A 138,598-nucleotide genomic window follows, 5' to 3' on the forward strand; every position below is an offset into this window, starting at 1 on the left:
CGGATGAGTGGGCAAAGTCTCGTTAAATCGCGTGTCCACCGCCGCTGTCGTGATGATTTTTCTTTCCTCGGTGTCCCATTTGGATCCTTCCACCGCTTCTCCTGCTCACTAACCTAACCGCCAACGCAAACTCATATCTGTTCACTTAATACACACACACGCGCGCAAACTTATACACTGCACCAATTACACTTTCGAAGACCAATACTATATATAATATACTCGAACGCATATATATATAGGTATAATATATATATATGAAAATTCGAAAAGTCCCGGAGGTATTGGACGTAACCGTATATCTATGTACGTGGGTTTCAACATAACTGTTTTCCTCTCCTGCAGTGGACTTCAAAGCGATTGGTTAGGGTCGTTCGATTTCTATAGGAATTAACAATTTTTGGAATTGTAGCACTGTGTAACGGAGAGAAGTCTAACTCATCTAATGGTTTTAATTTCATATTTTATTCAGTATTATTATTCTGATTTCCAAGAATTATTTAACTGAACAGTTTTGTTGCCTTTAACTATATCGTGAATTACGATCAGCTACTAATACAATACGCAGACAATAAATCATGAATTAATAATCGTTGCTGTGTTATTTATAAGTATAATAGCACTTAACCGAACATTTTCCTAAAATCAATTAGCCATACCATTTTATTACGTGTATTACGTTTGTTAAAACCGTACAAAATTATTATTATCATGGTGGTTATTTGACAAATGATAAAATATCGTAATATTTCATAGCCTTTATTATAAATTGGATAGTTGCAATTTATCTATAAACATAACTGTAATTCTAATAATTTATTATAGTAAGTCTTTAACTCTTTTATTTTTACCGTTTCCGTTACTTAGTTGAATTACTGTATAGTTTTAATTACTGATCTTCAGAATAATTGAGAAGAAAATGTATCTTTTACGTGTATACTTTATGTTTTAAATCTTGAAATATTACTTTTTATTGTATTATTTATTAATTTGTCATCAGCATAATCTGATATTGAATATTGTATTTAATTTGTAATTATTTAAATTCGCGTTTAGAGTTTAGACTCCTATAATTGATTTTAAAATGTATATATTGTATTATAAGTATAAGGTTGCATAATATATTTTAACATTTAACTGAAACGATATTATAAAAATGACAGATATGGTTTTGTGTCGGTAGACATTATGCATTTAAAATAAAATAAAATAATTACAATTTATGAACTCTGTGAAATTTTAATTATTTTTCACCTTTTAATATTAGGCATCTGTTAACACACCCTCTCACATTTCTCATTCTTCATCCCTCTCTAACTGTTGCTTTTTATTTCCAATTCGAACTCTCGCTAAGTGATTCCACATTATGTTATACTTCGTCATGCTGTCTTGTTTTTGTAATTTGTAATTACAATATGTAATATATAACAACAAAATATACATAATACATCAGTATACTTATTTAAGTAAATTTATGACAAAATAAAAAACAATTTGTATGTGTATATAACTTAATGATTCTTTAAAAAGTAAACGCTTACTATCTTAGAAAATATAAACCTTTTGAAAATAAATTGTAGTTTAATTACCGTTTTTTCTTTTTTTTTAGAAGGTACCTAACAAAAATATATAAGCCATAACGACATTTTAATAATATAACAATTATAGCAACATTTTGATATAGACAAAAATACTGATAATTTGAAATTTGATATTTATCTGGCATTATTAATAGTTTTTGCTTGAAATATTAAATTAAAAGTGTTGTCATTTTTTGTTCAATAAAGCAAAAATTGAAAAAAATAATAATAAATATACAATTACATTTTTTCTCACAAAGATTGTTTTTAAATGTCTTGAATTATGTAAAAAAAAAAAAATTTTAAAAATCATCCATGTTTTTTAAGATAACAAGTGTTTACTGTTATCCCAAGAATCATCCAGTGTAATTTAGACACATTATAATAAATATCAATATTTTGAATAGACAAATTGTTTAAGTATAAACTTATTCCCACGGTTTAAGAATTTATTTAACAATATACATTATTGTACTTCATATGACACACTTTTCTATAAAACGTATTTATAGTAAATTGTAATATTATGTTCAAGTATATTACAATATTCTTTTTTATTCTACTAATAAACGTAATAATATGTATTGTGACCATCTGGAAAGTCATATGAAGTTTAAATCTTTTAAATGGGTTTAAAAAGGGTAGTTAAATCACTACCCTTTTTGAAAACTATTGAAACGATTTAAATCAGGATGACCTAAAATTGAGAAGATAATATACATTTTGTATGTTCAGAGTTATGCAAGCAGTCAAAGGTCAATAAATTGTACTGATATCAGATTTTGACGTTATTAACAACGTTATATAATATGTATAATATATTTCATTTAATTTTGTTTCGTATTTTAAAAATATGTTGAATAAATTAAAATTTACATAAAATATATTTTGTCTAATAGTTATACTATAATAGCGTTTTTAATACTCACAAAAATTAAACATTTGGTAAAAATCTAGGAAACGACATAATATAAAAGAGAATGTAAAATTATGAATGTGAAAATGTATAACTAATATGAATCTAGTTTACTTAAATCTTAACCGGCTTAACTAAATTAACTTGATATCTAAAGTTAAAATAGAAATTTTTGCCGTTGGTAACATAACGAATCTAAATTTTTGCTTTTGGTCTTAAAATCTAACTGTATAAATACAGCCTTTTTTAGTTAAAAGTAAAATATATAATATTATATATATATTATTTATTCAGTTATTAACTAATACAATAATTTGAATCTTGAAAATATTATCATTTAACATTAATTTCTTACTAAGAAACGACAAAGTAAACTTTTATAAAAAATTACACTGGAATTATAACTACACAGTCTGGAAGAATAGAAAAATCTTTATTAATGGTTCAAATTAGTTGGTTATTGGTTATTAAGAAATTAAAAAAAAATTGATTTAAGGTTTTTGTTCGATATTTTTTAGAAAAATTGGGTGCCTTAATTCGATTTTTTTCACTCTGCATACAGCAATCAACGACATTGATATAGATTTGAATCGAAATGCGCATTTGATGTGATGTAACTATAATTATATTATTTATAATTTATGTACCTAGTGGCCAGTATGTTCGATATTAATTCAGCACACAGTAACATAATAATACGATAGTATAGTACCAGTAATTCAAATATATCAAATCATCTACTTAGTGGTTATGATGGACCTACGTATAATACGTATATGCTCATCAGGTCGCGGAATAATATTATAATATCATATTGTCCGGACGCTCAACAATCACGATATCAGGTAGCATATTCGTAAATAGATATTATTATATTACATAATACGTTTCTGAACAATCGACGGCCGGACTGATTTTTGAACTTAGGTGTCTACGAGTACACGAAATACACACACACATATTCACACTACTTGTAGGCGGGCAGGCGGCGATGCAAAAAACAGTACCTATAGCTGATATTGTATTGTAAATTATAGTGCACCCGACGCAGATAATCACATTAAAATTAATAAGGTGCGCGTTACGGGTACTTCGTTAAGTGCTCCGTGTTTTTCAATAGTATAAGAATATTATGTCTGATTGTATTTTTTTTTCAACTCTGCCCATACATCCATTACTTTACGGTATGGCAGTTACCTATAAACATATAAATGTACACGTCATCCGTCTATTATCATTATAATACTAGGCGCCAAAAAACCATACTCATACGCGTGTGTGCGCGCATAATATTGTGTGAGCGTCACACACGTGACTGAGAATTTTAATACGAAAATTCCACACGAGGAAGTATCGGCTGGAGAAAAAAAATTATATATAGGATAATAATAATTGGTCGAGAATATAGGATATCGTCGAGAAATATGCGTATAGGCGTCGGCGGTTTCACGCGGCTAAATACGAAACAATCGGGTATTATATTATTATTGTACGATTGTAGCGAAGATTTTTTTTTCTTTTTTTATAATCTATATAAGCCAGTAAAAAAAAAAAAAAAAACAAAATAAAATAAAAAACTAGTAAAACGAAGAGCGTATACGTATAATACATGTATAATAGAGATAATAATAATCGGTGCACCGCGACGAATGTGCATCGGGCTTCACATTGTTCATACCGGCGGCGACAGTTGGCAGTGGCGGCAATGGCAAACTGCCGGGTTTTTAGCGCCGCGACGTCGGGCCGCCCGGACCGTCGTCGCATGCGTGTGTGTGTAAACAATGTGGAATTAACCTTGGCCAGGCGTCGCGCGCGCGAGCCGAAGACGCGTCTCGCCGGCGAGTGTTAAGGTAATATTATAGGAAAATAGAAAATAGAAAATTAGATGGAAAAAAAAAAAAAAGTGGCGACGGTCGCTGGCTGGCTGGTTGCATAGGTACGACGGGCACAATAATAATAAAATATACGCATTCCATCGGGTGGCGGCGGTCGCAGATACGCACATTAGAATTCCTTATCAGCGCACATCACCTGGGAAACATCCTTGAGTGGCGCGCATTTTTCTCGGGTTTTTGTACTTATTTTTTTCTGTTTCACTCGAATTTCCCCGGGCCGTTTAAAATACGCATTCCGCAGTCGTCGGCGGCGCGCGTCACGTGTTGATAACTATGTGGAATTTCGGTGATTTTTTTCCGATTTTAAGGTCGGAAAAACGGAGATTTTCCTCTCTCGACCACACATTATATAACAATATGATAATAATATAAATAACAATAATATTATGTACACACAACAACGATATTGTTATCATTAACGATACATGTGACCCCTCGAGGATTTTTCCACACAGTCGCCGCCGCGGCTACCGTAACCCGATTGTTGTCTACGATATCATAATGAATAAAAAAAATAATACTCTCGGTCGTAGCTAGATGTAATCACACTTCATTCATATTCGGTCATAATTAAATTTATTGGTCAGTTACTACGGTTTTTATGTTGTATTTAAAATTGCTTAAATACAGTTGATTGTTTAATGCTTATTATAATAATTTATATGTACAATATATATTATATTATTAGGTGCATCGTACTTTTACCTTTAAATTGTATTTAAATATTTTGAATTGGTTTAATTTCTTCGTTTTAGTTTTATAGTAATTTACCATCGGTCGAACAATGTAGTTAGACTACTATTTTATGTTATGTATATATTGTATTATAAGAACGTTACGGTTCACTGATACTATTTTAAGTTAGGTTTTAAGGCGATTACAGTAGGCAACAAGAGAACACCAGATCTAGACTGCGAGTATATTTGTCAAAAGCATTTTAACATCAAAATATTTAATAAAATAACAGGTAATAAATAAATAACGCTATTTTAAATGAATATATTTTATACATATTGTGTTTACTAACAAAATAAAACAATTCATTAAGGTAAAATGTGCTAGCATAAAAAAAAAAAAATAAGTCTAATATTTATATTATTAGATTATGATAAATTCGATTCAATTTGTATTCAAAAATGTTAATGTACACATTTTTATCATTATTATATTATTATATTTTGATTAATTTGAATCAAAAATATCATTGAAGAAACACCATGTAATACTGTCAGATTTTTAGTAATTATAGTACAGCTTATGTAAATGATTAATGGCTAAAACTTTTTAACCAAATTAATTTACATCGAAATTTGAATAATCCAAAATAAATAACTTTTAAAACACTAATTCATCAGGTTTGATTAATAAATACTATATCTATACTAACTTAATAAATAATACTATGTGATGTATTTATTTAAGAATATCTAAGTTGATAACTTTTATATAAGTATTACATCATTATTATACTACGGAATACCAACCAAATTATTTATTATTTTTTTTTTCAGTTGAATTAAACGATCTATACAATTTTTGTACAATAAATTTAAAAGAAAATATAATTTGACTTAAAATTAAGAATTGATATGAGACGACTCTGTTGGGTTAAATTAATTAAAAATCTTAAATTTATAATTTTAATTTTATAATTAATATTATAATTTATAACATTATGTACGTTTTAAATATTTTAAACCAATATGGTTTGTTAAGTTTGAATTAAAATAATTAGAAAACGATTAAAACAGGTTTGAGTTAATTAGTTTAAATAAGTTTTATAAAAAAAAAAAACAAAAAACGTCGTCATTTAGAAATAATGATTTCGAAGATCGAGTTTTAATTAATTTTATTAAATTTAGTGACATTATTCAATATGATTACCACTTTATACCACTTTAATAAGCTATTAGTAAAAGCGGTTATTATATAATTTATAAAATAATTCATAGAAATTAAAATATAGCTAATATAACTGGATTGAGGTGTTGTGTAGAATTAGACACATTTGTAATAACTAGATACTATTTAAAATAAAATATGTAACTGCGCCGTTAGGTCATTTAAAAATATTTATGGCCTACATCCCACCATCCATACCATATCTCTTAATACACTGTAATTAATTACTTTGCCAAATATATTTTTAGCTTTATTAAAATTTGTTTATTTTTCATTACTAGATTCATCCGTATACACTAAACATTATAATCGTAATCTTAATGATTAAATTATGATACAAACATTTTAAGATAAAAAAAAGAAAAAAAAATGAAAATATTTTTGTTTTAATCAGTTACTATGATCACCTATTTTAAATATAATTAGAACGACCGTCGATAATTAAAATGACATCGGGAAAATTTTTGGTATTGGTATACAATGTATTATAAAGCAGAGACTACTTTCGATATTCTGATTGACGGTAATTGATTAATTTAAAACAGATCATTATAAATATATATACAAGTATATAATATTTAAATCGTAGAAAAAAAAAACCAACGTTAATTCGAAAAATACCACTGTATTATAACTGTACACACCTTTCATCAGAACGATTTTTGTATTTTAGAAATTTGTGAAAGGCGATTATAATATTATTATCCATACCTACCGCATTATTTTATACTAAAACGTTTTCATTTGACGATATAATTTATTTAGATAGCGGTTTTTTCGCAAACGTTTATCAATATAACACGCGTAGCTTAAGCATTACACGTACGAACTAAACGACGGCGATGTGCATGTACCTCAGTGTCTATAAATGACTAACAATAGGTATCTACGCATAGTACATCGGAACAGAAATACGTTGATGTCTTGAGCCACGCGGAATTAGCGTGTCACGGCACTTGCAGGAGGCACACCACACAGCAATCCCAGCGGGGATACACTTATATATATATATATATATATATATTACACAATATTATTTACACGGAGTTGTCATACGACCCGGAATTCAATCAAAATGCCATTGTGACCGTGGGTTGAGTCATTTAAATTCAGATAAGCCTTTTTGGACAAGACGTTATTACACTGTCCAAGAAGACCCGGGTCCATTACGGGCCGTGCCCAGGTCTCTAATTATTTATCCACGCTTGGACCGGCCTAGACGATGAGCTGACCACCACCATCGTTACCTAGACCCGCAGGTGTCAGTTTCCAAAGCCTCAGAGTCTTAACCGGGTGTCTAAAGGTGAAGTCCGAATACACAATAATCCTGTTACACGCCGCCGTGGTCTCGTCATCGTGAGATGGGATCATTGATAACGGCTGTACAACATAACTGCGACGGCTGTGGAGGCAGAATCACAGATTTCCATAAAAAATATTAATACTATAATAAATCATCAGCATAGTATTATTCGTATTTCTTATACGCTACATGGATGGGCGTACAAGATGTAGGAGTCATGTGCAGTGCATATTTTTATTTTATTTTTGTTTTTATTTATTTTTATTATTATTATTATTATTATTCTATACGCAACAATGACCAAGTTGTTCAGATTTAGATTAAATAAATCCATTGATTACGTTTATTTTATAAAACAGACTCTATGCGCGCGTATTTACGACCACGGAAACGATGCAAACATCCGGTTCCGTATCATCATAAAACTGACACAACGCCATAAACATATTACATAGATTCGATAATAAAGGTCGCTTCGGTGTATACGCAGCTATGTCTCCAATGAACCCTAATTCCGTATAATAAAAAATATCGCCGACCGCCAAGCACCTAACCAACGAAACTTATTTTTTCCCTACACGATTTCACTCTCTGTATTTACTCATTCGATACCGTAATTTTTCTTAACCCAGCACAATAATGACCTCCGTAGAGTTATTTCAGCTATATGTAAGTACAGTAGCCATTTGTTATTTTTTTTGTTGGTTTTTTTTTTTTTTTTTTTTTTTTTTAATTCAACATTAACAATATAAACAATTTTTTCCGTACTAAACAGTTAAACAATGTATATCTAAAATAGTAAACTAAAGCGTATTAAAGAGAAAAAACGCTTGTTTAGTTTAGACACATTTAAAATCCGAAAAGCCTACAGTATTGAAGTGTAATGTTCATTGGATTGCATGTTATAGTTATTAAAAAATACGTGTGCATAATGCAATATTATATTATATTATTGAGAAAGAAATAATAATACCAAATTTTTAATCGGTTAAAAATAATGACGTCGTTAGTTTTTTTAATCCTAGTGGGTTTTTTTTTTTTTATTAATATTGTTGACAGCCATTAAAGACATTCGATCAATGCTTATTTAAGCTATTAATGCTGTCCCATGTTCAAGGAGCTCTATGGATACGACCTTAGAAATTACACAGTGCTATCGTTTAGTCTATAACTCGGTGCACAATCAATATAAACCGACCGATTGCGCATTCACCGACGAATTCACCCAACACACCGATCGGTTGACCGACCAACCGAACAATCTTCGGGATAAGACAATGCAAATAGTCTCCACGGTTCGACGACCTAATCTTCGGGTCAGGTGTCAATATACATTATGTATAATAGTTGAGCCACCTCGGAATTTGAAGAGTACAGATATAATTATTTTTACAACTGGTAATATTGATATTAATTTATATTTTTTGTTAATACAAATTTCAAAAATATATACATAATATATACCAACAAGCTTTTGAGATGTTTAGTGATGTATTATATAAAATAGTATTGGTTTTACTGTATAACCTATATGATGATTGAGTTTTTTTTTGTATGAAAGGCTGACATAACTTTTAAGAACAGTACAAAAATTCAAATTTTTAACATCGAGAGTGGTTTATATTAAAAAATTGGATTAAGTTGATATAAGTATTTTTAAAATAATTTAAAGATCAAATTTTTAACAAATTCGTCTCGAGATCACAAAAATAAGTACCTAAGTTATTTTGTAATTCACAATTCATAGCATTCTTGATTTTAATACTTATACCTACTTAAAAATGTAACAACAAATTTTTAATAAGTTAATTTAAATAAAAATATCAGCATAACTTTTAAGGAACTATTGAAATTTTGAAATAATAATAATAATTATAATATAAACTTAAAACACTTAAAACATCTCGCTATTATTAATTAAATTATCATTTTTTATACACATTAAAATGATCTAAACTTTAAAAATAAAAGCTTTATTTTTTAAGCGTTAAGATTTCAAAGTTTTGGAATCCGAATACTTGTAAAATTGTAGTATAAAAGCATTCTTATGATAATAAATAATTATAATAATAATATACCTGGTCCGAGTTGTCCGTCGTTTGCATTAGAGACTGGCGATGTGGATCCTTGTAAATGTGGCGTCAATGACATTGATTGATTCTGTATAAAAAAAATTATATTTATTGTTTTTTTTTTTTATTGTTAAAAACCACATATTAAATATTATAAAATGTAAACATACGCGCTTACTACACGTTACAAGCCTACAACAGTGACATACAATGTAGATATTCAATGTATACCATTCGCAAAAAATATATAGTATTATAATAATATATTTTAGAAATTTAATGTGCATAATCCTCAATGTATCCAATTAATTTTTTAGACTTAATCATTATATTATTACCTACCATATATTAATTTTGTTGTTACGTTGTTATTAATATTGTCTTAATCGTGTACAAACTTATAATTTTTAGGTCACGTCCCGTACTGAAATTAACAAATATAATAAATAATATACAACGACGGTGATTAGATCTTCTCATATGCGCCCACTATACGAATATAAACTCGAACGGGAGACGGTTCTTTTCTTTTACGTTTCCCCTCGGTGGGGTAATTTATTGTGTTTTTCATTTACCGCAACCGCGTTAGATGTGTCGTCTCCCCAACGAGTTCAATCAGTCAAAAGGGAACCGATGAACCGTTGTTTCCTTCCTTTACATTGTCACAAGGATTAACGGCTTCCTCGACAGTCATTTTTCTACATTCGGGTTTCGATGCAACGCCGGCAGCGGAGTTTGTCACGGTCTGAGAACAACGCCGATTTAAAACCACTGCAGTCCCGTTTCCGGTGATCGGCACCCGCGGTAATATTCGTAGGTATGCACAAAGTCTCGCACAAGTAATATACATATTATATAACATGTATTATTATTGTATAATTGTATATTATCATACAAGTCATAGAGAAATTAATTTAACGATTTAATCATAATTCTATGACCAATTATAAAATAAACGGATGTGGTCAAATATTATTTAATATCATTCGTATTAATTATATTTTTATGAGTATTTTTGTTATTTACTATGAATTTTTTTTTTATCAAAATCAGAATAATAAATACATAAAAAATTGTATTATGAGTGTAAAAAAAAAAAATCACTAGTAAATTTATTTTCGATATTGATGTTCATTATCAACATTAAAAAAAAACATTGTATACGCTGTTTAAGTCCGTATCAAATATGTTTCGACGTGAAAAAAATAATTAACAAACCGTTAACCGACAATATATCTAATCACTAAAAAAAAATAAAAATTTTATTGAAATCTCATCATATTAAACACCCTGTATACCTATGGTTTTATAGATATATAAGATAGTATTGTATTTTTTGTCCGACGAGCCACTGTTTTTTTTTTTTTCGAACCGCGTAACAATAACAGTAATACGTCATACACTTATAACGACGTATAATGTATATATAGTATACGTACACGACGCACGCACCGTAATGCACATATTGTACAAAGTTAAACTGTTGATAATTTGCAAAAATCGACTGGTATTAAATTTGCATTTGGCCAGCCCAAGTCGTGTAGTATATTAAATATAGAAACAGTGCGCACGAGTGAACCCGCTTAATGAATTCGACCACCATTATGGGACAGCAATAAAAATGAGTTAATAATCCGCGGTCCGCGGCGATAGTTTTCTAAACCGGGGTTAAGTGATGTCAACGACTAGAGGCCGAATCAGTAAGTCTTCTTCTTATTTATTTATTATTATTATTATTATTATTTTTTTTTTTTTTTAGTGAGCTATATAAATGTTGTTAACTCGAAATGCTTCAATCATATGTTGTTTTATTGCCACGTTTTTCTCTGGCATATTCACAAATATACAATATACGTAATATCTATACTCATTATAATGTTGCAGAATGAATTTTTTACTAACGCAAGATGCCTATATCGTCGTTTCTCGAACAATTTATGTATTTATTGTAAATCATTTAGATGGTCAATATTGTAGAATGTAGAATATTTGTCTGCATAAATATAGATTATAAAGCTATAATAATTTGTTGCACGTTTCAAATATGCATTCAAATTGATATAATTCTGTTCTAGAAGAGTGCAATGTATTAAATAAATGTATTTAACCTAAACGTATAAAAAAAAATGACAAGAAAATGAAGTTATAATAAACGTTTAATTTTAATTAGTCCTTTATATATTATGTTTAGTAAAAAACAATGGACATAAAGACGAGTAATGTACGTTTTAAAAATCATTAGTTATACATAATATATGGTATATTAACATATACCTTATTGAAAAAACCATTTTTGAATTATTATCTCAAATAAATGGATTCAATAATGGAGAAATTGATTTTATGACATGTTTGTGGCTCGTATCTAATAATGATTGTGATATTATATTACACGCATTTACGTTGTATTTTCGTCAACATGAAATTTAAAATATTTGAATGCTCTCTATTGTAATAGTTTTGTACAGTGATTGGTTTATACGCCGTCAATAAAATTAGCGTTCTTTTTTGACAAAATACAAAATTCCTAAATAATATTGTAGATACTAAAATATGAAAAAAAATACTACAAATAATAGAAGTTTGTTTTCTTAGGCCTGATAATATACAGATAAACAGAAAATATGATGGTATAGGCTACATAAATACCTATTGAATTTCAATATTTTAATAAAAGGAATTTAAAAATCGATAATCGTTTTATGTTATTATGTTATTATTTCAAAAAATACACCAATGTATTTTTTACTGAGTAAAAAAACCCTTAAATATACATAGGTAAACTTTGTATTACTATGATATCTCAATAAAACTTTAATACGCTCACAATGTCATTAATTATTCTAACAAATCGTTAATTAATATTTTCTATCACTTTATTTGAATACAGTCATTTAATATGCCATTTTATAGCAATGTGCTATAAACCATTTAAGATACTTAGTGATTATCAATCACCAGAAAATTAAAATAAAATTGACAAATAACTATAATATAGTTCCTATATGATAATATTATCCACCTATATAAAACCGTGGGACAGCTGGTTTATGTTTCCTTGCTTGTAACTTTAAGCCCTGCAGTTAAGGTTGATATTCATTGAATTCGTACCAAAATAATTTATGCAGGGTATATTTAATAAGTATGAAGTACATTTTATTATTTTAGTTAGTTTTATATTTTACATTATGCTATTATTCGTTTTAACTTATATTTTTTTTTTAGAATATATTTTATATTGTGCTACACAATGTTCAATAAACAATAAAACTACTGTTTTTAAAACACAATATATTATTATAAATTAAAATATGCATACAAGTTTGTATACTATGCTTAGTGCTTGGATTGACAATGATGGCTGATAATATAAAACGTTTAAAAACGACAAATAATAGTTAGGTATCATGAAGTTATGCAACCATTATTTTCGTGTTTATACTACGCTAACGTTTTACACAACATCGGTTATTGTTATTATACAATTTTGTCAAACCTGAAATTTAATGTAGTTAAAACTTCAAATATGTTTACCTACTATACATATACGGAAGGATTAAACATTGAAATATCTCTTTATGTTCAATAATAGTGTTATATATTAGACTAAACGTGCCATTGTAGACCTTACTCCGTTTATACGTAATATTTAATTATTATAGTTAATCAAAATTACACGTCTGTAAATTATTAGCTTAGTATCATTATCTTCCTCAACTCCGATATTTACGATGTCTTATAATTTTACACGTTATCTATATATATATATATTAATTTGCATATTTAAAAATAATGTCAATAGCGTAACCTGACTTGTAGGTATTCAACGGTATTCAACTAATGGTTTTCCGTTTAACAGAATTAATAATTTATAATAATAGTAATAATTCTATACAAATTAGGAAATTCTATTACAATTATTATTATGATGACACAAATCATAAAATAAATAAAAACCACATGTCCAGCGATGGTTAGTTTACAAGGTACAGATTTCCAATAATCTAATCGTATAAATTAAAAACAAAATATGCGTAATATTTATAATATATATGCATATAGATTTTATTATAAGATTTTAGTTTTATTTAACAGATGTTTTTGAAAACCTATATAAAAGTTAACCTACAGCCAATGTTTTTTTTAAATCTTTAACCATTTTCTAATGGCTAAAAATGTAAAGATTGTTTCTAAATTTGAGTAATTAAATAATTGCTAAAAGTGTAGTAGGTACTTTACCGTTTTAGAATTTTTTTTTTTAGATATATTTTAGATAGGTATATAATAAGATTTATATGACAAATATTTTGTTTTGATGAAAGTGTATTTTGGTGTCATAAATTGTCTTGAAATTATTTATACAACTATATAATTGAAATGAAAATATTAAACATAGATTGTGTAAAGTTAATTTTTTTAATTCTCTTAACAATTTACGAAGAAATCGTTAGACTATCAGCTGATAAATTACCGAACCCTTTAATGATACTATATATTTATGTTTTTTGATATTTCTTATCATAACACGTTCATTAAATTAAAAAAAAAAAAGTTGTTCTTTGAATACATATAATAATATAATTCAATATAAATATAGAAACGTTTAAACATACAATATTCTTGCGAGTATAGTGCATGTTATTATCGCATTTGTCATAAAAAAATCAGTACGGTTCATATGCGATGACAAGTACACGAGTATCTTAAAAATATAATAAAAATAGCGTCAAAAATAATTACCTGTATTATGATTAAATTAAAACCTTAACTAATGCTATATAATTTTATTATTATTACAAATAATAATAAATAATACAACAATATGACTTGAGAATTCTTATATATAATTCCCATGTATTCGTAATATTAGTAAGATGCAAACTCGACATGATATCATGATAATATTATTCAAAAGTAATATACCTACCTATCTTTGACACATATGAATAGATTAACAATGAAACTATTGAACTAAAAATATAGTCAACTATTCAATATCATAACTATCTAATTATTCTAAATAGAAATGATAGAATATCAATACGAAATTTTTCATGCAGTGCAAGCGGCAAAGTCGAATCAAATAAGTACCTAATAATAGGACAGATTTTATTTATTTATTTTTCTAGTTTACGCCCAGCAGCCAATATTTTAAAGCTAATATGAATACACTTTAGTGTAACAGTTTAGTTTTAGATTAATGTTAATATTGTAAATATTCATTATAATATTGTGATAATATATATAATTATTATTTGCAATAAGTACTGTTAGTTCGTTCTTTAAAATTTGCAACGCATGTTTTAATAAAATATTATTCTCATATTAAACGAACGGAAAAAAAACCGTCATGAATGCGAAAATAATAAAACGTAAAAATGATTACCAAACACATTCCGTCGTATAATATTATGTACGCAAACGATCGATTTTATTTTGCTTAACATCGAGACTCGTTTAGACGATATTATTGTTGGGGAAATTTAGTAAATGTACATGATACATTATATGGATATAGAATTCGGGACAATATTCGAATACACACTACTCGTATTATATGTCCAGTGACAGCCGTACACAATTGATACTTCTTTAACGCATGTATGTAACGAGCAATGTGATACACGTAGGTCGATGTATGTACTATATTTTACCCGGTGTTTCTGAGCAATTCATTAAATCACTATTTTGCAAAGGCAGAAAAATACTTTTCTCGGGTCAAAGTATACTTTTCTGGTATTAAATTGAGCATTGCAACCACATTTGTTAAAGTAGCTAGGTATTTGAAGACCTACCGACTTTAAAAAGATATAATATTTCCTGCGTATGACTCGTTTAATTTAAATATAGTATAGAACTATAAAAATTAATATTATCCAATTGTTCATTATTTTTTCTATATTTAAACATTTCAAATAAACATACAAAATATTAAACTCTTGATACTAATCTCGTATATACATTTTCTGATAGTTTACTTTAGCCGTAACATTGTATATTATACTATTATATAATATGGTAGCCACATGTGATTTAGAATTTTAGTCACAGATAATATGACAACAACAATATAGTGTCTAAGAATAAATTAGCAGTGATTAAGCGGAAGTGTGAATGATGTAAATAAATGACGGATATTCGTGTTTGGGTATCGCCCGATTGCGGTCCTAAATGACCTTTTTTCCTTTTTCATATGCTGACTGTGGCCATACATAATAGGTAAGAAATATTGTTTTCAGTGGTTATTAAAACTAAATAAATATCAGGATTGTGTCTAATGTATTTTAATGTAAATATGATATTGCGAATTTGCATGAGCACCACGAGTTAACAATATTTGGCGCAAATGATGCTTTTTAGTTTATAAAGATAAAAAAGTCAATAAACTGCAAGATTTCAAACAAAAATATATGTAAATTTGAGTTTATAAAATAATAAATACTAAAAATCAACCTACATACAACATTATGTATATTTTTTTAATGTATGCTTTTTAATAATTTAACTATCTATGTACAATATGTATACTATATTAAGATGTTTAAATATATCAATATTAGTAAATAAAAGTTTATGTGTGTGTATGTGTACTGTTTTGTATAATAATATGAAAATAAATTAAATTATATTTTAATTACACCTACAGTATTTTATTTATAAGTAAATATATTATTTTGGGAACCAATGCGTGTTTGGACGCAATCGATATACTTATAATTAGGACGCAATAGCACTACCTAAAAAAGAAAAAGATAAATAGGAATTACTATTTACTAGCAGTGATGCTATTGGAGTTAAATTTATTTTATAATGAGTATGATTCAGTGCAAATAAAAAAGCATTAACATGATATTAATCAAGAGTTACTTGAATTTAATGAACATTAAATATATTTTAGTGTCAGTTATTTGATAATTCATAACAGTTAAATATACACGAAACTTTAAAAAATAAATAATTTTTCTAGTAGAAAAACTAAAGGCTTGTAAAATTATGTTACTATTTATTTTATTACATGTAATATAGATATTTAATTGCAATATGAAATTTCTAGCTATTCTTCTTCTTTTTTTTTTTTTTAATTTAAACAACACAAATATTTTATAAAAACATAATATCAGTAAAATAATATTTTTACACAGATACTCCTGCACAAGACGACTGCAGGAAAAGCTATATGTCGATGGTACCACTTGTTAATAATAATAATTTGTGTATTATTATCATTAACTGCTCAATTTCGTTTGGTCAACGACACACAACAGCCACGAGTTGGTGAAATAATAATATTATATAATATTATATTATTATTACATAAACAGCCGTGGAATTAGAAATAGACAAAAGGCGGGGGTGGGCGGTCGAATGTATGTATACGGTATACCTATGTCGTCGCTTATATTACAGCCGCCTGTAAGAGGTGATTGTACCGACGATAATCGGACGAATATTCTGCCGCGTAGCAAAAATCAAAAAAAAAAAAAAAAATACACAAAACAAAAAAAAAAAAATCCGACGTAAATCGTTCGACGATTGGCGTGCAGATTGAAAGAGAATAATAATATAATACAAAAAGAACGCTTCACAACAACAACAACAATAATAATACTTAGAAGTACGCTATATATCCGTAGCCACACCGATGCCAGTAGTGCGAGAGGAATGGGCGCACAGCGGAGGATTTCCACGGTCGTCAACGAGTAGATTTCAACGCGGAAAACTGGTTTCCGATTTTTCCCATGGAATTTCCACGGCCCAATAAGATAACCGGATCGGGCGGCGGCGGTAGACCGCGAGATCCGCCCCGCCGCCTCCGTTTGGCCACGCCCGCGCGCACCCAAAATTAGGTTCACTGTACCCGTTTGCGCGGGTTAACGATAATAATTTGATAATATTATTAAAATGCATAAATTGTGAACATATATGATAATATATACAAACCGTGTTATTTTTATGAATACGGTTGGATTATATTTTTATACACACAAAGTACAACGCACTTATGTGGTTTTTTTTGTATATGAATACAATAAACAATGAAATATATTACAACAAAAAATGTATTAGTAGAAATTTCATTATTATTGAAAACATAGAATGATAAATAATAAATTAAAATATTGTTATTTATACAATAAACGTAAATTTTTGATTTTATTTAAAGTTATCTAGCTAGGTTACACGTCACAATTAGTCGATAATTACATATTTATTTATACACAGTATGTATAATAATAAGGATGCAGCATAATTAAATATAGACGTAGGGATAAGACACATGCATTTTGTCACACGATAAAAAATTATAATAATATACAAAACTAATATTATATTCGCACGTAGATTACATGGTTGAAGACCATATTATTATTTTAATATTACTACTAAGATGTACTATTGTTGTGATAAGTGCAAACAATAACGTTCCTATCTATTTAAATTATTCTATAGGCACGTAACGATATTGCAGCATATTGTTATCTTCTATTATAGTACAAGCCATAGATATCATATTATCTACCTACTCGTGACACCTGTTGAAATCTAAGACTATATCTGGTTTGTTTTTTCATTAGGCAAATAAGTAATAACTAGGGGGAGGGGATCTGATTGATCTAAAAGAATCTAAAAATGCACTTAAGTAATATTATTTATTTTTATTTTTGTTAATATTATAAAATTATTGTTTGATAAAAAAAAAAATTGTTGACTCGTATTTAAATAACAAAATTTACATCAGTCGTAAGTAATTAATCATTTGATGATCTAGTCATCAATATATTATATCCAATGCTCATATTATTTTAAAACCAGTTTACATTTTATAGAACGAAAATAGAAAAAATATGCATTGAATATACAGACATATTAAGACAAATTTTTTTTTCGAACTTTAAAATAAAATGCAAAAATCGCAAAATTTACAAAAAAATAATTTCTAGAATACTATATGTATTTAAAAAATATTTTTAGCTTGAAAAGCATCACAGCAAGCAATTAAAAAACAAAAAAGGAATGAATACATGGAAATTTCAACCCTAATAAGTAATAAGTTACAATACATAACACTATATCGACAATTTGTATTTATTTCAACGTTTTAGCGTTATCCCATTCATCATTTCCTTGGCTGGTCGCTACCGTTATAATATAGACGCAAGTCCATCACAGAGATTCGACACAACCGGTCGCGCGTTGCAGCGGACGATGATAAAATAAAATATTATTATATTTGTATTCTTCTTCTTCTTTTATATTCGTCCACGCGTATAATAATATTATAAAACTATGATAGCGAAACGATAACTGCTATAGCTGCTCTCTCCTCCCCTGTGGTCTCGTTTAATTATTCAATTACAGCAATTCGATATTGTTCTTCTGATGATATTTTTCCAGCGCTCCTAAACCACCTACCAAATCTAGAAAGTGCGATCCACTTATCAAGAAATATTTATGCTTCCTCCTCAATATTACATTATAATATTCTATATAGTCCATACTGCATTACGTTAGTACATGAATTAGATCATAATATTTGCAGTGTCACTCAACTTTATTAGAATTTTTGTTTTGTTATAACTTAATTGTGATAAAAAAAAAAAGAAGAGAACCAGGATCTTTTAAAAACCAAGAATTAAAACCAAAAACGGATGAGTCTTAATATGATCAAGTTCCAGCGGAAATTTATCAAATCAAAATATTTTTTTTTTATTTCAATGATTTTTTATGTTAGATAAAAGTGATGAATTCATATCCTTTAAAATTATCTATATTTTTAAATTTAAAATAAAATGTAAAATATATTAATTTTACTTTTATTTTTAATACTAAAGCTATATTATAATAGCTTTATTTAAAACAATTTAAAAATATAGGTAATAAATTAACATAATATGTACTTTAAATTATATTCAAATCGATATCGTATAAATTACAGTCATTGTTTAATAAAAAATGAACGAAGAAAGAGAAATGTTATTTTTAAATTTATTAAAGTAAAAATCTTTTGATAAAATATTCAGTTCTAAATCGGTATATTGTCCTCACAATGTCACACCACATATCTTATTAAATAAAATTAAATATTTTGTGCATACTCCATATAGTGATGTATGTGCAAATCGAAATTCACTCACATTGAAAACGGCAGGTTTAATTCATTGTTTATAGTTACCAAGCGACAATTTAGCGTTAAATTTGGTTTTTTTCGTTTTGGATTGACGCCAAAATATCCATATCGAATCGCATGGCATCGGTACACCGCGGATGACAACTTACGAGCATCACGTATGACACACCATCATTCGGTTTCACCGAGAGAATCTAATAAACATACTTACGTGTAGGCACACACGTTTTTGCCATAATCAAATTGTCATAGACGTTGCACCTACACCATACGCACACACTTACATTTTGTTATATATATATATATATATATACAATATACATATACGCTGAACAGTGTATCAGATATTTTTTCCAACACATTCCGTTACGCGAACTCCACGAATTTATTATATTATATATAAGTACAGCACTCTTATATATATAAATACAGTATCAGATATTTCGGTATTATTATATATTATTTCTTTATTTCATTTTTTTTTTCACGTTTTCGCAGCTCGCCGATTCGGTGAAATGATGGTATCCATTGTTTATCTGTATCGGACATTGGAGGATAATTTTTTTTTTTCTGCACCTTCCGTCCGTCCAATAGTTCCAAAACGCGAATCCCATGGCTAAATAGGCGTACAATTGAGGACGCTTTTGTGTCGAACAATATTATAAGAATAATATAATAGGTAATGCGTATAATGATGATAATAATAATAATAATAATATAATGTACTAGCTATATCTTCCGCTGTTCTATCGTTTTGCTAGTAGATTGCGATGCTATGTTTTTATTTTTTTCGTTGGAATAGGATTTATATACAAACAACAATCGGCTATGGTTTTTACATCTTCGGTTCTTTCGCATTTATTATTATTATACATAATGTATATATGTATAGGATCGTTTTCGGCCTCTTCCTATTGTATTCGCAACGGTGTAACGGAACGTCACTGTGCAATAGCAACAGGCGAATAATTTATATAGTTAGTATAAGTGTACCTATACATAGTCATATATATATATAAATTCATATAAATGCCAATCGCACATCATAAAATAGAGCACCATCGTCGTTACCACCGAATCCGAAGACGTTTTACGATCAACTACTGTCCGGGTATCTATAATATAATACAATAATATAGTTATGTCTATATATATAATATACGTATAGTGTATATACACATTACACACATATCAATTTATAATACTTTTATTATTTACAAAATGATTCTACTGTACACAATATTATCGTATAGTATGGAGTCTCACGGTATAATTTTTATACAACATTTTTGATATGACCACGTGTACATGACAACTTTAATAATACATCAATACTTTGATACACATCGAATATTATTTTATAAACTATAGATCTTCCATTTGTTATTATTTTATTTCTCGATTCTTGTGCTTTTTCTAATAAGAATATTATCTACATAATATTTTTTTACCTTTTTTATTGACGGTTAAAAATTTAAAAGTTTTCTATGAAGTATATGCCTATTAATTGTTTTAGAAATATTGCTTTCTTTTTTTGTTAACTAATAAAAAACAAATTTATTTTTTGGATTCAACCTGAAATCAAACTTAACAAAAATACTTAATATAAGTAATTTATTATAGTATAGATGTGAATATATGACTACTTATTGTACTATTTATCAGAATAATTTAGGACGTTGTTATACATAATTAGTAAGTCCGAAAGGATTAAGACAATTCAATTATCGTGATAAATTATATTTTTATTTAATGATTAATTAATGGTTAATTGTATATTAATTATTGTAACTTCAATTTTAAACTTAATATATTGTTGCGTATGTTAAATAAAAAAAAAACTGAACCGTTAAATTTACATTCATTATATATATAAATAATAGTACATTCATTAATCTAACACGCTGGTTTAACTGAAATTTATCTTAGATAAATGTTTATCGGATATATTTTAACAAGTACCTATTTAAAATGATAACGAATGGTATTTAATTTTATCAAATGAGCGTATTATTTACTAATACTTAGGTTCGTTTGTAACAGAATATAGTGTTTTATTTCATACAAATACTCATAATTTTAAACATACATACATGATTAATTGATTAAACTTTGACCTATTAAACTAACAAACGTGTTAATCTGAGAATTATAAGCTAAATAAAAATAATAATGTTCTCAATCTTTTCACTATTTATATACAGAGCGATTACTTTATCAAACTTTACTTTATATTTTTAATTTTAAATTCTCAAGCAGAATATTTTTGAACTATTTTGACACATAAAAATTGAAATTTGAACGAGTATATTATAAGTTATAAGTATTAAAGCTTGGGAATAGTGAGAATATCGGGAATACTGGGATACCCCAAAAAAAAGTTGATCTACTACTTTGCTCATCAAAGCTTTAAATACTTGTAACTCAAAAACTACTCTTCCAAATTTTAATTTTTAAGTATCGATTTAAATAAATTGTTTAAATCGATGATTTAAAATATTGAACTAAAAACGTATACTATTATTCAAAAAAATAAAAATATTGAAAAATATTTTTTTTTTTTTTAAATGTAGTTTTAGTTTGACTGTAAGTTATTTGAAAAACATTATTTATTTTTTTTTTTTAAACGATGAAAAATTTTAAAATAGTAAGTTTTGTTTGATAAAATAATCACCAATTTATTTTACTGTATAATATACATAGTAAAATATACATATTTATATATTACATAACATTATACAGAGTATGAAAATCAGTTTCGACAATATATATTTTTTTTAAATAGTAGTTATGGTGTTGTAGTATATTTTATTTAGCTGTTATAGGATTGAGTAACTTGTTTTATAAAACTGCATGTTTAATTTAATATAATCGTATTGAAATATTGAATATTTTTTTACTATTTTTATGAAAAATAATTTTATTTTTTTGATTTAAATAGAAATAATATATTATATGATATAATATTGTATAAATAATAATACAACAAAATAATAAGTGATGAGTAAGGACAAGATTTAATTATTCAATAGTCCTAAGAGCTATTAAAAAATGCTCACCTAGAAACCAACAAATATTGTAAAAAATAATATTTGACCGTAATTTATATAAAATAGCTAATATTGTTTTTTTGTTACATTTTTTTTTTTATGTTTAAAAAAGCCTAATAATTATAATACTATCATCGAAAAAAATAAACGATTCATAAATTATGATTTTGGTGAACTATATCATCAAAGGGCGTACTATTTATTATAAATAAGCAAAAATATAAAACTAAGAATATGTTGAGTTCTACGTTAAACTATTCCTTAGCTTAACTTAGTTTAAATAGCATTTTATTTTTACATTAAATCTAAAAACATTTTTAAAATAATAAATTAAATTAGGTACTTAATTGTATAATAAGAACTCGTAAATGTATAATTATATGCTAAGAATTAATAAAATTATTAACAATTTTTCTTTAACTACACTAAAATCAAAAAACTTTGAAAATTACATAATATAAGTTTTATTTTTAAAATAGCCATTAATTATCTAAATATAATTTAGATATATCTATAATTATGTTCTAGAGCATCCTATCACAACCCAACAAAAACGCACTTTTTTTAAATAATTCTCTACCTACTAGTTTTTTAAGAAAAAACTTGATATATAATTAAATATAACAGATAAGTACCTATATATTATAATAAAACCATCAACCGGTTTAGCTTATAGAATTATAGGTCTTTAATATTCAATAAAAAAAATCATGTTGTAATTAAATATAATTCTGATTTTTAATTAAAATGAGGTCTATAGATAATTTTCCATGAAAATTATTGCTACAGTTATTATATTTAATCAACATAGCTATTCATACGTACATAAATTATTCTAACAATATAATATATTATATATTGATAAAATGATTCTAATTTGAAAGGTTTAAAACTGGTTTATAGATAATTATTCCAAAATAAATACAAAGGTATGACATCAAATTTTTTTTTTTGGTATTTTTTTTTTTTTAATACATAACAAAATAAGTATTAAACTTAAATATATTATTATTTATTACATTTAAGCTAATGGAATGTAAATCACTATTATTCAACACCATTTTAAGTCTGTTAAAGTTTCTAAATTCAAGACATTAACAATGAAAAACATTCCAAAAATGTACCTATACGCAGATTTAACGTCATTTATAGTATACATATAACTGGACAACGCAATTACATAATACGAATCACTTTTAAGTATATTTTAATCTCTGATTTATATTATTGTTAAAAATACTATATGTATCTAATATTTTAATAAAACAAAACCTAATGTAAAAATAACACCACTATATGTATGTGTTCATTAAAATAATTGCGATTTTTAAAATGTATAGAAACACTAAATGTTTTTTATAATAAATAAAAAAAAGTTTTTATGATTTAAGTTTTAAGTGGCTCTCCTTCAACAAATTTTTAATTAAAAATCGTGGTTAAAAATATACCTATTGAAGGATACATTAATACGTTATTCATCGATTATCGATATAACCCTCGATATATATTGATATTGCAATAGTTATGAAAATTATATTCCAGAATTAGGTACATAAATATATTTTAGAGTTGCTTATGAAGTGTTAACATGCAATATTCTACATACGTACATTACTTACTCTTATTAAAAAATAAAAAATATTTGGTGATTCTCGCGCCGGATAATGTCTCACTAAGATTATAAAAAAATTATAATTTATCCATACAGATTTATATAACAGTGTTATGCTCATTATAGATAGTTAATACATGATATTATATTGTTGTGTACTTGCAGTATATCAACAACGATGATTACGGTTCATTGTCGGTTTATTAGCTTCTTCAAGAAACCATATTTGTTCTGTTTTGTATAATAAAAAATATTAAAAGTATGTACACGTTCCGGAATATATATATTATATCAAATATATAGCATCACAAAACACCGCAAATAATCGCCGCCTTCGCGAAAAAGACGATGGCGGTGGAATAAGAGTGGAAAAAAAATCCCAACTAATTTGTCATTGTACACCGATCGTGTGACGGTATTTTTCATCCGTTGCCATTATTATCTGGTCGTTTTCTCATTTTATTCTTATATATATATATATATGTATTTATTATATTATTATTATTATTATTATTATTCGTCATCTTCTTTCTGTTCGCAGTCAATTTTTTTTTTCGCTGCGCTCGTTATAAGGTATTATTTCTCTTCTTTATAGCAGATCATGGTGGACCGATCCGAATCAGCCAACCAAGAAGAGGCGATTTTGAAACGGAATAATCGAATACCGTAAATTGTATTTTTATTTATTAGCGTCGTCCTGTAGAATAAATATCTGTTGATACGTGTATATAACATGTATACGTACACCGGAGAATGGGTGCAATATACAACACAATGGTATCGGAAAAACGTTGACACCTTTTTTCCATTTTTATAATGTCACGGTGTTGTTATTTAGTTCCGATTAAGTACTGGGTTTTTGCCACCCGCGTACTATAATACAGCTACTATACGTATACGCACTTATTAGAATTTTTTTCAGAAATAAGCATAAACACTTATCACTATAAGTTAATTTTTGTTTTTCCTTTTCCTAGTACATAATACTATAAAATATCTATATAGGTATATTGCATACGGTGTATCATATATATGTACATTTGATTAATTAATGAAGTATTTCATTTGTATAATAATATGATAGTATATTAAGGTTATAAGTACGTCACCACAAATACATATTGTTTTAATATATTTATATTTAAACATCACGGTCCACTGAATGTAATGATCTGCAAGAAGTAAATTGGCGTCTTTTACATTTTATATATTTTTTATTTTTTTAAAGTACAACATAAGAATCTTATCTTACGGTATGATATCCATTTCAACTTTCTCTATAATACTGTATTATACCTTATTGACCTTCTGGATGACATAATATAGTAAAAGTATACGTGTGCGCACAATTCTCAGTATTCCACAGCTTTGCATGCCATCCTGTACGCTTTGTATGGTATATACGTATCTGATAACTAGGCTTTTGTGGAAATAGGTTTACATTGATCATAATTCTTTGTGCAATTGAATTTTTACAACAGTTTAAAAAAATATATATTACTATATCGAGTTTCCTACCAACACAAATATAAAGAAACTTGAACAAATATTTAATTTATTTAGTGGATATTTAGTGGAGTTTGTCCCTCGAGCGAAATACACCTGAAATTATGTTATACAATAATATAAAATATATTCGTACGTAACATCGAGAATTTCGTAACGTGTTTTATGTTTTTCAAACGTACCACCAGATGCATGATAAATATATACAGTGTGTAATTAGACTATTTTTTTAAATGTGTTTGGAGTAAGCCGTTTGTTTGAAAGCAGCTTTAATCATTTTTTTTTTTTGGATATGCGTCATCATTATCATAGCTCACCAATTGAACAAACATCGTATATCGACTAATATACAATATTATCGATTAGTAACATTTGATCCAATTTAATATTACATTAAACTACTTTGGATTTATTAATAATCATTTAAATTATATTATAATAATATAAAATATATAATTGTTGGTATATCACATCAACAAGTGCAGTGTTTTGGTGAATTTTATAAATACAAAAATATATTTGTTTTCATAATATTATTATACGTAAAATCACATAACTTACAATAAATAGTGATTGTTCGCTGAATAGTTTTTTATCTTCCTTCAGTACAAAAACTCAGACAATAAAAATTTTAAGCTTAGCGTTCAATTAAATAACAACACATAGGTATTAGATACTGTATTCACCATAAATATATTATATATTCAATTAAGTACACACAAAATAGATTAAAGATATTTCAGTTAAATATAATACAGTATTTTATATTGCATACGATGACTATAAAAGAACATTATTACAAATTACAGTAAAATTATTTCTGTATTTATTATTAAAATATCTTTTTTTCTATACTCATAAATATTGAATGTGTTGTTAAACGTAAATGCTATTTTTTCTTTAAATAGAATAACAAGTACAAATAATACAATAACTGTATTATAGAGAATGATTAAACATTATTGGTATTTAGTTTAAATGTATGCATCTTTCCTTACAATAATTACTAGATGAATATTTAAATTTAAGCTCAGAAAAAAAAAACCAAAAAGTGATTTACAATAATATAAAAATTTTATAAAAACAAACTTAAAGTAAAAGTCATCGTTTATTTTGGATCAAACTTCACGTATGTATCACATGATCCTTGTTCCTAATAAAATATTATATTTACACGTAAATCATATCTCTTGTAAAAATAATAAAACATGTTGATAAACTATACTTGTCTGGGGTCAATCTTATGAAAAAAAAAAAAAACGTACAAAAATAGAATACAAATATTATGTATGAAGAGGGCTGTGCAGGGACTGGTGACGAGTTTATCTTTTACTCATCGACCGCACGCAGTCCGTGAATTCGTAATCACAAAGACATTTTATTATTGTTCATATAAACTTTGATTTATGTATGGCGCGCGAAAGTTCGCCGGAAGAAAATCCTTATCTAGTTTAAGAGAAATTTATGACGTTTTACCATATTTCCTCCCCCTTACTAGCAACCGCAGAGTCCAAAAAAGAAACTGTATATATAAATATATATATATAAGTTGACACGCGTGATACTATTATTATTATTTTTTGTTTTTTTTTCTCCTTGCAAGTATTATTATACAACATACTCGCGCGGAAATAATATATAGTGTTAAAATAAGATCGCCGCGAGCGTGTGTGCAACATGAGAGAACAATGACAGTGACGAAACTCGAGAGAGGAAAAAAATCAAAACGTCATTGTTATTAAAGAAACAAATATAATAAATAATAATAAAAGGAATACAAACACAGTTGATTTCAATAATCGCATTAGACGTGTAAAATGTTTCGTGAAAATTGGCACTTATTCGAGAGTACTGCTGCAGGCATCCGGCGTGAAAAACCGTCCAACCGAAAAGTTAAACCATTGTCATCATTAAGACACACGACAATTATAATGCCGGTGGAGCAGTGCTTTCGATGAGAGGGTAGCCTAAGTATTTATATTAAATATACAGGTGTCATAATGCGTGAGAACATTGCGGTTTTCGCAAGACGCCATCCGGAACTGTACAAAGTGGAATTAGAATAAATCGAAAGAAAAAAATAATATAGCCACCAAAATTATAAATACAAATCTTGACAGTCAGAGAAACCGATTGTCGTAATAATATTATATATTCTTGTCCAAAAATTTGTTTGCAGCCATAGCTTACAATTTAGTGCATCGTCTGCCAAACTATAAATTTTCTCAAGTTTTATTATTTTTGATACAATGATTAAAAGACAATTTTTTAGCGGCGATCTTTTAAATATGCATCGTACCCGTATGTATAGATAACTTAAAACTATATTGGAAATCATCTCAAAAGTTAAGGAGTTTAAATTACATACATTCAGCATAACATTTTACAGGTTTATTCTACTTTAATAACAAGATTTGCTTTAAATCCTAATTAATATATATATTATAGTATATTATTATAGCTGGATGTATGCTATACTACACATGAACATCCAAAATTAAACTTAATATACTTTGATTTTGTTTTTAGCATTAAGTATGCGTAATTTTGCTTAATTTGTGAGTGTAATAAACATGTAAAATATCTTTATAAAAAAAGAATATACGTTTGTATACAAATTGATTATCAGCAAACTCAAATATTTAGATTTTAAATCGGTTTGAGTAAGAGGATAAATAATGAAAAAACTATAAAAGACATAAGAGATTCAGCTTTATCGAAGGGTTTAGTTTCTTTAAAACACTATAGATACTTAAAATAAACGCCAAAATTTAAAATAGCATGTCATTCTATACATATTTACTTTTGTTGTTACTAAAAAATTATTAACAATGAACATACCTATAGTCCTACACGTCATATTAAATAGTTGTTAAATGGTTAAAAATCTACCTATATACCAATAATATAATGTAATATGCACATTTATTTTTGAAAACTACTTTATCTCAAAAAGATTAACAACGTTTTCCTTTATTTATTTTAAGTTATACAGTCAAAAATAATACACACAAGCATGTATAGGCATTTACAATCTAGAAAAAAAAAAAATTAGATATTAGTTAATTATCAAAAAAAAATATCCTGAGTGGCACTATACTTTGTATAACAAATATACCACACTAAAGTCATAATTAAAGCTAGGATTTTGATGACTTTCACATTTTATTTTCTTTAAGTGGTATATAGTTCTAACTTCTAATCAAAAACTATATTTGTTTCGTTATATAACAATTTAGAATGTGTAATTTTTAATTTTCATTTTTTGCATTTTTTGTGTTAAATTCATTTTATTGCATTTTTAAGGCCATTTTTACAAATATTACATCAATTTTGTGTATTTAAACTCATTTTTATTTAATTTAAGCTTTTTTAATATATTATGTTGTATAGGTAATCCCAATTATCTACTTCAGTCTATTTATATTAAAAAAGTAATATAATTAATTATCAACTCAAATTTGAATATATTTGTTTAATTCACTTTTTAAAACAAACATAAATAATTATTTGTATAATACAAAAAATGAATAAATAATAATTATTCAATATCTAAGTACATTTTTAAGAGCTTTAGGTAATTTTTGTATATTTTTTAGTATATTTTTTAAGTCATTAAAATCCTAGCTCTAATCATAAGTATTAATCGTAAATACATTACTGCAATGATTTTGTATATCAATCGGTTGTCGATCAAATACATTTATTTATAAAACTTATTATTATTTCAAGCAGTAGGTACAGTATGAAGAACCAAAAACCAATTTTGCTTCAGGTATTAATACGAATTTAATTATCAATCAAGATAAAATTAGTTTCTTTTTATCGAATTTGATTTAAATACTATTAATTTAAAATATATTAAAGCATATAACTTACCGGTAATTATTACAGTGTACAACGTACTTGTGGCTTAGTGTTTTATATATTGAGAATTTATACGAATACGTATTTGTATTCTTATTTATAACTAATTATCATTATCATACATCTTAATCAGGATAAAAAAAACTTCACAAATGGTTAAAATAAGCTATATGGTCATAAATTTATAGATCGGGACAGAAGGTTTTTGATATTTATATATTTACGTAAAAAGCGACATTCTTGAATATAAATTATTTGAAACATATATATAACTACGTAATAAAGCCACATTTACAATTCTTCATTGATCAACACAGTTAAATAAATGTGCAATCGTATATTATGTTATATTAAATTATTAAAAATAAACTTAGTATAGTTTCAGTTAAAAATTAATTAAATCTCATATATATATATAATATTTAAATAACACTTAAATATTTTTTTTAAGTTACTTGTTTCTAATCAATTACTATTTTTCATCTACATCAATATCAACTTTTTTTAAATGGAAATAAAAACGTTTCTATTTAGGTTAGGTATAAAATAATCTTAAGTAAATCGTGTTAAACTATAATAGTAAAGATTAGAATGCTGTCTAAAAAGTCTAAAATATAAGTTAATTAAGTATTATCTTTTAAACTTATTTACAGCTATTTATAGATATTCAAAAACAAGTGGTGAATGACATCATGGACGTATTTATCAACATACATATGCCATCATATTATTTTATTTGTTCTTATTGAGTGCAAAAAAAAAAATTCAAGTACTTAAATTTTATTTAGAAGTAAACTAACCAACTAACTTTCTTGGCAAAAAAAAATTGCAAAAATCGTCACTTTTACATATATATTCTAACTATAAACACTTATATAATTTGAAAATTTGTATTATTATGCATTTTAAACTAAAACTGAAAAAAAAGTAATGACCATGATTTTTTTTTTATCGGGTTATAATGCACTTATTCGATTTATTTTTCTCTCACTCAATAAAATTAGCTAGACAACTTCAATATCTGATTTGGAATTTATTTTTTAAAACTAAAAATTACGTGTTATATGTGTATATTGTAAAAAATTAAATTTGTAAGTGATGTGATCTGCAAAGCGTAACATCATCATTGAATAATTGAATTTTATTAGCCGATGATTTAATTAATACATTACAGATGATAATAAATGTTTATTGATTTAGATAATTTTTGTATTTGGATAAATTATGCAAGTAGGTGAACTTAATAAATTAGAACAAATAAAAATAAAGTGAATAATTTAAACATATTAAACATTATTGTGGCATAATCTATACTGGTATAAAATACTAAATAAATGTTATATCATGATATTATTATTTTATAAATTTAACTATTCATACTTCTATGATTAAAAAGAAGTAATACAAGAATTACGATGAAATCAATGAATACACAAATAAAATTGCAATAATAATACACTTAGTTGTATTTATATCAGTATTATTGTAACTATAGTATGACTTTTATAATTAGATAAATAAAAAATACCTAGTGAATTGAACTTATTTTTAAAATATTCATAGAATTTAATAACGTGAGCCTATATTTTTATTTTGTATTTTTTTGTACTTTTTTTTTTTTACAGTTTTTCTGTTTAATAGTATTCCTTGTGCCCGCTTACTATATACGCCTATAATAAATTAATCTGAAAACGTTTTCTCAGCGGCATGTGCGAAATCTCTAGGATCTTAAATTCAAGTATAATAAAGCCTTCTTAAAAACACCTCTAGAAATCAAAATACGACACCTCTTAGTGTACACACGCATAACCCCTTTTAAACGGATTATACTTCACTATACTTTGCGCAACCCGAACATAATAAACTTAGTATTCCTACAGTAAGTTTCTTTAACCCAGTGAGGAGGGTGGATAAATAATAAACGCTGTCACCCTAGGTGGATCTCCCCCACGATGACGTTTTCAGAAATCCAAACATTCATAATATATATAGTGGCAACTGACCGACCATAACATCAACAAAAATGTGTACAAAATATAAACCGCAGGTATTTCGTAATGATGGACATCCACAATTTACTTATTTCTGGAGTATATATATTATTATTAGTACAGAGCCATTGTGTTTTCGCTCAAATTACCCAATATGTACTAAAAAGCCACAATGCACCCAGTTTGCAATGTGAACACGCGTGTATACATAATATATATATATATCAGTTAGGATAATATCATGGCAATTGTATATACAAGTAAATATATTATTATATTACATCATAGTGTTATTTAGTGCTAGATCGAGGGAATTATTATACATAGATAGTACCAATATACAATATATACACATATTATATCGTGATGGTAGCAGCATCCTAATCTGTAGCGGATCGTGCACAATAATTTCGGAACCTCTGAAGTAATCCCAGTGCGGTGTGCTGGTCAACGTCGACCCTACCCTCCGATGCTATCGAGTTTTCAACAGAGATGCGCCGTGTCTATTTACCGATATATATATATATATATATATATATATATATACATACGTACATACACATGTATTAATATTTCTATGTATATATCCATATATATAGATCATCTGTTTGCACGAATTTTCATGTACCTACATTATAGTATAACGTCAGACAGTACCTATATAGTAGTATAGTTATATGTAGTGTATTACTCACGTGCGTGTATGTATTGTGAATAATATCGGTTACCAAAGAGGAATGGGTTCTATCGTATCGAGACAGTTGAATAGAAGCGGCGGTGGTGAAATGTGATTTTGGTCGGTGATATAAGCTGAGAGATGGTTTTGAATACGTTATTCACCTAAATCCGCGAGGTCCTGAGTACCTACCTTGTACATCGTGCAAATGTAATTTTATATGTAATGACATACATACCCGTGATGTATACTATCGTAGTATTGCTAATAATTAATATTTTGAAGTAAATTATGATTTAAAGGCTTCAATGATATCGGACATCAAAATAATATAATGCTTGTACATAGCCGATGTCATTTATTATTTATTAGGATATTATTGTAAATAGCGTGCAAAAGTCGTATCACTGTAGTATTTTAATTTAACCGATCATTCGTTTCCGGAAAAAATTGTGGAAGTTTATTCTTTATTATTTTCCATATTTGTAATTTAAACATGAAATCTTTCAAGTTTACCTATAGATAATGTGAATTTGTTGCATGAATGCGTACACTGTGCTCAACGTACAAGTAATCGCGTGTAATAAAAATCAAAAATGTATATTAAATAGGTACAGTACAGTGGTTACAATTTTTATATGATTTGGCATTGCGCCGTATGCAAATACAATGGATTAAGATACAGCGCATATTATTATTATTAAAGTACAACACTTCAATACCGTATCATTCAAATTATTATTCTAATGTACGTTCCATGCCCACTTTATGTTTGTAAATGCGTCAAAACAATTTCTTTGGTTGCGATAAAGTAAATTGATTCAATAATAAACCATGAACAACTATAACATAATTTACTATTAAACTTATTAAATCAATTAATACGATAAATTAAACGATAATCTGTAGTGATTAGGTATGCAGTTGCTTATTTCATTTTCACGTACATCGTAGGTACTATACCATAATATAATCGTAAACACAGTGTACGTAACTGTAAGTTAAATAATAATTATCACAGTGGAAAGGATTTCAATAATAATCAATTAAAACTGATTTATTTTTTTATTTAGTATGCTTCATTTTTTTATTTATAGTATAAAACTGAATTATTATAATATCGATATTTTACGAAGACAATTTTTTAGAAATACTTATAGATTATAATCTATAAATATTTTGTACATCAATCAAGTCAAAAGTTAAATGTTTTTATTAACATTTTTTAATTGTTTAATTTATTACATTTTTAGAATAAAATGTATTGTTATTTAATTCTTAGTTTATTTTTGTATAAAATAAAATTAATATTAAACATCATGTTCCTAAACCGTATGTTATAAATGTATAATCTTAAAAATTACGGAATTGAGTATTATTTTATACGATAATATTTTACATCACGAACTTGTGTTGAACGTTATACTAATATTCTATGTATAATATACAAACATAATGTTCGCATATCATAAAATGTTAAAAACCAATAAAAAAGTATTTATATATACGATGTTATACTAATTTTGGCTTATTAGTTTATTACCCATAGGACGATAGTGTATATACTATATAGTTACTCGATTTAGTAAAGCGACGTACTTCGTGAAGAGAGAATATAATATTATAATGAAAGTCGATTGGTTAGCTGTTATAACAGACTCTTGTTTTTTTTTTTTTTTTATATATAACGAAAATAATTTGGTAAAAAGCACTCGAAAAGCACAACCAGTTGATCTATTTTTTACCGTTTAAAAGCTTTTTATGTCTGTCGTTCAAGTGCTCGCACTTTTTAAAGAAAACACAAAATAGAGACGTTTAACTGGTGAAAATAAATTAAATAAATAGAGCAAATATAGCCGTCTCGAGTGTTAGCAGGTGGTTATTTCTACCCTATTTTTCATTTTTCTCTCACAATTACGACCGAGTTACACTTACACTTACGATAGATTAGCTTAGCTTTTAATAAATATGTTGCATAACGTGTGCATTTTTCGAAGTAAAAATATTATATTTTTATGCAAAGTGGCTGCATGTCGAGGGAAAAAAACTTTTAAGCCACCAGTTGATGGATTCTAGATAAAATCCGTAGTATTACTACTTAGCACTAATATTACGAGTATTCTATGGTAGGTAGTTATTTTAAAATAAAGTATCATCATTAATTTTTGAATTAACGTTTTTTAAAACTTTTTTTTTACATAATTTGAACAACTTATTCCTAAGTAATAAGTAAAATAAATAATACATAGATATTACTTTTTTATCGTTATAATACACGTTTACATACAGTTTTGTACTTTAAAAATGCTACTTAGTAATTATTTCAAATTAAGTGAGAAAAACATTTTAAATAGCGTTAATTGTTTTTTGAAATAATTAGTGTCTTAACGTTAATTTAAATCACCAATATGTCTATCATTTACTAGTGAATTATATTTTATTTGTATCTCTTAACATCCTGTTAGGTCTTTTTTCGAATCACCTGGTATGTATTCTCAGCTCTTTTAAATTAATTTAATCACAGTTATTATATCTAATATTAGACATTAAATGCGATAATATTTGTATTATAAAAATAAAGTTTATTAACTTCAATATAATTGTGGTAGTTCATTTTCAAAAATATACCTCGAACATTAGTTGGTTGATTATCGTAGCTACTTCTATACTTATAATAGTATTATTAAATATTTATTGTAACGCTATAACTTATAAGTTTAACGATATCATTAGAAAAATTGTATTATTGCTTTTTTACAATGATTAATTTTGAAATAATTAATCTTTATTGATTGTAATAATTTAAAATTTTTATCTTTGTATATTGTGTAAATTATTTTACTCTAATTTATTCGATCAAAAATAACTTACATATCAAATGCAATTAATACTAAACATTTATAAATAAATATCTAAAAATACATTTATTTGAGCTTAATAATCATTTAAATATTATTCTATTACAGTATTTAAGTCCTATTATGAAATATTAATTGTAAACATTACTTGAAATAAAAAAAAAAATATATATATATATATATATAATATTTATTACTCATATGCATAATTATATGGCGGTGTAATAAGTCACACATTTTTTTTTTTTTTTTTTACGAGTTTTAAACGTTGTAAATTTAAGTTTAGGACACTAATTAAAAATATTTACGATTAGCTTGAAAATGATGATTTATCAATCTTATTACGCGCAAATGCAAAATGTTGAAAAAAATATGTTTTTTTTCAGACTTTGCGTGCACGGAATGAGTAATGAACATATTTTTACAAGTGTACTTTAACTTACGCACACTTTTGAGATATACAACGAATTTCAGTTTTTCTCGCCGTGGTTAAAACTGTGTCAATAGTTTTAATTTTTCAAAACATATCTAATTCAAACCGCACATATTTCGCAACAAAAAAATCAAAAAAATTTGAGTAAAACCGTAAAATAACGTGATCACGGGACACCAGAACCGTATTATAACGATATACGTATCATAAACGCCGTGTAAGCATATCATATCTATTTTTAAATGGGAATAGTTTCGCGATGCGCCGAGGCCGCAAATCGTGTAGTAAACATAAACAAAAAACAATAAACAATATTGTATTACTAGAAAAATATACTATCATAATTATTGTATACACGAGCGGAGATGTAACGAGAAAACTAACCTGAAATCCGTTGATCGGCGGATAGGTGAATGTGCCTTTGGCACTGGCGACCACCCACGCTTCGGCGAACGTCTCCATGGCGCTCTGGAAGTCCATTGTGGAGAAATCGTCGTTACCCGACTTTGCGGTGGGCTCGCGACGACGTAATAATGTTTACGACGAGGGCTTTTCGGAAAACCGTCCGGGCGATGGTCGGGCCTTGATTTTTCAAAAGGAAAAATAAAAAATAAATATCTTTAAACCGCGCCCCCGATGTCTTGGCAACGCGGGCAATTAGTAATAACGGTTATTGGCGCGGCGCCGCTGTATCGGCGGTGATCGCATTCGTTGCTGTGTTGGGCGCGTGAAGTCGCGTGCGTGTCGGTCGGACGAGCGGCGTGCGCGGCAGAGAAGAAGCGGACAACAGGACGCGGCCACGCGGTGCGTTCGGAGCCGACTGAACTTCGTGGCAGCATGTACCGTGCCGTCGTCGGTCGGACGCGATATTCGAACGACGGCGCCTCCTCCCCACCCCCGCCGCTGTCGTCGACCACGTCGTCTTTCGCGCTCGCCCGCCGCCGCCGCATCGTCCGCGCCCAAGCGTGTCCCGCGAAAACCGCGGACGACGACGGCGTCTTTTACCGCGCGCGCCCGCGGACGACATAAATACGCCCTCTCCGGCGTTTCGGGACCCGCCTTCGAGCGGATTCCTCTTCGCCGCTTTTGTGACGTATAATAATAATTTTAATATTAAAACACGGTACAAAACACCTCCGCTCGCACAAAAGCCCCGGATTCGCGTATCCGCGAACCGGCTGCGCGCACCCCGCGTTTACCTACCGTGTGTGCATCCTTTAAACAGGTAAATAGTCGCGGGACAGGTGTGCGTGCCGTGTTATAATTATTATACGACGTACGTATTACTGTATAGCGCAAAGTCCCGTATACTCCCCCCCCCCTCATCACATCCCATCCCATCCGTTTTACCGAAATCGGTCTCCTGTTCGAATGCGATTTATCATTATTATTTATTATAATAATAATTTCGCACATAGTTACATTTCACATTGTACGTAGATACGTACGTAATAAGTGTATTATTATGTTATAGTGAGTGTAAAAATATGTTTTCCCATTTTTAACGATTTATCAGTGGCGCACGTATTGTGCAGTAGTGTTACGGATTTTATCCGGTGTGGAGGGCTGAAGGAAATTGGCTATATCATTCACTATTGATAGTATAACAACAAAAATCGATAAGTTTATTACGTACTAGCCGTATGTTATATGTATGACGTAATTTATTCTTTTACATTCTTAATATAAGTAATTAAAACCATGGTTATTATTATTCCATATTATATTAATGTATCATAATATAATGATTCAATGATCACGTTATGTAAGTATATAATTTTAACTATGGTATACGTTATGAATAAAAATTATTTTTATATCAATTTTCTTATGATGAAATTATATCGTTTTATAAATTATGTAGTATTAATTATTATTTATATTATCCTAGTTGTTCAATTAACGTATTGATAAATGATAGTTATAGTGATGGAACAAGGATTAATAAATGGAACCGAATGATTCAAATTGCCAGTGATATTTGATGAGTATATTTTATATTATCTCAGTTAAGCAACTAATTATAATTTTAAATACAAGTAGTATACAACAAATAAAATATGAAGGCCAAAGGAATTGGTAACTTCCTAGTTGTATTATAGGTAACGATTAATCAGAATAAAGTAAAAACAAAATTTTAATTAGGTGCCTATTTTTAGATTTACTTTTTTGAAAACTCGAAAAAAATACATAACAAATTATGATAGGAATATTTAATAGTTGTAATATATACATATAGTACTACATTAAAGTTTTAAAATATAGCTTTCCAAACAGTACCGACATTTTACAAATTAATAGTTAACAATTTTTAAACCTATAAATTATTACACCATATTGTCATAAATATAGTATTACAATGATGATTGATGACATTTTTTCACCAAATTGTATTATTATGTTAGAATTGTTAGATACACATCAATAGTTCAATAGTACAACATAATAAGGTTTGTGACAATCACCTAACGCTATTTCATTGAAAATTATTTTTAGATTTATAGGTACTAGCGCATTTTAGGTAGCTATTACATTAGATCGACCAACGGCAGTCATCAGTTTTGATTCATCACTACTATAACAATAATAATTATTATGATTATTATGAATGTCGAGTGTCGACTGTGTGTGACATGAAAACCACGTTTGGGCAATTCAGTCCATTTGATTTTACCGTTGTCACCGTTGTATACCATGTACGTATGTACTCAGAGACTCAGAGTAAAAAAAGTTGAGCTAATGAGTCAAAAACGCAAATCGGTTGATACTAGGTAGTAGTACTCTGCTTAACTATAAAATTTCAAAAATCAATGATTCGCTCTATTCTCAAGAACTATTTGTTTCACCGTCACCATCTGGTATTGTTAGTAATATTATGAAAATTTTTCTTCTTACGACATTATCATTATTGGCATTATTTATCAATAAAAAACTCAACGGTAAAGAAAAAATTGAAATTTTATAAAATGTGTGGGTCCCTCCCTAGTAATAATTTTAATTTTCCTAATCAACAAATTGAAAATCAAAATAGAAAATCTTATATATTTTAGTTGATTAAATATTAACAACTAATGTATTTAAAAAATAAAGATTTGCGTATTATTGCCACTTCTTGAAGCTATAGTTATAGTTCCAATACTTCTAACCAATCATCTAATACACTTATTGAAAAAGGGGTATAATCTTCGTAAAAAGGGCTTAGAAAATTCGAAAAAAACAAAAATTTAAATTAACATAAAGAAGCTATAATTTAAAAGTTAACCATTTTATGGATGTCATGTCAGGAAAAATATTATCGATTAATAAAGAAATTGACAAAGTTTATTACCAACAGGTTTTAGAAAATCAAGAAATACTTAAATCTACAATATAAATAATCATTTCATATGGACGTCAATGTCTATCACTTAAAGCACAACGAGATTATAGAAGTTTGACATCGAATAAGAACCCAGGCGCAACGAAGGTAATTTTTAGAGTTGCTTAGAGACATGAATTGATTCAGAGGACACAAATTTAAAACAACATTAAGTGATTTGCGAAAAAAATTGAACGTATATTAGTTGGAATATCTATTCAAAATTATATATGATAATAATAATAATAATAAAAAGAATAATTATTTAAAAATGAGTGGTAATTGTTTACGCGCGTGTGTGTGTGTTAGGAAAATAGGAAAATGTTTAAACACCCTCCTCAAAAAAAAAAAAAAATTCTTGGTGTACACCTGGTCAAGGTAGTTCAGTTTAAAATACTTTACAATAAAACTTTTAGCAATCGGAAAAATTTGAAAATAAATACACAAAAAAAATGTGATAGGTATTTATAATATATATTTATTTTTTTTAATATTAATGATATTTATAATTTTTAATCAACTGACCATTGACTATATTAATGTAGTAATATTTAGATCAGCACATAAAACTGTTATTTTTTTTTAGCGGTTTCAATAAAGTAATAAGAAAAATAGAAGTAATAAATATTTCTATTTTTTTTCAATCTTCTTTGAATAATTATAGATCCTTTGGGGGTGTATAACGATTCCGCCGAATTTATATCGATTCCGTCGGCTATTGACTCCGCCGGCTACCCTTTATAATATCTACTTATTGATTCCGCCAGCTACTATTTATCCTTCCCTTCACCCTTGTAAATCTATTATAAATGATTCAGAAATTTTCGGAAAGTTACCACATCCAACCAACGTTTGACTACATTATTAGGTACTTATCATACTTAATTGGTATTTATTTACGAATCAAATTTATTCGATTGCATAAAAAATAATTTGTCTTCGAATAAATGCTAATAAAAAATAATTTTGTACCTATTTCTGCAATAAGTTATGTGAACATTATCATAGATGGGTTCAAAATAAAATCGTACAACTTGTTCCAGTCGAAATTCTGTAATTAAATTATTAATTATATAAAATAACAATAATAATGCAGTATACATATATTTATAGTATATGATTGTTATTGATGATCAACGACGTCGTTATTTCGGGATAAAAATAAAAATCAATTATATCCATACATGAATAGATATTTTTACATAATTGCTTACAATACATTTCAAAACGTTATCTCATCGCCAGTCAAAATAATGAATCGACACCGCCGATCAGGATGATATTATTATATTGAAACCGTTAAAAAATATAAATTAATATGGTTAACTTTCATCTATTAGTAATATTACTTAAATTATAAAAAGATTTTGGCTCCCTAGTAGTCATGGCACCCGGTGCATACGCATGTCTCGCACCCCCCTAGGCATGGCACTGTTAAGTGGTAGTATCCCAAAAAGGAACTCGTGTTATAATATGTTATTTCCATTCATTTTGATCAAGTTGCATGTTAACTAGGTACGTTTCGAGTGATATCTATGTTGTACGGAGACTGATATTGGGCTCAGACTAATGGAGCCAATGGAGGCTTACACCAATTTAAGTAACCACGGCTATGTGCATAAAACTGTTAATCATCTTCACTCTATTAATCTGAAAACAGAGGTCAATACTCAATCTATATAGAATTTACATGGAGACGTTTCAAAGTATAATACGGCATATACACACGCGGTGTCACCAACTTATTGGAACGGCAGTTTATGAAAGAATGGTGGTCCTCAATTAATGCATTCAAGAACCTTTTCGAACAGTTTTTTGAAGACGTGAAAAAAATGTCTTCAATGTAATAATACCCAGATGGTAAACGACACCTATTATCTACTAATTGCGGAATAGAAAGATATAGATAACATACTTCGCCAACAAAAAATTGTGATAGATATATTTTTTATGTAGATAACATACAACGCTAATTCCTCCAATAAATTATATAGAAAAAAAATGGTTTTTTTTTTAATAATTCAAAAGTTTATACAAATTTCAACAAATTACATTTTTACTATTTTTATCATTATTATTATTTTGTTGAATAACAGCATATATTTTACTAATAAATTTTCAATATAGACGTAGAATATTTTAATGATTGTATAAGTAGTTGTTTAAAAATCTAATTTTATTCAAACTAGTAATTAATTATTTGTAAATATATTTTTAAGATGTAATTACTAGAAAATACCGTGCAAGATATTGATCCAATAACATTTTGTCTAGTATCTATACTCCACTCAACTTCTCTATCGGAGTACAAATTTAAAATGTATATTACTATTCAAAATTAAGGTAACCTATAGAAATTAAAAACTAAAATGTTTATTTTTTTTTTTTAAATGTTTTGTAATGCCTTAAAATTTTTAAATAATATAATGTAGTGATGTAATGTGTGTTTCCACGATTTAAAATGTTTAATCATCTTATTATTTAGTAAAACAAATATAAAAATATTCGTAAAATAAATGTGTCTATAGATATTTTTATACTAAAAAACTACATAATATTAAAAATATATGTTTTAATTTAAACTAATATATATAAGAATTATGGAATAATTAGATTGAAAGTATAAATTATTATTTAAAATTAATCATTATACAAAATATTAAGAAATTTAGTTAAAATAATTTTTATTTCTTTACCATAATTATTCTTTTTACTTATTCCTTTAACCTATATAGTTATTTTAAAAGCTCTTATGTGTATAAAAGTATTTGACACAATAGGATTTATACAAAACATTAAACTAACATTTTCATTGATGGATCACAAACAATAATGATGTACCTACGTATGTAAGTATGTTTTATACGGCAATATCTACATTTTATATGATTAGTTATTCAACACAAAAAATACAAAAAAAATCAAAATCCTAGCTCTGCTCATTACTTATTACTAATGAGTTATTACTCATTAGTAATAAATTACTTGATCATATGTTTATATCCATCATAATTTTATATAATGCTTATTTTTAGATTTTGGTAATAATACATTACGTTAAATAATAATCAGTACCGAAAACATACAACGACTATTTTTAGTATAACTGGAAAAACCTGCGATAACACCTCTTGATGCAGGTATTGTGACGATATAGTTATTAGTTAATGTCTAATGTCTATATTTCAGTTGTATTCCACGTTTCGTTTGTTACGTTTACGTCTGAAGTTTTCATAGTATATATATAATCATTTTTTTTTAATATTTTTTTTTTTTCATATATATTTTTTTTGTTTATTTCAAAATGTTAAATCGTCACAACTGCATAATTTTGTTTCTGAATTTAAATTTTTTACTACCAATTTAATTTTGCGAAAGTCTTATAATCGTTATTCACTAAAATTATTCATATTACCTGCATTCCACACGGGTTGCGTAAACATTTTTGAAAAGTTAATAGTTTAATTTCTAGTGGTAAAATATATTTTAAGTCTCCGTTATGAATAAATACCTTTCAAACCATTCTTCATGATTTTTTTTTTTACAGGTATAATGCGAATTCTGTTAAAATTACACAAACATTAATATGTAAATGATTCAACTTAAAAAAAAAAAAATCTTTTGATTTTCATTAAGACACTTTTTGATTTCTAGTGGATACAATTTATAGCTTAGAAAATAAGGTGTTTTAATAACTTATTTTATTTTAATAATCAAAGAAGTTACAACTAAAATGTTTCAAAGTTCCAGAAAATGTAAAAAAATCTATATAAAATAAACAATGTACAATCTTTGATAAAAATTCATGGACTGAAAATATTGAGAACAATTTCAAAAATTATGAAAGGAAAAATCATACTATTCAAGGCTTTGAAAAAGAACGAAGTACTTCCATCAAAAATATGTTCCTGTTTCATCTACAGAAGTAAAACACAGTTTAACCAAATTCAAAATACTGTTATTGGTTAAAAGAAAAAAATTTACTGTTGAGACTTTTAAGAAAAGATTGATTATCTAGTGTAATGCTCAATTTTTAGGTATGCTTTTAAACATTTTAGTGCTTAGTTAATACCTACTTGGTTTCTAATATATAGCTATGCGTATTTTTTTTCAGATTAATAAATAATTCAACAATAGTTTACAAAGTCTAGTTTTAAGAATTTTATTTACTATTTTGAATTTGTAGTTAATAAAATAAGTAATAAATAAATAATATTATTCATGCATATTTTAAATAAATTTTAAACATATTTTTATACTGTTAAGTGTATAGCTGCATGTATATTTTTCAATTTTTTTTTTTTTGAGCAGAAACAACCATATTAAAGCCTATAACTTATAGGTATAAAATATATAAAATTCAACTGTAAATCAAATAAAAGAACAGTTTCAATAATTTAAAGTTTTTAAATTATTCATCTATTCGAATTAAATACTATAATGATTAATTATATAAACCTCATCATTTATTGTTCTTATTTATTATCTTAACCTCATTTTAATAATAATAATGGTTACATTTATTTTAATTTTTTTTTTTAGCTCAAATATAATATATTTATAATTTAAAAAGAAAAATTGGAAATTAATTCTCATATTATATTTTATACATTGAAATATTGAATAGTAAATATCAAAAAAAATAAATAAATAAAAATAAATATTTATTCTAAAATAATTGGAACGTTTTTACAAACTAATAATAATATAATTTGTCATATTCTTATATCTATACCTGTATTAGGTAACGTTAAATACGGGAAAGGAGTCATATAATATAAATCTCAAGATCACCATTGAATACTATATCTAAATATTTTACATAAATCTGTATCAATTAAATTAGTATTATTCTACTTATTAAGTGGATTAGGAAATGAGATATACAGAGAATACTTCGATAAATATAGGTTATATAATGAAATATTTTCTATGAGTATTACATAAATAATTTATTTAGCTTTGTTATTTAAATACAAATCAGCTAAAATAAAAATAACTAAAAACATATTTTAAGTATAAAGTATACACTACGTGAATAAATGTAAGTTTTTTTGATCAAATGATTCAATAAATTGTTCAAAGATTAAATTATTAAACAATTAAGACGAATATAAAATGTAATTAATTATTTTTAAGATATCTTTATTTTTCACTAGAACTATTTATTGATTGTATGTTGAAAGTAAATAAATTTTAATCACATTTTAAATTGATCTAATAAAAAAAAACCTCATTTTAGTAAAACAGTATTTTATATAATAGTAAAATTATTAATTATTACTTACTCATAATTTAAATTTTTTTCTGTCAACCCACTAAAAGTTATAAACGTAATTATAATTTCAATAATAAATTTTAGTTGAAAATCAAGGCCTAAATCAAAGAGTAAGATATTACTATTTTTTACTGTAATATTTGATAAGTGGCCAAAATAAAATATAGAACATAATTATCATAATAATAATAATTAATGAATATTATGCTGTTTAAAGGAAAACATAAATTATTAAAAACATAATTAAATTTTTAAAAATTTAACTCAAGATATTTACAATAAATAATTCTCACGTGAATTGTTCTTATATTTGTATAAATTTACTAAAAACACATAAGCACAATTTGTTTTTATATGCATTTGAAGTTCAAATATTTAATAAATGTATCAAAATCAAAATAATTACAAATTGAATTACAAGTATTTTGTAAAAAACAATTATTTATAAAATCTTTAATTTTTATAGATAAGGATCATAATATTTATCATTAGTATTTAGTATTTCATTCTGATGTAAAAAAATCTAAAACATATACAAACACAATTATTTTTTATGGAGATTTGATGAATTTTAATTTTAAATAAAATTACGTATTTTAACAATGAATAAAAATATTTTGTTTTAAATCATAAAAATTATTCGTTGTAGCTTAAAAATGTTACGTATATTATATTATTATATGGATTTTACAAGCACAATGATATTTTGGATTTATTTTAAGATATTATTTATTTTTACAATTTTACGGAATTTACAGTAATATGTTATTAACTACCGTATAATACAAGTCAAATAAATTAATTTAATAGATATAGCAAAAAATCATAATATCATGAAATATATTTAGTAATATAGGCTGATAGACTGTCTCTACTCAAAATATTTTTTATATACATTAACAGATAATTTAATTAAAATTTAACACGCCCATATCAGTGACCAACTCGATACCTAATGTATACAGTAGAGCGGTGGTACTCACTTTTCCACCTTTTTTTTGTTGCTTATTTTGTATTTAAAATGCTTAATGTTTAAATCGAATTATGGTTCTAAATGTGTAGATATATATTTTCGCTATACTTATGTAGCAGATTTTAAAATAAGCACACATAATTAACATTGAGAAAAATCATAAGTATTATAACTTCTAATTTGTTCATGTTTTTTTTTTTTTTACATTCATATCAGAGAAGTAATAATTTAAAAAGTATATAAATAATTAACTTTTATTTTGATTAAATTTCGTTATTTTGTGTTTTTTCTTATTTAGATGTGCGAATAACGTATTAATAACACCTACACAATATTATGTGTTGTGAAATTTTGTTCTCACCGTTGGTTTCAGTGCGATTGTGTGAACATTGGAAATCCATGCGGAGACAACAACTTCTGCAACAAATATGACATATTATAATTATATTGTTTTTATTATTTGATCGGTGAAGAATTTCCCATGCAAAAATTATTCGCTATGTGAACACGAGTAAAGACAAAATCAATCGAAATAAGAACGTCGTTTCCGTTCACATTCGGTGTAGTAACTGTTCTGTGTGCCCATACTATATACACACTACACTCATTGTTTCACGACATCCATATAATTCAGTAGTCACTACTACAACGCATTAGTGCATATATTTATTATGATATTTGTACGTATTATATTACAATCACATACTGCATATACACATATTATACGTACCTTTGATTTTGTATATTATTCTAATAATACACACTTTTAGGTCATTAATCGTTTTCTTTATTAATGCATTCGATTTTTAAGTATAGTTTTAACACTATACACGAAGCAATTGAATCTATAAAACGTTTGTGCCGATGTAAATCGTGATAATCAGCGACATGCAATCTTGTTTCAACGCTAAATTTCTACGTTACAAGTATCAAGTTAACTCTTTATATCTGCTCATAACGATTACTACTACATTATAGCGTAATTGTAACAGTAATATAATATCGGTTTCTTATTTCCAACGATAAGCTAGTACATCGTATAATAAGTATAAAACGTAAGCACATGCGATGTATCATCCAAAATAAATGCATATTTATTATATAATTTAATGAGTGTACCTAGGATAGCGTATTATGCAATAGGCACCCAGTGTATGATATAAACACTTTTCACTAACTGTTCAACAATTTTTCACTAATGTCAACATTATTTAGTATAAATAGTATATTTTGTATTTATCACATTTTCCGATACGAACTTTGAAATTTTTTTTATTTTTGAGCATTTTAACTTATGATTACGCTTTTTACATCATAGGATTCATCTTAATTGTATTTAACCTTTACACTTTTTTAAATAAAAATATTTTTTAATATATATTGTAATACATTATTGAAACAGAAATGATAATAAATTCGATTTAATTGGTATAATTTACATGACGGATTATACACTATAATAAAATGTGTTTTAAAGATTTTCGTCAGCCATTATTTCAAATAAAAATAATAACGTGATACTTACTATATTATGTACTAATTTTAGCTATGAATTGTGACGAATAACTATTGAAAACCATCTTTATTATTATCGCAGAAACTACAGATTAGGAGTAGTATTTTATGTTGTTCAGTTTTTCGGTTAATGAACAGATGATAAAAATTTCAGATATGATGAAAAAAAAATACTTTTAGTTTTCTAAGTTCTTGTCCAATTTGCCAACAAGTACAGTTAAGTACATTATACAATTGTACGATCACTACAGTTATATCAACAAATATACAGACTTCCGTAATTTATACAGTGCACACTGTGTAATGTAGACCCTGAATAAAACTGAAAACTATCCAATACGGAATTTTTCTATGGATCCAGCATATCCCTATAGTTTTATATAGATATTGAACCTCAATAAAACGGAACCTTCCTAATGCGGAAACGGAACGGTTTTGTAGGTCCAATACAAGTAAAAACCTTGCATAAGCTGGAAATATGACACACGTCATGTTACGTTTATATAAATATGTAGGTACATTGTAAAACGATAATTTAGATAAAACTGTACTACATATTATATTAATTAGGTAATTTGTATTTTTTGGTTATCGTATCTACAATATAAACTTATCCCGTATGTATGATGTATAGCTGTGAAACAATTATGTATCAATAGTCTTACACTGATCAGTTTGCTTGTACATACTAAGTGATGTCTATTCAAATACGTCATATAATATTGGAAAAATAGCAAAAACAGTGACAAAACAAAAACTCTACATGATTTTTGGAAAAGCTAAATGTTTAAATTTAATTCACAACCTTCATACTAATGTAATATGTATAAATTGTAAAGAATTTTGTAAGAAAATAAGTCTATAATTAATCTAAAATAAGTTATGTAAATTTAAGTTATAAATTAAGTTAATAATTAGTCTCTAACTTAAAAAATAAAAGTTATAAATGTTGTAAGCTAATTTTTTAATGTGAAAAACTGATACGAATCTATAATCCGGAATTTTTCCGTTGTATTCAATAAAGCGGAAAACTGCTTAAAGCGGAATTTTTAACTGGTCCCATGCTATTCCGCATTAGACAATGTTCACTGTAATATTATTGTAGTAAATTATTTGCTATATTTGTTATTTGTTGTCTACCAATTGGGACATTCTTATAGAACAATAAAGTCTGGTTTATTTATAGGCTAACTGGGATGATATGGAGAACACGGTCACACAGAAATTAATGAACTTCGAAAATACGCATGCGCGTTACTTTAATTGCCTATTTCAGACGCCCGCCCGTCACATTTAACTGTAAGCGATTTAATAAACTTGAATTTAGTACTTATTAGTTATTATTATTTATCACTTTATCAGTAAAATACAAGTTTGTAAAGGAGTATAATTTTGAGGGTGATATTGCAATGGGATAGTTACATTGTAATAATCAATTATGAGATACAAGTTACTAAGTGCACACATGTGTGACTAGATCTTTAAAAATCTACTCGTAGAAAAAATATTTATTGGTATCTACGTGTATTTATATAATTATATAATTGTTAATAAAATTAAAGCGCATTTTTGTATATTCCGTTATATACCTAAATAAATACACGATTAACTATTATACCACTACATACTATTGATTTACCCATGAAAATATATTATAGGATGGGTTCCAATTCGAGAAAACCGCAGTACCTAATATTTTATCTTAGTTAAAAAACTTTTTGACAGTTAGTTTGTTGCGAACTATTTTTGTAAGCATATTTAAAAAAGAATATTGATCTAACGATTGACAGGCATCGGGTCATTGTTTATTATTTCCATAAAATTACCCATGGATATTTTGATTTTATTACAGATGAATCGTCCACTAACTTGAGATGATGAAAATAATAATGTTTACCTTTGTAAACATTTTTGTATGTTATATATTTCAACTTTTTTGCCTAATCGTATGTTTAAGGTGGTAATTTTATCAATTTAGAATATACTAAATTTAAGCTTGTAAAACGATTTAAATTTATTAGTATATTTTTAAATTATTATGAAAATTATTTTTGATATTTATATTTTAAATGTCATAAAAATTATAAAAATATAAAATTCAACGTAAATGTATTACATTTTTAATTCATAACTTTTTTTTCTTTAATTGTAATTGAGCAACTCAATAATATTATAGTTAATTATTATGCACACTATATTATCGTAGTTTAAAATAATTTTTTCCATACGTAAGATTGCTCAGTTTTAGAGTTAACTGTTGAGTATAATAATATAGTATAATAAGTTATTGTATAAATCAGATGATTTTATAGTTTAAAGTACTTATTATTATACAATATGATTTTATGATATTGGAAAAATATTTAAAATAAAGAATATAAAAAATGATAGTATTATAATAGTATTATAATAATATAGTGGCTGGTTAGTGGATTGCCAATTATCGACTAAAATAAAGTGCAAGAGTAATCTGGTAAACAGGCGTCGGGTGGCAACTAAAGGTACGGAGACGCCGCCCAGCTAGTCGTCGCGCCACACGAACAGGCGTCATAGGCGGAGCTCAGTTGCCAGTCGCCTGTGGTTACCCACCCCTCCACTCCTTCAAATCACAAAAGGAGAAAAGAACTCTAACGTGTACCTTTAATAATAAAAAGAGAGAAAAACCTATAACATTTAATTTACTAAAGCTCTACAGGTAATGAAACAAAAATGATCAAAAACAAGTGAATTATTTAGTATTTAACTTATTTCTTTTATTAGTGTTCAAGAATAAAAAAAATAAATTACTAACAAATTTAGTCAAAAATAAAAACGTGTTTAAGTCTTCAAAATATAGATTTTATTTATGATTGAAAATAACCAAAAGTACATATTGTATTGTGTCGACAAAAAAAAAATATATATATATATATATAAATAGAACACTTTTTATACTAATTTTGTTTTTTTTTGTTTAAAAATATATTAACCTTTTAAATGAAGTGTGTATTTTTATTAAGTAAGCTAACTTTATTTTAAAATAGCCAATAGGAAAAATCACAATAATTCTTACTTAAATTGTAATTTATTATTTTTTTCGGAAATGTTAAATAAAACATGTTATTTAATGTGACTAATGTGTATTTTTAATTTAATTTGTTTTCTTTATTAAACTGTATGAACGAAAAAAAATTATACAATATTATAAATGATTATTTTAGTTATTATACTATATGAAAAATAATAAGTAAAAAATTTTAAAATTGTACAAATTTTCTTCATCAAGTATAGTGAAATTTAAAATAAAATTGAAAAAATTACTATTAAAAGAGAATTTCTTCAATATTACATGTTTATGATATGAATTAAATTATTATTAATTTCAATAAATGTTTAATGCACCATAATAAATTAAGTTAAGTTATGTTGAATGTTTGTATTATAAATATGGTTTTATAATATACAGTTCTTAATTATTATTCAGTTACTATAATATATAAGTTATGGCCGTTGCATTAAGTTTTTAAGATCCTTGAAAATATCGCGTCATATTCTTCAAAACAAAACTGTCTTCAGACTACTGTTATTATATACTTTGATATAAGTTTGTTTTAATACAGACTTGAGTGCATACAAAAGTTTTCCTACAACCAATCACTGTCAATAGTTCTTTATCAATTTTAAAAATTATAAAGTATGTAGGTACTTACTTTTTATGAAAATCGCGTAGAATCGATTACTTATGAGTACCCTTATTAGATTTGTTTAAGAGCCTATATTTAGAAGTAAAGATATTATTTTCAGATTTTATTAAACAAGTTCTTGTATATTTTACCTTAAAAAATACGTATATAAAATATTGTTGAGTCTCTAGAAGTCTGAGAGCTCTGCCATATCAAATAAAATGTTAATTCATTCTTTATTAAATAAGATATCAGTCGTCGCTGATATTTGGGTCGATCGAAGTAATTATTCCGACAAACGTTTTTTTTTCTATTGTCACTATCTCATAAAATGACACAAAATTCCGATAATTGTTCTAATGCGTACTACTGGTATATAAATATATATAAAGATTTCATATGAATAAATATTATTTAAATGAAAAATCTATAGCCCTTGTAATCATGGTGGTTTTATAAACACATAACTTACAGTTATAACAATTAATAAAACCAAATTTTCCCACGATTTTTTTTATATTATATATATATATATTCATATATTTGAATGAAGCTCGGATAACGGATATAAATATTTGCAATTTAAACAGTTAGTACCACTCTAATATACTATGCACAATCGAAAACAATAAATAATTAAATTGAAAATAATACACTGCTGTTTCCGGGTACGTACGTAGTATATAAAGATTTTGAAGTTAACTGTCAAAAACCAACATTTTAACTCAAGTTTTCTATATAGCTATTATTTCTTTTTTAAATATTTGTAAGAGCATATTGGTAATTTGTAAGTACTATAATTTTAATTTATCCATAAAATTTTATTTACAGAGAACTTATTCGGGACTTGGCTGTGTAATCGATTTCAATTATTTGACTTAGTCAATATGTATTGAATAATTTATCAACAAAAATTCAACATGTATGGGACAAATCCTTTGAAATTATCTCAAAATTGTGTTAGAAAATTTGGCTCACCATTTTAAACGGCCAAAAGCTCTTTAAGGTACTGGTGATTTGATGATTTAATTTTTAGGGAAAATCACTTATAAATTTATAATTTGTTTTTACTGTTTCAAAATACTTGCGAATAATATTTATGCGTCATCGAAAAAGTGGAAAGATTTCGAAGTAGTTAGCTGTGATATAAATTGTTATAGTTTCATGAAAAGAGCATAATTTAAAAATTAGCAATTCACGCTTATCAATAGGTGATTAATAAAATATTATTTGAAAAACTTGAAAAAAAAAATTAGATTTTATACGACTTGCTTCATGGACATCATATTACGTTTACTTATGTATTTTACAATACGATTGCTTTTAGATCGACTAAAACCACAGATGATAGTAGTGATTTAACGGCGTGTTTAATAATAATAATAATAATAATAATAATAATATGCATGAATAATGTGATTAATTTTTTTCGTTCGGCGTTGTTTTAATTTATATTATTCGAAAGAAAGCAATTTCCTCGGCCACGCTGTAATCCCCAAGCAAAGAATTCAGTGCACCCGCGGATCAAAAATAAATAAAAAAAAAAAACGTTCAAGAGGGTGGTAGGAAATATATAACAATAAAGTGTCTGTGTGTGTGTGTGTGTATGATATAAATATTTATATATATATATATATATATATCATAGTTAGACGAGAGTTGCACGGCGGACGGTGTAGTGAGCGGGCAAAAAAAAAATATCTGTGAAAGCGAGTCTGCATGTATTTCGAATTCACCGGGATTATGAAATGTAAAGAAAGGGAAAAATGCGTCTGGTCAATTAACGATTCCGGGGCAGAACACGATTAAAACGGAGACTCATCAACCGGACTGAAGGGAGGAGGACGAGTGATGCGGTCGTATGGATCAGAGAGGTGTGAGGGGTGATGGTAAGATGTCGAGGGATTTTCCATGTTTTATTTTTATTTTTTTTTTTTTTTGCACGCTTGAAGAAAATATTCCCCGGCACAGACGCACTATGTTGTTGTTGTTGCAACAACATCGACGTCGCAAATTAAGTGCCGGGATTAAAAGCGAAGAAAAAAAGTGCGCGGGGCAAAAATGACTGTAATATTGTATATGCGCTTAATAACGATACGGACGAAGGGACCGGTGTGCGTTGGAGGGATGGCGTGGAGGCAAGAAACGAAACTACCGGGGTTTTTAAATTTTTTTTTTTTTATTTATTTACTCTGCCGGGAAAATCTGTATACATTAAGTGGCACCGGGTCGGCGGTGGAAAAACGTTTTTTTCTCCGTTTATTTTCTTAATTATCGGGTTAAGACGGGGATCACTGTCTCATTTTTTCCTCTCATCAATGAGCACGTACTACACTGTACATAATTCACCGTTAGGTCACGTGCCCGCTAGTATACTTTGCATATATATATATATATATATATAATGTCTACGCTGCACCCGAATCCAACGAGCCTTAAAACTTAAGTATGCGTACACGTCTAAACCGAAATTAAGTGGGGCCATTCGTTTTGCGTCGTCTTATATAATCACCGAGAAGATAATTACAAAAAAAAAAAAAAAAATTAACGATAAGCTCTCTAAACAAAGACGTAGACCTATTATCTTAAAAATTTTATTTAGTAACAAACATCCGCGTTTAGTAAATTTGATGAACAAAGTGTCTAGTCAATAATAGTGACAATTTTTCCATCTGTATATCATAATAAAATATAATATTAATTATTTGAAAAGTTTTACTATTATGAACGAATATATAAAACTACAAAAACTAAACTCATTTGACATAAAGCTATAACCACACGGAAAAAAAACCAGTTTAAAAGATTTAAAGTTTTGTTTGAATTAGGTGTATGACGGTTAACTATAGAATAGTTCTATCATATTATATAATGTTTATTTTAACGGAACTACGACACATTTTGTGGTCTTTCATAGTCATATATGTTATCGTTTTATCTTATTTTCGTATACATTTAAGAGTAACTTTCTAGCAAATGTTTAATAATATGCTATTAAAAGCAAAATTGTTTAAGATTTTTTATTACTTTTTAAGGTTATTTTTTTAAACTTTATTTGTGTTTAAAAATATTACTTCATTTTGGCTTTTTTGGTACTATTTAATAATAAAAAACTATTTATTAATTTTATCTATCGAGTACATGTAATTATTATGTTTTGTATCCCGGGTCACTGAATTGAAGATGTTTTATGAATTGGATTTTCTTGTTTGGGGTTTTCATAATGAGTGGACATATTATGAACATAATCCAGAACTTGTAGGTAAATATTTTTAAACCTTAAAATATTGATTTATTGTATGATATTAATGTTTTGACAAAAAATGATTATATTATCAGTATATTATATTTTTTTTAAATGTCGTGAATGAATGTGTTCCTTTAAAAAATTTATATATATTATTATAATTTATTTATAATAATAGAATACCTAAACTAATAATAAATTTTAATTTTGTATAAGTGAGTAAAAAAAAAAAAAAGAATGAAATTATTTCAAATATATAAATAAAAATAGCTTTAAAGTTTTTTTTTTAAATGTTAGTTGACCTAAGTTCAATAAAATTTTACATTTATTTTTGATACATATCATTTGTACTCGGTAATTTTAATCTTTTAAATATATATTTTAAACAAATTGTCGGATGAACATTAACTATATATAAGAACATTTTTCAAATATTTTTTTTCTTTGAGTTATTTGCAGACGTTTGAAATTTTTTGATTTTCTTTTTCTTTAAATGTCGATAAAAACTATTTGTTAAAATGTGTAAAAATTTAACACAGATTCTATATAAATTAACCTTTATTTTTTAAAAAAGAATTTAAAATACATGGGCATATTATAATATTATACATTGTAAGAGGATTTGAATTTCAAATTTTTACAAAATTCATCAAAATCGCTATAGTATGCATTTTATTAAATATACTTGTTATTTACTTAATATTTTTTTTAAAGTTTATAACTTCTTTTTATTTTACTCAAATAAAATGCTCAATGTGGTTATTTAATATAAATTTATTTTATTTTAAAATTATAGCACTAAATTGTACGGCAAAAAAATATCACCCAAATATATTTAGAAAATAAATTAGTTCTATAAATACATATTAATCACATTATATTATTGTAGTTTTATAAACAAGGATAAAATTTAAATCATCAAATAATATTAAAATATTGATTTTTTTTTATTAATATTTATTTTTGATTACAATTTTGGGAGTTTTAACTCTTGATAACTCTTTGATTAGTAGTATATAGTATGAATATAATATTAGTAAGAATAAAAAATAATAATACATATCTACATTATTCAACATGAATAACAAGTAGCGAAAACTAAAATGATGATTTTATTTATTACAATATTGATCGAAAAATTTAAAATGATAAGACAGTTTAAGAAATGTAAATTTATGTAAACGGAAATAATAGATATTTTTACGAACTATAGTACTATATTAAAATATATTTATAAAAACAACTGTATATAATATATAGTATGATAATATTTTACTTCTATATTAATAATGGCAATATATTTAAGTGGTTTCTTTATTGTATATTCTTTTATTCACTGTAATTTAACTGTAATTTTTTTTACTTATGTACCTATATTTTTATCATTACAGTTAAAAATATTAAAATATGATCGATACCTATGAAACATTTTAAAAAGATACTTGTATTACATATTATTATGAAATGTAAATACATACATTTACCAACTGAAAGTTAACATGAACAATAATATTCGCGATTAAAAAAGTTCATGGAAATACCAATATCATAAAATTATGATAAATTAAATAAGTTATCACCAGCCATGTCCACTTCAGGAATAATTATTATAATGTATCGTTTTTAACTAAAGTGATTTTTCTTATTATTATGAATCGAAAACGAACCACAGAAACTCAAAATTTTTACAAAGTGCTTATATTATTAGTTTCTATACATATAACGGTATAATTTTTCAAATATTTCAACTTAATTTGAGCTTATTACAGATAATTGAAATTTTCATTTTTTTTTTTTTTTTTATTTGTTAAAAAATATTTAATTGGTAAAAATGTTTGAAAATTTAGTACACGATTTCTTTCTTAAATTGTCCATACTGAAATCATAATCATAAAATCAAAATCAAAAATAATGTTAAAAGGCACTTTTTATAGACATTTTAAGTTAAAAAAATTACTAATTTAAATGGTAAATAATAACATTAATTATTTAATTATAGTTTAAAATATTATTTATGATAAGTTTTTCAATTTTACGTATATTATGTTTTTATGAATTTCTATACACTACAAAATTACTGATTTCTTTCAAGATATAATTATCTATTTATACTGTGAATCTATTTTTAAAATTTTACGGTATTTACAGAAATGTGTTATTACATTTTAAGTTATATAAGTTGGTATAATAATATGATATAAAAACATATTATTATTATAACTGAATACAATTAACTTAATAAATGGAATATTTTCGGAAAAAATTATATCAAATTACCGTATAATACAAGTCAGATCAATTAATTTAATAATATGTTTAAAAAAAAATATCATAAAATATACTAAATGATAAAGGTCGACACTCTGACAAGTTATCTTCGCTTAAAACCATTTTTAAATATCTATATTTTCAATGATATATCATTGAATTCAAATCCAACATACCCATAGCAGTGACCCACTTGACACCAAAAGTACAGTAGCATGGTACCCACTTATTCTCTTATTCATATTTTTTAATTTTTTTTTTTTATTGAATTTATATCTTTAATTTAATAATTATTTAAAGTCGTTTTTCATTAATTATATATGTTGAGTAGTTCTATCTTAAAATTCATGTACTTAAATACTATAGTTTTCCCTTTTTTTTTTTTTTTTTAAATGTGATTACAATTTTCGTTTTTTAAATTTTAGAATATTAAAAAAGTATTATAGTGGTGTATATGCATTTGAGTCAAGCTGTTTTTGTTGAATCAGGAAACGAAAATATAAGTATGTGGGTTAAATTAAAAATTATAATTTATTTACTAAATTAATATTCTGAAGGGATCACTTAAGATAAAGAGTTTCGCTAAATAACAATATAATAATAATAATATATATCTTTAGTTTAATATGATGATCCTTTGAAGTGGACCTTTCGGTCAACCAAATTCAATTACACTCTAGATGAGAAAGTCTCTATAGACGTATGCGAGTAATTTAATCTGCGCTACTGTTGAGTAAAATCGGAATGGCTAATTAGATGGTCCATTAATCACATCACCCCAAGCAATAGGTAACTCTATTAAAGGCTCTACCGGTGTACATAATAATAATATAGTTTCTCCAAGACCTTTGATTTAAAATCGAACTACGTATATATGATTATATAAAGAAATGTTATAATTTTATTGCGGATGGATGACTTATGTTGATTATTTAATCAATTTAAAAGATAAACATTGAAACATTTATGTTATTTTATTTGAAACGCTCTTTTGATCTTAAGTGATTAATGGAAACCTTTAACCGGATATTGAATCCACGGGGTTATAAATAAAGTAGTTTAAAATTATGAGTAGGTAAAGCATGTATATTATATAAATACACCAAGTATTAAATGGTAACTCATTGGAAAAGTTAGGTAGTATAAGAGTCAATGACGATATTGCGTACAACGAGTTTAGTGAATATTAGCCGTAGTCCCATTTCACCATTTTTGAAGCCAGACTCGAAAGGTTAAAGCTAAACATATTATATTAATTACATATTTTTTTCTTTTTTTATATGAATAAAAATGTGTATTTCAGAGCAGTATTTAGTATCGATATCTTACATGATGGCATAACATACCACATACAAATAGCAAAACAACAAATCAAATATTTTTATGAATATCCTCGATAAATTTTTCTATGATTTTTTTTTTTGCTATTATTATTACATTATTCATTATTTGTACATAATTTATTGCCTATTAGCGTATAAGAACAATGAAAAACTTAAACACGGGCATAATGAATTTTATACAATTCTAAACACTAAAAAGAAAAAAATCAAAGAATATATTTTTCTTATAATTTTAGTTAGTAATTATAATTTTCATATTTTTTGAGTAGAAAAACATTATACAAATTAATTTATCTTTTCTTAGTAAAAAAATGTTGGTATAATTTTCAATAACCGTAAATAAACATTTTATTTTAGAATTAATTTTTAAAATTTTATTATGAATTAATATTTTCTAATTCATTATAATCATGGCTGTAACTTTATTGCGATAAAAAGTTATAAAATATGTATGCAATAAAAAACTTAAAAATATTCCCTAAAAAAGAGAAAAATATGATAAATTAATAAAAATAAATTAAATAAAAATGAATTCATAATGTTGCATACTTAGAATATTTCAGAAAACGTAAAAATATTTTAAGTAAATACTTTATCATGAAAAACGAGATGGAATACTAATAATAATAATCTGTGGCAAAATTATTAATCTAATAGGATGTTCATATTTATATTTAACACATAATTAGTTAGAATTAGTACATCATAGATTAACAAAGGTCATCAATACATAACACCTTGACTAAAAAAATATACCTACTATATAGGTAACATTAGTTATCAGCATCTTCACTTGTTTATGATAATTAATATTTAGTTAAGAACATTAACTTATTTATGTATTTTAATAGAAACAGTTTTATAATAAAATATAAAATTTAAAACATTGTTCTTTTAAATACTTTTCCTGTGCTTAATGATATTTTAAAAATGTGTTGACTAATTTTAAACTATTTATAAGCTTTGAATATTTTAAGTTTAAAATAATAATATTTTTTTTATGTATGTTGACATATTGATAAAATCTTGTAATTTTCAATCAAAAAACTAGAAATATCAAATGAAAATAAACACAATTTGTTTTTGTAACATTTTCAAGTTTGAATTTTAACAAAATTGGATAGTAATAGAACAATAAAAAAAAATTAGCTATTTTGTTTTACTTCAAAAATATTGTTTTTAAGGACTTGAAACTATGTACTATCACATATTATGTTATTATTTATTATATACAACAATATCACAGTCAAAATATGTTAATTAATTTTAAACTATTTATACTGTAAACCTATTAACACCATTTTACGGTACTTTGGTATGGCATTGAATAACAAATTAATAAGTTATGTATTTATTTAATTACATAAAATTAACGGGACAAGGCTTTATAACAAAGAAAGAAAAAAACATTACATATTAATTGACATAATATGAAAACTGCTAGACATGTGATAATAAAAAAAATAAAAATAGCAAAAAAATAAAAAATAAAAAGAGAAAAATTTTAGCCTAAAAGACAACACTAAAAAATAAATAATTAAGCTCTATGTTTTAAAACCAACAAGTTTTAGTATTAAATACTTGATGAGACAAAACGAAAAAATCCAAGACTGTTGAGATTCTATTGGCGTTAAAAATGGCTCTTGAAAAAAATTAATTTTTTTCACTATTTGTATTAAAATTAGGTATATGGAACAAACCAGAATTTCATGTATACCAACTAGGGATTCTAAATCCAAATAAACTTAAAATAGCTGGTCAGTTTATATTCTTATTTAAAACATCATAGACAAACATTAATCTATTAAATCATGCCTGATGTTAAGAGAGTCCTATAAAATCTTGCACCAAAAAGATAGAGTCTCTGAAGATTGTACAATGAGTAATAAAAGCAACTCTTTTCCGAAATTTATACTGAATATTATTTAGCTCATTTGAGTAAGTAAGTAAGTTGAATAGTTATTAGACCAAATTAAAGAGCCAAATTCTAGGTTTGATCTAACTAAAGAAGTACACATTTTTTTTTAACACATAAGATTCCTAAAGTTCTTAATATTTCTAGTAATAAATCCCAATATTTGATATGCCTTATTTATGATAATTTTATGATTTTATTTTGAAAGATAGATCAAATTCAAAACAAATACCTAAATTTATAATAGACGAACATCTTTCAAGAGGGTAGTTATCAATAAGATAATTATGAAAAACAGGACTTTTACTGCGCAAAAAAGTTATAATTCTACATTTATCATAGCTTAAATATAGATAGTTTTTTTTACTCAATAATACAAGTTTATTTATATTAGATTGCAAAAAAATTTTGTTCAATAACATTTTTGATTTAACAGTAAATTTTAACATCATCAGTAAACATCAAAATGTTCACTGAACTATTTAAAATAAGAGGAAGATCGTTAGTAAAAATAAGGAAAAGAAGTGGTCCCAAATGAGATTCCTGTGGAACTCACGAGGTAACTAAATATTCATTGGAATAATGAAAAGAAATTTTATTTACTTAATATCTATTACAAAAATAAGAAGATAACCAAATTAGAAAGTTTCCATCAAATCCAAAAATTTCAACTTTAAAAATAATAAAGAGTGATTAACTTTATAAAACGCCTTTTTAAAATCAATATATATTACATCCACCTGATAACCTTGATCAAAGCTGTTTATAAGAACATTTCTATAAACTAATAAATTAGTATAAATTGAGTGCTTAGGTAAAAAACCATGCTGAGACAAATACTATTAGATAATACATTTGAATTTTTTTTTAAAAATAATAGCTTAAAAAACGTTTAGTATAATTGATAATTTAGAGATTGGTCTGTAGTTTCTGACATTATTTTTGTTATCTGATTTGAGAATAGGAGATTTAAAAGATTTTTTAAATTTAATTTATTTTATATTTATAATAACTTATATTATACGCCATATGGATAATATTGCAATAATTATTATATAATCTAAACGATTTGTATTTGTCAAAAACTAATTAAACTTACCTTGATTACCAATTTAAAAATAAATTATTTAAAGCATTATTATAAGTATACAATACTATAATATATAATAATACATAATATTCCTAAGAGTATAAGCTGATTCATTGTTAAATAACCTCTGTTCATAGAATCCTTTTTCGTATTGAATGATATACCATTGAGCTTAAAGCTTAAACTTAACATATTCATTACGATTATAATAACCTATATATTGATAAATAATTAAATCATAAAGGACACTCAACACTTAATATTCAAAAGAGCGACTATCGGATTTTATTTTTATCGTATTATTTTAGTTAATAATATTTGATATTGTTATCAGTTACTGTAAATTATTAGATTTTTAACACGTTCACATTCGTGAGTACCTATCTATTTCAAAATTCGCGTCCAGTCAGGTAAATATTATTAAAATTACACTCAAGATCATTTATGATACGTTTAATAAACATAAAAATGCTGAATGACTATGTTAAATATTATGAATATGTTTGCCATCAGCCGATTATTTTATATAACGTATAAAAAAAATTATAATTTATTTTATTATAATATAATTTATACTTATTGTGGTCATCATAATATAATATATATGCGTGTGTGTGTATGTGTGTGTGTGTGTAAATATTTATATTGATAAGTATATACAATACAATTTGATATATAGATGTATATTAATTTAATAAAACCTAAATTTCACAAATTCATTTTTAATTAATAGTAATCTACATTAATCTAAATATTGTATCATTAATTACAATCAATTAAAAATAACCTTTGTAAATTTTCTTATCAAATGTATTGATAATATTTTATCTAGAATCCTACCATTTTTTTTAACTGTTTTGTTTTAATACATGCAATAATATCTACTTATATACTAATTGGAAAAAAGTAACTATTTAACAATGTTTTTATTTGAATGAAGTTCTCATTTTAAGATTGTGTTACACCTAAAATACTTACAATAAATTCGTCGAAAACAAAAATGGTAAGAATTAAAATGATGCATGTTTTTATAAATTACTTTAATAACTTGGTATAATAGAAATGTACACATTTGAACTCAGTAGTCTGTATACAATTTTTTATCAAGTGTTACTATCTTTGTTTTCTGTACATACCATGATATAATTTTTTAAATATTTAAGAGGACGTTGCACACTCATGTGTTGTCTCCATCATATACCTGTAAGACATGATAAATTTTCGTTCACCAGTTTCAATAGTGTGCTTTTAGTTTTGATGTTAAAGTGAATTGACCAATTATCAAACTTTTAGGTAAGAATATTATCTGTGTTCTCTTGTTAGTTTTTAGGATATTTTAATTTTTAGATGAATTATGACTATGAAAAATATAAATATTTGAAAATGCTCATAATTCACTTAAAAATTAAAATATCGTAAAAAACTAACAAGAGAACACAGATAATATTATAATATTATAACCTAAAAGTTTAATATATGTAAGTTCACTATAACATAAAAACTAAAAGCAAGCTTTTGAAACTGGTGAACGATAATTTACCATGTCGTACGTGTGTAAGACAGAGACAACACATACGGATGCGACTTCCTTTTAAATGGCAATTATTATAGATATTATAAACAATTGAAATTTTCAATTTATTAATTTATTTTTATTTAAATTTATGAAAAGGTAATATTTCTAGAATATTTAACATGTACATTTAAAAGATGTTTATTTGTCAATTAAAAAATGTTGAAACATTTGAATATTTGTCAAAATTTTGAAAATTTAAAAATTTATTTAAAAAAAATTTTTTTTTTTTTATTTAAGATTTAAAAAATTAATACGTGATTTCTTATTAATTTCACTACAAATAAAAATTTTAAAGTGGCTTGGCGTGGCGCATTGGCTCCTACCAGTCGCGGAATGCGACTGAGTGTAAGTAACGGCCACAGCTACTAGCTCTCGGATGGGTGACCACCCGGGTTGATAATGGTTAAAAACCTTGCCTCACACACACGTGTTTGCTATCAACCGTAATAACCGGTAACAATCGTAAAAACAACCTACCGTATCAATTTTACCCCTACCCGCAATTCATAACCCTTAAAACAGCTAATGAGCCTAATCGCCGGGCTTAAGTTTAAAACATTTTTTCAAGACTGTTTGAAGTTCAAATTCATACTACATTAAAAACCATTCGTATAATATATTAATGTAGAACATTTCTCTTTAAAACGATTTTTTTTCAAACAAATAACCGTACATAAGTAGGTACTTTAAATTGTTATAAAATATTCATACTATTTTTTTTTATACATTTTTCATAAATAGTACAATTTTATTTTCTAATCATTTTGATTATTTTTAAGCTTTTTATTATAGTTTTAAATTTTTGATTTTTTTTTCTAAGAAAATTGTTTTTTTTAAATGTGTATAATACTTATTTACTGAGTCAAAATTCTTAAAAATGTAATTCAAAATTTCACATTAGTTGTTGTTATATCTGTACAAATTATTAAACAACATAAACTTTATATATATATATCTGACTTTAAATTTTTATCAAAAAAAATGTATAAATTATAAGTATTTTGTAGAATACAATGTATAAAATATTTAGTTTTTATCGTTAAAATTTTAAAAATAAAATAGTATTTTCTTTATAAATAGTTTATACTGAAACTAAAAAATATAAAAACACAATAATTATTAACTAAAAGTTTGAAATTATATATTTAATGATAAATAATTTTATTTTTTGTTATTAATCAAAATAAAATATTAATGAGAACTTAAAACTTGTACGTATTTTATAATGCAATTTTCAAAATTTTTATATTTATTTTATGATATTTATTTATACTATAACCTATTCACGCTATTTTATGATCATTTTAGTAAGGTGTTATCAACTGAAAAATTAATAACATAATAATATAATATGTTATAAATATATATTATTTAATAATATACCACACATATAGCGCCTAAACTAATTAGTTTGAAATTTTAAACGTCGGTTTTGAAAAATAGGAAACTCATAATTATTAGGTGGAATCCACGAGTGCTTTAACAATTTATAGTTTTTAACGTCATCAATTGTATTGTTATTTAAATAGAAACCTATGTCTGATTGTCACTGTCGAATAATCCCTCTGATGACAAAACCAAGAAAGAAACTATAACCTTTCGTTTTCTGTAGTATTGTAATGATATTCATATTATTACGCCACATAGCTACATATCTAAATATCATTATTATACTAAATTCACACTATTCATAAAACATAACAATTAAATGTACTATACACCTGTTTACTATAATATAGTAAACAGGTGTAGAATATTATTTGTTTTAGAATATTATTCTAAACTATGTGCCATATCCAAATTATTCAGATACAATATATACGATAATATAATGTTATACAATATTTACAATAACAAAACAATAAATATCTGTGCCTATGTACCTCAATATTATATAAAAATAACTACTAAATCTACTTGTACTTACATATATATATATATATATATATACCATAAGCTTTATGACAAAATGTGCGTTAATAAAAACACGTACCTTTTACCTATGTACCTTTGATAATAAACGACAATAACATAACAAATCTGTCAATAAGTACCAAGGGTCAATACTATAAAAAAAGCCCCTATTTTTATGAAACGGTCAGTTTACTAACATCATTTTAGCCTGCCATATACCATTAACACCTATTTTTGAGTTAGACGCCATACTCTCCATTCACGGACCATTGCTGCTTACTCGACGGATATTGTTACTACTTAAATAAAACTAAACTAATAAATAATACAAATTATTTCCTGAAAATTCAGGGGAGGGGGAGAGTTGAATCCCTAGAACCCCCCTTTGTATACGCGCCTAAATTATTTAATAAATCAAATATTAGTAATATAATAAATGTAATGTTTTAGAATACATGAAATCAATCTACCATAAAACTAAAAATAAAATAAATGATTTTAATATGTATATTATCAAAAAACATAAAAATACAAACGGTCTCCGCTCAGAATCGTTTTTCGTATTTAATATTAAATATTAACATCATTGAACTCTAATGTATTATGATACATATTTTTTTTAAATTGTTGATCAAATAGTGTAGGTTCTGTTAAAAAGTTTTAAAATTTAATAAACAATTTTATTTAAGTTACATTTACAGGAATTGAATAATATAAAAAAATAAATAGTCACGGTTTTGTATTAGTATGTAAAATGATCTATTATTTAATTTAAGTCTTAAAAATAGAATAAAATGTTCCCATAATTAATTATAACTAAAACCTAAAAATTTAAAAAAATTATATTTAAAACAAAATTGTGATTGAAATTAAAAATAACGATTCAATTTCAATTTCAGTTTTTTTTTTATTTGGAAATATTATAAATAGGAACTTTATTTTTTTACAAATTATATTAAATTTCAAAATAATATAAGGTTGCATTTTAAAATTATCTCAAAAAGGTATAAGAATAATGTATTACATAAATGTATGCTATAATAATTAATAATATAAAAAATGTGATGTTTTCGGTAAGAATTAATTAAATCTACCGTTTGACTATAGACTATAAGTAATTTATTAATTTATATATAACCTATGGTATTAATAAAATAAATTATTTATCATTGAATTTAAATACATAATAACCAAATCAATTACTATATAGGTGCTTTGATATCTACAGAGCATTAGAACGGTTATCTGATATCGATTATTGTTATATGGTTTCATATAATGATCGTATTATTTGTATTAATACTACTTTGTATTGCATGAATATTTTGCAAAACTATTTAAAAGGTTCAGCAACTAATTTTGACTAAATTTTAATTAAATTAGTAAAATGTAATATCGTTATGTTATTTTTATTTTGACAATAAAATAATAATTTATAATTGTTCCGGTCAAAATTATACACCTACAATTAAATTTTTTTTTTTTATTAGTATATTATTATATACCTTTAGTTGCTGTATTATCAAGTCTAATTTCTGTTTGAATCATACCGATTTGCAAATACATTATCATACGCATGAGTGTATTATGCTATCGTATTCAATTTAATATTATAACATTGATTTTATTTTATATGTTTATTCGTATTTGGAGAAATATTCATTTGGCTAATAATACAATATAATAGAATTGTTAATGATTTGTTTCAGTCTATTCAACTAACTAGTTTAGTGATTTTGGTAGCAATAGCCACCGATATTGTGTTCAGTGCCCCAACAACCTCGGACCCAAATACTTTGACAGATTCTAATTGCGATTTGATAACACAACTCATAGACAGCAAATACCCACTGACCGACCCAGTAGTGTTACCTGATGGCAGTGTTAAGTACCGCATAGCTATTATCAGTGACTTGGATGGCAACTCAGTGAGCCCAGACAAGGCTTTTACGTGGATCAGCTATTTCAAAAAGGGGAATTTGACTTATAACTCAGTTACCAAAAATATCACGATTGAATGGGATTCCACGAATAACGGTAATCAATTCAAATCGAATTTAGCGACGAGTGGTCGAGGTTTAGAACTATCAGAATTAGTTACCTATAATGGTAATCTTATAACACTTGACGATAAAACTGGTTTGGTTTATGTAATCGATGACAACAATTTGATACCTTGGGTATTGGTTGTTAATGGCAATGGACGAAAAACAAAAGGTAATTATCCATATCTAATATTATATATCAGTGGAAGACATAAGCGCCAAAATTAGATAGGAAAAAAAAAGTCGTATCGTACAAAAGCGCCAAAATCATATCGTATGAAAGCGTCAAAATCCTAGGTACCTGTGTGCTATGGCTAATAGATATTAAATAACATATATTTAATTTACTGTCTACTACCAAGTAAAAGTTCAAATTGCTACGAATCAATGTGGAAATATACATAAAAATTGTGTGAAAAATATAATTTAGAATTTTCTCCAAAAAGACTTTTAGTTGATTTTGAAAAAGCAGCACATGATAGATTTTTAGCAGTTTTTCCAAATTCAAAAATAAAATTGTTGTAAATTTAATTTAGGGCAATCGTGGTTTCAGGAAAATTCAAAGCTTGGGTCTTCGAAAATCGAAATGAATACGTGAAGAACTCTGAAATAGGGTTTGATTGAAGTATGTTTTTGGTTTGGCTTTTCTTCCGCGCACCGAAGTATCTGATGCTTTTGCAGATTTAATGTCCATTGCACCTGAAGATCAAACAATTTCCAAATTTAGTAATTACCTTTTAGAAACATACATTAATTCTAGTTTATTTCCATCTAATATTTGGGCTAAAATTCCGGATAATGACGTTATAAGAACTACAAATGCAGCTGATTCATGTCATCGACATTTAAAATATCAATTCTATGTGGCTCATTATTCCGTACATATAGTAATTGATGTATTATTAAAATTACAAAGCGAAACATATTTATTTATGAACTCTCCTCCTAACAATAAATTAAGGGTATCTCACCATGAAATAATTTTACAATGGAAGAAATACCAGAATGGTAAAATAAATCGTATCGAATATGTAAAAAAGGTGGGGTTAAAAATCAACCAATTTTTTAAAATTTATAATTTATTGACATTTTTTTATAAAATTGCAATAGATTTATTAAATTTATATTTATTTGTATGTATATTATATTTTAACAATTTATTATTGACAATATTCTCAATATAATATATTATATAATATAATTTTTTATAAGATGGCAATTTTTAATAATTATACTTAATATATAAAATATTAATTTTGACGCAAATGATATAACATTTTTGCACTTTTGGCGTTTATGTCATAAGTTGGGTAAAACAGGTATACAATATTAGATTAGCTCTTATGTCATACAAATTTTGGCGCAAATGATTGGTCATTTTTGTACCTTTGGCGCTTATGTCATGTAACCATATATAATATAAAATAATTTCTATATACTCGTAGATAAATATATATTGTTTAACAAAATAATATTAAAATAATTCGAAACTTTCAATAAATTTCGTACATTTTATTCACATTATAGCAGTCAAATGGCTTATTTTTATTTATTTTTTGTCGAAGGTTTTATTCTATTAAATTTGATACATTTAAAAATAACCATTTCAAATTGTTAACATTTTATAATATATATATATATATATATATTGGATAGGTGGATTAGGTGTTATTAAAAAATTGCTCATTTAAGAGGCCAATTGTATTTGCTGTAGTTTTTTTTTTACTTACATAATAGTATATAAATTTAAAAAAGAGAGAGAAAAACTCTCTAATTTCTAGTTTGATCAATAAACTTAGTATGACATGATAATATCACGTTACGACAATATTGTAGGAATGAAAAACGAATGGGCTACAGTCAAGGGTTCAAAACTCTACGTGGGCTCACACGGTAAAGAAATGGTGACGGAGGATGGAAAGACAGTCACTGATCTTGGATTAATGTGGGTGAAGACCATCGACAAGTTTGGTAGTATAAAGCACTTGAATTGGACAGAAAATTTCATCAAAGTCCGGGCAGCCATCAATATACACTTCCCGGGATACATGACTCACGAGGCAGTTGAATGGAGTGACGTACATCAGCGATGGTTCTTCTTGCCAAGAAAAGCTTCAGAAAATCCATTCGACCCGTTGATTGACGAAAAGAAAGCAACGAACGTATTATTGTCTGCTACACCAGATTTTAATGACATTAAGGTAAAGAAAATAACATACAATTGTACTACATAGTTTATCAAAACTAGTGAAATTATATACCTACTATTAAGTATTGTCTATTTATATTCAATGTGGAAACTAAGTCGTACGTTTTGATGTTGAGTTTTCATCAAATTTCATTTGAAATATCAGTATTTTCATTTAACTTTCACTGTTTTTTTTTTTTTTGTTTTTGGTAATAGAATATGTGTATTCGCATAATGATTTCTACAGTTAGGTTAGGTACTTTTATAGTTTGGATATTGATTTTTCAACTTTCTTTATCATATTTGATACCTAACTGTTTTATATTGCTTTTATTAATAACCTAACTTAGGTATTTAATAATACATTATGTGATTATAATGGTTGCATTACCTATATACGCCTACAATAATTAATGTAATTATAAAAACTACTAAAATTTGATCTTCGTTCTTACTTTGAAATCTGTCCTTCTTTAAAATGCTTGTGCTACTCAAAATTGAAACAATGTCACAACAAAATTTCTCTGAAAGCTAATTTAATCAGCTTAAAAATATCGATAACATTTTTATCAATTCTGAAACAAAATTAAATAAACGCGCGTTGTTCATGGTGAAATTAATGTCAAAAATATCTAATTTGGATCACACCAGGTCGATGAATGGTTTGAGATAGCGACTTAAATCGTGTATTAAAATAATGAAAATTATTCATTTAGCCTATTTTGGCTTAATGGTATTACTGATTTGATCTTAAAACAAAAGTTTTTCCTGAAGAATTTTAGTCGTGGTATCATTTTATATACGTCGTGTAGGTATTTCAGTTACACAAAATCTTTTTATAGTGCCACTTTATCATATTTAATGATTTTATGTTATGTTTATAGGTAGTACGCATTGGCAACCTAGTACCTGACCACGGTTACGCTAGTTTTAAATTTATTCCTGGAACTAATCACAGCGTGATTACTGCAATTAATACACTAGAAGAAGGTGACACCACAGCCACATATATAACCGCGTTCACCGTCGATGGAGAGATTATTTTCCCGGAAACCAAAGTATCTGATCTTAAATTTGAAGGATTCGAATTTATTTAAGTTATTTTATAATTAATCTGTTAAAATTATTTTATACAATGTATAGCTGATACGAACGCACAATATACATTACACACAACATTATAGGTACTTATAAATATTTAATACATCGTAGTAAAGCAGTTTTATTGTACTAGCTAATTTATGTTGTAGTTTTATATTACGGATTTGATTTAATGATATAACAAAAGAGCTATGAATACACTTAGTCTTTATTTAAATGTGTCATTATTAGTGTAAAATTTATTATACCATAAAGGTAGCGAGACAATGAAATATTAAAATGCTACATTTAAATAGTAAAGGAAAATTGAATTAAGCAATTAATGCGTACACTGTACACAGTATATACTATACATAGTTCATAGGCTATGATGTTATATTATTTAAATATTATTTTGAACAAAAACCTAAGAATTATAATCATATAAAACATGGCAAAATCATAAAATCATATAAAATGTCATATTTTCCATGATAAAAAATAGTAGAAATGTAAATAGTCGTTCTGCTATATATTACTTTATAATAACATCGAGTAAGTTACTGTAGTAAATTAATTTTTAATTTTAAGATCAATCATTACAAACGAAAAACTATTCTAGGTAAAGATAGCATGTCGACTGAAAGCCTATATTACAAGATGTACTTTATGTTATACATATTTATATTATAATAATGAATTTATTTTATTATTAATAATATTTTAGATTGAAATAATTGAATTAATTTTAACCATAGACGTTGAATTTTGAATGTGCGGTATAAAATATAAATATAATATGTTAAAATGTTCAAGTCCTCAAAAATTTGTTTTCGAACTATAAAAAAAATAAGAAAATCGTTATTGTACGTGGGAAAATTTTATTTCGCCGAAATTTAAACTTAAAACACTTGAAAACTTATACTTATTTTTATTTATGTAAATACAATAATGAAACTTATAAAAACTTTTATATTTAATTTTCATAATTTTTTTCTGAGAGAAAAGATGTTTATAGATATTAATACATAAAAAAAATCAAAATGTAATTTTTTTATGGATCACTCAAAAATGTTTAAAATATTTTAAAATTTATATTTATTTATAAAAAAATATTGGTATAAATATTTTGTGAGGATTTCAAGTGTTCACAGTAATTTTATTTTTAGTTATAAAAAAAAAATATATATATAAAAATGTAAAAATTCTCTTTTCTCCTCATTTATTTATTTTTTCGTTTTTTTCCAATTAATTAGAATTAGAAAAAAAACTTAGAATTTTTAATTTTACCATTCAAAAGAATCAGTTAAATCCAATTTGCTATCAGAAACTTCCCTCAAAGTCAATCATTTATCAATTATACTGTCTATACAACTTACATAAAAAATATCACACTATTGTAAAATCAATGTAATTATCGACTCACTTAGAATCTAAAATGTGTATCTGCATATTAATAATAAATATATAGGAAAATAATTATTCATATACTAAAATAATCTTTAAAAACATAATATTTTTCAAAATCAATTTTTCACAACTTATAAAATATCAGATTCTTTGTGATATGCATATGCGTTATAAGAATATATATTATATATATTGAACAGATATAATTGGTTTAACTAATAATGAAATCCTGATGTTTCACTCTGCAATCAATTAACCTTTGTCTGAGAACACGCACAGTGATTTCATTATATCTCCTTGCTTTCTTCGTTCGTTCTTTGGTACCATATTCAAAGGGTCTGACTCGATTACCTGCTATTGGTTGGCTTTTAACGTCCAGTCTTAAATTTATCCTATGCTGTAATGGAATTTACGGTGCATTTTACTATAAATATTTACTATATTTTACTAAAAAACTATATAATTGACGTATTGAATTTGTGTAAAAAAATAAAAAAAAAAACTAGACTATTAAGGGTACACCAACAACACTTAGTAACCTACCAGATGCATTTAAATGTATTGATTTGTATTAAATTATGAGTAAAGCGATACCTAGTAATTGTTATAGCTTACAGATATTATTATTATTGCATATTTAAATTTAAAAAAAAAGTATTATATACTAATTTAATTATTAATAATACTTTAGATACTAAGTAAAGTATACAATAGTAGAAAAATTGTATATTGTATTATTTAACTAATTTTTTATTTTAAATTGGTTATTTAGTGACTAGAAAATATACAATAGATACGTAAAGACACTTAAATATGATTAAAAATAATTTAAATTGATTGAACTTTGAATATATAGGTTCTAATATTTCTGGATTCTAAACAAATATTTTCATCACTATAAATTAATATACATATAATAACATTATAACACCTATAAAAAAAAAAAAAATTGGCACTGTGCCTGCATTTCAGACTATATTTTAAAATTAGTAGCTATTTATGTATTTCAAATACATCTCTTAAAAAATCAGATATAATTAAGTATAGCCATGAAGACGAAGTCAAAATTAATATCGATTAACTTTAACTCTATGTTGAATGATACTTATGTTACAGTGTTACAGTGTATCACAGTGTGTACTTAACTTGTATATACATGTATATACATTTTATTATTATTATTATGGATCAATCCACATCATAGAAAACATATTACAATCCACATAGGTTCATGGTAGTATCATATTATCATGATAATATTATAATATTTGATTATTATGAATTATAACTTAAATACAAATTGTTTTGGTATAATATAATTATATAGTATATTAGGTTTTTTTTTTTTTTTACAGTGCTAGAATAAACAGCAGTAGGTACTGCACAATTAGCGTTTTATAACTGCACATTTTATTTTAGAACTGCAGAATTTGTGTTGTACTGCACATTAGCTCAAGCCCTGTTATATCAAATTATTATCGAAAAGATTCTAATAATAATATAAATAAGTTATATATGAAAATTATTTCAGACGTATAATTCTTTGAATCCTTTGAGAACCTTTTCATCAGAATATTCACAAATTTATGTCATAAATTTTCTGCCACAAACTTGTTATAAGCTAATCGTACTGAAGTCAACCTAATTGTAGTTTTTAATAATAAAAAGTTTTATTACTTTATACTTATTTTATACAATATGATAAAGTCGCATAATATTATAATATTAGTCTCAAATAAATTATTTCAGAAGATAAGAGTATTATCACGATAATATAATTAAAATAATGGATAATTATATTTGTGGTTTAATAATATTGAAACAATAAGTTATCAAACAAATTTCATAAATAAAAACTTATGTAATCTAAGTTTTCGTTCATTTTAATAACATTTGTGTTAAAGTTAATATTCAAATAAATAAAATTCATACAATATAAAATGTTTGTACATATAACATAACATTCGATAAACAAGTGTTCAATAATCATAGAATTTTGATAAATCGAATTTGAAAAATAAATATATGAAAACGTTTTGTTAATTTTAAAAGATGTAAGCTATTATTTTATATATTATTTGATTTGATAATATTCTATGGTATAAAGCCATCCTGTTATTTATAGCCATAAACAAAAATTAAAAAAAATACATCTATATTTAATACTAATAATAATAACGTGTTAGTAAAAATATATTACACAGGTAGTCATAAAATTGAGTTCCACCGATGACTTTATTTTAAATACTTTAATCGTTTATACTTCTTTGCTCCACTAGTAAACTATAAAAAAAACTATTTGTTGACATCAATATTTTAACAAATGAAATATATTAAATTCATTTTCTCAGTTAACGTATGGGGTGTCGCATTATTGTAGTGCGCTCACTTAAAAAAAATAAAATAATAATTTTTTTGGCTGGCTACGACCGCGACGTGGCTTATTTCTATAATGGCCAATAAAGATCCGCGGTCGTTAATAAATCGTTGTTGTCGCTTGGGGCTGACTTAAATTCTTATATTGCGCGCAAGAAGAATCTCGAGAGGCAGACGGTGTGGTACGAAAGAAAAAAACTCTTCTGTAGTATTTTCCCCTCATTCCGTTCACTTGCATTATATTGTTATTATGTATATAATATAAAAATGGAGACTGACATTAATGAAATTTAAACGACATTCTTCATCATCAACCCCATCCTCTAGTATAGTAGTAATCCTACTTCATAATTGATCCCTTCAGCGCCTCTCCTGTGCATCGTCTGTTCAAATCTTTTACTTGTTAATATTTTCCGCCGTTTTCCATCACAAAAGCTCTAAACCCACGTCTCTTTTCTTTACTTCCTCCCACCTATATCCTCTTCTCACCAGGACGTTTTTCTTCCCACCCGTTCTCTCGGCCGCGCATTCATAATTAGAAGCGCGTGACTCCGCCATCGCGTCATCTCCTCCTCAATATATATACCTGCTGCCGCGGCGGCAATGGCAGATCATAATTTAAAAAGGTCTCGGAGCTTAAGGGGACTCGATCTGTCTATTAAGAGCACCTTTATGTATGTATATACATCTGTCTCACTTTCTTCTTCTTTCGCGGGGCTTAGCGTACCGAGAGATACCTGACAAAAGCATCTCAGAAGTTAAAAGGGCTTGTGTCGCTTTTGTGTGCTTAATGCTGCTGGGCCAATGTTATTTTCTTCTTTCTCGAAAAAATCAAAACGTCTTATTATTATTATTATTATTATTATTATTACTACTTTTATAAAACGAAAGAGAGTATTATGTGCTATGATGAATTGACTTGGACTTAAGTGTTGGTGTGACATAAAAGTCGTTTTTTGAAATCGGTTGCTTTTGAGTAAGCGCAGCTTAACTGTAGGAAATAAAAGAAATTATATTTTATTTATTTATTTAATTTTTTTTTCACCTTCAGAAAGTTATAGACTTGATCGTATGAATATATAACAATATAAATATTTATCACTTCTAAACTTGTCTACAAGAATATACAAATATTTATACAATTTAAATCACCTTATTTTAGTAAAGAGTATTGTATAACGTGATTTTGAATTATATTTTCATTTATGTATGCCATGAGTTGTATAAAAGAAAATATGCTTCCAATTTGCACATGAATTAAATTATCTTAGCGACAATACAAGTTTGATCTTTGACATTTAACTATTATAAAAAAAAAAATAAATCTCATTTATAACCATGTACTTTTTTTATGTATTCCATTTATTTTCAATCTTCACATTAAGTTCCTTAATTATTGCATTGGCATCATTTTATTGAAATAATGTTATTTTATTCGATACGAAAGTATATATCAGATAAAAGACAATACAAACAGAATGCTTAAAATTATCTGAACATTTTTATTGTTAAGGATTTTTATATGAACTACTTAATATTATTAGAATATTATCTTTCTGATGAATATTCTATAGTTCATTATTAAATGTAATTAATTATAACTCTCCTAGTTTTAAGTTTTACATTTGTTAATAAATGTGTTTCACGTGAATTTATTATAAAAAGTTAGGTAACAAAATTGTTTTATAATAGTATATTATAGTATATTATTATTTTTTTAGTCAAAACAAGCTCATTCACTTAGTGTAAAATGTAATCGTTCACGAACAGTAAAAGTGTAAAGTATATGTTGAGGGGTGCAGTTAAACTAAATCTCGCTTATCACCGTGGTCAAATATTTTCATTTGTCCCTCATAAAATTGCAGTATATACCTAATACAGAAATAAAAATGTTTATAAGATAATAGCAAATATACTTCTTTCTTTCTCTGTAGAAGAATAGGATATAAAATAAAAATATGATAATTACTCTTATGAGAACATAATTTTCTATATTTATGCATGATAATAAATGTTATGTAAATTAGTTAACAAACTCATTAGTTAACATTGACAAACGTTTATATAGGTTTTTATAATAATGATATTTTATTTTATAAAGTATTGATTTTATTTATTTAAAAAATCTAAGTAAAAGTAGTAAAAACATTTAAATACAAATATAGTTCATTCCCCTCATCAAAATTGCAAACAATAAATAATAAACCAAAGAACTTATGGTGCTACAGAATACAATATTAATATTTTAGTATAATACTCGTTTGATAAAAAATACATTTTTATATTGCAATGATTATTTTAATGAAATATATGGAAATAATAATGTTGTTCGTGAGGATAAATAAAAAAAATACCATGCAAGTTAGTCTTATTACTGCATTGTTTAAGATTTAAACAACGTTTGTAATATACAAGATTATTGAAAAATCTAAAAAATAAAAAAAAAAGATGATTTTAAGAGTATAGGTAATATGTTCACATTTAATCGATTTATTGTGCAAATTGTTACAAAATACCGCTAAAAATATAATACATACGATTTTTATAAGCAATATATATTATATTATATATAAATTATAATTTGAAAATAGTTTGTAAGTATGTATACAATATACATAGGTATGTGGTTAACTTATTTTACGGTATCTAACATCGTAATCATAATATATACGTATATATCGTGGAAAACTAGAAAGGGTTTTTAATTTTATATAAAATCGATAATTGATGGTCTTTCTAATTCTAATAATAACGTTTTGTCGCGTTTATTATTGCGATGATCTGGGATTGCCGTAAGCGATCGCGTGACTAGTGGCCACGCCGTGTCTGCCGTTGCTCACGCTGTTTGCAATCACTGTCGTGCCCGATGACCTCTCGTAACCGTTGCCCCCATACGAGTTACCTTGGTCTTGACCCTGGCCCTGTCCTTGATTGTTGTTACCACGATTTATCGGGCTACCCGACTGACCGTTACCATTACCTGCACCGTTGGGGAATACACCGAACATTATGGGAAACCAAGCATTGAACGAAGCTTCCGCATTGCTGCTCGGACCATCACGACCTAAAAACCACCACATTAAATGTAACTTATTATTATTGTTATAAAAACATATTTTATACATTTATACTACAGATTATGGCATTATAGTTTTAAAGTAGGTCCGTTGAGCGTAACTGATTTTTTTTTTTATTTATTATAGACGTAATTTTATCCTCAAAGAACTAACGTCAAATTAATAAGTCAAAAACAATCAGATGAATTATATATAATTTAATATTGTGACGAAGGCTTAATTTATAGAACAACAAAATAATAATTATAAACTGTTTGACGGATATCGGATGTAAATATTTACAGTAATAACATAAAGTCAATATTAATTTGTGGCGATTCACATATTATTTATTCTCTTAATAAACGCCTGGTTAGTTTAGGGTATTGACAAATTTACGGATTTACCTACGATGAAACTAAAACTTATATATTATTGTAAAAAAAAAAGTATTTTGATAGTTATAATAATAACATTATTTGAATAGTTATAGAGTATAGCTATAATTAGTACATTTCACTATAGTCAATAAAAATTGTTTATAATACATTTGATTTCTTTTAACATTTATTTAGGCATTTTGTCGAAAATCCCGTTTAAGCGTTCATAGAGAGAGGTCTTCTAAGAATAAAACTGTAAGTATGTCACTATAATATAATACATTTTAAAAAGTAGACCGTATCTGTTTTGGAATTTAATAATAAAAATAATATGATTTTAGTATCTTTAAGTGCAGTATTTTCATATTGAATTTCTACTTATGTATCATACCTACTATAAAGTTAATTAAAAAAAAACGCTAATTAATTAAAATATGCTTCAATTATTTTAAACTTACTGTATAACTATACCGTAAAGGAAAAAAGAAATTCTATTTTTAAACGACTGTTTTAATAATAGACTCAAAATAAATTAGTGTAATAAAAATTATCCTTACCCCGGGATTCTTTCATATGGTTTTTACAAAATATTACGAATCAAATATATACTATTCATCTATCAAAACGATAAAGTAATAAACTGCGTATATTACTGTTTGTCTTTAATAAATAAACTTTTCTTCGTATATGTCTTATGAATGTATATTTTGAACTGATAATGGATTACTTGAAAATATATATTTCTCGATAAAACAGTTTAATATATATATATATATATATTATATATATATAAATAACGTAGTGAATCCATAATAAAGTTTTAATGAATTCCTTTAATAAAAAAAAAACCCATTTCAATTAAAAAAATGAACTGTACAATAACACTAAAATTAGAACTAAAACGGTTGATGGTATAATAATATATAATGTTTTTGTATAAGTACACAGCTATATTGTCTAGATAGTAGATAATATTATAATCTTATTGAAATACCCATTGTACACATTATAGTATACTAACGGCAATGACCTCAACAATATGCTAAGGCGAACAATAATAAGAAAAATAATATTAACATATCGGATAAAATTGTCATATTTGATATTTTACTTTAAATACACTATTTTGTTTGACATACGGCGTTTGTCATCATAAGCTCTCACCCATCTAATAATTAAATATTAAATATGTATTCTTATTATTATCCTTCTCCTTTTAAGATTGTAAAAGGTACAAAAACGTTTTAATACCTTCTTAATGGAAATCAGAATTCTACATTTTCAATACTTACATAAACAATTCAAGGGTTTTGTTAATTTAAAAGAACATGAATACTTGAAATAGATATATATATATTTTCTTCAGTCGGGAGATCGTGAATAAAAAATAAATATTATGAAGTATATTTAATAAATCGTTACGTGCATCTTAAACCACCGTGGCTACAATATTAATATCAATCAATATATATTTATATATAATAATATATATAAGTCGTTAACTTAGTCAGATATATTGTACATATATAGTAATTTACTAATTTACTTAGCCAGTTCTGTATTTTGGAATTTTTAAGTAAACTTAAAGATTATATTTTCAGTTCTTAAATTGTTTATAGTTATGTATCATTTAAGCAGCATCATATGGCAACTCAAACTTTATTTTTATACTAAATAATCTAAATTAAAATTAGAACGTGTGATTTCGAATTAATTCATTGTTAAAGAACACAAAATAAGCACGCTCGGCGAATCACACAGGTATATACATTATAATACGCATTACATTATCGTCGTATATAATAGTGTGTTATAGGAATATAGTCAAATCAGGCATTTTACCAGATACTTAGTCATTTAATTAAATTTCTAGGCATTTAACTAAATGTCTGTTTCGAATCAGGCAAATAATAAAAATTACATATTTTGTATTATTTTATAATACAATAAAAAAATAACTATGTATTATTTAATGTATACTAATAAGTATAGGTAATTACGAATTAAGTATGATAGTAAAACTATTATATATTATTATCAAATAATAATAAAAGTTCCATTGATTTTACCTAAGAAAATTAACATAGATAAGTTGTTGTAAAAAAAACCTAATATATGTATGGATTATTGTGGGATAAACAATAATTTTAACGATTCTAACAACAAAAATATGACGTTACAGAAAAAGATACAGAACATGCGATTGATTTGTAAAATAATTTAGTTTAGTACGTGTACACGTATGTACTGTGTATGTGACGGCATATTAACATATTTCTCAATATATTTTAAATTTTTATTGTTTTAATTTAAATTTTAAAATATAATATGATGATTATGTCAGACAGTCAATTGTTTTATAAAAAAATTAGATCAATTTATGATGATCATAATAAAAAAAAAAAAAAAAAACGTGGACTCAAGAAGACTACGATAAAGCTTTATACAAAATCAACAATGCAAAATTGAATCCAGGCAAAACTAAAACTCAAAACCAATATTATCTATGTTGTAAATATGATCTGATTGAACTAGGCAATGTTAAACATATTATTTTTAAACTTTTATTATTTCATAAATCCGTGTACGTATTTTACGTATTAATAATTAATACATAATACCTAAAAAATATTAATTAATAATTTTATTAATAATAAAAGATAGTTATATTTTTAAAAATATAATACAAAACGTGTCATCATTTTTATATTTTTAATTATTTGCCTGATTCGAAATAGACATTTAGTCAAACGGTCAGCCGTTCAATTAAATGACTAGGTAGGTCTATTCTACTAAGTTTCTAGTCGAATAGAAAAAATGCATAAAAATTAAATCATTTAACCATTAATCTAGAAAATTATTAAAATGTCTGATTCGATTACACTTCCACGACATTTCACGCGCGGCCAGCGTTGAATTATTATTATTATTATTATTATTATCACCATCAGCACGCGCGGCGCTCACCTCTGTACTGTTTTTTGTTGTCCCCTTGTTCAACGCTGTTGTTTATCTGTTCCTTGGAATCGACTGATGCGCCCGATTTCGGCGGCCCGTACTCTTGCTGTTTGTTGGCCGAGTCGGCGGCCGGCGTCTGCTGTCCCGCGACGCCCGACGGCGGCGGCCCGTAGGAGTCCTGAGTGGCCGCCGGCGACCCGTAAGGGTCTTGCGTGGCCGGCTGCGGCCCGTAGCTGTACGGACTGGCCTGTCCGTAGCTGCCGCCGAACATCGGATACTCGGCCAGGCCGGTGAACGCGGACATCTGCCCGTTGGGATTGAAACCGCTGAACGAAAACGAGCGCATAGGCTCTGGGTTGCGCTTTATCCTCATCATGACCACTGCAAAAAAGATAGACCGTAAAGCGCAAGCCGTTTCACGCGATTTTTCCGCGTTCCGACGTGATAAAATAAAAGCCGACGGTGCGTTTTTCTCGAAATGTGATACGACAAAATGTTCGTATTGATGACAAAGATACAACGAAGAGAGTATGACGTCCGCCGATCACTTTAACGCGGTCGATAATTCTAAAGCCGTTAATACTAAAGAAAACGTGAGACGTTTTCGAAGACCGCTTATGATCATTATGCCTATACGAAATAATCTACTAAAACGACTATTCTCGCACGGCTGTCTGATTTTTTTGTGATTTTCGTGCTGATGACGATTCCCATATTCGGGTCACTCAAAAAAAACATTCTATTTAAAAAACGATTTTGATTTTATTTAGTATATGTATAATATGTACACATATATTATACACGTATAATATTATAAATACACGCGATAAAAGAGATTGGGTACTGTTCGTCATCGAAAAACACGTTCTCTACTTGAAAGTGTTGAAGGAAAGCAAGTGTTATAATATTATTTGTGACTTAATAGATAATTGCGCCAGAAAATTTAAAGTTTTAGAGGAGACTTACCTTCGGGCACCACGTAAGCGGACGTGGCTTGGAAGACGGTGGCGGCGGCGATGACGGCCAGCAAAGCAGCGACAGAGGTGGAACGGTTAGCCATTTCGTATTGTATCTAAAGTGTACGCGCAAACTTGGAACAAAAACGATGAACTGGACTTGTGTGAGGGCGATGTTGAGGGGGAGGTGAAGCGTCGTACTTGTAGGGCAGAGCGGCGTGGGTAGTGGGCTGCTCGGCGACCGTCGATGGAATGGGACGAGTGACCGATTGCGATCCCGTAGATATAGCCCCACGGGGAGTCATCTACGGGGTTGCCAGAGGCCGGCGGGGGGGCGTTGATTTGCCGTTGTAAGAGGGAGGGGGTATCCGCCGAGAGTCCTCTCGGTACACCTGATACGTGGTCTGGACGCGTAATCGGGTTGAATTAGGCGCGCGCGCGATTTACCAATTCATCGCCGCCCGTTTTCCGCGAATTCAACGGTCGCCGCGCCAACACAATAATAATGCGATAGTTAAAAAATTATAATAATAATATCGTTGTGGCGTGCATTGATATGCGCCGCCCGCCCGACGATCGGCCGTGTCCGGGTTCGCGCGAGATAGGCGAGTCCGCAGTTGCCAAAATGCCGCACGAAACCCATTAACAATTCGTGTGCGCGGACTGCACTTATAATATTACATCGATATGACGTATAGAATCGTCAGTCGTCACCTAAATGCACGTAGGTACGGCGAATTAAAATAAACGATTATTATTGTGATATGTGTTATATTCCAGTCCGGTTAATATTATTGGCACAACACCCGTGACAATGATATCGCGAAGAGGAAAAAAAAACGGTTTGTCCATAGATACTGTGAACCGCACGATGATGGGTTATAGGTTCTTAGGTTCGATCAAAATATTGAATATCGCCGAGAGGAAAGTATTATTGCTTTAATTTGGTGATACATATAGCGCTCGATGTCTAATGGATATCGTTTGAAATATTCAAAATGATTTTCTCGAAGCATTATCTTCGTGTACAATTTTATTGTACCTACTCTTCCGGTAAAAATATGATTATTTTTGTAAGACCCGTTGTTTGGAATATGACTAAAAGGCTCGGTACGTAAACAAAATGTGCGGGCCCTGTGAACACGGTAGTATTTCTGATAGTCAAATTTCCAAATCACGTTGATGCCTCAATGTTTTATGTGTCAATGAACTTTAATGGATTGATTGGTACTAAATTAAACTCATATTTACTGTGTTTGTAAATGTATACATTTTACTTGACGCAAGTATTGCAACAATTATTGTCACTGCGTGCCTAGCTTAAAATATCAGATTATTAATTTGAACAAAAGTGTTTATAATACAATATATATCTAATATTAATGTGTTTTGTTTTTTAGCCAATGGTGGTTGAGTTTCGTAATGTGCGAAGTGATTATATTAAAATAATATGAACCTAACCAATTTTTACTACTGAAATAAAGATGGTTTTGTAGTTTTGTTAGATTTTGAATAAACTTCTGTTTTTATTTCACATAATTATCTACGTTTAAAATTTCACAGAGTTAATTGGTATTTGGTATATTATTATCTATATATCATCATATTATCTACATATTATGCACTCTTTAATTTTTGCTACAAACTATATAGAATATACGTTATAAAATCTATTAGCCACTTTATGTGAAATTAATATAACTTTTAACTTGTGTAATTCATATTATTTTCTAAAAATAAAAGCTGTTAATGAATATTTGTATCAAATATTATTTTGGTTACTGATAGTTGTATTATTTAGTAGACTAGATGTGTGTTGTTTTAAATATGAAGCCAGTTGAAGATTTTTATTTAATATTATTACTATTTTATTTTTAATGAATTTTAACAATAATTTGAATTATCATGACTTTATGTTATAATACACCCTTAAGAAGACGCAATACCTGTATTTGTTGAATACGTCTTGTATAATAAATCTACGCTTAGGAGTTCACGTTTAACATCGTTAGCTTCAATATTAGAGTGGATTGATCTATTATGAAACTTAATGGTAAGAAATGTATGTGTATTCATTTTTTATGATAATTATTCTATTTTTATTAAAATTATGCATTTATAAAATAATGCAGTTTAAAAATGTTTATAACTCACTTAAAAACTCCATAATCATAAAAACCAACAAACACAGATAAAATTCTTACTTTTAAGTTTCATAGTAGGTTGATTAACTCTAATATTAAAGCTAACAAAACTAAACATGAACTGCTGAGCGTAGATTTGCTATGTTACGCACTTGTAAAATGAAGAAAACAAAATATGTGGGTGTAATGTCTTCTTAACAACTTTGCCCTATAATATACCTTTTTTCTTATTTTTTTTTTTATATAATTTAAAGTATATATAAGTATTAAAATATTTACTTGTTGATTAATACTTTAAAAAAGAATTTTAACTATTGTGCAAAGTAGGTAAGTCGTAATATAAAATTGAATTCTTATTTCAAACAGCTGTATAACCTGTGGTAAACCATTATACACGTTTTAATCTTCTTTGTCATACTTAAATTCTAAATATAACAAAATGCATTAGTTATATAAAGTTATGTAATCAACTTCTTTGAAAATTGCATTACATTGGATCTTAAATCTCAAAAATCACAAAGGTTAAAAGGTTTCTTAAATATTAACTATTCGAGTGTGAGATACTTAATATTACCTATTCATAATATAATGGAAAGTAAAATCAGTTAATTAAATAGTAAATACCTAATTTGAATTTAATTTTAAAAGCATAAATAATTATGAATTTATGATAAGAAAAAATAAATATTTTTAAGCCTGAAATTATCAATAAAGCTCGCCGTGATTGAAATTGAAGTAATAATCGAATATTCTATAAAATTATCATTTGTAAGTTTTAATATTTATATGGACCCAGATTTTAGAATCCAAAATAATATCTAAAAAAATACACCCTGATAAAAATGCAATCGTGACGTACACAGTTTGAACCAAGCATTACAAACTCATACTTTGTATGTATATTTTATCGTATATTATGTTCGAATGAGAGAATAATAATTTATCGTCGTAATATATTTTATTCGCGGAGTATACGAGTAGTATTACATTATGGTGGTGTTTTTTTTTTATTTTTTTCGATCACAACAATAATAGCAGCTAGTGAGTGCAATACAAACTAGACTCAACACGCACGTCTCCGTCAGTCCGGAGGCAGATATGTTATCTGCCCATTGTTGTCTATATACAAAATTATATTATCGTAACGCTATTACGTCAACAGCCGACTACAGTCGGAGCGCGCCGATGTCTGTCGGCGAATGGTCGCGAATACGCAATGATTCTAGTAAGCTCGTTTTTTCCGGGCGAGATGTGTCACACTATTCGTATTATCTTTCGACTTCCGTCGCTGCTGCAGCAGTGTACGCGCATAGCCGTTCAGGGACGTATTCGAACGACGGAGCCGTACCCATTGACGATTCATACAATATTATTAGTGACATTATATTATTAATGTTATTTTCATTATCATTATCATCATCATCATCATCATTATTATTATTATCATCATCATCGTCGTCGTATGTGTGCGTACAGAGGCGACGCTCATTCATTATTGATGAACGGCACCGCGTGACGCAACGCGAGCCGAGCACCTGGGCGCAGCGGCAGGACACAAGTCCGGCTCGGAAGAAGACCTCGTCTGCACGAGACACGACGTCGGTTATCTCGGAACGACGGTCATGTCGTCGACACACGCATACTCACGCCCGCTCACCCGCACACCCACACGCAGGCACACAGCACACGACGTACGGTCGGCACACGAGTTGACGTTCGGTTGCCAATACGTTTTTTTTTTTTTTTCATTTTATCCGTTTTTCGCATTGTAGTCGCTTCGTTGACGGGTTCCACGGCACGCACACACGCTCGCGCGCGCGCTCCGCGTGACCGTCAGACAATAGGCACGTAAAAATAAAAAAAATTAATTTCAGAAAATTTTTTTAAAAAATTATACACATTAGCAAAACGCGTGTCACGTACTCGCCCAACTCTGGTCTCGTAGTGCACGCTGAGCCGTGAATATCTTATACATGTTTTTGCAGCCAAAGAACTGGCCGGCCGCCGTGGGAATAAACATTATACGTTATTTTATGTGCGGGTGCGTGTGCGTAAATATAATAATTTATCAGCTGTATCGCGAGAGTACCATATAATGTAATTGACGTTCGTATAGTTCGATAGGTGTCACACGATCGTTTGTAATACGATTGCTTGAATGCTGAGCGGATCAACTATAAATAATAAATGGAAAACGATCAGAGAGCTAAAACCTTAAGACTATAATTTCTGAATATGTCAAAAAAAAAAAAATATCAACACTATGCCTTAGAAAAGGGCATTGTACTTTTTTTTTTTTTTATGAATTTTACGTTTTTTGGATCGATCTGCTTATGCGTGATTTTGTAGCTGTAAAGTGCACGTGATAAAAAATATAACCATAGTTATATTTTATTTACTTTCTTTCTAAAGCTGAAGCTTGGTGTTTGTGCATATATTTTACATATTTCTATACACTTTTCATTACTTCTGAAAACTTTTTTTTTTAATAGCTATTACTTATTTTTTTTCTCGAAATATTTTAATATTTTCTAAGAATTAACAAGACATAAAAAGATAATGTCTCAATACGCTATTACTATCATTAGATTTGAAATATGATAGCTTTATCATTATAAATCAATCTAAACGTCAGATATATTTTAAATTTTGCGTGTAATCAAGAAATACATATTTTACAAATTGACAAAAACATTGAATTTATCTAGCTTAACAGATATTAACTTTAAGTTTGAAAAGTTAATAATTGACAATTTTTTCATTAAATCAAATTTTCTATTGACTACTTTATTATACTAAAAAGCGGATACTCATTAAACATGATATTTTTTTTAAATATAATATCTGAGTGTGTAATTTCTTATTTTGATATATGTGTATTATAAAATAAGTAATATATATTAATACGAGTACACTAAAGCACTAATTACTCGATTGAACTGATTTTTATTTGGTAAAATATGAAATTTGTGTAGTGCTGATTGGGTGGGTGTATTTTTTCATTCGGTTATAAATAGGTATAGAAAAATATTTAATGTATTCAATATAATCTAACTTATAATATCAGATATTTTATTACACCGCTAATATTATATAAAGCTTTTTATGTTCAATTTAAAAATTTTAAAAATGACCCATTATAAAGTCACTTAAACAAATCACTTTTTAACTAATAATAAAATATATTAGGTACAATTTTTAAAAATAAAATAATTTTTATGTTTAAAATATATAAGTTTGTAAGATTAGTTACATTAGATTTTATACAAAAAAAAAAAAAGATTTTTTTAATTAGGATACAGAAATCTAAAATATTGAACCTAATATTTAAATTTTGAAAGTCATAAATCCAAAAATTTGATTTCATAATCCAAATTCTGGATTTAGTAACCTAAAATTCGAAATCTAAAACCGATATTTATGACACACCTCTAGTCAGAATTAATAACTTAAATACAAATATTTTAGTATGAAACCAATTCAAAATGTTAAGTTCTTATAAATCTCAAGCATGGAATTAGTATTTGTTCAATTTATTTTATCCAATAACTTTTAAATCTATAATATTATGTAAGAAAATATTTTATTTATATTTTCAAGTCAAAAAAAAAAAAAAAAATGATAAAAATATGGTATGGTATATAAAAGGTATAGTACCCTCATAGTTTTTTCAAAATGTATTTATATCTACATATTATGGACAATTTTTTTGATTTTTTTTTTTTTTTTTACAAATATGTAAGTGTTAAAATATATGTTTTTGGTTTAAACTGTAAAGAAAATTTATTATTATACATATTTATATGATATAATTATATAGTTTATGATATTATTTTAAAATCATTTAGTCGCACTTAGACACAGCTGTGCTCCGAATTATATGGTTTTTTAAAAAATAAAAAATAAAACAGATGAAGTTAATTAGAAAAACGACAGATTATCTCAATGGTTTTTATAGAAACTTTTGAATGGATTTTAAATTATAAATACCTATAACCAAACGACTTAGACATAAAAATAAAATTAGAAAAAAATGTATATAATATTTCATGATGTCAAAAACGTTTAAATTGTGTCTAAAATTTATATTATAATAAACTTTATTTAATGTATAGAGTAAAATTTAAAAGCTACCCAATAGATCAACTAAGTAAAAATAATCATAAAACATTTAGGTAAAAAACATTCCAATATATCATTTTAAAATCATTTTTTAAGCTAATATTAATTTTATTTTTTTAAATACCCCAGCAATATTTATTTTTATTTATGAAAATAGATAAATTATTTAAAACAAGTAAAGTAAGTTATCAAATAACTAATAACAAAATCAAAGTAATATATTTAGATACAAAAAAAACTAGAATTACTTTTTAAATTCAAAAATATGTATCACCACTTTAAAATATTCTAATACAAAAACATCCGCACTAGCCAACTTGAGTATTACCAATATATTTTTTTTAATTATTCAAATCATGTGTTATATTCTATGCCAATATATTTTAGATTCTGAGCGAAGCGATGAATGTATTTATTTTATAATGAAGTATGAGTGTTTTTTGTGTCTGTCACAGATATTTGGAGTGAAAAAAAAAAATGCTTAAATCTTTAATTTTTAGGATGATTTTAGTTGGTACTTTTGAGCGTCAAAGATAAAAATGCCCATTAGTTTTTTTTAAATAATAAGGGAAAAAATCGTATTTATATGCGAAACTAGATTTTGATAAAATCTAAAATTTTATTCTGTTATTGTTATTCAAAAAATAAACTATTGTGGACACATGCAGCTATAACCAAATATTAATAAAAACATTAATTATTGAGCATACTATAATATGAGTATCTATATAAAAATCAAATTATTTGAAAATAAATTAACTCATTTTGTGATATTCTTAGATACCTATTTAAAATTTATTTAGGTATTTTTAATTCGCGTAAAATTAAATTTTTATTTTTTCAATATATTTATTTTAAGCTTTTTACTTAAAAAACGAATACAACATTTCTTATAATTTATTATATAAGTAATTTAGGAATATTGAAAATACATATTCATAATTTTTTTTTTTTTTTTTTTTGCAAGCATTTACAAATAAAATGTTAACTAATGTTGTCAATTTTATGGTGATTTGTAAATTATTTGATAGTTAAAAAACAATAATAAATTCAGTTTTTCTAGCTTAAGAATTTAACATATGATTCTTTATAAATTATATTTACGTGAACAGTAAAATTTTAAAAATACTTCTGTATAATTTCTTTATGTAGAAATTTAAATTTTAAATTTTAATGTGATTCGATATTTAAACAAAAATAATAAATTTCAGTTGTTTTGTCTTAAATCAAATACATTATTCATCGAGACTTGAAACATTTAGCGACTATACATAGTATTATTTAATAATATACAAAAATAAAAATTGTTATAACATTTCGATTTATTTAAAGCTATTTAGAACTCAAATTTATTCACACCATTCTAAAATACGTTAGTATTGACTTATAAGTTCATAAAAACTATACAAAATAACGTTATTTATGAAAAATTAAATGTCCGTAGTTTTACCCTTACTTAAACTCCATTAAATATAAACGGAACATATTTTTGAGTGGGTCTCTTTTTACATCATAAAATCAAACTACTAATCAAATGACATAGGGTACTTATATCTTCAATTGTTACTGCTAATCGATGATGATTCAGTGGGTCAGGACATGTTATTTTATATATAGTAATAAATATTATAATTATTACTTTTTAATTTCTGCAATTTATTTTTGTCTAAAAATAATTTTACCAACTACATTAAAAACATAAAAAAATACTAATAGCAATTATTTAAATAATCAAAAAAAAAAATAGAAATATATGCTGTCAGGCTGTCTTTTCTCAGAATCGAATTATATATATGTATATATTATATTAATATAATATTCAAAGTATACAATGTTTGAATTAAATAAATGTAACATATCCATTTAAGTGTCTTTTTCAATGACATGGAACAATCAACACTTACTATAAAACAAACCGAGTTCCCAAGTCATTTTTTCTTTGTCAATATTATAAAATTTACATTGTCTATTTATATTTATGGCAATTTTTATTTCACTATATTAAGTGTTTGCTGAACAATAGTGTATTATTTGCTGTATGCTAGCCTCCATAGGCTTATAAATATATTACTTAAAGAATCCACAAAGAGGAAAATAAACTGAAACGGTAGTAGAATTTTTAATTTGAACAATCTGATCACTATAAGGCACGTAAAAGAAATACAAGTTGTTCAACATATTTCAACGTTTTGTGCGAAGACCCATATCATGAATAATGTATTTTTACAAAAGCAATTATTACAGTATACAGCATGATTTTTAATTGAACACGATGAACCAATATTATGTGTTTGTATTAATTTCGCTATGAAATTATTAATAATACATTTAAGTATTTAATTCTCTATAGTTTTATAAATATTAAATATGTGATGAGTGTTCGTTAATGTATATAAGTTCATTGTTTCTGTTTAAAATTAATAATAAGTAGGTATTGTAAAGTCGTATAAAAATATAATTGTATACTTGAATCCAATGGATCTAAAATAATGATTTATGTTAGTTGTTGAGATGTAAAAAAGTATTTGAAACAAAAACTCCAAAACTTATATCATTACAATACCGATTGAAAATATAGTTAAATATCCGTTCGTAAGCCTCGGTTATGGTTCAACTAAACGTAATTTGGTGAAACTATGTTATAATATATAGGTATTAGTTAGGTATCAATGTAGTCTGTTCACGATGATTTTTACATTTTTCACTCTGTCACTCAAAAACGATGTTTCCCTTTCTCTTTTATACAATTAACATTTTTTTGGAATCTCATTCTTACGCACAATTATGTATGTAAATTATTTTTTGTGAAGCCACCACCGTATATCCAGATAGATAAATTTTTAGGCTAGATGATCTTAACTTTTTTTTAAATAATTACTGCGTAACAACTAATATTCTATATAAATTATTAATGGTTAACAAATCTAGTATCTTTTATTTTCAAAACACAACGTCGATTATAATACTATTAATGAGTAATATAGGTAGTATATTATTCTTTGATCATTAGCCATCATATGATATTATACATAACTAGATGCCCATAACATTATGTATACATTTTCTCAATATTTTCTTCCTTTATAGGTATAAAGGCCGACGGAAACGAAGTCAACAACCGCATATTATAATATATTATACTTTATATTGTTGACCAGACGACGTTCATTGAAACTGGTTTTTTGAGCATTCTTACCCCGGGTTGAAAATATGCACCCGAGTATATTTTATTACGAAACATGTCTGGTGGTATACACGTAGTATTCAATCATGTACAAGCTGTATAAGTGTACAAAATATCTAATCAAGAATAATAATATAATATATACAGTGCCACGTTAATTTAGCTGCAAACAGAACACTTCAGGTGCAAAAAATGTATACGAATAGCAACATTTAAACTATCTAAATATAGGTATATATTACAATAATTATTTATAAATAATTTATTATTTTTAATATATTTGATACTATTTACTACATAACTATACTTTTTTAAATGATAACCATATGTTAAATCATTTTTAAATTTAAAATAAATTTTTTTTTTTGCTACGAATGGAGAGAAGGTACAAAGATCTTTTGATTCATGGTAAAATGGTATACTTAATTTAATCAGGATTGCGTACACAAATATTGATGACGGTAGGTATTTACTAGAGTTACAATAATATATTTAAAATGATAGTGATAAACTTTCAGTCGTGTATTTATACTTGGTTTTTGGCTGCTTAATAATGTTAACTATTTTATATAATTTACTGAAAATCGTCTAATTTAAAAACATTGCAGTTTCAAGAAAAAAATTAAATTAAAATTAGGCAGGTTATAGTGTAATAACTTTAACTATATAATAATTCAAAAAAAAAATCACAATCGTCCAAATTATTAATAATTTTTTAAATATTTTATATTTTTGTGTTAACTTCACAGCTATGATGATACAACTTCGATAGCAACAGTATCTCACGTAAAAACCTGTCAAGAATCAGAGGTGTAATAATTTAAGAATACCTAGTGTTTTCTTATCACATCTACAAATCTTAGTGGACACCTACATTTTAAATACACGAGTCATCATCTAAGTTACCACGTATATAGTCTCGTTTTGATGACTAAATCTTGTACTTCTGTTAGTATAATACAGTTTGTAAAATTTAGTATTATAATACGAGTATATTATTTAGATATTATGTGCTCTAAAATCGGTTTCCGTACAATTTAACTTTTGGGTATCGAACTTCTCATAAATACTCAGCAAATCTTATCTGCGCAGAACACTTTTAATGATATAATAATATAATACAAATTTCTGTATAACATACTTTCACTGAGTCTTAACAGCATTACTATTTATAGTTATACGGTCATATATAGACATGCATGTAGTGCAAATTACGCATATATATAATATTATATTATATAAATGTGTGCGCGTATAATATCATTTTCACACATACGCACACGTAATATATTGATAAATACTCTGTCGTATAATATAACATATATTATAGCTTCCACCAGCGAGATTGGAGTGGACCGCTGCTGTAACGACGATATCGGTGACTACAACTATGGGTGGGCGGGCAAGCGGATGACGGTGGCGCGGTGGCTGCAGTGTTGAATCAACATCCGCACACGAACCATCGCCTCCGTCGATCGAATATAACCATTTCTCCTATTATTATTATTAATATTATTGTTATTATTTCGTATTCGCCTCATCCAGTCGTTCTTAAACATTATCAAATAATATCGTAATATTTCGCCAGTTAAAAATGCAGTCCACTCGGCTTTCAGTTAGCGCGCTGATGATGTTGTTACTCCTAGTAACCGGATGCCTTTGTAGACCACAGGATTCCAACAATAAACAATCAAAGGATGGAGTCAAACCACTGGAAAGTGTGACCGGGTCTACGACTCCATCCAATCGGATGAGCAGACTTCAGAAGCCCTCACAAGGTAAATACGAAACAAACGCATTTCGAAAACTAAACAAAATATTTCAATTATCTTCTACTCCTAAACTTGATAAATAGTTTGTAAAATTGTAGTACCTAACTGATAAGAATCTATAGCAATAAAAACCTATTGGATATTGAATTTTATGTCACAACCATTATTTATTAATTTAATTTGTTTTCTGGCGCAGTTTTGAACACAGGCTTCGACGAGATTGTCGTCGAGTCAAATCTACAAGTGCACAACCGAGTTGGATCTAAAAACAAATCAAAAATCATGTTGCCCTCTAACTCGACGACCGCGGCTACTTCAATGCAAACCAACAAATCAGCCAGATCGTTGCTGGTGTGACGCGTGCGCCGACGTACTTACAACTGAAACTATACTAACACAGATATATAATAATATACTATACCTATACCTGTCTTAATATTATTTAAAATAAGCCACGCAAAATTTTTTAACCAGGATAATATATTTTTATTCATAACGTATCGCTTTTCGATTTACGTTACGTTCAACAATTAATGCACCGAACATGTTTGTAATAATAAAATAAAATAATTTAATGTATTATATTTATTTATGAGTTTAATGTAAGACACGAACAACAGTTAATGTTAAGTTTCAATTATGCATAAAAAGTAAGATTTCTATGATTATTTAACGAAACTAAAATTTAAAAAATTCTGCTGTTATATAAAATAAACTTAACCACTAGTTTTTTTTCTATTGTAGATGATTTTTGTATAGATCTTAATTGTTATTTTTTTTCTAGCACATATATAGTATTATATAGATAAGAATTTACAATACGGTTAAAAAGTTTTTGATTTGCATTTACATATTATTGAAACAATGTCAAAATATTTTTAATAAATAATTTAAGTTGTTTTATAATATGTTTGCAAGAACTACAGTTAATCCAGATTATAACTATTATTTTTTTGTTTGTGTAATACCTAAGAAAAAAAGAAAAATGTAAGCTGAGTCTTAAAAAACTTTTAAGTTATTCAACACCTTTTTTATACTGTATACTGGTTTCAGTTACTTAATATTATAATGTTAATCTACATTATATAAAACCCTCAATTTCTCATAAATATAAATAACAATTAACAATAAATAAATTATTAGTTTATGTATTTCAAATATATAAAACTTTCAATTTAAGAGTTTTGCTTTTAACTATCACTGTAGGTAGAAACAACTAATAAGTTGTCCTAATTTCTTATTTTTTATGTGTTGTAATGATTATACTCTTAGAGTTATATTTTAACTGTTTGGCATTAACGTGATGTATTTACATTGTTGTCTATATGACACATTTGTAACGTATATGTTATATGTTCCAATATGAATATTATTCAAATATTACGCGAAGAGTTACATTAAATGAATATAACAATATTTTTAATGTATACTTTAGCTATTTTCAATGTATGATAAAAATAGTTCAATACATTAACTTCATACTTGAAATTTTCATGACAATATTTTAAAACTTACTTAAAGAATTATTATTTCCGCGGTTAAATAATATTAGGACGATTAAACATTTGTATACAACTACACATATAGGAATTTAAATTTAAGAAGTATTTTGTTCAACATCTTAAAACCATTCGAGTAATACTATAATTTATCTTCATACTAATTACACTACTATCCATAAGTGTATAATAAAATGGTTAATAATCGAAAATCAAGTGAACGCGCAATTTAATGTAAAACGTAACCATAATTTTTTTTTACTTATTTATTATTGGTTTTGATTATTACGCGTTTATTTTATTTTATACTAAAAATCTTTATCTAATTATTGTTTTGTTATAATTTAGTAATCGATATGTGCGTGAAATTCTATGATAAAGTAAGTAATAATGAAGCAGACTACATAATATTATATAATATATAACTACACAAGTGTACTTATCGTAATACCCGTTATATAAATCATATCGTCAGTACATGAGTATTATTGTTGTAACTCGACAAATGAAAAACAATTATGTTACAATACTTATAATACTAAAACTATTCTATATTTTTAATGAAAAAAAAAAAAAATGTTTAAATAGTAATCACTTTTCAAGTATATATATTTTTTCTTTTTTATTGTATTAAAGTAATAAGATATCCCTAGCCTATGTAGGCTATCTACATATTCTATAGATATTTACAGAACAGGTATTTTGAAAATTTTAACATGATAGATTATAATAATAACAATAGTAATGATAAATAAGGTTGATTAGACATTTAAGTATCCTATAAATGAGTAAATATGATATAATACGAACATATATAAATAGAATTTATTCAAGTGTATAGTAAAAATGTAGCTTTTATACCATAATAGACTACGGTGTTACTAATATATATATATATATTTCGAGTCATATTGTGGAATAATAATTAAATGAAAGAAAATCATTTATCATCTTATATCTAGGTAAATTTAATTCCAGCAATTGTAAACTGCGTCCAGGTAAAGTTTTAAAAATGAATAGCTAAATTTTTGCAAAATTACCTTTAATATATACTTAATCATTACAACCATATTACATGAATAATTAAAATTAAAATTAAAAGCATAATTATCAATTGGAATTTGACCACTATAGTATATATTATTAATTAATAATTTTGTAACTTTTCGTGTTTTTTTTTTTTTTTTTTGTTTTATTTTAGAATGCAATAGTTATCCTATAACATGTTGGTATTTTTAAACAAAAATACAATTTCTGTGATATAATTGAAAAAATTGACAATTATAGAAACTTTAATAAGTCAATTGTTATGTATATTTTACAAACTTGACACAGCTTAAGTTGACAGGTGCAATTTACATTACACCTTTTTAACATAGACAAAATGTTGGGCACAGTATACGTATGCTCTTATATTCAAAATAATCATAACATTTGATAAAGGTTTTATATCGATGTTAAAATTAGTAAAATATATATTTTTTATACAATATGAATCTATATTTTGAAATAAATATGAGAAAAATAATTTGTCTAGTGTAAGTTAAATTTATGTCATAGAATTTAAAAAAAAATCCATAATCTTAGTGAAAAAAAAATATTCTCTAATGTTTTGTGTGTTTATTTTATAATGCTTCCGCCATAAAAAAATTACTTTTTTCAAACATATTTTATAAACTCAATTTTCCATAGTTTCATAGAAAAACCTTGAAATGTTTTCCTTTTCTGGTATATTTAATGTATGTGAACCGTGAAGTAATTCGAATAATCAATTCATATTGACATGGATTATACTATAATTTATCACCGCTTTTTCAAATAAGTCATATAATAAACTAACTATGCTTGTAATGTAGTAAAATGTTTATATAACTAATAATATATCTTAAATATCTATAAACAATCAAAAATAACTAAAAGGTTATTTTTTTAAAAATATTAAGCGTATATTTTTACATTAAGATACAAATAGTAGGCATCTATCATTTACTTGCGTTGTATTTAATCCAAAAGTATTGTAGAAATATTTAATAATAACATCGAGTTTGAGTGTGATCTGATGACGAATTATAATTGTTTTAAATTATTAATTGTGTATTAATAATGTCGGTTACATGACTTATGAATTTCCTATGATAATACTTATTAAATGTGTATTATTTTTGATACTTTAATACATTTACAATATTATATAAAACTTTTAAAATGTCTTGTTCAATTACTGTGCTATGCATTTGTAAGTACTCAATGCTATAAAAATCTTAGAGAAAAGGTAAAGTTGTGAAACTAAATAGATTTTAATTTATATAAGAAAATGTACTTGTCTTACTGATACCACTAATTCTTTATAAGTGTTACTTCAATGAGTTTAACATCGAGTGTTGTATTTTTATGTTTTATTAACTATGTAATCCATCGTTTTAAAAGTAAAAGTAGTATACAAAAACAAACATTTTAAATAATGTATACTTTTATATTTTAATATACCTACTATAGATAGGTATTGCAGTTAAACATAAATTATATACATTATAATAACATAATATACTCATTGTATAAGAAAGATTTTCAGTTATTGTTATGTCAAATCTTTCATAATGTTGGTATAATAATATGTAACAATTTCACAGGTGACTATTATAATATAATATACTTTTAGCCTTTTCATCATTACATTAGTCATAAAATAATATGGTAAGAATAACTAATGACAATATTATACAACGTACTTTAGACAAAATAATATAGTTAGCTTTATACATAAATTTATGGCTATTAGTATTCAGAATACTTTTAGGTGAGATTTAGTTCAAAACGAGTAATAACAAACACATTATAATGACATTTCTGAGTTTAAAAATGGTAATTATATACAATTTACCTTTATATGTTGGTAATAATGCATTTCAAGTACAAAGCCTATAGTTTCCTTGATTTCATTAACTTCTTCTACTGCAGTAAAAATGATGTATATACAAATCAAAAACATTGTTAACTCACTGCGTTAAATAATTACACCTACGTGAAAATATTTAAAATTTGAAAATAATTGTATCAGACCCTATGAAGTTATTATTTATACTTGAAATGGTGAATATTAATGATTTATAATTATGTTCTAGAAATATTATAGTTGTCTGTCATGTGTGAAATATATGATAATATTAAGATAAATATGTAAGTCAATAAAATACATAATATAATATAAAAATATAATAATAGTTATTTATAAATAATAATATATTTTACTTTATCCCCAATCAAAATATAATTATGACCGATCAAATATTGAAAAAAAAAAAACTGAAATAATAATTTTATTATATTCTTAATTTTTCAAAAACTAACTAAAAAGTATATCATGAAAATACATTATTTATATCTTACTAAAAGATAATATAACACAGGTGATTTTAATGAACGCATAGTTTAAAAAAAGTTTTTATTGTATGTAAATTATAAAATGCAAAACTATAGTTTTATAGGTAGTATATTATCTAGCTAACTATAAATATTAATTCAGTTTTTAGTGATAACTACCATATAAACGTTCACAATTAGTTTATGTCTATATTTTTTAGTTTTATTTTATTTTAGCTTTGCTTAGTTTACTAAATTCCACCAGTTATTATGTTCGAGACCACCTATAACAATGTGAATACAAATAATAAAATATTGAAACATAATTGATTTATTTATTTCCTTAGAGGACATTTAAAAAATTACAGAAAATAAGGACAAAGTACTGGTAAAATAGTAAAAATTTTAATTGCACGCGTTTTTAGTAAAATTTGATCAAATTTGAATAATCAAATTTTCTATAATAAATGCATCTGTATTATAGATCAATGTTTATAAATTAATTAATTTTGTAACAGTACAGGTTCAAAATGTATAACTTTAATCAATTTTAAATCTGATAAATCGTAGTATGATAAACTTTTTGGTAGAAATCTCCTATACCATAATTTTCGTATTTTAATTATCCATTTTATATTACAGAAAATATTATATTTAATTAGAGCACTGCTACATTTTTCTTTAATTGTGTTACTCGAAAAAAAAATAATGCTCTCTTGACTCTGCTGTTTTGTAATGATGCAATGATAACTATTAATCATTTTCTTATTATTGTTTAGTCAGAGGCTGCTACGCAATGGTTACCAAAGCACATTAGATATTATTTAAGCAGTAAACCACTGTTACTCTTAGCCGTTCAAAGAGAATACTATATTGTAAATTTTTATATAATTAATAACCCATTTCATTCACGAACTTGGTTATATTAAATTGATTATTTTATATTTATTTATATCAATATTTTGGTGTTGTACATATTAAAATACTATAATATCACACATAAATTATGTATAATATATGGTATTTAATAAAATGGTATTTCTTTCTATATTAAATCCAAATATATGTATATTGTATACATTATAATAATATATTATCATATATATATATATATATATATATATATATATATATATATATATAGCACCTCTTGATTATAATATACTATTTTAATCAACTTTATAACATCTGTAACACTACTTATTTATAGTATTGAACCTGTTTTTCTTCTTCTTTTTTTCGTCTTCTACTTTCTCTTCTTTTTTTTTTTTTATCCAGATTTTTTATCTGTACACATTTAATGCATATTTGAATATATTTTCTCTAGCTCTCTGTACTTTTCATATAATAAAACATAAACATTATACATACATAATATTATACACGATCAGACTAATATCACACTTTTAGTACTATTTTAATCATATGAAACATTAATAAAAAAAAAAAATTGTATTTCATTTTTTTATTATTTCATATTAATGTAGTGGAATAAATGCCTAACTGGTGGATCACGACTACAAATATTTTTATATTTTATTTTGTTTTTTTTATATAAATCATAGTTTTTAAACAAATTAATAATAACAATGCATTTTAAATTATTAAAAACATGTTTTATTTTAAACGAAATCATGTTTTAAATGCAATATAAAAATACGTTATTATTTATTGTACATTAAATTTAAAAATAACATTATTTCTAAATAAGTCAGTCGATTTTGATGTATTGTTGCGTCAATTAATCTAATCAACTGAACAAACAGTTTTAAAAATATATAGATAGTTCAAAAAGAATATAATATATGAAAATTTTTTTGAAATGTTAAAAAATGATATAAAATGGTAAATAGAACATTCACAAAGTCGGATAAATAATCTTTTCTAAAACCAATTATTACTGCTATAATTTTTCAATAAAAATACAAATAAATAAACATTATAAATTATAATAATAAACATAAATTAACAATAAAAAAAAAACAACATAGCACACGCATAAAATTGATTTAAAACAAAATATTTACTGTTTGAATAATAATTTCCTATGATATTTTACCTTCTAATATTTAGTCAAACAACAAAAATAATTCACTAATAATTATTTAGATAATTAAAACTATTTTAATTATAACTAAAATAGTATATTTTTCGTAATAAGCTAATAAAATTTAAATTAATTAATTTTTATCTGTATAAAAAAGATAACATAATATATATTACGCGACGTGTAAAACTAAAAAAAAAAAAAACTAGAAAATATTTAATTAAAAAAATGATAAATTAACAAATAAAAATCAATTTTAATTTATAAAATTAAAATAAATCAATATTGTTTTACAAGAAAACGAATGCAGCCTTTTCATCATTTTAATTTGTCGGGTCTCTGTGGTTTTTCATTCATTTTAGATTACAAAAACAACATATTGTAATAATATTATAATTCAAAAACGTGAGAAAAGTCGATTTTACATTGTATATAATTATCAAATTTTATATAATAAAGTGATGTATACTGTGAGCTTAATACAATAAAAATTACAAAAAAAAAATTGTTTGTAATAAAAGTAATTGACTTTGAAATATGAAAAAAAGTTTCACTTAAAATAAAAGATTTCCAACTAAAAATAAAATATGCATATTATACACAATGAAAAATCGTTTATAAAAATATATCTAACAAAGAACGTATAAAAAAAAAAAATGTCTGTTGTTAATTTTTCGTTGCTTACAATTTATTGTTGTACCAGTAAAGAACGAAACAAATTATTTTACCTACATACGTAAATTGTAGAGTGATGCTACTTTTTTATATAAATTGAAAGCACCGAAAGGCGATTATAATAATATAAATTTGTCATGTTTTGACGTTCGTAAAAGTATTGAAAAAATTAATTATATAGTACGAGTATATGTACATAAGTTTTAAATGAAAAAGTATTAAATTAAATCCGTATAAAATTCAATAAAAATTAAACAGATCTCTTCGAGGTTATGAATAAGGAACATGACAAATCGTGTTAATGTTGACGTTCTTGGTACCATCTATCAGCTATCTGTAAAATAAAAAATAAATATAACATAATTTTTTTAAGTTGTTTTTTAAAATTAAAAACTCCAAAAGGTGGATCATAAATTATGGATATGAAAATATTTGGGCCTATAAATAGTATAGTTATTTTAGGCTATGAGGCTATTATACTAAATAATATGTGGACAAATAAATCATTGGATTATTCATCTTGTTTCTAATAACTGTTATAATTAATTATGCTATGTATCAAAACACAAATTCAAGTAGCTTACCCAATTATTTTATAAGCACTGTTTAAACGCTATCTTACTTATAATAGCTGCTATGAGTAATATATATATGTGAGTGAATGTGTAAGAACTTATATCGCGTTAAATTATAGTCAATTTATCTTGATCAGTTTTATATTTATCTATAAGTTTATAGATATGCAATACAATAATAAAGCTAACAGACTATAATTTGCCGCATTTTACTCATTTCTTAGACTTGCAATCTATGTAACATATTTTTACGGTTAAATATACAATTAGATACTAACTTATTTTTTTTTTTTTTATGTTTACCTATTTATTTAAAGTTGAGATTGATAATTTAATCATATATTTAATTTAATTATCATATTATTATAGGTGTTTAGAGGTTTGAATAAATTTGTAAATTTATATAGAAGTTGATAATATCGCTTATCGCCTCAATTCGATGCTTCTCATATATGCAGTTGTAAATCAAACTCAAAAATAAAAGTAACACTTAATTATTTGTAAAAATAATTTTTAAGTCAAGTAAATTAACTTGACAAAATTAATCTACGAATTGGGAATTAATTTTTAGTTTATATAGCATATTTTAGCAAGTATCCGACTTTTTAAGGGAGATAAAACCGTTTTCACCAAAATAATACTAACTATTTCCTCCACTGAAAATTCCGTGAAAATTAAAAAAGATCAAATTCTGACAACCTTCCTCCCCTCCAAAATGAAAAATGAAATCAATAATTTTAATTTTTATGTTGTATGTAATGTATTGGAATCGATTGTTGCAGAACTGATTGAAATTACTTAAAACTTTAACTTAATTTTTTTTTTTTTTTTATTTTGACACATAATGTACCAAGTAAAATACTGAATACTAAAATACAAATATATTTCAAATAAATTTGATTTAAAAATGTTTCATCTTTGTTAAAACAATAATTTAATTGCACATTTTTTTAACTTCAACTCTAATATAGTCTAATCTATACTCTAAGATATAATCCACTTAAAAAAAAAAAAAAAATAAAGAAAAAAAATTCTATAATTATTTATAAAAAAAAAATATGCATGATACGTATTTTTTTTTTTATTATTGTATACACACATTATCTTTACGTATTTGAACTACCAAACATAGTTCTTAAACAAATATTAGTTTAAAAGACTTTAAAAATAAAAAAATACATTTTGACGGAAACAAGAATCGAATTTTTTTTTAGTTTAAGTGGACTCTGACTATATATATATATGTGTGTGTGTATGTGTGTGTTCTTGTCTTGCAGTAATTGTTTAAATGTTGGAAAAGGATTCTATTAAATTATTTTTTTTTTTTTTAAATACATTATAAATGTAACCAAACTATAAAATAAATGTTCCATCGAATTTCTGTATTCATATACTATTATTATTTATATAGGAAGTGATAAATGATGATATAATATTACAGTTGTTAAAATGCGTGATATGTGTTCAACTAAAATAATGTTGATCTAATATTCAACGAAACGCAGATTTTCCGAAGTTATTGAACTTTAAATCAACAGACAACCTGTACGACCTATTTACCGTTATTTTAGTACAATGATGTTAGATAACCTGTTACATATCATTTATTATGTTTATGAAATCATTACCATACAGTGAAATTCGTATTAAATTATATGATAATTTCAATTCTCAAGTATATTATCATAAATAAAAGATTCATATATAGGTTGTTCTTGCTTATATTTTATACTTTATATAATATGGAACATTATTATATTAGATTTAGCCTACTTATATTGATGTAATTTATTGTTTGTTATGTTACCTACCTATAATTATGTAAAAGACTAATATTTCTCAATGGATTAAATTATTTTTAATTTTAGTTTCCTCATTTCAATAACAAGAAGCCCACTTTAATAGATGCATGTGTCAGAATATTTGAAATATTTTTTACTTTTTTTATAGAAATTTTATTATTGATTCCTAGTTTTAAATTTTAGGTATATATTTATATCAAATATTATATAGTACGTTAAAAATGAAAACCCTCTGTGAAATTGATGTTAACACATAAAAATGCTCACTATAGTCAAACAGTCGTTTCGGTTTTGTCAGTAATAGGTGTCAGTTGACTCAGTTCTTCCTCGTTAACCGACATATGATGATCGTCCTCGAAGTTTATACTCCCCGCTTTGTACCAAACAATTATATCAACGAAAAAGGCGCACATCATTAACAGCCCAGTAACACCTGTTAAAAACAAAGTATGAATATTTAATTTAAAATACATGTTTGATTATATTTAATTTAATTTAAATTTTTATATATTATGATTTATAAGCAATCGGCGCTTACGGTATTTAATAACAAATTATTAGAAATTAATAATAATTTTTGTTTTTTTTTTTTTTTGTGTGCGCGAGTTAAAATATAGCACCATAATGTACTAACAAACTTACAAATATTTAAATTTAGTTTTTATTTTGTACTTTATTTCGTTTTATGATTTTTAGAGTTTTTGAAGCATTTTTCAAACTTAATAGGAATCTATCAAAATAACACACACGATAATTTTTATTTTAAAATATCAAACAACAATTAAACATAATAAACCGAATACCACGTCAATGAATTCTTAATTATATATCAAACAAATTTTTTATTTCTTATTTGAAATTTATTTTAAAAATACTTATTATCTTATGATATTTAAAATAAATCATCTTTAATATATATTTTTTTTTGTATATACATAATATACATATATAGTAATTCGTTTAGATATTTATAATGTATCTTTCTTTTTTTTTTATTAGATATATTTGTAAAATCTAAGCCATAAAAATATAATTTCTATTCATTACAATTTTTTGATAAGTACACTATGCATAAGTAATATAAATTACTACTCAATCATCGTTCTCGATTAACGCGCCGATCTTTGTTAATTACGTTGCTACATAAATACATAATAACAGTAACAACTACTAAAGTGCATTGTGCTTGGCAATCTAATCTTCCGAGATTGATCGCCATCGAGTATTACCATGGTAGAAGATACGGAACGAGTCCGAGTTGTACAGAGAGCACGCTCCTTGTTTTCCGCACGTCATTTCCCATATGAGACATGCCGAGTCGACGACTGCTCCGTACAATATGGGGCAGGGAACGTTACCTACGTGACATGAAAACAATAATTATTATAATAATTGTCACCATATGTAAACATTTAAAAAAAATAAAAATTAATATATATAATTAAGTAGTATCAATGATTATTTTAATAATATAGTAATCAGACTTAGCTCTTGAGCGTAAAGTGCATATACAATATAATATATTTATAATATTAAGTGTCTTTGTGACTATTTTATGTATATAAATCTGTATTTTAAGACGTCTTATCGTCTTAGTTGGTTAGGTACTGTTTTATTTTATAACTTCTAAGTAAAATTTTAATATTGCTATGATTATTTTTATCATATTATTAATGCTAAACCAAAAGTACCTAATGTATTATAATATAACCATTTTATTGAGATCAATTATAATAAATTATAAATAACTAGTCCTGACTGAAATAATTAATTTAATATATTATTTAAATTGTATTAAACAAGTTAAAAGTTTAAAACAATTTTTTTTTTAAGAATAATAATCTATAAATTTGATTTTGTTGAAATTATTGATTTTTTTTTTTATTTACTCTTTTTTGTGTTTCATTTTACTATGTTTTTCATTTTTATGAACTTCCTAGTTGTATATAATATCCTAATTATGTATAATATTTTAATTTGAACCCTTTTATTATATTTAATAAAAAGTGTTGGAGTGCATAGAATAAAAATTACTATTTAACTTGTTTTAAAATGATTCACGACGATAGGTTATTTGTTTTAAGTTACACGTAATCTTTGATCAAATATATGATCAAATCAAACTTCATTAATTTATATAATTTCTCGATATTATATGATTGAAAAAAACGTCAATTTTTGTATTTATTAATTTTAATTCCATTAAACATCAACGCAATAATTATAAGCTACGAGATGTTATTATAAAAATAAATCAAAAAATAATTTATAAAGTTTGTCCTATTTTAGTATGTATTCAAAATGTATTCGTGAGTCTTAATTTTAAGAGAAGCTAATTTAAGTACAGTAGACGCCGCTTATAAGACTCACGGATATAAGGTTCAGTCGCTTATTAGACTCAAAATCGTCTGGAACGGTCTGGACGTATCCAAATACATTAAAAAAAAATCGGTTATAAGACTCAACACTTCGGATATAAGACTCAAATTTCGTAAAATAAATAGTAGAAAATAAACTTTTTTTGTTATAATTTAGAAATAAATTGGTATTGAAAAATGAAATAATATTCGTGTTGATTATTTCTAGTTTCTGTTGGTATCTTATAACGTATAATAATTTTTATCGCAGATAAAAGTTCACATTTATCGCAACGATAATTGTTATTATTGTGTACTGATTATCTGGCGGCTGCACAGTTATCGTAATATGTAATATTTACCTATTATAATTTTAGTATTTTTATGGGGATTATAAAATGTATTCAATAATAAAGTATGTAATATGTAATATGTGTTAATGTATTAAAATCAAAGCAAAATATGTAGTAAAATAAAATTTATAAATACGTAATTATTTTTTTTTTCCACTTCGCCTATAAGACTCATTCGGTTATAAGACTCACTTTGTGCTGGTCCCAAAGTGAGTCTTATAAGCGGCGTTTACTGTATATATTTCTCGTTAAAAAATGATGTTTGTAAATTGATTGTGCATCGGCAGTATTGAGCTTACCAAATAGGCCTATGGCAAACTGTATGAGCCCGAGAGCCATGGCCTTGTCCTGAGGATGTACGCACCGAAGTATGAGTAACATACTGCCCACTTCGGAAGTGGAATGAATGAACACGAACAAGGAAAATAAAGCTATATACCAAAAGCCCGAATCTTCGCAATCGTCTTTGCATGAGCCCGGATACGCCTCCGTAACGTTATTGTTCATGCACTGGCAGTCTGTGAACTACAAAATAATGTGAAAGATAACAATTTGCCTTAGCTCAGTGATCAGAGGCCAGAGCACAACATATCTTAGATAGTGAATATTATAATATGATACTATATTAAACTATATACTATATTATAGCGGTCAATCTGATCGTTAAAGATTAACGGTTATAGTATCTCATTAAGCTATTTAAATATTGAGATAAGTTGAATATAAGCCTGAATTTCAAATTAATTGAATTAAAATTTAAAAGGTGACACTTTATTTTTGTTATTATAGCAATAAATATAGTTGTCATATAACAACAGAAATCAAATTGAATTTATTTATTCATTAAACCAAAGAAAGTATAAAAAAAAATATTTCAAGGTACCTCTAACTATTGATTTAGATACCTATATAATTGCATTAATAGATTTAACTAAAAATTAATAATATGTAACAGTGCGAAGTATGTGAATCGTTTGTAAACGCTTTTATTGAACCTTAATTCTTAACTCATTAATATCCAGCTTCGGAGTCGTAATATAATACAGTCAATTGACACGTTAAAAATAATGCGGAGAGCAGATGATGAAAATATAATTAATCACGGTATCGATCATGACAAACACAAGTCGACGACTTCATTGATGTGACCTATTGTTCTATGAGTGTATATATATATATAATATACATATAGGTACCTTGTAGCCAACACTGTACTGTTTTCCGAACGTCTGATTCCGGCATCCGGCGTGGCACGCTGAGAAGTACGTTATCCCATCCACGCCGCATATCGGACTGAACATCTCCTCGTCACACACACAATGGTCTGAGCAAGGAGATACAAACTTGGGCTGATTCCTGCACAAAACAACCGTGAAAAGAACAATTAGAAAGCCGTTCCGATAAAGCACTGTGCTGCCGTACAAAATGATTTTTGTGCGACACTTCAACACGCATACAAAATAAGTTGATCAAAAAAAGTCTTTAAGCATTACTTTAATAAGACACTCTGTTCAAGAACTGTTGTGAATTATTTTAATTATGGTTTTGTTTATTTTTTTGAATAATTTTTAAAAATGATTCAATATGTAAAGCTCGTCGGACTTAATACTCTTAATGATGATTACTTTAATTTCTTCTTTCATACAACTTAACATTTCTCTTTAGTTGTTCGTATAGCAAAAATAAACAATTACCTATCAGCTATATTCGATTTATTTTTTCATTCTCGCTTCATTTAGAATATTAGGCGTTGAAATCGTTTTAATAAAAAAATCAATATCAACTCATTACACTACAGTAAATTGTATTAATATACATTTAAACATTAGCAAAAAGAAAACTGTAAACTTAGACTTTCCAAATAATTATACATATTAAAGCAACTATGTTACATAATACTCACAGTTCGTCGTATTGCATTCCTGTGATGTTCGTGGTTGGACATCCGAAAAACATTAAAATGCACATGCCTATAAATTAAAATTCCCGTCAATACTTCTGTATTCGACAATGTAACAAATTATACTCGTTTTACCGATAGCATACGCCAAAGCCGTAAATGCGATCCACGCGGCAACTGCTCTAGCATTGGGATTTTTCTTCAATATGAATATTCCTGATATTATGATTCCAATACCCATGACCATAATGCCGTATATTCCTAAGATAAAAAAAAAAATAGTGAAAAGAACCGTTTAGTTTTTTAAGAAAATTATTTATAATTTTGTGTCAGTTCACCGAAATTACTACAATAAAATAATTATAAATTCCAAGACTTACAATTGAAATTAAAAATACAAGTATTTCAACCGGAATCTTAAGAAAATATTGGATACAAAACTTTACCGGAACCCTTTTTCGATTTTATTTTAAACCTTAACTAAAATGGGTAACGACATATGTTAATGGAAAAATGTTAAGTTTTCTCTTTTTATTCCAATATTATTTAATTATTTTTATTGATTAATGTAATAATAATAAATTGGTTCGTTAAATTTGGTTGTAAATCGTAAATGTGTTTATTAACTTATAATTTTCTGCTTTGAATATCCTACAGAAGTTTTGGAAAACAATAAAATATCAACAATTATTAAAGTTATAGTATATACGTTGTTATTTGCTTGGTCATTAGTCATTCACTCGTCGTCAAGATTTTTCCTTATAGTTGATTTATAGTTTCAGTTGATGAGGTCTAATGACGTTAATGTCTAATAAAATTATTATTAAAATTGTAATAAATATGCACTTATATAATTTGTTTCTTTATGAAAAAAAAAAACAAAATTGTATACCAAAAATTTTGTATCTACCACTTCGTCGTTTCGTCCATTTCTTACCATTTTTAAATTGGAACAACATCAGATAAATATTTAATTAAATATTAGCACAAAGTATGATTTTTATAAAAAAATTTCTTTAATCAAAACCGAAAACAAAGAAAAAATCAAAACTTGTAGGTACTTTTCTTTCGGTTTCGACGATTTTTTCATATGAAAATTATTCAAGTACTGCAGGATTAGATAAAGCGTGATTTAATTTGTGTCTTACAGATGCCTTGTTAACTGCGAGTTACATATTACTCGATCAAAGTCATACGTGAGTATGAATATTTATATCCAATGGTATTTGAAACATTGTCCTACACGTGTGATACTAACATTAGGTGGGCACTTGTATTTTTCTCGAAATAAGATTATAATAATATTGTAATTAATTTTTTAACCCGTCCACAGTACTAAACACGTCCATGGAACTACAGGTACATAATATCATAGAAAATCATCTCACGTATTACCTAAATCGTTTATATTTTATACCTGTGACCATGTTGGCGGTGTGCGTGGGAAAGTGGAACTGCGACTCGAAGTATTTCGGTAGGAACGTGTAGATGCCGGCCAGCGGCAACAGGTGGAACACGCTGCTTGCGGTCCTGTACATGAGCATGTCGTTTTTCAGAAGTCTCTTGACGGCGGTCGGGAAGTCTTTGAGCTTGGGCGTTTTGGGTATGGCCGATATGCCGTCGTAAGGGGGCGGGTGCTGCTTTTTCAAGGCGCCGTTACAGGCCGACGACGGTTCCGGCAACCGTTTGGGGAACGCGAACATCGGTATGGAAGTCAACAGCAGCGTGGCCGAAATGCCGACCAGGCCCAGCCACCAGGCGCCCACCCACCGCGGGTTGTTGGTGTCCATGTTGGGCTCGTTGCTGAGGTCCGCGTAAAGGCTGGTGCATAACGCGCCCAACAGGAACCCAAAAGACGGGCCGAGTATGCGGACGCCGATGGTGATGGAGAAGTACAGCGGAGACTCGCGACTGGCCACGTTGTCGTCTATGAAAGGTATGCCCAGCGTGTAGACGGCCGTTTGACCGATGCCCACGCCCAGCAGACTGGTGAAGAATATGACCAGTACGATTTGCGTGTTCCTGGACTGTTCGAGCTGTTCGGACAGTTCGTTCTGTTCGCACATCTCGTGTTGCACCAGTGGCTGAGGGCTGGCGTGTCCGTTGGCCAGGTCCGGCGGCACGCACACGTTGGACGGGTAATAGTCGGCCGCGGTGGTCGCGTTGCCGGCCGACCCGGCCAATCCGGAGCCGCCGCCCATGGACGCCGCAGCCGGCGAGTACTGGTGATTGCCGAACAGGAAGTGCGGCGACGAGCACGCGAACGCGGCGACGCCGAACAGCACCATGCTGGACGCTATCCACCGGGGTCGGTGTCCCTGGCCACCGTAGTACGTGAGCAACAGCGACGAGCCGATCTGTCCGATTTCGGTAGCGCTGAGCACCAATCCCATGGTCTTGCTCTGCAACTGGAACAGCTTCTCCAGCGTGGTGATCACGCTCACGAAATACGTGGAGAACATGCCCTGCAACACCCAGCTGAAGCAGAACGTGGCCAAGAACACTTGCTTGGACGCGAACACCTGCATCCACTTGGACCGACACGGCCCGATGCCGCACTGCACGTCGCCGTCGTCGTCCCCGGTGGCGGAGGCGGCGGTGGCGGTGACGACAGCGACGTTACAACAACCGTCGCCGACCACGGTGGTGGCCGACACGGCGTCTGCCGTCTCCTTGTCGTCGGCGGCCGTCGTCCCGGTTCGGCCCTTGAACGCGGCCACTTGGGTAGCGCCTGCGCGCGCGACGCGTCTGTTGCTGGTTCGGCTACATGCACCTGCCGTCGCGTGCGGCGCTCACCTGCACCTGCTCCGGCGTGGTCTCGAAACGAAAGCGAAAAATATTAATCGGCGTTATAGTAATATTATTATCGTATCCGTCTGGTCGTAACGGGGCGAGAGGTCGAGACGAGCCGCGCCGACGTCACCGCTGCCAGTCCCAAAACGCTGTCACGCTGTTTTGTTCACGCGCGGCGCGCACGTAGCCGGTGGCCGACCGACGCGCGTGTTTGCAGGACGGCGCGCGCGAGTGTTGCGCGTATATGGTCCACGCTCGTTTGCGCGGACGAGCGGACGAATGAACCGAACGACGAGCGACTCTCCCTTTCGGCCGCGCGTAGGTAGAGAGGTTTATTGTGCGCGCAACGTATTATTATTATTACGCCCCAAGGTTCGCCGCACACTCGCACACGCGCACGCACGCGCCGATATTGTGATGATGACGATGATGGCCTGTGCGGGGCAAGGTCGATGGCAATTAAACGTCACGGCGGACGCGCGGCCAAAAGTGAACGCGCGCGCGCCGCCGAAAGCGACACGCACAATGATGATGTGCGCGCTACAATATAACATTATTTCCCGAGAAATTATATTATTATTATTATTATTATTATTTCTATTATTATTGTTGTTATTATTATTATTATTATTATTGTGTCGGTGTTAAGCGCGCGCGAGCTCGCGTAACACACGCGCACGCACGCGCACACACAAAAATGACGACGACGAATGCGTGTGTGACGCGAGCTCGACCTTGGCGTGCGCGTGGACAAAAAAAAAAAAAAGGGTGATGGACTGGGCGCGCGCGAGATAGAGCAACAGGTTGAGATCGACGACGACGACGAATTCGCGCGAACGGACGGCCGCCGTGAAGCGTGTTTACAATCATGATAATTATAATAATAATAATAATACCATGTAATATTGTATTACGACGCGATTTCGGGCGCTATTTCGATTATGATGTAGGTGTACCATCGTCCGCCAACCGCCAGTCGTGTGCAAGCCCCCAAACGGTCGGTAGGTAAAAATGTTTTGGGTGTTTATACCCCAGAGATGTTTTACGTACGCGTGATTCGGTTAAATATACCCATTATATAGTCGGTTTTCTTTAATTTTCTTTTTATTATGTCGTTTTACACGGATATTTGAACGGAAAGATGCAAACTTATAAATCTACTGTACTCGCCATGATATGGCACTTTGATATTCGAAGCTGTTCTCCATATCTATATAACACGCTTATCGTTCATATTACGTATTATTCCACGTTAAACCTCGGAGTGTTTATGATCTATCGTTATCCTTTTTACATTTCCCGAGATTATATGATATCGAATAGTTTAATATACGTCACTTACATAATAGAAATTCAAAATACTTTGTGTTAGAATAATATGAGATATGACGTTTAATTGACACCCATATAATATTCTGTTACCTACATATAACACATAAGTAATATTTGTAGGCTGTTAAAATCAAAATATTGAGAAAGTATCAAATTTACCCATCACTGTGTAATAAGTGAAATCGATCTTGAATTACACCGTCCAGACAAATGTTTTATTAATCGCATTATTCTTTTAGAAAAAGAAACAGAAGAAAAAATTTTGATTATAGATTTTCCCCGCACCCCAATCACCCATCACGGTATAATATTCTGATGTACGCGCGAGCGATCGTTATTCTTTTGTGCTCGTCAAATGCTCTGACAAACTACATTCGTCGACATATAATATATTACCTATGTTATATGTTATAATACAACGTTACAACAATATCACGGTCGTTCATTATTATTAAAATATTTATAATATAGCAGCTATATTTATATACATATATAATATATATATACAATATGTTACGTGTACCTATCACCTATATGCATCTCGGTGAGGTCTGCGTACGCGTTTGTAAGAAAAAATACTCGATACTTTCCACTTAAAAAAAAAATGTAAGCATCATATTTATATTTTTGGATTTTCGCCATTATTTTGCAATATAGGTATCATAGGTTAGATAAAATATCTGAAATCTTAAGTTAAACTAAAAATATAATAAATCGTTGTTTATTATGTTTATTATGAAGTTATTACTATATTAACTATTAAGTACGAGTAACAATGGGTACCTAATATAAGTAGTTTAAGTAGTATAATAAGTAGTGATACTCGTAACGATACTCAAATTCGGTTAGAATCAAAAAAATCAAAATATCTGTACCCAGCCAAAAAACATATATATGTTATTTAAAAAAATTACACTTACTACACAATCATTTTTTTCACCATTTCCGTGTATAAAATAATATATACGTATACAGATAACATATTCGGCTTTTAAAAGATTTTTAAATGATTTGAGGAAAGAGAAAATACTACAATTTAAGTGTTCAATATAGTATCATCATATAAACGTTTCGTTTGTTGAGAGTAGATTTTTTTAATCGTACCGGTTAATGTACAGATAAACTTTTTGTGTGCATATTATAAAATAATGTTTCAAACCATTATCGAATAACATACTGTTTGTACAATTATTATATTATAATATTATAGTAATAATTTAAATTCGTCATACAGCACGATTATATTTTCCATTATTCTTAGGAACTTAAAAAACCTATCAATATACCCCTCGACTCTCAGGTTTTATAATATTCTAATGATATAAATTCTAATTTCTAATTAATAACGATCATTATATATTACGGGCATAAATCTCTATATTTCTTCGCGACATCTGTACTTTAATATTAGAGTAACTTTATGAATACTTCCTTGACGTGCATAACTCACCCAACGCGTAATACTCTGGAAACAGCAGGTACGTGTCGTTGAGCCAACAGTGATAATAATTTGTTTTAACAATGTATTATAGTCGGTCACAATCACGGCGCGATAAAAAGAACATACTTGTTAACAGTGACAATAATTATACAACACTATTTTCAAGTGTAAAAAACAAAAACAGAGCATTATCAATATTCGATTCATAGTTATGAAATAACTTATCCAATTATATCATTGAATACGACTCGGTTTACACAATGCAAGAAGAGAGGAATTACTGTCTAAAATAATTTGATTACAACTTTCAAAAAAAAAAGTATCAAAAAATTCCACAATAAGATCTATGAATTCTCCCAGTCCTTCTATTTTGACTTCCGTTGTAACCTCAGATATGGCTGCCATTTATATAGCTGTTTACCGTGGTATTTTTAATTGTTCGTTTGATTTTCTAGTTATTGCGTCGTCCGTCCGCAATAGCCTAGATTTTTTAGTAATCATTTCGTATTAGTAACGAAATTTGATAAAATGGGTGATGAATGGAATCTCCATATTATGTTTGATCTTTTAAGACTCGCCACTGTTTCCAAAGGATCACACACCAAGTGACTTGTAAAGGTAAAAAATCTATAATCATGTTTATTTGCTACTTACATAAATATTTAATATTTATATTAGGTAACCTATAGCATACTGCATATTAATGTTGGATAATGAAAATGCATACGACGCTAATCTATAATTTAATGTCTGTACATTAAAATGTTTCTACTATAGTAGTGAATTGGCCGATTTTAAAAATAGGTTTTTTCGATAATGGTTTAAGATAAGATAATGTTCAATAAATATTATTATTTTAAAAACAAGGCGCCATTTAGTAAACATATAGATACTCGTATAGCATATATTTCAGTAACTTTTCTGATAAGCACCGTATTTACAAATCGACCTATCCACATCCCGTTTATAAATCTAATTCTCATCTTATTGGTTAGATATTGTATTTTGCAGATAATTTAATAGCCAATGAAATAAGGTGAATCACTTCTATAATTAGGAAGGGAGGGATGTGTCAACTCGACCAAAACTCGTATTTTTGTTAAAATACCTATTTATGTTTATATGATAAACGTGAAACATAAATTGGAGGAGTAAGTACCAAAAACTTTCAAGATAAGCTACTAACTAATATAAAAAATTCGAAAACAATTATCTAAAACATCTTTGGAAATGATGCACCGTGTAGTACTACAATGGAAACATACGAAAAAGATTAGATAGAAGAGTGCTTAAGAATAATTTGAGGAATAATTTTTAAAAAATAAATGAGTTTCTAAGAGTTTATTATTTATTAATAATACAATTTAATTTTAAAAATTAGCCATTTTAGTTTTTTACAAATATTATTTACTTCGAGGTTTACCTATGAAATAAGAATGATAACTAACAAATAATTAAATATTTTATAAAAAAAGATTAAAAAAAGATGTTACAATATTTCAATATGTTTTTTTTCAACTAGTCCTATAATCTCTATTTAGCTATAAGGACAAATAGTATCAACATTATTGACAATTAGATACCGAAAATAAACTGAATTATTTTATCGTCTGTATATCCTCATCCAATTTGAAGTAAAAAATATTATAATATAATAAGCTATAATAATGATGTAATTTAATAACTTTTAAGAAGATTCTTATTTTTCAACCGGAACACTAAGTTTGTGATAAAACTTCAAATATCTGTTATATTAATTTTAAAAAACAATAGTCATTTTCAAAGCTGCTAAACTTATTATTTTCTATATAAACTATGAATGGCTAGTAGGACTTCCTAACATATTAATTTATCAATTCCACTATGCCGAGGCCACTTTTAAGAATAATAATGATAATATTATGCAATGCGCGTGCGCATTTATCAATCATTTATTGTACATCGCGTCGGTCACGTCACCTTACGTATAACAATATCGAATCACTCTATTCAATATAATTGACAAACTTAACCATGTGTGATGACAACAATAAGATATATAGAATATTAAGTCGAGTCACTTGGAGTAACGACACTGTTATAACGGGTTTTCTGTAACAATCGGATGACCGAGATCCGTCTCGTTTACACTTGGAACACAATTTCAAAAGCCGTCCGGCCGGCCGTTGCTGCAACATATATGTATATATTATTATTATATAAACGTACAGATAAAATGTGTGATACATCATATTATTATTATATTAACGAACGTCGAACATAATTCTTTAGACGTGATATTAAAATATACGAACTAATTTCTGGTATACAGTTAGCAGAGTGCAACGGCATCGTCGAGATTTGAAACGCATATAATGTATGTATGCGTATATTAGTTTATTTTATTTACACTTTGCTATCGCCTACCACTGATATACATGCACGAAAATTCAGGAAAACTATTGTTACATTATCGAATAAAATATTTTTACTGCTAAATAACAAGGACATTTTTTCTGAATCTTGAAAACAATACAAACAATAATTCGTATTTTATTAAATTGATTTTTAAATAAATAATCTCACTGAGCCTGTGTAATGTGTATGTCGTATGAAATAAATAAATAAAACCTAGCCCCTGCGTTTCGTATGTAAATTCAAGTTTAGAAAAAGTTTCTAACTCATTTCTAAAATTATATTATTGTATTATCCTTTTATAAGTTATATATTTCATTTATAATTTATGTTATTTTCAATAACTATGAATGGATTATAAATGGTAGACGAAAATAATGGGAATATTGTACTTATTATATATTTCGAGAATTAGACTATAATACAAATAATCTGGATCAAGTTTTAAACTACAAAAAATATTTCTAATTCCAATAATGTAGAATTTTTAAAATATTTAAAACTTTAAAAAGGAACAGTTGAAAAATTTTTAAAAATAATTATTATATGCTTTTTATTATATAAATACCTACATCAATTTAAAAAATACATAATATATGTATAATTGTCAATCATTTTTCAATTTTTTCTAATATACTATTTTTCAATGTATTTAAAATTAAATTAAAATATGACCATTCGCATCTTGTTGTGTGGAATTAAAAATATTTTCGAAATTTTTATCGGAGTATACATTGTCTCGCTGCTTAAATTATTGCAACGATCGTTTTTAAAAACTTATGGTCACAACTTACGAGGGCCCTTAAATCACTAAATTAGATTATAGATGATCTACACTTTTTTAGCCAAGTTTTATACGGTTTTCATCGAAACTTGTAAAAATAAATATACATAAAAGGAAATATCGTACGACAGTATGTAAGTTTTCAATTTATCGAAATTTGTTTTTCGATAGACAAGTAAGATAAAATTTAACTTATTCCATGTTGACGCACATAAATCATAATATAATATAGATAAACATGTACAACGTCATAGTTTCCCCGCATTGAATTTTATTGTTTGTCTAGTCAATCGAAAAGACACTAATATTTTTTTTTTCTGGAAAAACTCTAATCTTATCTGTAGTAATAATGTATGATGTACAACATACTATTATGTTTGACTACTGCAGCCGTGTACATTTCAGAGTTTAAAATATTTTTTGTTGTGCTTCTAAATCAGGACGCCCGTATCTTGTTATTTACATTATATATTATGTATCACGCTAATAGCATAATAATATTATAATATATGTTAAATGTCTGTCCTACGTTTTTAACGATTGATTTATTATTTTTGTCCGAAACCCGAGTTCGTTATGTATGATAATTGATTACCATCCGATCGATGTCCCATATTTTTGTATTATTTAAATACGATTACACGTGTATTTTAATAATAATATGATAAACTAAATATTGTATTATGTATATTATTATAATTTTTTTTAATCTCGTATATCGATTACGCCGAGCTTACGGTAAATATAGAAGCAATGTTCATACATATTAAAATTCTATGTTTTTATTATTATTTTCGTTTTATTTTAAAATCGCTCTCGTCGACTTCGCCACCATTTGTACATGATCGAAAATTCCACGCTAGCCCGGCATGTCGAGTTGAGCAAATCAAGAAGAGTGCAGTGTGGGTTACGAATAATATACGCACCCGGTCGCTGTATATATCTTTATTTATAATCGTTTTTAAAATATTCATAAGTGACATGTGCATTCCCGAATACATTTCAAATGTATATTTGTAAACACAAAGTACTCTCAAGGTATTTTTAAAATATTGCTTTAATTTTTTATATTATATACTTTTATTTCATATTATTTGGTAAATTGTATTTATACATACTCATAGTTTCACGTAAATACGTTTGCACGTCACCCATTAACAAAAATAAAATTTTTACATGAACACACCAGTATCTGGCCATTCGTTTGTGATATTAATGCGTAACGCATCAAATCCTATTATAATACGTATATCGTAAAAAAACGAGTTTTGACGGTTAATTTCACTTACTCGCGATTTCAAACAACATTTTGGCTGTCACGCGGAAGATTAACATAAATGTACCTACACTACCTAATACCTATGTTATGTTACGTATTCGTTTTATTGATTTTTTTTTTTAAAGAACAAGTCATATAATATTATACATGATATGGTAACGTGTCTATATATGCGCGTTTTAAGTAGGTATATTCAATTAACGAGAAAACAGTATTATCTAGTGAATTATTGGTTTGTCTATAAATTCTAACATTGCACACGATACACGCCGAACACATCATAGTGTTTTTAAAAAATATTTATCATCCCTCTTTACTATAATAATAATAATAATCGATTAGTTTGTAGGCTTTACGATTTTAATATAAAAAATTTGAAGCATAATTACAGTTATTATCGCAGCTGGACGTCGTGTTCTTCGCATTACACGGCATTGCATATGATGGTATAATAGTATTATATGATATTATGTACATTATAAGCTATTATTGAGTTTTATTTCTACGACGACGAAACGTTGTTAAAATAAACGTGAAGCATTAATTACCGCTGTTCGATATTATTATATTTTCCATTCCGGCTCCTTAATAATATAACTTATTGTATAAGTATCGGGTCTTGTGTCCCAGATATATATGTACATGTACAAATTCACTCGTGTAACTTCGTTTACAATAGATAAACTTCCAATTGATTATTAGTCTAAATGTGTTCTATGCCGATACAACATATGAGCTTATACGTAAATCAATATAATATTGCGTTTATATACTCAACCAATAGTTAAAATTAAGACTCTGATTTATGTGTAAGTACCTATTTATAAACAAAATATATAGATTGATAAATACATGTTAGATTCCTTAATAGTCAACTAACTGAAATAAGATAATGTTTATATTATAATAACATTTAAATGATACCAAAATACTTTAATTTTCTTCTTAAAATTACTATTAGGACTTAGGAGATACCTTATTATTCATCTTAATTTACAATTATTTACATTTTATGAATTCCTCTAAAAGACCCAAACTTTAAACTAAAGTAAATTTTTATATTTTTATATGTTTTATTAAATTATTTTAAAGTATATAAATTTAATCATCTTTACTTAATATTTTTCATCTTTTAAATAGAACCAAACTTTATGTTGATACGACTTTTTTTATTCTTTAAAAGTTTTCGCAATAATTTTGACTTAACTTATTCCATGTTTACCACTTGGTAATTATTGATTCTGGTTCAAATACAACATGATTAGTACATCGTTTTTAGCTAAAATACATTAATAGCTACAGCAGATTTCACAATATTGTCTTAAAGATTTTAAGATGAGCATTTTTAAATATTTAAAAATTTAATTATAAAATACTGTGAAAGTTATCAAATTATTATAAAACATGTACTTATAATAATATGACGAAATATGTAAAGTAAAAACAAGTTAATTTTCTTAGGAATTATTTAAAATTAATTTTACACTTGTCAAAGTTGATTAATTTTGTTTTATAAAAACACACATTTAGATAAATCTATGATATGAATCACAATAAATCAGGAATGGAACGAAATCGACAAAAACCAAAACCAATATTAGTATACAGAAGGCTAGAAACTTAGAATTCATTTTTTATTTTAAATCAGACATGATTTTTAAGTTTGAAATGTTGTAATTTTTTAAGTTATTTTTATTTTTAAAATACCTATCTATTATATTTCAAAATAAATTGATTTTACTTCGGCCATTTCTTGTTATGAAATTTACGTTAAATGAAAATTTACACTGTTTTAATCTAATTAATTGATATTAAAACACATTTTACTTTTACGACCAAAATAAATGTAAAACATTATATAAAGATACTGAGATTAAATTTTGATTTTTAAAAGAACTAAATGTATGATAGAGTAATATTTAAATGTTATACTAATTTTATGTATTTTTTTCAAGTTATAGAAAAATTAAGTAATTGGAATAATTGATTAATAAAACCGTATTTACCAAAACTGTAACCTATACCTTACAGTTATATTTTAAGGAACAAAATCTGAAATATAAACCCAACTAAAATCTATATAACTATTGAAATTTCAGTTCTTATTTTCTACTTATTATTAGGTTAATAGAATATATAGACGAACTCTTATATCACCAAACACAATTAAAATATTGATCATAAATTATACATACAATTATGTTGAAAAATTTAAATTACCACTCATTATTCACCATTTTCCTAAATATTTAATATCAATTGCAGATGGGCTTAGATTAGAGTTATCTTCGATTAAAACTGGATAGATAATTTAGATAATAGTCTAATTTAATTTTTTTATGTATATAATACTTAATTTTCGTCAGACTGATTTCTCCAAAAACTAGAATAAAAAACAATTTAATAGTTACCTAGAAATTATTCATCATACCATACTTATATTTAGGTATATTGTAATTGTTAATAATTTTAAATACAGCATGTTTTAATTTTAACACACTATTGATGATAAAAACTAAGTAGTTTCATACTTTATATGTATGATTAGTCTATGTATTATAAAACATATTTAATTAAAATTATGAGTATTTCGTATAAGATTCAATACAGATTTTAAACGAACATGTATATTGTCTATATCTTTAAAAACATAATATATGTATGTAAAATGTTAATGTATCCCTAAAGTCAACTATATTATTATAAGTATTTTATACAATCTATTTGAATTCAAAAAAATAAATAAATACATTTTTTCAGGAGACACTATTTATTTATTTTCATGGCATCAACCATAAAAAATAAGAGCTTAATTCTTATTATATAAATCTATACGCATTATAAAGCATTCTTTAACCGCCCTATTATAAATATTTCGTTTGCTTTTATTTTTTGCAATTCCAAATTTGATCTTAAATCCGGAAGAGCATTAAGAATCTTCTCCTTCGTATTTATTATACAAATAATAATGTTGATTTATCATCCCTTTATTTCAACGACAGAAGTCAATTAATTGTTGGTTTGTAATTATTTCATTTTTAGAAACAGCGTGAAGCACTAAATCATATGATTTTCAATATCATAATTATTGACATGAACTTCAAAAATTGTATTAAATGTTGTATCATTGAAAATGTTTTTAATTATATACTTAAAATTGCAAGTATAGCATATATTCACAAAATTAATTCAGTTTTAAATAATATTATTATATTTTGTTGATAACACTGTTAAAGTACAGATATTTTGTTTTTTATTAATTCAATGTGCATATACTCCTATTTTTTTTTGTAATTATTTTAGGTTGTCAAAAAATTTTTCAAAAATTATACAAAATATAATAGAATACCCTTAGAAAAATAATCATCATCATATTATGATACACAGTAATTATATGAAATGGATATTTATCTCTAAACCGATCAAATTAGGTACTTACTGTCAGCCATTATAATTGCGTATTTTACGTTCCATGTTCTGTGCTCATTAATATTTATTATTTACTAGTTACATGCTACGTAATATTATATATTTTATACTACATATTTCTCTCAAATACCCTTATGTTGTTTTTGAATTTTTTTATTTTCTTTATATTTTAGTTATTAATAACATCCGTGCCATAATATTAATTTTTAACCTCATCGTGACTTATAAACAATAATTTAATTATAATATTTGGTATAGATACTGTGTATTTTGGTTTCCCACCATAATATTATGCTTTATAATTTTGCGTCGTTGTTTTACTTGTTATTGACATAAAACCCACATATATACGTGGTGTATGTATAATTTTTAATTACTAATTTATACCTATCACATTAAATTATATTTTTTTGTGTACTCCATCGTCAACATTGTATTACGAAAACAATTACTCTATACTGTTAGTGACAAGTTAGTTTAGGATTTGTATTGTTTTACTTCCATTAATAACTTTAAAATTACGTAAGTACTACCACCACATAAATTTTTGAGGATTATTAAAAAAAAAAATATGAATAATAATTTAAAATAAATTATTCATTAAACATTTCTTTGAATTCATGTCCAATGGTCTAACGGTCGTAAAATTAATGCCAGCAATGAAAAGAAAAAAATATATTTCTTCAATACATTTTATCAAAGAATCACTAATATGTCTATTTTATCTACTCTTAATTAGACAGTGCAGAGTTATTATATAGTTCCAATTGTTAATATTATATATTATACTTATACTAATAAATAATAATCATTGATTAATGTTGCAGAGACAAATTATACGACGATGCAGTCTAGACGATATAATTTAAATGTAAACAACAGAAATACACTTTAATGCATTTTAATCAAATTAAAAAGATCCACGAATAATAACAATCATATGAATTGGCGACGCAGTTATTATTATTGTACTGACAAGTGTGTTTAATTATTATAAAAATGCATAATGCAGTTTATAGAATGCCGTCATCTATTTAACTATTAATCAAGCTAGCTGTTATTATCATGTAATTACATACATGTTGCACACGATTGTTAATTTGCTAATAAACAATTCAATAACAAAATAAACAACACAAAGAATGCAACATTTAAACTAAATACTTAAGTTTTCAAAATATGCAAGTACAATATTAATTGAAGATTTATATACGTTTCTTAAAATAGTATTATGCATTCATTGTAATCGTTCAATAAATATACGCTTTTTCTTTTTTTTCTTTTTTTTTGTCATTTTATTAGTTAAGTTAATTGTTTCTTATTGACGAATCATTTAATATAATATATTATATTAATTATATTGTATCTAATAATATAACTGACTACACATAAATACCATAATATTAATATAATATAAATGTATGTACTATATAATATATGCATATAACAAAAATCGCATTTTGTAATTATAAATTGTATGTGCGCATACTGCATTGAAACAATCATAAATTAATGATAAAATGTATAATATAACAAACATAATACTAAGTATATATTGTTTGTTTTTAAGTGCTGTAGATGGGTCAACGGATTTTAGTTTATGTCAGTAGTTATTGTCAAAACATATTATTGTAATTATTTATAACGAATACCGTAACTATTAAATAACGTGGTTTAATGATAATTACTAGACTTTATATAGTAATTGGATTGTGTATTTTCTTAAAAATAATTTGGTTGATATAAAATTAAATTTTAAGCCAGGTGATAAATAAGTTGGTCTTTCTACAATTATGTGTACATGTGTTTAAAACTATAATTAAGGGTCATTTTAAAATGTCACATTCCCACTTTGAATTTTTTATATAGGGGATATTTGAAGAGAGACATTTTTGGAGCATTCTATTATAATTTCCCCGAAAATTGCGATGAATTTTATTCAAATCTGGTCGTAGGCTATGAAAATAACATAAAAAAGACTATGAATCTACAATAGTAAATTATTTTGCGCATTCACATAACGTTTTTGACATACTGTAATATACATGCATTAACTAAATTCAGTTCTATTATGGATGGTGGTTTACCAATTATTCTCACCATCATTTCCTTTAATACAGAAGTTTTGTAAATCCTGATTTTTGAAATTTTGATATATATTGAATTGAGGATCATAATATTATTTTAAAATACTTAGATTTACTATATTATGTAAAACGTGAATTGTTGCAATACAAAGTATTTGTATTTGTATTCATTTTATGAATGAGAATCAAGATTTTTTTATTTTATCATACATTTTTAAGATGCTTTTTTTGAAAAATTTTATTATTTCTATCTCAATATTAAAAGTAGATTTTTAGTTATCGAAATAAATATGTTATGTTAATGATAGTCTAAAAAAAATTTTACAAAATTTAAAAATATATTATATATTTTATATTCAAACAATTTTTAGAAATTATAAAATGTTAATTGATAATGTAATTATAATTATAAATTGTATAGTCTTAAAATTATAATTCCAAATATATTCTTAACTTATTATCATGAACTTATTTAAAAAAAAAATTTAAGTAACTAAAAAATCATTCGTTTGATTTTTAATTTAAAATCAACATTTTTAAAACAGTTTTCTATTTAATAATTTATATTAAAAATTATGGTTTTTATTTGAAACAAATACATTTTGTCACTACTGACAGGATACTTCATAGATGATAAAACATATCTATGTATTTAAAAATATATATAATGCTTGTATACTTAAAAATTCTTAAAATCATAATTTGAATAATTAAATTATTAAATAAAAATGTAGGAGTTTGGTGAATTCTGTTTAATAAAAATGTATAATATTATAGAAACCATCAATGCAGCTTATTCAGCTATCTAGCTATCCAATTCAAATCTTTTTTTGTCACCCTAGTACTCTTTGTAACGGAGGCTAAATTAATGATGGATGTATTATTATTTACGTATTAACCTAATTACGTTATATTATACAAGTAAAATCGGTACACCGACATTCGACAATCAATACTATTACATATTAAACAGTTATTTTTTGTCCTTATGGAATGCATATAAAATATTATAATAGTAATATCAAGTTAGTACGATAATAATATTATACATTATAAATAATGCGCACTGCACAATGTTTATTATGTCGAATGATAGTCGATAGTCGTTTTTTTCTGTGTCTACTCAGTATGTGTGTACTCTCTATTATGTATATTATGTAAGACGTAAGTACCACGATCATTTCTCAAGAGTGAGTAATTTTTAACACGCGCTCAGGTTTTAATAATATAATTTATCATTATTATTATTATTATATTTATATAGGTAGTATATCTGGCGCTGCAATAGATCGAATACGATGTTGTACAAATGTTTTTTGTTTGTGTGTTTGTAATTTGTAATTGTTTGGTTTTTATTTTCTAATGACCATCGTTTGATATAGATTTTATTTTATCCCCCTCAAACCACAGGCAATACACTACGCACATACGTCATATGAGTACCTTCAACCCAAAAGGGAGAAAGAATTCCTATATTGGGATCACGTGCACACACTCTATGGAAGTTGTAAGCCGAACGTGCATATTATGTGTGCGTGTGTTTACGCCAGTGCCTCGGCTCAGTTATAAGCAAAAGGCTCTTACGGAGAACAAGTTTCGATGTGCATTAATAATAGATTGACTAATGACGTGTTGTCTCGGGTCGGTTTTTTCAGAGAAAAAGAAAAAAAAATTTAACGCACAAGTAGTTTTTTGTTTTCTTTCTTCTTGTATATAATAATATTATTGTTTCTTTGCAGCAATAATGCTCAACTGCATTTTTACTGCACCAGCAGGCGCCCGACAAGATGGAACGGCGATTATTTCGGTCATGTCTGGACGACTCGAAACGAAAGGGAAGAAAAAAAAATAATAATGATTTAAAAAAATTCTGTTCGAAACTATTTTCTAAAAAACAAATGCCAACTTCTTAGTGTATAAAACAATCGAATAATTTAATGTTATTTATTAGTATATTGTCTCCGCCGTGCGTCGGTATCGCTGTAGTAGTATATAGTATATTATAAAATATGTACCACCGCAACTAGTGATAAAAATGATTTTAATATTACTGTTTGAATTTAATTATTTAAATAATTATAATATCATTATTCAATATTCATTTTAATATTAAGATTTTGTAACATTATAATAACATACGTTATATTATAACGCATGCTAGCTCTGTTGAAGTATGCTCGTAAAGATTTTTTACTGTCGTCCGTTTAATTTATTATCACATATGTTAACTAACGTTCACGGCCCCCTTGACATTGGCTATTATAGAATAAATAATAACGATATAATATTATAGTAGTTGACCAAATCGTATTGTAATCGATTTTTTTCATGTATAATGTGTAGTACTAACCAGAAAATAAAACTTTTATTAGCGTTTTAAGATGATATAAACAATTCCTACCAAGAAAATTAATGATTTTATTGTGATGTATGAGCAACATTTTTTTTTTTTTTTAATTTTCCAGTATTGCTTTTAAGAAAACCAAAAAAAATATGAATTAACTCCAATATTTAAGATTTAGAGTCTTTAGATTTTATTTATTTTTAAAATGACGACTTCAGATACTATTCCTGATACTCATCCTTGTTGAGTTATAATTAGCTGACCACATCATTTCCATTAAAATGTGTAAAAATAAGTTTTAAACAAATTAGCTTATGAAGTTAATATTTTAAAGTAGTATCAAATATCAATGAACATCGTTCGATATTAAACATACATTGTACATGCATTGTCGTCTATCGTATAGAATTGATAGATATAAATTTATAGATACAGTGCCTCATATCAACTCCGTATACAAACTATATACATGTCCACATTAATCAAAAGTCAAAAACCTTTACTAATCAAGACTTTAAATGGGGGCCTGTTGAGCTTCTTTCTCTCTAGACATTTAAAAAAAAATATTAAATGTTGACAGTTAATAATAAATATTTACTATTGTCGTATTAAACATTTCCTATGAAGTCACTATACCATTCTAATAACTAAACCAAATCATGCTCCTAAAGTTTTTATACGTAACTTCAATTCTTACTAATAATATATACGAAAAAAGTAATAGGTGTGAGCAAAATAAGACAAGTGCTCAACATCATGTCTATAATCTTTGCTTATATATTTTTTATTTTTTATAATTTTATGCGAGTTTAGGAATTTCACGTTTTACAAAGTATTATGTTGTAATTATCCGGTTGGCTGCGTTCCATTATTCTATGTCCTTAATGGTAATAACGAAGTTTGAAAAGTTCCAATTTGTGTCACAAATCATTAATGTATTTTTTTAAACGATTACAGGGATAAAAATTATTCCGAATTGATAATATGTGTATAACATGTAATAAAAATACATTTTTCTAAACATTTCCTGAAAAAATGTACAACAAGCATTATATTTCAAACATTTAAAACAACGATAACTCCTCAATAATTTTTTTACAGAAATTAATAGTTTTATTGGATATAGATTCATGTTTTTATTCATTACACATTAATGCACATTATAACTATTTAAGTCAGTATATTATATTGTATTATGTTTTTATTGATGTAAATTTATTTATTTTAAATATATACAAGAAATAATAGGTTCTATAAATAATTATCTGTAATTATTGGGTATTAAATTGCAATGAAATAATACCAGTGGTTATACACATATATAAATAAGCTACCACGCAATGTGTATACAATATTATATAATTTAATGAACGTTTATTTTAGATACCTACTAGCTTTATTAAATGTCATAAGATATTGAAAACCATCCAGGTCAGGTAGTGTGATATCAAATATCTGATGACAATTATTGTATCAATATGAAAATTCACAATTTTTCTTGCCTGACCCTACAGTTAAGACTTTTTCATTTTCTTCTCTCTTTTTTTTATTAGAACTATCTCATATAACAATCATTAATACAATTACAAAAAGCTCAAAACATTTATAAATTGCATTACTTAAACAATTCGCTATTTTAAAATAGTTAAAATTAAATGAAATAATTAAAAGACGTTTGTATCGATTTATAATTACCATTTATTTCGTTTATTAATTGAATTAAACTATATTATATTTAAATCGAATAAAATTTAAGGGTGAAAATATGAATAACTCTGTATATCCAGTTATTCGAAAAATCTAACAAAAAAAAAAAAAACTACATTTTTATTATAACATTATGCACTAATACATTTAAGTGCCACATAATTACTAATTTTTAACTAAAATTAATGTAAACACATTAATATTAATAAAATGTTCTTTGGTACGCTTTTTAAACGCTTTATTCAGTTTATATTCAGAAAATTGTACAATAACTTAATGATTTTTAAACACTTAACGGTCTAATATACTCGTGCGGTGAAGGTCAAGAGCAATTTACGAGTATTCGTGCTTGCGTACGACGTACCCATCAATGAAGATTTTTTTAAGTCTGACTGAAATAGTATAAACACAATATGAGTATTAGAGTAGAAGTGTGGGAACAATGCACTGTAATAACTCTTGTAAAATATTATGTAATACGATTTAGACATTAATGTTGTTGGGTCTGAAAGTATAAGACGTTTAAGTGTATAACAAATTATTATTAAATGTTTGGTTTTTAAGATAAAAAATAAAGTTACTAATGAATCATGAACCTATCTACATAATATTGTAGAATGTAAACGTACATTACAAGCGCCACTTTTATGTAATTTTTTCATCTTAATAATTGGAATTCTTAACTTAAAATTTACGTCGCAACCAAATGTTTTATCGTGTTATATTCAACATCTCTCTGAAAATGTTTCATTTTAAAATCTGTCAATCTGCAGTCGATATAATATAATATATACCCAAATTCAGATGTTTACACAAAAGTTTTTCTTTAAAAAGTTTTTATTAAATAATTCATAGCTTGATAAAAAAAACTTATTATTTTCTTATGAAATCAAAATCACTTCTTCATTTGAATTTGACGCAGTATGAAATTATCCAGAATAAAATTTACAACAATGAATATAACCATTATTAATTTTTTAGCGTTATGCAGTCAATACACATTTTTTGACAATAATGAACTTTACTTAGCAATAATTTTGTTGTTTGCTAACGTTCCGTCATGCATCATATATATATATATATATAAAGTATCTATAAACATAACACATTGCGCACGAATTTATTTTCATGTTGTTTTTTTGACCTGTCTGTATTTAACTTACAATCGTAATTTTCGTCGTGTTATTACTTATTTATTATTTACACTTGCGAGACATTAGTAAACAAATAGTTATAGCCATACGCGACGCTTCAAAAAAGTTAACGTTTATGTATCTATTCGAACTCATGAATATTATAATACTTAGATGCCCATTAGCATTTGCTCGATACTGAAAAGTTAGACGATTATGGTTCAGAACTTATTTGATTAGATTTCTACTTTTTCATTTTTGTTCGTAAACAATAATACATGGAAACGTACCTAATTACAACGAATTCGAGAAAGTACCTACGTGTAGGTGAAAATTTTCAAAGACGCTACAGCGGTTTATACCAACGTCAAAAAAATGTAAAATTATTATCCTTAACACTGAATAAACGTTTCCATTGCACCTATATGCATATATTGCATGTATATATTTTTTTCATAATATTATAGTCGACATAGGCCTTAGTATTATATTGTGTTACGACGAATATACACGCGTCTTGTGGCAATGAACTTTATCGAGCAATCATTTTTATATACTCCGACGCCCGTTGTTTGCCGACGTGCCCGTCACTTAGTCATATATTATGCGTGTCTATTATACATACGCGTACATTATGTACACTGCAGTGTGCAGTATACAAATGTATACAATACATGTATAAAACGCGCACAACACATCGTGTTTAAAAGTAGTAGTGAATACTGATGCGATTTATAATATGTCATTATCGAATATTTATATATTTATATATACATATCTACTATACGGCAACGTGTAAAAATGACTTCACTACAATAATTTTTTAATTTTTTTTTTTTTTTGCAAATCGGATGAACCTCATTGTCTGGTCTGTCATTTACTATATATATATATATATATATACATAACCTTACTGGGGAAACTTGGACTTCAGTATAGATATACACACACATATATAATATATATATTATATATATATAAATATATTCTAGATCAGATAAACTTATCACAATACACATCATCCGTTAATAAATAATAATACATAATTTCGCCACAAGCTCAGGGTTACGTATTCGCAATAACATGTGCAATTTCTTTTCGAGACATTTCTAACTCCAATACACACTTCCGGTATAATATTATGGATACCCACGCACGCACGCACGCTTGGCGATAATTGGCAACAAGTCAACGACGACGACAACGACGACGACGACGGTATTAAAAAATTACATAGCACTGCGTAGTAAAAACGCACTGGAATAGAATGTGTGGTTGACCTTTTTTCTCTCTATCGCCACCTCCCTTTCCCCATTCCATCACCCTGGACAGCACCGTATTATAGTCGTATACGATATAATTATGTAATGAAAAAAAGGGTTTACACTCCGCGTTATCGTCTCGGATAATTGTATTTCTCTCACGTAACTTATGTATTTTTCTTTTCTTTTTTGAAATTTTCAATTACACGTTCTCGTCTGAGCTGATATGTGACAACAGGATGCCAGCTGGAATCAGAATGCCGCATTCAATATTTACGTGGTACAAATACTGCTGTATGTACATTTATCATTACAATATTGTAATAATAATTTATACAAAATCGATAACGGGTTTTCGTCTGTGCGTATAATATTATATTATTTTTAAGTAAGGCATAATATTGTATTAAATTATAAGGTGTACGCGCAATCACCGCATCCAACCATTATTGTTCGTTTTTTTTTCAAACTGAAATTATATTCTTTGTAGCAATCTATTCGAGTTTACCCTAAATACATAGTATTTATAGAATGATAATATACGCAAAACGGCTGAATATAATGGATAATATCGTACAGTAAGTTATAATAAGTTAAAGTATTCGGCGTCGCTGAAAAAATCGGAAACAATGCGCACTGCGGCCTCGCAGTCGTCGGTACGATTAGCGACTATTACGTAACACTACGCACATGATTATTCGGACGATGGTAAAAAAAAGTCTCGACTGTAATGTTATTCACGCATTTATACTAATCTACATAATTCAGCAGGTGGCAATAATAATGGTAGTTACTATCAAAACGTGAAACTCGGTGCTGCCAGCCCCCAAATACAGAATAGTACTTACGAGTATATTACTTGACGTATATCTGCGTATAATGTCTATTTAAAAACATATTAGTTTTATTTTTATGCTCAGTTTTACTTGATTGAACTGGTTAATTGTTACGGTGGTTCAAATTAAGAAAAGTCTACACGAATGCGGATGAATATGAATGTCCATTTGTTTGATTTCACATTAAATTTTAAGTTTGGCATTCATTCATAATAAGCACATGCATTTTCCAATTTAGAATCACACAAATAATTTTATAAAATATTGTTTATTTATACCAGAGTAATGTTCAACATAGAAAAATCTATGAAGTTGTCAAAGTACTCTAGTTAATAATTGCTCTTAATAATCGACGAGGATTATTTATCATTCGATCAGTACCAAAGTTCAGAGTACTCGTGTGATAGTAATAATATGATTAATGACAGTTTAAACATAAGACATTTTCTACAAACTTAAGTGAAAATTATAGTATACGTAATAGATCAAATTAATAAAAATTCAAACGTTCTACATATTCTATACGGTGCAAGATATCCTATCGAACTGTTGATCAAATTGATAGTGCATCTAAGACATAGCATACTTATTATTCTAGTACCTCTTCTCACCTTAATCTACATACACTCTCTCACATACACACACACACATACATAAATCACCAGTAAAGAGCTTGTATTGTTTAGCAATACAACAACGAAATCATCTCGAGTCTCGGTGAATTAAAAAACAAATACAAATTACAAGACATATTTGCACGACAAAGTGTTTAACGCATGTCGTTTATCACTATTGCCGTAATTCATAACACATGAAAAATATATTATTTTGGTACGTAGTGTTGTATTATATTCATATATATACATTTTTTTTGTGAACTGTTTCCCGTTTATGACGAGAATGGCGATTTCGTTTTACCAAAATTGATGTGTTTTTAATAGACCCATCGTGCTTTATAACTCGCGTTCGTAACAATAATAAATTGGTTTGACAGTAGCGGCAGCGAATTACTTAATATTAATCACATAAACACACACATGTATTAGATACGAGCACAAGGACTATGTCGTCGTTGCAGGAAGAGAATTTCGCAGGCATTAAACGTTGTATAAAGCTATGTATAATATAATATAACCGTGTATAATGTCGTTTTTGAAGCTTATCTATACTTGGACTTTGGCGATTTGTGTTTAACAGTATTCCTATTTTACATAATTATTATTACTCAAATTTTTCCTAGCATCGTTCTTTTCATTCTACACAGATTAAGCAGATGTGTAAAGGTCTTATATCAGAAAAATTTCAGATTAAAATTGGTCATGTTATGAAATAATTATGTTAATACAATCATAAATCATGGACAAAGAGCATTTTCATAACTTGAGATCAAAATGTTTAATATTAAAATATTATCTATATACTTTTTCGTAATTCCGAGAAAAAAGATTCAAGTGTTTGAATGTTACCAAAATATTAGTTCACAAAAACCTTTTATCTGGTTATAATAACAATCGAATGTGGTAATTATACTGATGATGAATGGTGATTAAATATTATTTAAACAATGCAACTTTAAACAGGTGTACTTGCTCAATCAGAGTCAGATACCGATGGTTAAAAACTTTGGTATTATAAATATTTGGGCACAGTCATTCTCACACATAAGACATTTTATCTCGACATAAATTGCAGTTCAAAATTTCTATTTAGTTGAATATTTGAAATAATATAATGAACATCATATTATAATTGTTTTAGCGAGCGAGCAAGTAAGCAGGTATTATAGAAGTACTTGCAATATTATACGCACATTTGTGTATTCAAATGCAAACGCACTCGGGTTATAGGCCAACCAGCAGCTGCTGTTGATAACTTGATTAATGCATATTATACGAGAGATGTTATAACTCATAACATACAGCTATAATATGCGTTCCAATAATATTTTATTCATGTAGATATTATTATTATTGCATTCTCGTTTGTCACGATCGTTGTATTGGTTTGTTCTCGGCTACTTTTATTCGATTTCTATTTCGGCATTTTCATGCGTCGTGTCTGTTTGTCTCAAAGTGCAGAGCCTAGTTTGTAACCATTGTTAAAACTAATGTATAAATTTAAATTTTTTATTCATTTACGAATAATTCCATTCACATAATATAATAATATTAATAACGTCAATGTATAATATTATACTACTATAATATGTGTATGTGTGTTGTGTTCGAGCCCGTGAATATTTAGGTGTATAATTTATCTACTATTTCATGTACCCATCAAGTTATAAGCACTTAAAACAATAATAAATAATAGTAATTAATAAAGTAACGCAACGAAACACATCTTAAATCAAAATCAAGAGCGTATTTAACCTATGATCATATGGTAAGTGAGGTGCGGAGGGTAACTATTAATCACTACATGTATATTTAACAAAATACATTCAAATTTTTAAATAAATTAGTATATAATATAAAAAAAATATATTACAACCATTGATGGCGAGGAAAAAAATGCTTTTCTAAAATACATGAACAATTTAAAACTGAACTCGTGAATAAGTATTTTTCTTCGAGTAAACATATACGAATTTACATTAAAATAATTATTAATATGTAATGCATTTCAGTATATACACAAGCTTACAAATAACAATCGTTATGGTATCCACCTTCATATTTTATCATACGAGAATTCATTAAAAATAAAAGTATACGGTGTTTTTGAATGTAAACTTAATCATGATAATTATCTAAAGAGATGTTATGACTTTATTCTAAATCACACTCAAAGCAATATTGATGTATTTTATTTATCTGACTTACGTTCAAATAAAATTGAATAATTGTAAGTCAGAGATATTATACCGAAAACCATAATATATTATATTATATAATTTTTATGTTATATTTAATTTTATGCAATCAAATAATAAAACCAAACATTTTTTTTTACTATTATGGATAAGTAAATAAATTGTAAACATGTTATTTAATACTGAAATAAAAAAAATGAAAAAATGAACGATGGAATATATTGCATTACGATAATTTTATTTTTAAAGGAAATTTTATAAATACAATAACAATTTGAAAATTTCTTTTATTCAGTTAATAAGCCGATTGAATTGATTTTCATATTACTTTTTGTTAATAATAAATTGTAATAAACTCAAAAAAAAAAAAAAAAATCATATTTTATGACAAGGGCATGCACTTGCATGTATATATCAATTACATCCAATCCTCGATTTATAAATAATTAAATAATTGATATTCCTGATTATGAATAGAAAATATTCTAAAATAACAGTATGATATAAATGGTTATTGATTTTACTGCAGTATATTTTATGCGGTTTAGTTATACTATTACATTATACTAATTAATTATTACAAATATATGTACATAAAAATAAACAATGTTTACAATAACACACAAATTTAATTTATATATAATATTATATTTTAATATTATCTAGAATTTAATATGCATATAATTTTTTTTCAGAAATATATTGATGAGTGGTAAAATATTTAAGTTTTTTTTTAATGTTATAAAAATAAATAAATGATTTTATATTTTATACTTTTTTCAAAGTTTATAACATTAAAAGCATTTAAGTTTTATCGATTTGTCATTTGTGTATATACAGTCTACAATTATTATTCAACTCTCTCACAGAATAAACATTTGAGTTAATTTATATAAAATATAATGCATATTACGTTGTTTTACTTTATCAAAAAAACTTTTATAGTTCTGGAAAATAGAAATGTATCTTTAAATTCTTTTTTAAATTGACGATAACAAAATTACGATTAATTTGTTTCGATTTGTATAAAGCTGACGACTGGTTAATATATTGCACATTCTTTCGATTTTTTTTTTTTGAATTTCTAATATAATATTCTATGAAAATAAAATATATTATTTATTATTACATATATTTATGTATAAATATGTATATATTAAAAATCAAAACTATTTGTTATCACGCCGAATAATAGAGAAGGTAGTTTTTAAAATTATAGATGTTCTATTATATATAGTGAACAATTAACTCATAATTTAAGAGGTATACGTACGTTATAATATTCATAATTTAAACATAGTTTTGATGAACAGTTGATCAATATATAAAATAATTAGGTTATACATCCATTAAAATGAAAAGATCTTTATAGTAAACTATTTCTAAAAATTGTTACATTTTGTAATACTTAAAAATATTTTAAAATATTTCTTTAGAATGGTTTTTTAAAAATGTGTTAAAATATGTGTATACTAAGTAACTAACACATACATCTGATTTAGTAAGTTTAAGTTAGAAATAATACTACAATGTTAAAATATTTATTTAAAATTATATATGCCAAATATTTATTTCTTAAAATTATTTAAAACCAACAAACTATATTTAGTTATATGTTTCAAAATTATTTATAAATAATGGCGGTATACAAAAATTGTTGCGATACTAAAACTAAATAATTTTAGAAGTATAGATACAAGGAGTTTATGATTTTAGGCTCTATTGTTTCTATTAATTGTGTGCACGATCTTGGAAATGATTCTCTTGAGAAAAATCCAATCACTCTTAGTAAAATCCTTTACAGTGTGTTTCACTGAATTTTTTAGAAACTGATATGAACAAGTATTAACACTAACTAATTTCATTGAAAACGGCTTCCAGAAGAAAATAATCTGGAACAGTATTACTATACTTATCTATATTATCAGCTTAATGCACATTCTAGAAAAGAGACTTACTGCTTAAACTAGAATCATTAAATTTAAATTTACTTTTATTTTAATGAAGCACTTATTTTTAAATTTGAAATTCAAAATTAGTTTCAACGTTAACGTAATCTATTATCAAGTGTGATATTTTACCATTTAAAAACATCTAACCAGAAGGATGAGTAAATTTTAATGATGTATACTTAAGAATAAATGTATTTAATTTTTTATTTAAGTAGGTATTCATTTAATTATTGATAATGTATAATTATACACTTAATTTGTTATATTTTAAAAATAAATATGTAAAGAAAAAAAATAGTTAACAATATATCATGAAATTAAATTGATAATTTATAACCAATTTTGTTTTCATATTTTATTTTATTAATCATATTAATATAATCAAATACATATTACATATCGTATATTCATGTTATAATTTCATTCCAAAATTAAATATTTAACATTTTATTTCAAAATATAATGGTGTGATTCTAAATGAAAAATGATCAAAAACCACGTCATTTTAATATTTGAATCATTTAATATCATAAAAAAAATGTCTAGTAAGTAATACTTATTATTTGACAGTTAAAACAGCATAATATATTTTTAAAGAAAATTTTATATTTTACCATTTTAATCAAAATGATTTTTAAGTTTTGATAAATCAACAAATTATAATTACTTCGAATACTATATAAAATATCCCATTGTTTAAATCATAAGATTTGATAATACAATAAATATAACGATTACATAAATTAAACAATAACATACTCAATTTATAATACATTAACACGTTTTATAATATATGTGCCTACCTATAATCTTAATTTTATTAGTTGTGACTAATGTAAGCGCATTTAATTATTATTAACGATAAGTTAAGTTACACCTACCATCGTAATAAAAAAAAGTCATTTTTCGTTAATGGAAATTTTAGAACTACTTATTTTAGAACGTATAGTGTTCAATATAGGTGCATACTTCAGCTTTAACTTATTTTCACTTGTTAAATAATAAAAAATGGTAATTATTGTATTTTATATTTATATATACTATACGAGTATTTTAACATAATAGGTGTTTTTAATAGTTATGTGATAAATAGTATTTGTAACCATTACTTTTTTTCTCTTTACATATTGTATAATTAAACATTTTTCTTTGCATAGTTTAGTATTTTATATTTTATATCCTTGGCTTTTCAACTAACTTTCTTAATGACATTCATTAATAGTTTATTAAAGAAAGTATTATATTATCTAAAAAAAATACCTTTATAATCCGTCAATTCTACCTGTTTTACCCTTTTGCTGGCTTAAAGGATTATTAAGCATAAACAATGATGCTTTGAATTTGAGATCGGTACAGTGCGTACGATTGATGTTAGCAGAATATATTGAAGAAAAATAATTTAGAATTATTAATAAAATTAAACATGTAATTATAGCAAAAGATAATTTTCTATGTTCCATCATTTCAGGCATTTTAAGCATATTATATATTTTTAAGCTATAGTATAATAAACTATAGTCAATTTAGTAAACAATTGTACTTAGTACTGTTTTTATTCTCCACACAAAACACCTATCTAATGCAATGCTCTCTTTACCTATACATATTTAAACTTAATAGTTTTTATTTCCTTATCTATTGTATACTCAATAAACTTATATATTGTTCATATATTTTATTTTATAGATTATAGGTAAAAAATATTGTAGATTGAATTGATGGTTTTTCTCTTTTCAAGGACAATCTGGACAATAATATAAAAAAAATAATATAACTTAGAATGTTGTTAGCATAGTCTTTTAATATGTGATTTAAAGTATGTATGTGTCTTGAAAACAATAAAAGAATATTTTATTTCTTCTTAAGACAACTTTTATCACTTTTGTCTGACCTTTAAGTCATTGTATTAAATGTTAAACATTTTAAAATAAAACAAATTCACATTTTTTTTTTATTATTATTGTCTTTCATTCAACTTTTTTTATAATATAAACAATTATTTAAATGTGTTCATGTAACTGTCTCAATAAATCAGTTTGAACTTAAAAAACAGTAAAATATATAAAATAATTCAAAATACAATTATTTTTTTATTGGTATTATGTAATTATTATGAATTATTAAAACTTGATAAAAAAAAATAATAATAAACTAATTATGGGTGATATTAACTAGATTAAAAATATACACAAATGATTATTTTTTTCTTCAATATACAGTCATATAATCACAATAGATAGTTTAATTTTTTTATTATTTATTAGCATAGTTTTATTCTACACTTAATACGTATAATAATATTTTATAATACAACAAATGAGTCTGAGTTAACAATTCATAAATTAATAGTTAATTCTCGGTATAAAAACATTACGTTGTATGCAGTATACTTTTTTATTATATTGGTTATGTGCTAAACATAAAAAAAGAAATTTAAAAACATAAAACTTGTTATCTTTTTTTAAATTACTAAAGAAATAAAATAAAAGTTCAGAAAATTGTATTATTTAATTTGTACAATTTATTTACAAAATCATTCAGTCAATAAGTGTAGTTGACTTGAATGAGTAAGACCAAATTTTTTTAATATTAATCCTTAATTTAAAATATTATAAAGTGTATTTAAGATATATTTAATTATATTTCAAATATTTTAATAATTAATAGGCAATTATTTATTACTTATGTACACTATAAAATTAAAATAATAATAAAAGTGTGTGTCAAAAACATATTTGCAAAAAAAGTAACGCAATATTTTTAAAAAATTGGTATAAAACATTGGGTGGATGATGTAATTAACGATTTATAGTTAAAGTTTGACAAAAATTCTGTTAGATATTACATAGTTAATATATAACATATTCGAATGCTTAATTAAGTTTAAAAAAATGTCTTTAAACGAGGGTTAATAAATAATATAAATGAAAAATAATGTTATATAAATTATGAAAAAACTTGATCACAAATGTTACACACATCACATATGCTACGCATACAACTATAAATACAGACTATTAATTTTATAGTGTACAGAGTGCGGTAACATTAAATATTTTTCATCAGATTTAACACACTGTTTACATCAAATTGTTTATTTTATTACAAATAGATAATTCAAAGTATCACTAGAGTCAATAATTTCGAGTAATTATCATAATTTTAATGAGACTAAGACACAGAAATCATAAATAAAAGTTTGAACTTTTTCCCCGGTCCCTAATGCAGTAATGCATTAATAATATCACTAAGTTTCCTTTTAAAATATAATAAAAGATGCCACGCAAAAGTTGTTTACCATGTCCATAAACAGCGTTTACCACATAAGCGACGTCTATCCAAAGTGACGCATGTATAAGTTTAACCCTTCGCGCTGACCATGTACCTATTGTACCTATACAAATGGTAACAATACGTTGAACCGTTGCCGACCAGGGTAATCCTGCACGCGCACCAACAGTGGTATCACCACAGCGCGGGGTTATTACTCCCGCAGGCTTTTGGCGAGGGCACGCGGTAAAAACGCGCGTGCGTCGTGGCGGCGATAACACGCTGTATTTTTTTGTTTTGTTTTTCCCCCCTCACTCGCGGCACGATCATTATGCAAATACGGTATCGAGGTTTAATACCGTTTTTGGCACTATAAACCCGTATTACTATCATCATATGTCGCGCGCGTACATGACGTTCATGATGTCGGCGTACATTATAATATTATTATTTTTTTACTGCTGATGTGCCGTCATACGACGGCAGAACACGGCGCAACGTTTACGACCGCGTTGCCAAGGGTTACCGCACACCGGGTATACAAAATAATGTGACGCCGGCGTGCGGCTGTTAACGCCGGCGATACGGTGGCCGGCGCGCGCGCACTTCGAAAACCTTGAAAAACGTACACAGAGCTGCTGCGTATACTTATATATATTTATATGTAAATATATATATAGCATCTCCCACGTGGAATAATACGCCGGCTGCGGTTTTTTTTTTTTATTATTATTATTTCAATTTTTTTACATTTAAAAGCACAATATTTTTTCAATAATTTATAACATTATTGCCGGCTTTGACTCACAGCCCCTCAAGGGGTAGTCGTCGTCAATGCGACTCCGACTCTGTTTCTTATTAAACGTACGTTCGTGCAATAATCACCCAGACGCGAACTGCGTGTACAACACACAATACCGGCAATAATGGTAAAATACCGATTATTTTCACCTAATAGAACGGACGTCCGTAAATTGAACTTGCCGAAAATAGGGGACGGCTGATAATAAACGGACGGATGATTTTGACTAACCTGTGGTCATAGTGAGGCCCACTAATCGTCCTCAGCGTTGGAGGCACAATCAGAACTTTGCCTGATGCTGGTGCTGTCGGTGCTGGTGCTGGTGCAACTGTTCTGCCCCTCGCTGCGGATCACGACCGATCCCGTTCGCGACGTTCTCTCCCGAGACGGCCGCGCGCGCGTCTGTCGCTCACACTTATGTGCTATCGATACGGTTTATTTATCTGCTGTAAGTACAGTTCGGCGTCGCACCGCAGTAAGCGCAAACTTCTGCATTCACGATAAACCGTCGGACCGGTGAAAGCGCGGCTTAAAAGGTTTTTCTAATGGCTGTTAAAGATATTTTCAACTAGATAAAAATATGATTTGATGTCCACCTAACTTTCAGATATAACACACGTCCTATTATTTATTACTACCGGTGAGCTGAGCGAAAAAATGAATGAAAGCGTGAGATATGCTCTCTCTGCGAGTCGCGTGTGTTGTGTGTGGAAATTTTGTTGTCGTGATTTTTTGTGTTATTATTATTATTATTATTATTATCATTATCA

The 138,598-nt window shown here is 26.7% G+C and overlaps 5 protein-coding genes across 5 annotated transcripts in view; 2 read left to right on the top strand and 3 right to left on the bottom strand.

Annotated features, from left to right (window-relative positions):
- The window catches only part of LOC112603552, a 71,183-nt gene extending 34,595 nt beyond the window's left edge, over positions 1 to 36,588 (bottom strand). Inside the window, exons 1-2 of the mRNA XM_025352172.1 lie at positions 36,175 to 36,588; positions 9,675 to 9,756 (exon numbers count right to left, since the gene is read on the bottom strand). Coding sequence (XP_025207957.1) covers positions 9,675 to 9,756; positions 36,175 to 36,270 — 178 coding nt within the window. The 5' untranslated portion in view covers positions 36,271 to 36,588. The remainder of the gene's footprint in view (positions 1 to 9,674; positions 9,757 to 36,174) is intronic.
- A 24,744-nt stretch (positions 36,589 to 61,332) lies between these two features.
- Positions 61,333 to 69,487, top strand: LOC112603534 (apyrase-like). Its single transcript, XM_025352144.1, has 4 exons — positions 61,333 to 61,442; positions 65,639 to 66,146; positions 67,811 to 68,175; positions 69,047 to 69,487. The coding sequence occupies exons 1-4, from the start codon at positions 61,440 to 61,442 to the stop codon at positions 69,257 to 69,259; spliced, it is 1,089 nt and encodes a 362-aa protein (XP_025207929.1). The 5' UTR covers positions 61,333 to 61,439; the 3' UTR covers positions 69,260 to 69,487.
- Positions 69,488 to 75,590: 6,103 nt separating this feature from the next.
- LOC112603561 (velvet complex subunit B-like) lies at positions 75,591 to 80,651 on the bottom strand. The gene is made up of 3 exons (XM_025352189.1): positions 80,389 to 80,651; positions 79,432 to 79,803; positions 75,591 to 76,092 (listed from the first exon to the last, which is right to left on the bottom strand). The coding sequence occupies exons 1-3, from the start codon at positions 80,480 to 80,482 to the stop codon at positions 75,797 to 75,799; spliced, it is 762 nt and encodes a 253-aa protein (XP_025207974.1). The 5' UTR covers positions 80,483 to 80,651; the 3' UTR covers positions 75,591 to 75,796.
- A 10,601-nt stretch (positions 80,652 to 91,252) lies between these two features.
- Positions 91,253 to 92,280, top strand: LOC112603629. The gene is made up of 2 exons (XM_025352306.1): positions 91,253 to 91,606; positions 91,797 to 92,280. The coding sequence occupies exons 1-2, from the start codon at positions 91,423 to 91,425 to the stop codon at positions 91,955 to 91,957; spliced, it is 345 nt and encodes a 114-aa protein (XP_025208091.1). The 5' UTR covers positions 91,253 to 91,422; the 3' UTR covers positions 91,958 to 92,280.
- A 7,087-nt stretch (positions 92,281 to 99,367) lies between these two features.
- Positions 99,368 to 119,640, bottom strand: LOC112603680 (solute carrier organic anion transporter family member 3A1-like). Its single transcript, XM_025352369.1, has 9 exons — positions 119,631 to 119,640; positions 107,586 to 108,941; positions 106,304 to 106,429; positions 106,172 to 106,238; positions 105,465 to 105,624; positions 104,568 to 104,793; positions 102,788 to 102,916; positions 101,826 to 101,991; positions 99,368 to 99,515 (listed from the first exon to the last, which is right to left on the bottom strand). The coding sequence occupies exons 1-8, from the start codon at positions 119,638 to 119,640 to the stop codon at positions 101,831 to 101,833; spliced, it is 2,235 nt and encodes a 744-aa protein (XP_025208154.1). The 3' UTR covers positions 99,368 to 99,515; positions 101,826 to 101,830.
- Between the last annotated feature and the right edge of the window lie 18,958 nt (positions 119,641 to 138,598).

The sequence above is a fragment of the Melanaphis sacchari genome, unplaced genomic scaffold (assembly GCF_002803265.2).
Source record: "Melanaphis sacchari strain LSU unplaced genomic scaffold, SCAv2.0 Contig10_pilon_pilon, whole genome shotgun sequence".
NCBI lineage: Eukaryota > Metazoa > Arthropoda > Insecta > Hemiptera > Aphididae > Melanaphis > Melanaphis sacchari.

What these genes read in the sequence shown, in the direction of transcription:
- LOC112603534 (XM_025352144.1), top strand. An exon ending in CAATGGACGAAAAACAAAAG is followed by an intron (nt 66,147 to 67,810) that starts GTAATTATCCAT and finishes ACAATATTGTAG; the next exon opens with GAATGAAAAACGAATGGGCT. An exon ending in CAGATTTTAATGACATTAAG is followed by an intron (nt 68,176 to 69,046) that starts GTAAAGAAAATA and finishes TTATGTTTATAG; the next exon opens with GTAGTACGCATTGGCAACCT.
- LOC112603680 (XM_025352369.1), bottom strand. An exon ending in GGCTTTGGCGTATGCTATCG is followed by an intron (nt 106,239 to 106,303) that starts GTAAAACGAGTA and finishes TTTAATTTATAG; the next exon opens with GCATGTGCATTTTAATGTTT. An exon ending in GTTCCGTATCTTCTACCATG is followed by an intron (nt 101,992 to 102,787) that starts GTAATACTCGAT and finishes TGTTTTTAACAG; the next exon opens with GTGTTACTGGGCTGTTAATG.
- LOC112603629 (XM_025352306.1), top strand. Translation starts at nt 91,423, where the DNA reads ATGCAGTCCACTCGGCTTTCAGTTAGCGCGCTGATGATGTTGTTACTC. An exon ending in ACTTCAGAAGCCCTCACAAG is followed by an intron (nt 91,607 to 91,796) that starts GTAAATACGAAA and finishes TTTCTGGCGCAG; the next exon opens with TTTTGAACACAGGCTTCGAC.
- LOC112603561 (XM_025352189.1), bottom strand. Translation starts at nt 80,482, where the DNA reads ATGGCTAACCGTTCCACCTCTGTCGCTGCTTTGCTGGCCGTCATCGCC. An exon ending in CGCTTACGTGGTGCCCGAAG is followed by an intron (nt 79,804 to 80,388) that starts GTAAGTCTCCTC and finishes TCTTTTTTGCAG; the next exon opens with TGGTCATGATGAGGATAAAG. An exon ending in CAACAAAAAACAGTACAGAG is followed by an intron (nt 76,093 to 79,431) that starts GTGAGCGCCGCG and finishes GGTGGTTTTTAG; the next exon opens with GTCGTGATGGTCCGAGCAGC.